Source organism: Chanodichthys erythropterus, chromosome 20, assembly GCF_024489055.1.
Source record: "Chanodichthys erythropterus isolate Z2021 chromosome 20, ASM2448905v1, whole genome shotgun sequence".
Lineage (NCBI taxonomy): Eukaryota > Metazoa > Chordata > Actinopteri > Cypriniformes > Xenocyprididae > Chanodichthys > Chanodichthys erythropterus.
In genome coordinates, this window is record NC_090240.1 from 21585319 (window position 1) to 21707306 (window position 121988).

General features: G+C 38.2%; 5 protein-coding genes across 13 annotated transcripts; 2 read left to right on the plus strand and 3 right to left on the minus strand.

Moving 5' to 3' along the window:
* Positions 1-1172: 1172 nt before the first annotated feature.
* acvrl1 (activin A receptor like type 1) lies at positions 1173-17365 on the plus strand. The gene is made up of 10 exons (XM_067370791.1): positions 1173-1693; positions 5002-5073; positions 5350-5577; positions 6458-6636; positions 6844-6943; positions 8755-8901; positions 9083-9358; positions 9544-9741; positions 15819-15949; positions 16948-17365. Exons 2-10 carry the CDS (start codon positions 5004-5006, stop codon positions 17092-17094), a joined length of 1476 nt encoding a protein of 491 aa, XP_067226892.1. The 5' UTR covers positions 1173-1693; positions 5002-5003; the 3' UTR covers positions 17095-17365.
* Positions 17366-23352: 5987 nt separating this feature from the next.
* acvr1ba (activin A receptor type 1Ba) lies at positions 23353-42006 on the plus strand. The gene is made up of 9 exons (XM_067371005.1): positions 23353-23521; positions 35637-35879; positions 35976-36221; positions 36300-36530; positions 36628-36795; positions 36884-37040; positions 37148-37272; positions 39350-39480; positions 39843-42006. Exons 1-9 carry the CDS (start codon positions 23431-23433, stop codon positions 39966-39968), a joined length of 1518 nt encoding a protein of 505 aa, XP_067227106.1. The 5' UTR covers positions 23353-23430; the 3' UTR covers positions 39969-42006.
* A 178-nt stretch (positions 42007-42184) lies between these two features.
* kmt2d (lysine (K)-specific methyltransferase 2D) lies at positions 42185-80514 on the minus strand. Of its 8 annotated transcripts, none has more exons than XM_067372052.1 (54): positions 80070-80514; positions 75779-75861; positions 75325-75430; positions 74863-75065; positions 72610-72719; positions 72338-72500; positions 72086-72257; positions 71863-71977; positions 71013-71194; positions 70639-70796; positions 69975-70124; positions 69037-69857; positions 68818-68940; positions 66428-66541; positions 66215-66319; positions 65947-66128; positions 65690-65854; positions 64178-64287; positions 64053-64094; positions 63791-63961; positions 63398-63586; positions 63196-63312; positions 62625-62888; positions 62453-62536; positions 62281-62364; positions 62030-62194; positions 61825-61909; positions 61504-61742; positions 61310-61383; positions 61171-61221; positions 59487-61082; positions 59226-59393; positions 58510-58631; positions 56575-58409; positions 56364-56487; positions 54650-54737; positions 54506-54566; positions 53957-54189; positions 50951-53866; positions 50729-50872; positions 50448-50612; positions 50077-50224; positions 49903-49984; positions 49642-49817; positions 49438-49562; positions 49201-49336; positions 48974-49089; positions 47560-48877; positions 47320-47456; positions 45796-45926; positions 45394-45679; positions 45243-45316; positions 45052-45160; positions 42185-44959 (listed from the first exon to the last, which is right to left on the minus strand). In XM_067372052.1, exons 2-54 carry the CDS (start codon positions 75825-75827, stop codon positions 44867-44869), a joined length of 14976 nt encoding a protein of 4991 aa, XP_067228153.1. In that variant the 5' UTR covers positions 75828-75861; positions 80070-80514; the 3' UTR covers positions 42185-44866. The 8 variants fall into 8 exon arrangements, with proteins under 8 accessions (XP_067228153.1, XP_067228151.1, XP_067228155.1 ...); XM_067372050.1 differs by having other exon boundaries at positions 62281-62367; positions 80074-80513; XM_067372054.1 differs by having other exon boundaries at positions 62281-62367; positions 69043-69854; positions 80070-80513.
* A 1934-nt stretch (positions 80515-82448) lies between these two features.
* Positions 82449-89327, minus strand: dhh (desert hedgehog signaling molecule). The gene is made up of 3 exons (XM_067371871.1): positions 88383-89327; positions 84210-84471; positions 82449-83903 (listed from the first exon to the last, which is right to left on the minus strand). The coding sequence occupies exons 1-3, from the start codon at positions 88692-88694 to the stop codon at positions 83110-83112; spliced, it is 1368 nt and encodes a 455-aa protein (XP_067227972.1). The 5' UTR covers positions 88695-89327; the 3' UTR covers positions 82449-83109.
* A 9196-nt stretch (positions 89328-98523) lies between these two features.
* Positions 98524-118089, minus strand: lmbr1l (limb development membrane protein 1-like). Of its 2 annotated transcripts, none has more exons than XM_067371873.1 (16): positions 117759-118089; positions 111653-111737; positions 108378-108411; positions 106462-106601; positions 105504-105607; positions 105279-105402; positions 105047-105115; positions 104849-104913; positions 104260-104332; positions 103991-104074; positions 103830-103906; positions 103665-103742; positions 103295-103459; positions 103113-103179; positions 101675-101836; positions 98524-98650 (listed from the first exon to the last, which is right to left on the minus strand). In XM_067371873.1, exons 1-16 carry the CDS (start codon positions 117819-117821, stop codon positions 98631-98633), a joined length of 1410 nt encoding a protein of 469 aa, XP_067227974.1. In that variant the 5' UTR covers positions 117822-118089; the 3' UTR covers positions 98524-98630. The 2 variants fall into 2 exon arrangements, with proteins under 2 accessions (XP_067227974.1, XP_067227973.1); XM_067371872.1 differs by lacking the exon at positions 98524-98650 and adding an exon at positions 98719-100955.
* Between the last annotated feature and the right edge of the window lie 3899 nt (positions 118090-121988).

The following is a 121988-nucleotide window of genomic DNA, read 5'->3' on the forward strand; positions in this document are numbered from 1 at the left end:
AAAAACATAAATCTTAGGCTTTATTTGAATTATCTCTTTTTGAGGAATGTTGTCTTCTCAGGTGAGTTGTCAGGTAACTGAAGGACACATATTGATGATGATGATGATGCAATATGTGACCCTGCCTGGACCACAAAACCACAGTCATAAGTGTCAATTTTTTGAAATTGAGGTTTATACATCATCTGAAAGCTGAATAAATAAGGAGAATATTTGGCCGAGATAGGGCCAAATATCAGCTATTTGAAAACCTGGAATGTGAGGGTGCAAAAAATCAAAATATTGAGAAAATCGCCTTTAAAGTTGTCCAAATTAAGTCCTTAGCAAAGAATATTACATATTTACTGTAGGAAATTTACAAAATATCTCCATGGAACATGATCTTTACTTAATATCCTAATGATTTTTGACATAAAAAAAAAAAAAAATTCATGGCCCTAGTTTTGCTCATCGCTGAAACTTTTATATGCACATCATTTTCAGATTATGGTCTATTCTAGTCCTTTTTCATGTTAAGATGTTTTAAATAAACTAAGACATGCATATTCTGTTTTGGAACTTGCTTTTGTCAAATGTTATGCTGCAATTTAGTCATTTTGACAAGAACTTAGTCATTCACTGAATGTACACTATAGTTTGTACAGATTTTTAACATTGATAATAATAACTTCTCCTTGGTCAGAATAAGAGACTTCTTTCAAAAACAAAATTGAATGGTAGAGTAAATTAATTGATTTCTAAGTGTGAACTGAGTTACAGTCAAATATTGCAAAGTGCAGCATAATAAATGGCAAGAAAGATCAAGCTTTTCCAGACAAGAAAGGACAGTTGATTGTCCTTGCCAGGTTTCGAACCCACAACCTTTTGGTTACCAGGCCTGCACCACCCCAAAAAAAACAAAACCCTGCATGACTATATGACAAACAAGCATTTTATTTTAAATTAATCGACTTATTTTAAAATATAATACAATACACTGTTAATTTTCAAGTGAAAAGCACAATTTTTGGGAGATGCGACTTGTTCAGAATGCACATGAATCCTCTATGAAGTTTTATTCATAACCAACCGGCTATGAGGGGGGAAAAAAACAGACGTGGAAAAAATGAAAGGTCTTGCAGCAACAGGAAAACAGCTATGAGAGCACATTCCTAGTGAACCCCGGCTCAGACAATGAGGGGTGGGACAAAACTGTATATTTTAAAATCTGTAATCTAACCCCTAAATCAGGAACATTGCTCAAAGTTTGCTTTACACTTATCGAGATGGAGTCGTCAGGAGTCGATCTGGGAATGTTTATTTCCAAGCGGAAGAAGACTGTTTCTTCTCCGAGAAGCAGTTTCTTGTTTTCGGTTTATCAGCTCGAGATTTGACTGGAGATATATGCCACAGCTCGATATGTTCTGCGTTACGGCGGTTTATGCAAAATTTCGCTTGAGGAAACAGGACTGAGGACTGTGAGTGAATGAAAACTGAACTCTGGAGGGTTTAATTTTAGAGTTTACTCCGAGAATGTCAGGATGTGGCTAAAGTTAAGGATCCAGCACATCTGGATATGACTTGCGCCGCTGATTTCACCATATTCGCCGTTATGAGACAATAGTTTTATGTTTTAAAGAAATGAGAGACGAGTTTCACAAACAGATGAAGTTTGATAAGCTTGATTCGTGAGTGAGCGCAAGACGAAAATCAGGTAAATCACCCATTATGTTTTTTAATCTCTCTGAACTTGCTCTTAAGGCGAATGTGTCGTACTACATGAATATATAGGCTATTTAATGAATTTCAACACTATTTAGAGAGTAATGTTAATAACGTTTTGAATTAAAGGGTCATGTTTGGCATTTAAAATGCTTGGTGAAGGGGCAGAACTGGTAATTTTGTTATTTTAAGAAATATAGAATCACAACATGCAGAAAAAAAAACATAAATCTTAGGTTTTATTTGAATTATCTCTTTTTGAGGAATGTGGTCTTCTCAGGTGAGTTGTCAGGTAACTGAAGGACACATATTGATGATGATGATGCAATATGTGACCCTGCCTGGACCACAAAACCACAGTCATAAGTGTCAATTTTTTTAAATTGAGGTTTATACATCATCTGAAAGCTGAATAAATAAGGAGAATATTTGGCCGAGATAGGGCCAAATATCAGCTATTTGAAAACCTGGAATGTGAGGGTGCAAAAAATCAAAATATTGAGAAAATCCAAATTAAGTCCTTAGCAATGAATATTACATTAGCAATGAATATTACATATTTACGGTAGGAAATTTACAAAATATCTCCATGGAACATGATCTTTACTTAATATCCTAATGATTTTTGACATTAAAAAAAAAAAAAACTATAATTTTGACTCATACAATGTTTTGTTGGCTATTACTAAAAATATATCCGTGCGATTTATGACTGGTTTTGTGGTTCAGGGTCACATATCTGAGGTCATGAGACATGTTGAGGTTTGACCACATTATATATCAGAATGTCTAATAGTAGAATTAACCAGACACCAATATACTGTGTAGGCATGCCATTTTTTACGAGAAGCCATGTTGCAGTCAACTACACGAACACAGCCCTAAATGAAACCCACATCTAGTTATCATGACCCGTGAGGTCAGTTCACTTATCTCTGTAAATGTGAAATGCTGGCGCTTACAAATACACTGAGGCGTACCAGTTCTTTTTAACCACAGTCAAAACAGGCAAGTTCCTACAGCTGCAAGATGGAGCCAGAGATACGCTTAACTATTTCAAAATACTGACACAGACTCTTAATTCATTTCTTCAGGATAACAATATGGGTTATTACTGGCAGCTGACATGACATACTTGTGGTAAACTGGCATGTGCTGCAGAGTAGCATGCTATAATCTGTCTAAAATATACAGAGTTTAGCTTTTTTTATAAGTATTTATATACATGCAGACTAAATGGAATATTTTGTACTTTTAAAATTAATGTCATATCACAGAACTATATAAAATGTGAAGGCAAACTGTGATTAAAAGTGAAACGAAATTGTCACCAGTTACAGGATCTGAGACTTTCACTATCACTTATGCATTCATAAAAAATTCCTATATATTCACACTATAGAGGGTATCTGCAAGTCACTTTCATAAAAAAAAAAAAAATAACTGTAACATAAATAAATGTAAATATAAATGTCAAAACAAAGCTGTGAGCAGAAAAGGGGTTTATTCTATTTATATCTTCTAGTCTTGAGAAAAGTGGAATTGAGAATAAGAAAGTTCACTGTAAGTTCCATGGGTCTTTTGACTGCTCTCAGAGAGAATGCTGACAAGCAGGTCATCGAAACAGGAATCACATTTCATCATGTTCACTTAAGGCTTTGATTCAAGACGGCCACTATCTGATTTGAGAAACATCCTGGCAGTTTGGAAATAAAGATCAGAATACCCAAAGAGACGAAAGCATTTTCAAAAGGGTGGGGTTGTTTTCCGTCTTAAATGTGGCCCAGAGGGCCCAGCAATTACCCATTTTTTGTGCACTGAGCGTACGTGACAAAGTTGTTGACCCACCTGCGCTTACATTGGGGGGATTAAATGAAGAACTTAAAAGACAACACAGACAAAGTGACTCCTGTTGGAATCTCGCTGCATGTGTTTCTACATCAGGCAGTATCTATAGTCATTTTCAGTTAGCCAGTATGTTTGTGTGTTGGCTAGCATATAATGCCGATCATTAATATCAAACTCAAAGTACTCTATTTTTGCGCACTCATTTTGTATTTAATATACTAAAAAGTCTTCTTTAGTACTTCTTAAGATAAATGTAAGAAGTGTACTCAACTGTGCTATTTTGAGACATAAATATGAACTATGTGCTTTTAACATACTATCTCTGTATTAAAAAATATATTTAGTTACCACTAGTGTATTAAAGATGGGTTCGACGAGTGTACTACAAGTGATAACTAAATATATTTTTTAATACAGAGATAGTGTAAAAAGCACATTTTCGTTCATATTCATGGTGTCTCAAAATAGCACAGTTGATGTTCTTAAGATTCTCTTAAAAAGAATTTTTAGTATATTAAGTACAAAATTAGAGCACTTTAAGTACATTATGGAAATGTACTTTTTTTCACCTGAGAACAAATATCACAGATTAAATAGATTAAACATTCAGGATACACAAATGCATTAGGAATCTTCTCAGACAGTCATAACCCAAGGCAAATTTAGATGTATGAAGAATCAACTCATACAAATCAACTCTGGCTCTAATTACCGATCTGTTTCAAAACATCTTGGCTGACTCTGTTTTTCCATGACATCACAAAAGTATATAGTATGCCTAGTTTAATTACAGTGTTGAGGCAACACAAAAATAGTCTGTTGTTTTCAACATGAATTTGGACAGTTTTGGACACTTGCAAATTTTCACTTATTGCTTGTTCAAAGCAGCCTGGTAAACAGGTCAACACTTTAGCATGCAGGTTTTCCATCATCTTCATATAGTAGGTTTTCACCCAGCCATTTTTCTTGCGTGACAAGTCGACTTCCAGACCTAGAGGAACAAGCAATCCGGAGTATCTGAACGGCTAGCCGGGTGCGGTCTCTGAATGGCAGGAAGTATAGCCATCAATATTTACTCTGCGTGCGCTGCAGCCAGAGTGTCTGCAAGGACCAGTGGTACAGAGGAGAGCGAGTCCTCCACTAAAGTCCTCTCCCACCCACTCTCACAATAATTGCAACACAGACAGACTGACTGGACCCTCTCCATGACTTCCTCTGGTGTGGACAAGGGTTATTGAGCTTTTTTCCATTAAGAGATTCCAACTCTACATATCATAGTATGATCGTGCATAGAGCGGCGCCTTGTAAATGCCAGATCGGTAAAGGATGATGCAAGGGAGCATGGGATATGTACATATGATTAAATAGAAGTAGCTGGAAGTGTTTTTTGTGTCAAAGTGCTCCCTTCCAAGGCTCACTCTCACCCTGTATCCTGTATTCCCTCTTTCTTAGACATGAAGGCTTCTGAGATGTTCGCAGTGTTGTTTGTTTTGGTGTATTCAGGGAGCTACGCAACTCTCGCAGGTGAGGTTACATAATTGCGCTCGTAAAAGTCTTTATTTGTGCATATGTCTGAGTGTTGCATGAAAACCAGCTTTCTGAGTACAATAAGGAAGTATATATCTTCCTAATCTATTGGTCAACTTTTCACACAGAGTTGAAAACAAACACATTTCTTTTTTCAGATTATGTATTGGCTTAGCTTTTCCCTTATATAGTGAGTTAGCCATCATATCTATATCAACCCGAAATACTGTAATAGTCACATTACATCTTACATTATCACATTCTTGTCCATAGATAAAGCCGAGGAGGGCACTTTACAGTGCGCATGTGAGAACTCATTGTCCTGTGAAAACAACTCCTGCTGGGGCAAAATTTGCTTATACACTTCGGTCCATGAGCGTGTAGTGAGGAGCTGTTTACCCTCTGTTGCGCAGTGCCACGTGCCTAATGTACCTGGACTGTATTCCGTGTGCTGCTACACACACTTCTGCAATGCAAACCTCAGTATGCCTGAAAAAACAGGTCAGTAATTTCTTTAAAAAACACCTTTTTAGCGCAGAAAACAGTTATTAATTTTAGAGATGTTAATACAGAGACTCATTACTAGAATAAAAGAGTCATTTGCCTTGGTAAAGTTTACTCTCTGCCTCCTCCTAGTGTTATATTGGTGGTTCACAGGTTTTAATTTTCATAGGTTGTGTTTAAAGGATTAGTTCACTTTCAAATGAAAATTAGCCCAAGCTTTACTCACCCTCAAGCCATCCTAGGTGAATATGACTTTCTTCTTTCTGATGAACACAATCAGAGTTCTATTAATAAATATCCTGACACATCCGAGCTTTATAATGGCAGTGAACGGGATCAACGAGTATGAGCTGAAGAAAGTGTCTCCATCCACATCCATCCATCAAAAACTTACTCCACATGGCTCCAGGAGGTTAATAAAGGCCTTCGCTTCAGAAGGATATTTATTAATATAACTATGATTGTGTTCATCAGAAAGAAGAAAGTCATATACACCTAGGATGGCCTTTAAGCTTATGTTGCTATAGCTCAAATAGAAACTGAATACAATTCTCAAATGGCAAAAATATCTTTTCAGATGTATTTTTAAATATATTTCAAAATATACAAAAATAGCAAAAAATACATTGCTTAAAAATTATAATTGACATAAATACATTTTTATAAGTTTTTAATATATTTTCAATCTAAATATATTTATAGTCTCCAAAATACATTTTGCATTGACTTAAAATGTATTTTAAGGTTAGAAATGTATTTTAGCACATTTGGTAATGTATTTAGGCATTTCTGAAATTAAATACAAAATTGAATACGCAACATGTCTTTTCAGCTGCTGTAGTACAGTGATGTTTCTCACTGTTGTCTCTGTTTCCAGTGGAAGAGCCCATCAGCTTGATTCTGTTGGTGGGGGTGCCGTTGTTGGTGCTGTTGGTGATGTGCATGGCAGTCTATGGGCTTGTGTTTTGGCTGCGTTCAAGGCGACAGCCCCACCCGCTGGACGAACCAGACACCTCTATGCTCAAAATCCCCAGTGGAGGGGACCCCACATATGGGGTAAAAATCTACTGCTGAGTGACATTCACAGCTCATTATCCTCAAGTCTTATTTGTAATGAGTTAGTCAAATTAAAACAAAACTGAAAACTTCAGTCTCTTGAGCAACCTCTGAGCAACATGTTCCTCTGGGTTGTGACTCAAATGCCCATAATTTGACAGTAAGTGTGTGGTCTGTGATTTAAGTGTGTGTAATTCTCCTTTTTAGGATATCTTTGATGAGTTTTGTACATCGGGCAGTGGGACCGGACTGCCTTATCTGGTGCAAAGAACCATGGCCCGACAGATCTCTCTGGTTCAGTGTGTTGGTGAGTGAAACTTTCATGACACAATGCTGCATAGGCGGAGGGTGACGCAACTACAGGATGAAGCTATGAAGTCTAGAGGTGGAGATTTGTTCTGCTCCAAACCTTTCTCTTTTAAAGAGATTTATTTCCTTTACTACATAATGTACAACATTGAGTTCAATAAATGTACTTGTTTTTAAATGTTACCATAATTAAATAATACACATAATTTAATCCATAGATTGCATTTATTTAAATGATATTTAAATAATAAATAGGGCCTATTCAAAACAAAGGCGTAGCTTGATGACGCCAAGTTTGAGCGCGGAATCTTGGGACATGTGGTCTTCACCTCAACGGACGGTGCAAAAGAGTAGGGATAGGATTTGGGAAGAAATTATTTATTAATTGTTAATTATTATATTAATTATTAACGTTACTGTAGTATGAAGCAGAGCAGGACTGAGTGTTGTGGAGCTGAACGAGGCCGCTGGAGCGATTGCGCAACACACGCCTCACGAACAGCGGAACTTTTATTATGACACAGTCGCCGGCGCTGCTTCCGCTTTTCCGGTCATGAGTATGAGGAGCTCTGTTAATCATTTAAGTGTGTTGAAAATGTTATAACGTTACTCTGTGCGTTCGCTCGGCAGCTGCTGTGAGACACTTTTGCACACTACAGTAAGCTAGATGGATTTTAGAATATCATATTAAATGCTGGATGGCTTGTGTTGATAAATGGCATGCAATTTATTTTAAAATGTATTGAATTGTCGAGAAAATTCTGTATTACTGTTACTAAAAATAAAGCTGCATTTGATTATGCTATGTTAGCTATTTGACAAAATAGTGTTTTTCTCTGAGGCATGGTGAAGCATGGTACTCATGGTATTTAAACAATAAGACTAAACGTGTTGAGCTATATAACAATAATTCGTTTTCTGTCTATAAATATATCAAAACAGTTGTTCCCTTGTCTGTTAAAACATGTAATAAATTAAAGCGTCTTTGGTGTTTCCATGGTTTCTACCAAATAAAACCGGAAACCGAGGCAGACAGAAGGTAACGGGTATGACGCAATTGACAGGCGACTCCTCACACGTCCCGGAGCCTTGGTTAAAATTGCAATTTTCTCACGATTTACAAATAGTTGGAAACATTTGGGAAATTGTAAGTACTTAAGTGAACAAAATATATAACACTGTCCTAGTGGTTTTTGGATATTTTACTGCAAAAATCTTACATATTACACCTTTAAGTGTCACCCCCCTTTTATGTTATATACATGAAAATGCACTATCCAAGCTTAAATGATTATAATTCAAGAATGCTTTGGAGTACAGACCGAAGTTTGGTCTTGTTTTAAAGAAGATTATTCTGAATATTGCTTAAGTAAAAGCACTTAAAGTATGAAAAAGTTATGTAAGTTTAAATTTACTGTAAATCATGTACTGTACTAAGCATTTTTCATTTTACATAAAATGTATATTTTATTCAATATATTTGACTCTAAAATTGCTATCAAATGAAAGCCATATGTCTAACCAAGTTGTGTTCCATATTTGAAGCTGATACCACAAAAATTGAAGTTGATTTTGCTGTACCAAAAATAGCGACTGGGTGTCACAGACATTCTATTAAATTTTTTTATACATTCTCCTTTTACAAATTGATAAATTTCTGTCCAAATATCACTTCCATCACAAAACACTTAACACGATATGTGTTTTGTCAAGATTAGAAAAGGTTTTGACTATAAAGTAACTAAAATAAATGTTGACACCACTCACTAGGGGAGGAGATCACTGAATCCCTCTGAATTTTTCTGGCAGGTAAAGGACGTTATGGGGAGGTATGGAGAGGCACCTGGATGGGAGAGAGTGTGGCTGTCAAAATTTTCTCCTCTCGTGATGAACAGTCCTGGTTTAGAGAGACTGAAATCTACAACACGGTCCAACTAAGGCATGAAAACATCTTGGGTAGGTTCCACCCACACTGCATTTTTCATCGCTTGTGTGGGAAGGGATCGTTCTGAGAGTACTGCTGCAGCCATAATATGTTCTGACTTACCCAAACATCACTTTTGAAATGAAGGAATTTGATTTAACATTTGATTTAAAATGTAATATTTCTCTCTTACACATGTTCTCTGTCCATTAGGCTTCATAGCATCAGACATGACATCTAAAAACTCCAGCACTCAGCTGTGGCTGGTTACACACTTCCATGAGTTGGGCTCCCTCTATGACTTCCTGCAGCACAACATACTAGACCCAGAGGGCTGTCTGCGCATGTGCCTGTCCATCGCCAGCGGCCTTGTGCACCTCCACACAGAGATCCTCAGTACGCAGGGCAAACCAGCCATCGCACATCGAGACCTGAAGAGCCGCAACATTCTGGTGAAGAGAAATGGGCAGTGCTGCATTGCAGACCTGGGTGAGTAAGTAAAACAGAAATAGCTGAGTCTGAGTAGGAATCTTTGGCACATATCTCATTCCATGACTCATGACTTTTTTCAGTCCATTTTTTTACTTTGACAAATCATATACTTTGTTAAGGGTGAAATTTCTTTTGTTGCCAGTTGATATCTCAAACATAATGTCTTCTTTGTGATCTCTCAGGCTTGGCTGTCATTCACTCTCAGTGTAATGACTATCTGGATGTGGGCAACAACCCGAGAGTGGGCACCAAGCGTTATATGGCACCAGAAGTTTTGGACGAGAGTATTCGTGTTGACGTGTTTGAATCCTACAAACAAACTGACATCTGGGCCTTGGGTCTCGTCATGTGGGAGATAACTCGTCGAACTATTGTTAATGGTAAGATGGAATAATTATCCAACTTTATTTCATGGCACTACTGCTATTCTTTGCTCTTGTGACTTGGAATTAATTTTAATTACGTTTCAAAATGTTATGTACAGTAATAATACCAAAAACTTTGATATGCTGAAACTTATCAAAGAAATATGTTCACAGAAATAATTAATTAGTTAACGTTTCATTGCACATTACAACTTTTAATGAAAAGTTCTGAATTTCTGTTACTAAGCAACAATTTTCACCATTCTGATAGACGTGATAGACTTCTATAATTATTTTTTCTCATAAGTTTCTTTGTCTTACTTCCCCTTCCTCGCTCCCTCAGTTTTTTTCTCAATGTCTGCGTCTGTCTCTATCCACCCACGATTAGCGGCCCAATAATTATAAACAATCTTATCTGCTGTCAACACTCCTGCTCTTATAGTCCAGATGTGCTTGTTCTCTCTCTTTCTCTCTCCCTCTCACACACACACTTACTTTTTAAGAAGCACTTAATCAACCCTTTAAATATAATTAATATGTAGTTATTATTACATAATGTGGCTCAGAATAGCTGTAATACATTAGTCAAAAGTTTCTGTCTTGTAGTAGAGGATATACACACACACACACATATATATATATCACTTCAGTTCAAAAGTGGGTTCGATAAGGGGTCGGTAAGATTATTTAATATTTTTTAAAGAAGTCTCTTAAGCTGCATTTATTTGTTTCAAAATACAGTAAATATTGATTATTTTAATATTGTGGAATATTGTTACAATTTAAAATAACTGTGTTGTATTTTAATATATTTTAAAATGTGATTTATTCTTGATGGCACCAGTCTTCAGTGTCACATGATCCTTCAGAAATCATTCTAATATGCTGATTTGGTGCTCAAGAAACATTTCTTATTACTATCAATGTTGAAAACAGTTTTGCTTAATATTTTGTGTAAACCATAATGCATTTTTTTCAGGATACTTTGATGAACAAAAGAACATATTTACTTGAATTAGAAATCTTTTGTAACATTATAAATGTCTTTACTTATATACACACCGATGAGCCAAAAAATTATGACCACTGCCAAAACAGTGCCGACCTGCCGAGGCATGGACTCTACAAGACCCCCGATGGTGTCCTGTGGTATCTGGCACCATGAAATTTGTGGCAGATACTTCAAGTCCTGTAGGTTGTGAGGTGGGGCCACTGTGAATCGAACTTGTTGGTCAACAATGTAAAAGAAAGTGCCCAATGAGATCGGTTTAGATAGAAACGTTTCCAATAATCAAGAGTCCCTTACTTCAAAAGCTAAGTTAAAAAGATGCGTTTTCAGCTGAGACCTAAAAAAGATGGAGCCTGTCAAATATAAATGGGAAGCTACTACTGAGAAAGCTTGATCACCCTTTGACTTCTTCTTGGATTGGGGAACAACCAACAACATTTGATTTGTCAATCTCAGTGTCCTAGCATAAAATGTTATTGATATAATTTGGGGACATGAAGAGTTTTAAAAAACAATAATAAAATCTTAAAATCAGTCCTATACTGAACTGGCAGCCAATGGAAAGTACTGTGATCCCTTTTTTTTTAGTGCCAGTGAGAAGGTGGCAGCGCACAAGCTGCAGACGAGATGATTGCCGCTGACAGATCCCTGCATAAAGGGAGCTGCAGTAGTCGTGCAGTCTCGAGGTAATAAAAGCATGAACAACAATTTCCAAATCGTTAAAACTAAGGAAGGGATTTAACCTAAAGATCATTCTAAGAAGATAAAACTACTTTTTACAAAAAATATTATCTGTTTATCAAAGCTAAGGGATAAGTAAATTATGACTCCAAGATTCCTCACGCTGTCTTCATAGTTATTGCTAACGGAGCTGGCTATCTTCTCTTTGAATTTTGAATATTATAATCTCTTTGTTTCATTAAGCTGGAGACTTCAATGACTCGTTCCCAACTTTCAGTGGAAAATATATCTGCATATATCTTCACAACTTTTACCAGAGTGGTCTCTGTACTGTGACCAGCTCCGAATCCAGATTGGAATTCATCCAGGATATCATTCTCCGATATAAACAGGGTTATTTGAGATAGAATAACCTTGTGTAAAACTTTGGATAAAAATGGCAATTTAGAAATTGGCCGAAATTATTCAACTCTGCAAAATCAAGGCCACTGCTTGTTCAAGACAGGGTGGAACAACACCATTAATTAAAGTATTATAGTATACTAGTATACTAGGGCCCATAGTTGCAAACAAATCTTTTAAAAATTGAGAAGGAATAGGATCCAGCGGAGTAGATGACAATTTCATGTGCTATGTCTGCTAAGACTGGAAGAGAGACAAGATCAAAGCAGTCAAATATACAGTACAGTCCAAAAGTTTGGAACCACTAAGATTTTTAATGTTTTTAAAAGAAGTTTCGTCTGCTCACCAAGGCTACATTTATTTAATTAAAAATACAGAAAAAACAGTAATATTGTGAAATATTATTACAATTTAAAATAACTGTTTTCTATTTGAATATATTTCACAAAGTAATTTATTCCTGTGATGCAAAGCTGAATTTTCAGCATCGTTACTCCAGTCTTCAGTGTCACATGATCCTTCAGAAATCATTCTAATATGCTGATTTGCTGCTCAAGAAACATTTAATGTGTACAATTGTACAAAATATTTGTGTACAATATTTTTTTTTAGGATTATTTGATGAATAGAAAGTTCAAAAGAACAGTGTTTATCTGAAATCTAATCTTTTGTAACATTATAAATGTCTTTACTGCCACTTTTGATTGATTTAATGCATCCTTGCTGAATAAAAGTATTAATTTCTTTAATTTATTTTCAAAAAAATAAAAATGAAAATTCTTACTGACCCCAAACTTTTGAACGGTAGTGTATAATGCTACAGAAGCTTTGTATTTCAGATAAATGCTGTTCTTTTGAACTTTCTATTCATCAAGGAATCCTGAAAAAAAGTACACAACTGTTTTCAACATTGAAAATAATCATAAATGTTTCTTGAGCAGCAGATCAGCATATTAGAATGATTTCTGAAGGATCATGTGACACTGAAGACTGGAGTAACGATGCTGAAAATTCAGCTTTGATCACAGGAATAAATTACTTTGTCAAAAATGTAAATAGTACACAGTTATTTTAAATTGTAATAATATTTCACAATATTACTGTTTTTTACTGTATTTTTAATTAAATAAATGTAGCCTTGGTGAACAGATGAAACTTCTTTTAAAAACATAAAACATCGTAGTGGTTCCAAACTTTTGAACTGTACTGTACAAGAACTTGACTTAGGAGCTGCTAGAACAATATTAGATGATACAATATCTTCTCTAATCAGTTTAATCTTTCTTAGAAAAAAGTTCAGAAACTCCTTACAGGTATTTGAAGTAGAATCTGTGAGAGGTGCTATAGTCAGGTTTAGCACAGTGTTTATTTTGCTAAACAAAACCTTTGGGCAGTGAGCAGTTCTACTTATTAAATCTGATTTTGCAGCTTTAACTGTATGCCGGTATCTACTGAGCGTATCATTTAGCATTTCAAAAGAAATATGCAATTTGTCTCTCTTCAGACTGCATTCAGCTTTCCTACAAGCCTGTTTAAGGAGCACACATTTCATTGTTAGCCCATGGCTGAGAATGAAGGTTAGGCCTTTTAAGTCTGAGTGGAGCAACATCATTCATAATGTCCAGACATACAGAAAACGGCAGTCAGGGGTTTAGTTAAGTGCACAATAAACAGTGTAGGTCAGTTCCAGTTTAAACAAACTGTAATTCAAAACTTAAAGAGTGTGGCCACACCCCCACCTCGACAAGTGGATCTGGAAGTATTTAAAACATTGTAGTTCGCAAGCAACATTTTAGAAAGAAAACAGGTATCCATTGGGTCATGTCAAGACTCAGTTAAAAACAGAAAATCCAAATATTGCAATACAATAAAATCATGAAGTAAAAATGTTTTATTTCCCAATGACCTCACATTCAGAAGTACAGATTTAATATAAGAGCTTTAAGTAATGATCTGTCAATCCACGATTTTAACAACAGACGCCGAAATACTGGCACAGATACATGCCCATTGTAGGCGCTTTCAATGGTCCCATAACCATACTTAAAATGATGTGTGACTTGTGCCACAATTGACCTATTGGCTCGAACCAGATGGGATAGCCGTTGTTGCCCTTATACATCGATGAGCCTTGGGCGCCCAGCACCCTCTCGTTGGTTTGTGGTTAGTCCCTTCTCGGACCACTGTTGGTAAATTCTCACCACTGCTGACTGAGAGCAACCCACAAGCCTTGCCTTTTTAGAGATACTCTAACCAAATCACCTTGCCCCTTGTCAAAGTCACTCCGATCTTTATTCCTGTCCATTTCTCCTGCATCGAACACGTTGATTCCGAGAACTGATTGTCAGTGTTGGGGAAAGTTACTTTTAAAAGTAATGCATTACAATATTGCGTTACTCTCTAAAAAGTAACTAATTGCATTACTTAATTACTTTTTATGAAAAGTAATGCATTGTTACTTTTACGTTACTTTTTCTAACCTGGGCTGGGCTTGCTTGTTTGTTTTTTTTAATGACAATAACAAAAAATTATATTCTTGGCAAATGTTAAGGCCCTTTCACACCAAAAGTGAAATGAATAAGCCTCAGGCTGAAGAAAATGCATATTTATGCCTGTACAGCAGAGGGCGCAGTTCAAACTAAACTTTCAGCTGTGCCGCCATTCTGGATTAAAGAAGAATAGAGTGCTTCAGGGATGACTCAATGTCGCTAGCGAGTTTTAGGGCTTCCGGTTCCAACTCCGTGAAGTCTATGGGTTTTTTGAATGGGTTTTTGCCAAATCGGCTGAAATAAGGTCTGTGGTTAACAAAGCCTCTAAATACTTTCACGTTTTGATCTATGACATAAAACACACCAGTTATAACCCACTTGTGATTTTTTAAACATTTACTGTGTCTTAAAATCGGCAGTTGCTAACAAATTGCTAAAAGGGACTACTTCCTTTGGCGGGGACTTTAGACATCATCATTAAAAATGGGACATTTGGACAGCATTTCTCATGGAAAAGTGGATAAGTATTCATACACAGCGCAGATCATAATCAGCGAGCATTTTTATAAATAGAGTTGTTTTCTAAATAAAGTTTGAGGAAGCTTGGTGGTGACGACGTTGATCCACGACCATGATGTGCTGTAGTCCGTTTATAATTATGTTGTGTTAACTTGTAAAGATTATCTTGATAGTCAAAATGTGTAAGTGTCATAACCCTTTGTTAAACACAGAGCTTATTTTCTGCGATTTTCCAAAAGTCTATGGGAAAAATGCATAGGCTTTCAACCGAGGGAACCCGTGCGCCGCTAACTTCCGGGTTGGCCTACAAAAACGCGCCATCCCTGGGGTACTCTATAGGATACAGTAGAATGAAGTTCAATACTCTTATTTCTGAATCCACTCTAAAGTAATTTTTGCTTATTAGTATGGTTAAATTAGATCATTGAAGGTCAGCAGCAAAGATGGTTAATAAATTGAGATCAAATATAATAATTATTTGAAAAAATAACAGATATTTTGTTGTAAATTGAAAAAGTAATGCGTTACTTTACTAGTTACTTAAAAAAGTAATCTGATTACATAACTGAAGTTACTTGTAATGTTAGTTGCTTACCATCTAATTTACCCAGACCTTAAATATGTGGCTTTGAGGCAAAAAGATAATCAACAATATTTGCTTTACCTTTTACTGGTCATAATTTTTTGGCTCATCAGTATATATATATAAGCTTTTTTGATGATTCCTCTGTAGATTTTTTCCCCATAATGTCAGCTGCCATATGCTCTTAGGCTCCCTGGTTAATATCCAGCAATCCTCCCACAGAAGTATTAGTACTGCCAACCTCCCTCAACTCCCAAACCACTGTTTTATAGATATGGCCAGAACAGACTCTCAGTCTCGGCACACATCTGCATTTTTATTAGTAAAAAATCAAATGCTATGTAGTCAGCAAATGTTGACAAAAACTCTCATAGAAATCTGGGATCCCTTAAATCTGTGGTTTTCTCAGGGATTGTGGAGGAGTACAGACCGCCGTTCTTTGACGTGGTGCCCTCTGACCCCAGTTTCGAGGAGATGAAGAAAGTGGTGTGTGTTGACCAGCAGAGGCCCAGTCTCCACAATCGACTACACTCTCATCCGGTGAGATTCACAAACATACCAGAGATACAGGCTTAATCATTCGTAAGACTTGGACTTGAGTCAGACCCTACACAAGGATTTGCTTTGACAGCTGCAATCTGGAGCAATTTGTTAGAAAAGCATTACATGCGTGTGGTACAAAATATCCTATCAGTCTATGATGTCACTGAAAATAATCTTGTAGGCTTTAATTTTAGGTTTGCTGTAGAAGGTATATTAATTGCATATGCAACACAGAAAATGGATGGAAATTTACATTTATCCTACTTAATACCAAAAGCAGCTGCAGCAGCCTGGTATCATGTGCAGAGGAGTAGGAGACGTGCAGGCTAGTCGCTATATTTGTTGCTACGCTCTTAAAAATAAAGGTTCCAAAAGGGGGGTTTTGCAGTGATGCCATAGAAGAAACATTTTTGGTTCCACAAAGAAACTTTCTTCTTTGTGAAAGAATTTTTTCTTTGTGTGAAGAACGTTTTAATAATCTAAAGAAGCTTTTTCACTACCTTTTGTGCAATGGAAAGGTTGCTTGGATGTTAAAGGTTCTTAATGGAACCATTGATGCCAATAAAGAACCTTTATTTTTAACTGTAGTTGCATTTGAAAATAATTCCCCCTTTGAGTCCATGTATCTCGCTGAAGCTGTTTTATGTCTGCCTCAAACACACACTCCCTCCTACAATGTATCTGTTTAGAGCAGAATGCCAAAAAAAGAAAGGTAAAAGTAACAGTTTTGAAGGACAAATATGATTGTTTGACACCTATTTCAAAGCTAACATAACCAACACAGTTCTCACAAAACCTCATTGTTTTGTATCAGAAATTGGTGAGTTTGGATTTGCAATTGAAGTTGAAATGCACTGAAGTCGTTTTGAAAATGAACTCTAGACACACTTATATTCACATAAACATATAGGTCTACCCAAACAACTGTACATTTACACACCAAGAGGAACATCAGAAATGACAAAACAAATGATTATCTGTGTTTTTCTGTCAAGATCCTGTCTACAATTGCGAAGATTAAGAAAGAGTGCTGGTTCCAAAGCCCTTCAGCTCGACTCACTGCTCTGCGTGTGCGAAAGACCCTCTCCAAACTGGACCAGGACCATGACTACGACATTGACAAGCTTAAACTGGACCTCTAGAATAATCCTCCTACCACACATTTCCAAGAAAGTTACATTCTAATGGACCCATATCCATCCACCCGAGTACTTCTTAACTCTTTTAATGTGCCTTTCAAGCTTCTTGTCTTAATGCTACACTGAACATGGTTCATCTTATCATGACATTCACTGTGGCAAGTTAAAGGATTAGTTCACTTTCAAATAAAATTTTCTTCTCACCCCCATGCCATCCAAGATGTTCATGTCTTTCTTTCTTCAGTCGAAAAGAAATTAAGGTTTTTGATGAAAACATTCCAGGATTATTCTCCATATAGTGGACTTCAATGGGCACCAAACAGTTGAAGGTCAAAATTACAGTTTCATTGCAGCTTCAAAGTGCTTTAAACGATACCAGACGAGGAATAAGGGTCTTATCTAGCGAAACGATTGGTCATTTTGGAAAAAAATGTAAATGTATATGCTTTATATAAACAAATGGTTGCCTTCCAATTGCTTCCGCCAAAACCGCACTTTCGTATTCTTCAAAAAGCTTAAGCTGTATGTCCTACACATTCCCTATTCAACTTACGGAAAAAATGTAACTGGTGCTGCGTTCGTTCCGTAAGTTGGATAGGGAAGGCGTAGGACATACAGTGTAAGCTTTTTGAAGAATATGAAAGTGCGGTTTTGGCGGAAGCACTTGGAAGGCAATCATTTGTTTATATAAAGCATATACATTTACATTTTTTTCAAAAATGATTGTTTCACTAGATAAGACCCTTATTCCTCGCCTGTTATCGTTTAAAGCTCTTTGAAGCTGCATTGAAACTGTAATTTTGACATTCAACCATTTGGTGCCCATTGAAGTCCACTATACGGAGAATAATCTTGGAATGTTTTCATCAAAAACCTTAATTTCTTTTCGACTGAAGAAAGAAAGACATGAACATCTTGGATGACATGGGGGTGAGTAAATTATCAGGAAAATTTTATTTGAAAGTGAACTAATCCTTTAAGGCCATAACTGTGCTGTTAAATGTTTCTCCTGAAACATATCCGCTCCACTACTCTTCTAAGACCTGCATATTTCAACACAGTGACTCATTTGTTACTGAAAGTAATACATGGTTGATAAACCCACAGAATACTATTTAGCATAGTGTGAGTGAGAGGGATTTTTTTATAGTCAGGATGTGGGTTATTCCGGACTTCCTAACTGCGATGTTTCCTGAAATGATGAACTTCCTAAACATGACTCTTACGTACAGAGGCTGACACATGCTTTAGACTGTTTGTTGCACTTATTTTTTGTAGCTGTTTTTGGTTCCATGAAAGACTTTGAAATGGGCCATCTTTTTAAGAACAAGAACTGCATTACAACTTGCACCAAGTATTCAATCAGAGTACATATTAGTATAGTGCACTTTTATAAATTGTTTAAATATTTTTTACAAGATCAAAATCACATTACTCTAGCTGTACTGTATCTTTTTTTACAATGTAAGGGAAATGTACAATATATTTGCTTTTTGAGAAATAATAATCAAAAATGTGTATACAATTTTTTTGCACAAAATGTCTGTTATTTTCACTCCAAATAAGAGTATTTAAGTATTAATAAAACTTCAGGATACTGAAGCAGATTTTTGAAGTTTTTTTCGACACTAAAAGGGTCTTCAAAAGAGGGTCCACCGAGTGTGGATTGATCTCAAACTCAAACAAGTTGCTAAATTACACTTAAAGGGATAGTTCACCCAAAAATGAAAATGTTGTCATCATTTACTCACCCCTCATGTTGTTCCAAACCTGTATGAGTTTCTTTTTTATGTTGAACACAAAAGAAGATATTTTAAATTATGTTGGTAATCAGACAGTTGACGGTAGCTATTAACTTCCAGAGTCTGGAAAATTTTTATTCTTTTGTGTTCAACAGAAGAAAGAAACTCATACAGGTTTCGAACACCTTGAGGGTGAGTAAGTGATGACAAAATTTTCATTTTTGGGTTAACTATCCCTTTAAATGTGTTTTTGAACATTAACATGCAGTAGTACAACTTTTATCCACTAGAGGGCATCATTAATGGCTCTTTTTCCCCTGAAAGTGTTACATTGGGTTCTTTTTGCCTCTTTGTTTTTCCCATAGACTGACCTGAGTAAACTGTGCCACAACCTGATCTGCTTAATGAATACAACTTCACTTCAGTAGTCCTAAAGGAGATATAAGGGATCTATTTCCCTTTGCCTCAATCCAATTCTTGTAAACCATAAACAATGTGTATCCTGTCTTACAAGCCACGCAATCTTGCAATTGTTAGAATCGTTGTTCGGCACAAGAGACACTATAGGACCTGACACCCCTCTGGAGCTACCAAGACACACCTTGGTGTTGTTGAACAACATTTCACGGATACAATACTGAATGCATCCTTCACGATCATGTTTCAGACAGACCTATATTTACCCGTCGCAAATAGATATCTCACGTATCTTATTCATAGAAATGAGACTGCCAAATGGGTGTCTTTCCAGTATAAATCCCTTCCTACGCACACCGACATGCAGAGAAGGCCAAAAGAGCAGATGCTCCACTGATTGATGGATATTTATAAGATGTTTATCTCGTTTTTTATCCCCAAGCCAAAGTTTCCCTTTGGTGTGTTGTGTTTGTCTTGCTGTCAGACTGTATGGCGGAGTGAGAGGATGGGCATTGATTTCTGTCTGCCTGTTTATCTATATCAGCGCCCTCGCTATATCCATCTGTGGAGGAGCACAGAGAGGGGGCTTTGCCGGAGATAATTCCCCAACTCTGCCTGTCCGGTCAGATGGAGAGAGGGTTATTTTTAACAGAGCACAGCGGCTGAGTGGAGTATCAATGCCCTGCTCTGGTAGGCCAGACTCCTCTGAAATGGTGCCCTTCTATCAGCTGTGACATTTTTACACAGAATGGACCCATTCCAGATGTCATTGTTTGGAATAATCGGATATGAACGCCCAGCTAAAAAATGTCGAATGATAATTGAGTGATATGACCCCACTTTATTGACAATAGACAGTCAGGGGCCAGATTACTATGTAGTCTAGCGAAAGCAAAGAGGTTAATGATAACAATGGAGGTTTAAGTCTGCAGGCCACAACTCTAAATGCTTTGTATTTGACCTTTGCATTAAGAGCAACTTGAAAGGAATTTCTGTGTAATTAGATTAGATCTTGTACATCATTCTTTATGTACCCATACGGCTTAATGCACTAACCGAGACTCTCCTCATGTCATGTGGCCATTAAGAGGACAGATAGTGAGCGCATCAAATGTCTCTTTATTCCTCAAAATTAAAATCACAAGTTTCCAAATGCCCTGCTATTTAGAGGAAGTAAACATCCTGAGGTCCTGGCAGAAGCAAGAGCGCTCCTATAGGAATATGTTTGACTTCTTTCCCTTAAGACACAGCTTCCTTTTTCATACTAGATGAAGTCAAGGACTTTGTCAGTGTTGTTTTTTTTTATGTAATCAGGGATTTTTTATTGAGGGTCTGAGGTCTCTAAAGCTTAACCCATACTGTGGTTTTTGTGAGAGTCTTGAATGCTGCTCACAGGGGTTCTGTAAGCTCCTTTGGATCACACACGCCGCACAATGTGGGTCCTACTCACAAAGGTAACTTTGGCTTCGGAGTCATATTATTAATGTGGAGACTCCGGAGAATAGCGAACACCGCCTGCTGGTCCACTACAAAGACATGACCTGCAAATCTGTCACTGCTTTCATACACATCAGACCTTTTAATAAATATATATATATATATATATATATATATATATATATATATATATATATATATATATATATGTATGTATTTTTTTCCATTATACAGTTTAAATTAAATAAAGTCTAAATATATGTTTTATTTACTTATACTCAATGTTGAAACATGAGACAAAACATGTATACAGTTGTACCTGTTATTAATTTGGATTTCAACTTGTCCCCATGTCAACATTTTTTTTTTTTTTTTTTTTGACATTTTGTAATTTGGTTTATTGAAAAAAACTTTTTTTTAATAAAAATTTTTATTAAAAAATTATTTCAATTTTTCTAATAAATATTTTTTAAAGTGATTGTGCTTATATTTTATGTCGGCCATATGTCAAATCCATCACACAACTGTAAAAAAAAGTGTAATTTTAACTGATTTTTCTTCATTTTGAAGGATTCGTTCACTCTCCATTGACAGCAAGATAATTAACACTTTCAGATGCCCAGAAAGCTGACCACAATACATTTTGCGCATCAAAAAATAACAACATAACGACTTTATTCAACAATATCTAGTGATGGGCGATTTCAAAACACTGCTTCATGAAGCTTCGAAGCTTTACGAATCTTTTGTTTCGAATCAGTGGTTTGGCGCACGTATCGTGAATTCAGTAAACGAGGCTTAGTTATGTCATAAATGTTTCGAAATTCCGATGGTGCACCACTTGGGGGCGCTCCGAACCACTGATTCGAAACAAAAGATTCATAAAGCTTCGAAGGTTCATGAAACACTAGATATTGTTGAATAAAGTCGCTATTTTGTTCTTTTTGGCACACAAAAAGTATTCTCGTCACTTCATACCATTAAGGTTGAACCACTGCAGTCACATGAACTGTTTTAAATATGTCTTTAGTAGCTTTCTGGGCATCTGTGTGTTAATTATCTTGCTGTCAACAGAGGCCTCACTGAGCCATCGGATTTTATCAAAAATATCTTAATTTGTGATCCAAATATGAACGAAGGTCTTACGGGTGTGAAACGACATGATGACAGAATTTTCATTTTTTGGGTGAACTAACCCTTTAAGTATTAAAAATGGCTCCTGCATTTCATACACGTGTTCACCAACTGATCACAAATATGTTTATTTTATGAGCAACATCAGATTTTCTGTCAGATTTACAATTTTTCAAGGTTATAATTGAATAGATGAAACTGAAAATCAGTTTGAACTCATTTTAAATTCAAGAATTATTTAGAATAATATAAAAATTATAACATTTTTGTATCTGGGAGGGTTGACCATGAAAAACACACCTGTTGTAAGAAATTAAATCAGTCCTTCCAGGATTTCGCAGGACTTTTTTCTGATTTTTGCAGCCTAAAATGACTGAATTTGTGGTGGCTTTTCTCAAAATTTGCGGCAATATTTACAGCATGTTTTCATAGTTTCAGAGATCAGTGGTGAAACATTGAAATTTCGAAACGTTTCGAAACACTTATGACGTAACGAAACCTCATTTACTGAAATCACGTGACTTTGGCAGTTTGATACATGCTCCGAACCACTGATTCGAAACAAGATTTGTAAAGCTGCGAAGCTTCATGAAGCAGTGTTTTGAAATTGCCCGTCACTAGATATTGTTGAATAAAGTCGTTATTTTGTTTTTTTGGCATACAAAAAGTATTCTTGTCACTTCATAACATTAAGGTTGAACCACTGTAGTCACATGAACTGTTTTAAATACGTTTTTAGTAGCTTTCTGGGCATTGAAAGTGTTAATTATCTTGCCGTCAATGAAGGCCTCACTGAGCCATCGGATTTCATCAAAAATATCTTAATTTGTGTTCCAAAAATGAACGAAGGTCTTACGGGTGTTAAACGACATGAGGGTGAGTAATTAATGACAGAATGTTCATTTTTGGGTGAACTAAAACTTTAAGATTTAAAAATGGCTCCTGCATTTAATACGAGTTCACAAACTGATCACAAATATGGTTATTTTATGAGCAACATCAGATTTTCTGTCAGATTTACAATTTTACAAGGTTACAATTGAATAGATGAAACTGAAAATCAGTTTGAAATCAGTTTAAATTCAAGAATTATTTAGAATAATATATTATAAAAATTATAACATTATTTTAGTATCTGGGAGGGTTGACCCATATTCTGAGTGAGAGGCCAGGAAAAACACACCTTTTGTAAGAAAACGAATAGGTGAATACATTAGTCCAAAATAATTCCTTGATTCAAACCATTTTCCTGTTTTGTAACCCGTTTTATCTCATTCAAGAATCAATATTTGCCTAAATGTCATCCATGTTAAAGCCACAAGCTAAATGTCTGGAACATAAAATACGACATGGAATAAATAAAAAACAATCCTGAGGAGACCTTAACTACAGACAGGACCATCAGGCCAATTCACAAATGAGTCCTTGTAAAGAGACATTTCACCACAACAAAGGAGTCCAGGCGTGGAGCCCTCCCCTTTAAAACTAGGCACACCCCTTTAACCCACTATTGTCTAGCCGAGCCTGGCAGGCGGTGTATGGTTGGTTGGTTTGTGGTTGTGTTGGAAGTCTCGCTCGCTTGTCAATATCACGCAAAACGAATGCATTAATGCTAAGAGATGGGAATCTTGCAGTCATGCTTCCACGACGAACTGCTGTAGCGCTGCTCGCCCTGTGTGGATTAATAGCGGTCGGCGATGGTGAGTCGGGTGTTTGTGTGTGTCACCTCTCTGTGTGTATTTATTTATTTGATAGGCTGCTGGTGTGTGGAGAGAGAGTGTGGCCAGGCTGTGCTGTGCTGGACGGGGCAGCCTGGCTCTCATCATGGCGCTGTGTCTGGGGTTTGTAAACCAGTCATCTGTAGACGAAATCATTTCTTATTCATATTGAACTAGTTTTATATTTGCTAATGCGCGTGATTGGTTATTGTATTTATCATTTTAGAGATTCGTGTAACAACGCTAGTATTTTGTTGTCCCTTGTTGATATAACTCGTATGTATGTATCTATATGTGTATAGCATATATATATATATATATATATATATATATATATATATATATATATATATATATATATATATATAATATTTTATATTATTATTATTATTTATTATTATAAAAAAAAAATATAATATATATATATATATAATATACATAACACACAGACTATATATGTCTCACACTCACACAATCTTCTCTGTTTAGATACAGTCCTGCTGCCCTTTACAAATTAAATATTTAAGCTTACCTTAAGTTAAGCAGCTATAAAATATTAAAGCACAAATGCGAATTTCGGTGAGGTTAAGTGGCCAAACCTCCAGTATTTTACAGGACTTCAAAGAACTGACGTCAGATGTTGCAAAGCTTACATTTATAAACTTGCAAAGCCAAGTTTCACTGCTGAATCGAACGTTGTGACGAGCAATCTACTTCTATTCGTAAATGAATCGTGTTTTTGATTCTTTTGATTCTTTTTTTAATTAATCGGTTGAACCGGTTCATATTCACAGTACCGGTCCGAGTAGTTCTCGAGTTTCAAAATCCCTGACTCGTTGAACCGAGAACCGTCTCTTACGGATATACCAGAAATACATAATGACATAAATTGATAGCGAATCTGTTTGTGAACTATTAGGTTGAGAAAAAATGTGTCCATCTTATTTATTTATTTAACTTTAAAGCACTTAATAATGAAAAAAATATTAGATGATTGGCGTTTCTATGACTTTAATTCTATACAGTTTCAATTACAAAGAGAACATTTCAGTTTAGAAAAATGTTTGAAAGAACCGATTCACAGAAATGAATCATTACTAGTTGTGACATGTAGCTCGACGTGAATTCTAGTGATTCATTTTAAAATGACGGTCCTTGTTTGTAGTTATGTGTTAGATTATATCATAAATGTTGTTGTCAGTACATCGTTTGCATCGTACCCTGTTTACAAAACAGTCTGGTGGTGTTTCTTAACATTAATCAGCATTGTGTATTTGAACTGGTGATACAGTCCTCATTGGTCCCATCACAACTGCCAACCATAAGGCCTAAAATATTGCCAATTTGCTCTATTTCTTATTGTATTTTCAAATTTTAATAGTTCTAGAAAACTGAAGTTGTGTTTTATAACCCCTGGCAAGTACACTTCTGTCGTAGAGTACGATGGGGAAGCTAGTCATTCAGCAAGTTCAGACTGAAGTCAGATTTTGGAGTCTGGTCCTTTGTAATGGAAATGTGGGCAATGAGCCCTATTCAGTGGCCTGTCAAGGGAGTCTGCCTTTCTTTTGTATGGCCAAACTGATGGTGGTTACATCCACAGCACAAATAAACATGTCTGTGGTTGCATGGCACAGCACGATAACAGTTTGTGCTTGGAAACACTGGTGAGATTTTCTGGAAGGACAAAACTGAGTGAATCAGTGTGATGTTGTTCATATGATATTGAGAAGCCGACGAAATAGTATGAATACCTTTTTGTATGGTGATCATAACTAGAATACTAATGCATTTTATAGTGTGTAGGCCTTTTTTTTGTCTTTAAAACGTGAACATTTTTTCTTGTTGCGACTTGCTGTGCTCCAGACATATCAAGGAAGACTGTGTAATGAAATGTATCACAGCAGGGGCCATTTTCATCAACGATCTGAAAAAGTTAAGCAATCTGTGATCTCTAATTAGTGACTCATCTTTTTCCAAGAAGCATCGCTCCCACTGTTCGCAAACGGTTGTGTTGCACATAATACTGCCAAATGCTCTAATACAACTTGATAGGAAATGCTATACAGACATACTATCCCACCTGTAGTACGTCTGACAGGGTCGCCTCAATGTCAGATTCTACAGTGAGCGGATTGTAGTGCGAGAGGCGCCTACGGGCTGCCAGTGACGGGTTTGCACAGCTGCCGGTAGTTGGACACAGACTAGTGGAAATGAAACAGATTGGCGACTCCAGCCATGTTATGGTAATTATTCCGCAGAAGTGCTGCGGAAACCAGGGAATCTAAGGTGATTCAGTGTCTTCAAGCTCTGGACTTGTAGTACTACTGCCTAGTTTCTCAGTAAGCATGCTGTTTTTTGTTTGTTTTTGAGAAACTGGCTTGTCGTGAGTCTTCGAGCTTCTAGATGTCCGTGTGACGCTTCTCGCAGGCCTGTGTGAGAAAACAACAGCAATGTGATATGGGCACTGTGAGCTGTGGCAGACAGCCGTGAGGCAGGGTGTGCGTCGCTTTCATCATCTTTCATTCTCTCCCACATTTTTCTTTTCCCTTCACATACAGACCAAACTTAAACATGCTCAGAGTCCCTGCTCCTCCACATTTCTGTGGTGAAAAATGCTCCAGGAATGGCACATTAACTCATTCAAACTTGGATTTTATGAGTGACTCACTTGCTTACAAGAAATGACCATTAATGTGTTCCACTCTTCATAACAGCAGTGTCAAAGTGGAAAAAAGTACTTTCGCAATGTTAGGTGTTGGTTAATGCATAAAAATACAATAGAGGTGTCTTGAACCACAAAGCCACTGTGCTTGCGTTGTGCAGGCAGGAAGGAGCAGACGTTTGAAGCCCATATCACAGGAGGCCTCCAGGTGCTGTGAGAGTGCTGTTATGGAAATGAAAGAGAGAACATTAAGCCATATTTTGCGTGTGTGTGCTTGTATATAAGATCAGAGTACGGAAAGTGCAGCAAAGAAAGATATGTGGGTTCATGAGGAGAGTGTGTGCGTGCGTGCGAGCGCGTGTCTGGGGAGGCCGGCTGATGGGGGTTGAGTCCACGGTCACAGCCGACTGAAGCTGGTCTCCGCTTCATTAATGACCTTGCTAATGACCCGAATGGCCGGCGGGCAGTGCCGATTACATAGTGAAACAGACCTTTGTGTGACCTACATTATAGTGCTTGTTTAGAAATATTTAATTGACTTTTTTCCGCTTAGTACTATAAATATTATCTTGCATCTTTCATTTTCTTAAAATAAGGGTCATTACTATAAACTTAAAGGGGTAATTTTATCATTGTTTACTCGCCCTCATGTCATTCCAAACCTGTATAGAATAATGTTTTTTCCATCAGACAGAATAGAAGACATTTTTAAAGATTCATTACGTAGCTCATCAGTTTCTGACCATGTCTGTCAAGTTCCAAAAAAAAAAAAAAAAAAAGTTAAATCACTGTATTTTACTATTATTTGTGCTCTATATCTATGTACTTTTTTTAAAGTGTAAAGAATAGACCAACGATGAACTGTAATTGTATGGCGTATAAACTGTGTATAGACTTTCCAAACTATGCAAATTATTACTTTTATTAATCAAAGAAGCATTAAATTTATCAAAAGTGTCAGAAAAGACATAATGTTACAAAAGGTTTTATAGTATCATATATCAACATAGTGCAAAATGGTATTAAAATTATGTAAGTCGTTGATTTGTTATGAGAAAGAATGTCCGGAAAAATAAATTTCATTGATGTCATTTGGAGTAACCAATAGAAAGGGACCATTTTGGATCAAGTCATGCGGTCAATATCATGTGGCAGGATGTGACATCATTCAGACACCTATAAAGGACCACAAAGTAACTAACGCTCTCTTAACTATTTGAAAAATTTATGTTTTTATTTGCTCATACGCATGTCCCGAAACATCAGGTCATTCGGTACAACCGCTATAAAACATGGAAAATGTTGTAATATTTTAAAACCTTGTACTAAATATAAAATGTTTGATTGTCCTTTTGCTAGCTTGCTAGCTAGATATCAGCCTGTTAGCATTGTTTGAAAATATCGTCATTCGGTAAAACCGAAATTTTGGTTAAACCAAATGACTTTTTTGGTGACTGCTTTTGTCGTTTTTTTACAAGATGGACAAAATTTGTGTTAATTGTTTATAAAAACCACAATCTCATTGTTAACGCTTAAAGGTGCCCTAGATTCAAAAACTGAATTTACGTCGGCATAGTTGAATAACAAGAGTTCAGTACATGGAAAAGACATACAGTGAGTCTCAAACTCCATTGTTTCCTCCTTCTTATATAAATCTCATTTGTTTAAAAGACCTCAGAAGAACAGGCGAATCTCAACATAACACCGACTGTTACGTAACAGTCGGGGTGTACGCCCCAATATTTGCATAATGCCAGCCCATGATCGAGGCATTAGACAAGGGCAGCCAGTATTAACGTCTGGATGAAAGGCATTAGACAAGGGCAGAACGTCTGGATGTGCACAGCTGAATCATCAGACTAGGTAAGCAAGCAAGGACAATAGCGAAAAATGGCAGATGGAGCAATAATAACTGACATGATCCATAATATCATGATATTTTTGGTGATATTTGTAAATTGTCTTACTAAATGTTTCGTTACCATGTTGCTAATGTACTGTTAAATGTGGGTAAAGTTACCATCGTTTCTTACTGTATTCACGGAGACAAGAGCCGTCGCTATTTTCATTTTTAAACACTTGCAGTCTGTATAATTCATAAACACAACTTCATTCTTTATAAATCTCTCCAACAGTGTAGCATTAGCCGTTAGCCACGGAGCACTATCAAACTCATTCATAAACAAATGTAAACATCCAAATAAATACTATACTCACAGGAATCGATGTATGCATGATGAACACTTTGTAAAGATCCATTTTGAGGGTTATATTAGCTGTGTAAACTTTGTGTTTGCTGTTTAAGGCAGTTGAGAGCTCGCGGGGGCGGGGGAGCGGGAGATTTAAAGGGGCCGCATCATCGGTGCATATGTAATAATGGCTCAAAATAGGCAGTTAAAAAAATTATTTAAAAATAATTATAAGGGTTTTTTTGAGCTGAAACTTCACAGACACGTTCAGGGGACACCTTTGACTTATATTACATCTTTTGAAAAGGCACCTCTAGGGTACCTTTAATAAAACTTAACTATATCTCCATTATGTTTTTTCAATAACCCAATGGTTTTCTTTCTATTCATCAAATAATCCTGCAAAAAAGTGTTATGGTGTCCACAAAACAGCACAGCTGTTTTCAACACTGATAATAATAATAAATATTGTTTCTTGAGCAGCAAATCAGCATATTAGAATGATTTATAAAGGATCATGTGACACTGAAGACTGGAATAATGATGCTGAAGATTCAGCTTTGCCATCACAGGAATAAATTACATTTTAAAATGTATTTTAAATTGTACTGGTAATATTACTGTATTTCTGATCAAATAAATGCAGCCTTGAAAAATCTTTAATCTAGTGTTTATTTAAAACTAATGCACTCCTTATTATATTTGTCAGAAGTACTGTATTATTTTATTACATGAAATGGTTTGAGGCTGCTGCCCTTTGAATGTGAAAAATCCCTGAATGTTTTCAGGGGGGGACAGAGAAATTCGTTCCTCTGGACCAGATGAGTAATTTGACCATGAGGGTTCTAAAGAAGCTCCCCTTCCTTTCACTGCATTGATTTTGTGAGTGTAGTTCGTTGTGCGTTTTAGAGTGCATGTCTGCGTGAGTGTGTGCACGCTCTGTCTGGTGGCGTCGGCATGTCTTAATCAGCTCCCTGTCTGGGTGCTCAATGGATCTCATTTCAGCTCTATGCATCTTGGGTAACTGCACTCTCTCAGTCTGCCCGCTCTCAGTAGCCCCTGGCATCCTGCTAGAAGAGGAGGATGATGGGCTTTCATTATCCAGAGGAGGTGAAGCAAGAGATAATGCCTCCAACGAGAGACAAGCACCGCTCTGGTCGTCCATTTGTAATAGATATGAGAGGACTGCTTGTGTCGTGGGGGGCAATATTTGCGTCTGAGTGTTTAAACCACAAACCCTGTGAGCTCTTAATCCTTGCTTTGACCCCAACCTGGAAAGTTGGTACTCTTGAGGGAGAGGTTGTGAAATTTTTGTTCCATAGTGAAGGATTTAGTCACAGTACCAGTAATGCAAAGTTGTTTGTGGCTTCACCGTTGACTAAAGACTTTCCATGAGCCCGGCTCTGATCAACCAAGCACACTGTTAATGGCAACGATTTCATTCACATCTTCCCGCAGTGGTTTTCATTTCCTGTCTAAACAAGAATGGAATGATAGGAACTTCACACTGGCAGTGAGGTTTTGATGTTGTCCTTTACTGAATTCCCCCATTTCTGTTGGATTAAGCCAAGTCTAGACTAGGGTTTTAAGGTCTGTGTAGTTAGTTTCTCGGCCGAAATCCCATCGCAGCTGGGGGTTCTGTAAGTCGCCCTCTGTTACCTCTCTGTGTTCTGTCCTGGTGTATCTGTTTCAACAGCAGCTCTTAAAAGCATGTCAGGGGAGTCCCCTACCCCCCAGCCACTCTAACAGTAACTGCCCCATCCTCCACCGCACAGCCCACTCCCATCCTTTGTCCAGACGCAGCCCGCCCAATCCCTCCTCATGTCCCCTTAATCTCCACACAAAGAGCCAGTGTAAGGCCACCAATTATGCACATACAAGACCTCGCTTGGCTTGAACCGCTCGCACTCCCTCGCTGCAGGTTTGGAGCCAGTCGCACCGTTCTGTTGACTGGCTTTACATAAACTTTGATGGATCTTTTTGAAGTTTCACAGACCATATTGCAGGAATTTGAGTGGAAAGTGTCGGGTTTCTGTAGTGCAAGTGATTTAGTGTTTGGGAATGATGTTGTAGAAGGCTTAGTTTAGCAAGTCAGTCACAATTGTGAGATTTAACAATACAGTAAAAAAAAATAGTTAAAAAAAGGTTTATTTCTCATGAATATGACTTTATCTCACAATGTGTCACAATTTTTTTTACTCCGATGTGCGTCCATAATTGTCAGAATTCAAAATTGGATAATTGGGCTGTTTTCCAGTATAAGATACTAAGAAAAATGTCCTTATGGTTAAATTTGTGATGAAATGGAAATGGCGACAGATCTTATCTTCTGTATTGTGATGTATATTCAAATTGTGTAACGGCAAAATAAAAAAAAATATATAAATATATAGGATGGGGGCTTGGCTAAAGTTTTTTTTCTCAATTCTGTCACCTGTTGGAGTTTGGGTTCCTTGCCACTATCGCCTCTGGTTTGCTTAGTCAGGGACACTTAATATTCCCCTATATTGCTGATCTGCCTGCATTGACACCATTGTATGCGAACTGAACTGAGCTGGATGATTACATCACTGTCTTCTCCAGAGCTGCTATAGATAAATGAACTAAATTAATAACTAATGATTCAACGAATCAATGTAAATGAATCAATAGTGAACTTACTTAAAGGTACAATATGTAAATTTTTTGCAGTAAAATATCCAAAAACCACTAGGCTAGTGTTATATATTTTGTCCAGCTGATTACTAACAATATCTCTAATGTTTTCAACGACTTGTAAATCATGAGAAAATTCCCATTCTAAACAATGACACGGGGCAGTGCAGTCGCCTGTCAATGACGTCAGTTACCTTTGTTACCGCCTTTACTGACGTAGAAACCACATGACAACAGTGCCGTGGACAAATGCGGAAGTAGTGTCTAGCGTCCAGCAAACCACTAGCTTGCTTCAAGCAGTTCCTTATTTACTTCTTGCACGTTTTATGGTGGATTGTGTTACTTAATTATGGAACATAATTACTGTTTACCATCTGCCGCTGGTTCTGTCGACAAGGACAGCTCCCGTAAACTCATGACCGGAAAAGCGGAAGCGGCACCGGCGACCGTGTCATAATAAAAGTCCTGCTGCTCGTGAGGCGTGTGTTGATCAATCGCTTCAGCGGCCTCGTTCAGCTCCCGCAACACTCGGTCCTGCTCTGCTTCATACTACAGTAACGTTAATAATCGCATCCACGAACATGAGTTCTTCCAGACTCCAATCCCTACCGTCCGTTGAGATGGAAACCACATGTCCCAAGTTTCCGCTCTAAAACTTGGCGTCATCAAACTACGCCTTTGTTTTGAATAGGCTTCTAGCGACCTCTAGCGGAAAAAATATCACAAATTGTACCTTTAAGCTGGACAATGACACTATTTTCTTCTAGAGCTGCTATACAGCCTAAATTATGTTTCCTGCTATCACTGTAAAGCTGCTTTGAAACAATCTGCATTGTAAAAAGCACTATATAAATAAAAGTGACTTGACTCGTTTTTTTTTTTTTTTTTTTTTTTTTTTTTTTTTTTTTTTAACAGTACATATTCTTCAAGTACATGATTTCACAAATAGATTGTATGTTGTTGACACAAAGTTATTGACATGTTAATATGTGTGTCATGACCCTTTACAACATGGAGAGAAAATATCATTTTCCATTGGTCGAAAAACAGATCTCAGCATTAGTTGCTCAAACAGAACCGTTTCGATATCACAATGGTCTAAACATTTTTGAGGGCTAAATCAACCTACAAATGGTTATTTATAGTTGTCTCTGCATATTAGATTTATGGCATAATGTTAATAATTACCACAAAAAAAATGATTTTGACTCGTCCCTTGTTTTCTTTAAAAAAGCCAAAATCGACATTACAATGAGGCTCTTACAATTGAAATGGGGCTGTTTTAAGAGAATTTCAAAGCAGAAATGAAAAGCTTTTAATTATTTAAAAGCACTTACATTAAGTCTACAGTTAAAGCTTGTGTTTAGAGTTTAAGGCGCTCTGTAGCTGTGGCCATTAGATTGTAAAATTGTAAAATTACACAGAAAAGATTAGGGTTTTATTAATGCACATTTTGTTTACGTCTTTTGGCTTTACTTTCGAAACATGAGTATTTCACCATTTACAAAATCACTTCCATTGTAGGTGCCTCGCTGCAACCCAAATTTGAACTTCTTCTTTTTTTAAAAACAAACAAAAAAAAAGCAAAAGGAGGGACAAATGGAGAAATAAATGTTTGTCCTAATCAACATGATGCCTCTAGTGCTGTTGATTGAGCACAACCTGGAATATTCTATTAAGCTTTTAACATAAAAATGACACACTTCAGCCTTGAGTATAGTTATCCTGATTATGATTAAAGTGATAAAACGCATTGTAGGCTAGTTTTCCGAGCCCTTTAGCAAGACTCTATGAGGCAATTACGGTCATTCTATTTGTTGCCCCGTGATTTAATGATATCGTGTGTGCTCCATTAGAGGGTTATTATGGCACCGGGTTGTTTTTCTCTTGTTATCAGGGCCTGGTTACCTCCGTGTAATCTGCAGGAAATTCCTTGTGCATGTGAACTTCAGTTGACTTGGATCCGCTCCACTAACGGTTACTGGCAGTGTGCTTCGGTGTCTGTTAGATCACAGCCTTTATAAGATTTATATAGAGTACACAAACACGCTCTCGCACTCCCTCTCTTGCTCTATGACACTTGACACATACACACACCCCCACACGCATACACACGGTGAAAAAGCGAAGTTGACACTTGTTCAGAAGGGTGTGGTTGAGCCACTTGCATGTCATGAGTTGTGCAATAAAACCTGTGTGAAAAACTGTGGGAGGAAGTGTAGTGAGTCAGATTAATTGAGTGTTTGTGGAGCTAGATGAGTGACATTAGGAGTACAAGGTAAAAACCTGAACATGTGGGAAAGGCAAAAGTAAAGCACTGAAATGAGAGGATTAGAATAGAACATTCTTGATAGGGACGCCCAGAAAAGCTTGGGCATTAAAGAGCTGTTTGTCCCTCGGTGGGCCCTGTTGTGATCAGCCGGCAAGCGTCTAAAGTCCTGTTATTTTAAAACCACTGCAATTTGTCTTAAGTGGCCTGCCATTGTGTGCGGCTTGGATAAAATCAAGGGCGCCGGTGAAGTGTGAATGCCACCCCTCGTGTCATGACCTCGGTCACCCTCGGCAGTCTGTGTACCAGCAGTCATCATATCCTGTCTGAGTTTGTCTGACTTGCTGAAGAGAGACAAAAATACACAAAAGTGATGACAGATCTAAAATAGTTGCAAAAGGAGAGCTGGTCTATTTGAATGCCTCTGAAGATTAATGATGTCTTTATGCCTGCAGGCTTTTAAGATCATGTTGTAGCTGATATGAAAACAAAAAGATACCTTTTATGGTACCCTAGTAGTCTTTATAAAATGTTGTACTCTAGTATTGTAGATATTGTATTTATTTGGTACTCCAAGGTTCTTCAGTGGTCTTACCATCTGATACTATCACTGTTCCTCCACAGTTCTTTTTATAAGGGATGTGATGTAATGTATAAGAATCTGGAATTGGACTGGATTCATTATGATTGATGAAAATTATTGGTGGTCTCTAGTTAGTGACATACTAATAAAATGGATGAGATTTTGATACTTTCTAGCATAAAAGGTGATAGAGAGGATTTTTTCGTCGACTGAGAATCCAAAGACCGTTACTGAGTTTTTGAAATGAGCGCATGCGTAAGAACATCCCCCCTCCTTCACAGCTCATTTCAAAGGAACGCCTCCCAAAACTCGTGCACGAGTATTGGAACACGAGTATTTACCACCGGCATTCGCTGTGTCGCGTTAGTGGATTCATTATGTCGGACTCACCGCAGGTGACTCATAATCTGCATGTGTTACTCCTGTCTCCTGACAAAAACATTGCAAGCGGCGCCTGTGGAGTGTGGAAAGTTACTGGAGCGCGCAGCCGTGCTCGTCTCTCACAAGGAACGTCACGGCATTGATTGACAAGCCAGAGGGCCAATCGTTTAGGCGATGATCGCGTAAACGATTGGCTGATGTTTTTAAGGCCCTACCTCGTGCACAGATGATGTATATTAATATTATTCCTTTCAGTGCACCTAATAAATAGTCTTTTATCAGTTAGTAAAGACAGTTTCAAGTAATATTGCAAAAATGTATAAAACAAAACATCCTCTTTAGCACCTTTAACTCTTAACCATTTTGAGCTGGTTGGTGAACAAAAGTGTCAATACCAAAATCTATCAAACAGCCTTGTCGATAGATGAAAAACAGTTTTGATTTTTAGATCTTTTAGTGAACCATGTATATACAAGATGTTTATTTATATTTTTCTAAGCAATCGGATGATAAAATTGTATAGATCAGTGGTTCTCAAGCTATTTTACTCCTTTCCTTTGTCCAAGACAATATTCGAAGGCCCTCTCATCTAAGCTGATATGCGCTTCTGTTGTAATAAAAATAAACTCCAAAATGTGATGTCAGCATAGTGTTGTACATTTTTAAGGCTTATTGGGCACCTTGTTGAGAAACACTGCTCTAGACTTAGCGTTGAAGGAAGCACCCGAGCCATATCTAGAGACTTGGGAGACTTTGGGCTAGTTTTCAACCACTCAGAACACCCTAGAAAAATGTATTGCAATATAATATATTATAATACATTATATGTATATAATATAGTTTTTAGTGTATTAAAAATCAATATTTAGTTGGATTTGAATACACTGTTGATCCTAAACTACCTCATACATGTCAAATCTAATCATCTTGCTCATTATTTGTTGTAAACTAAGCTCTATGACTGTGCAAAACAGCAATAGAGTGTGAAGATATAAAGGTGCTGCAGTGGGGGTCCGAATCAGGCCATCCCATGCCAGCTTCTGCTGTACACAATCTGTTTGGGTTCATCTGCAGTGGCGGATTCAGTTACATGTTATGCAGTTTAGTTGCGAACTGAACTCTGCATGCAGTGCTTCTGCCTGACTTGGCTTACTCAGTGTTTCCTTTTCCTTAAATTGGTTTTGCTTGCCCTCTGGAGGATATTTTGAGTTAGCACAGTTCACTTAAAGCATCCACTGAAGAAAGAGTCTCATTACATGAGAATGTATTCAACACTCTACATGTGGCATTACAATGCAACACATATTGCAGTTTTTTAGAGTCATATTTTAATATTTAATCTCTTTCTTGCTCTCTAGCTCTTAAGTGTAATTGCACGGCTTGTGAGAACACCGGTTATGTGTGCGAGACCGATGGGGCCTGCATGGCCTCTACGTCCTTCATCAATGGTCAGGAGGAGCAGCAAGTACGGATCTGCATCCCCAGTGTCAGCCTTGTTCCACCTGGACAGCCCATCTACTGCCTGAGTGCCAAAGGCCTGCTCAACACGCACTGCTGCTATACAGACTTCTGCAACAGCATCAACCTCCAGATACCCAATGGTAGGAGTACAGGATAATTATACGACCATTCAAAAGTTTGGGGTAATTTTAATATCAGTTCATCCCTGTAATGTGCATTTTCCTCGTCTCTTTCAGGGATTTCTGGAGGTAAAGATGGCAGTTGGGGTCCAGTAGAGCTGGTGGCAGTCATCGCAGGCCCAGTCTTCCTCTTTTGCTTGGTTCTTATCGTGGGAGTGCTCGTTTTCCAGTACCACCAAAGGAACTATAACCACCGGCAGCGACTCGACGTTGAGGATCCGTCCTGTGATCATCTGTACTTGGCCAAAGACAAGACCTTACAGGATCTCATCTTTGATCTGTCCACCTCTGGTTCAGGATCTGGTAAGCCGCATCTTTATTCTTCTCCGGCATATCTTGACAAGTGTTTTACTGGTGTGCTAATGTGTTTTCTCATTGCAGGTCTGCCCTTGTTTGTTCAGAGGACAGTGGCCAGGACAATTGTATTGCAGGAGATCATAGGTAAAGGTCGCTTTGGGGAAGTATGGAGGGGGAGATGGAGAGGAGGGGATGTGGCTGTGAAGATCTTCTCATCCAGAGAGGAGCGCTCCTGGTTCCGTGAGGCTGAGATTTACCAGACCATCATGCTCCGTCATGAGAACATCTTAGGATTCATTGCTGCTGATAATAAAGGTAAAAAGATCTGGATATCTATCTGTCTGTCAGTCTGTCTAAGTGATTTGTACCAATCCTTAAATATCTTTGCTTTGACTTTTTGTCTGTTTCTTAGACAATGGCACATGGACACAGCTGTGGCTGGTGTCAGACTACCATGAACATGGCTCGTTATTTGACTATCTCAACCACTACTCCGTCACAATCGAGGGAATGATTAAGTTATCACTATCAGCGGCCAGCGGCCTCGCACATCTGCACATGGAGATCCTGGGAACGCAAGGTAATTATGAATAAATACATTTGCTTATATGAACTGTAATATCTCTCAAATCCTGTTCTCACAAAACCATGATGGTGTCCTCCCACAGGGAAACCAGGCATTGCACATCGTGACCTGAAATCTAAAAACATCCTGGTGAAAAAGAACGGTACTTGTGCCATAGCAGATCTGGGGCTCGCTGTACGGCACGAGTCCATCACTGATACTATAGACATCGCCCCCAATCAGAGGGTTGGAACTAAAAGGTACCTCTACCTCCAGGCACTCTTACTATATTCTGTTAATTGCTGCTTATATGTAAATGTAACTATGAAGACTGCATTACTTAATGTGAATTTATTTTGCCTCTTAGATATATGGCCCCAGAGGTACTAGATGAAACGATCAACATGAAGCATTTTGATTCTTTTAAGTGTGCTGATATCTACGCTTTGGGACTGGTATACTGGGAGATTGCGCGACGGTGTAATGCTGGAGGTGAGGAAAAAGGAGCTTGAAAAGCGCCTGACTAATCTTCCACCCACAGTGTGTTAACAAATGTAATTAATATCAGTGCTTTCACAGGCTGTAGGTGCCATAGAGCTCTGGGGTCTCACTTCAGTGCCTGAAGAGTGATGTTTTTCAATTACATATTTTTAAATTATTACATTTGTGAGTGAAAAAGTATGTAGAAACTGCCGTACATAAGATTTTTTTTTCTTTTTTAACTTACTACTTAAAAAATACTGTTCCCACTTCACCCCTAACCACAACAAGAAAAGAAAAGGAAGGAAAAAAAAGAGAAGAAAGGGAAAAGAAAATAAATTAAATGAACTAAAAAAAAAAAGGGTAATAAAAAACATTCAATACATGGTGTTAAAGGTGCCCTAGAATCAAAAATTGAATTTATATTGACATAGCTAAATAACAAGAGTTCAGTACATGGAAAAGACATGCACTGAGTTTCAAACCCCATTGCTTCCTCCTTCTTATATAAATCTCATTTGTTTAAAAGACCTCCGGAAAACACGCGGATCTTAACATAACACCGACTGTTACGTAACAGTCTGGATCATTAATATGTATGACCCCAATATTTGCATATGCCAGCTCATGTTCAAGGCATTAGACAAGGAAAGGCAGTATTCACGTCTGGATCTGTGCACAGACTAGGTAAGCCAGCAAGAACAACAGCGAAAAATGGCAGATGGAGCAATAATAACTGACATGATCCATGATATCTTGATATTTTTAGTGATATTTGTGAATTCTCTTTCTAAATGTTTCATTAGCATGTTGCTAATGTACTGTTAAATGTGGTTAAAGTTACCATCGTTTCTTACTGTATTCACGGAGACAAGAGTCGTCGCTATTTTCATTATTAAACACTTGCAGTCTGTATAATTCATAAACACAACTTCATTCTTTATAAACCTCTCCAACAGTGTAGCATTAGCCGTTAGCCACAGAGCATATAGCCTCAAACTCATATAGAATCAAACGTAAACATCAAAATAAATACTTTACTCACATAATTCGAAGCATGCATACAGCATGCATGACGAACATCTTGTAAAGATTCATTTGAGGGTTATATTAGCTGTGTGAACTTTGTAAATGCGCTGTAATATAGTCGAGAGCTCGTGTGGCAGGGAGCAGGCGAATTAAAGGGGCGGCGCGCTGCCAAAATCAGTGTATAGTTAATGATGCCCCAAAATATGCAGTTAAAAAAATTAATTTAAAAAAATCTATGGGGTATTTTGAACTGAAACTTCACAGACACATTCAGGAGACACCTTAGACTTGTATTACATCTTGTGAAAAAGCATTCTTGGGCACCTTTTAAATTAATCAAAAGGACATTTTTATAATATTACAAAAGATTTCCGTTTTAAATAAATGCTGTTCTCTTGAACTATTCATCAATAAATCCCGAAGATAAAAGTATCATGGTTGCCACAAAAATATTAGTCAGCATGACGGGTTAAAACATTGCTAATCATAAGAAATGGTTTTTGAGCTGCAAATCAGCATATTTCTGAAGGATCGTGTGACACTGAAGCCTGGAGTAATGGCTTGAATAAATTACATTTTAAAATACATTAAAATAGAAAAGTTATTTCAAATTTTAATAATATTTCACAGTATTACTGTTTTACTGTATTTTGGATCAAATAAATACATCCTTGGTGAGCATAAGAGAGCAAAACCAAAAAATCCTACTGACATAGCTTGGTTATTGATATTAGCAACTTTAGACATTAGACAAAAATGTTTTATCTCCGTTAGAGATTAAATATTTGGAAGGTCGATTGACTGAAACATAATTTTGTATTAAAGCATGTGTGGGATTTATAGACCTACATTTTTTCGAGTTTATATTGGACTTCTATCCAATGCATCTATGAATGATTCGGCTGTGTAAGGCACAATATTTTCTATTTCGAGATTAAAAATGTATCTCCTTGCGACTGGGAATTCTGAAATATTTTGTTATATATGAGCAGTAAAGCTAAATAATATAGATATAGATGCATTGAGCCATTCAACATTAATCCTGTACCTATCTTCTCAGGCATTCATGAAGATTACCAGCTTCCCTACTACGATTTGGTGCCCTCAGATCCCTCCATAGAAGAGATGAGGAAGGTAGTTTGTGACCAGAGACTACGGCCCAATGTGCCCAACTGGTGGCAGAGCTACGAGGTATAAAACTTCTACTGGTCATCTTTGCAGCTTATTCTGCCGAAGACAATCCCACTTAGATAAAAGGTCATCTGATTGACATTGGCAGTAATCATCAAACCACAGTTTGTTGTCAATACTTCACTTTTAGTGCGGGTACATGTGAAAATGAAGATAATAGTAGACCATAATAAGAAAGAAATAGTCAAATAATGGAGCAGCATTCACCACAAACATGCTTGTCAATTTTAAAAGAGTGCAATATGCTTTAGGCGTGCCATCTTGAGTCTGTTCCATGTTTTAATTAAATTCAGCTGTTATTCGCAGGCATACTTGTGAGAAGGGCTGGAAAACTCATTTTTATTTGGGTTTTCTCTCCATAGGCGCTGAGAGTGATGGGGAAGATCATGCGGGAGTGTTGGTATGCCAACGGAGCGGCGCGGCTTACGGCTCTGCGGATTAAGAAGACTCTCTCGCAACTCAGCGTCCAAGAAGACGTTAAGATCTGAAACACGTGGGACGCTGCAGATCCCCGCAGAGACGCACAAGCGAATAAAGACTTAAGCCAAAAGCAGCCTGCCAGTTTTAGCCCTGTTTTGAACCTTCTAAAGTTGTGACGAGGCCTACCTCACCATCTTAGACGAAACTACTGAGTGTGAGTCCATCCCAGCCCTTTTCCATTTCTCCAACATCAATGTTCCCGATCATGGATGAGCCTCCAACTGCTGATATCAGCACAACCTCCCTCCATGGACCTATTGTTGTTGAATTTTTTTTGTTTTTGGCAGGAATGACAATTGAACTGTGACAGGCATTTTTGATTTTATCATTTTTAGTTCACCACTTTTGTCCAAAATGGACATTTTAAAAGAATGTTTCGATTTGATTTTTTTTTTCATCCTCATTCACTAATACACCATATGTCATATTCCAGCGTCAATCTACGATTATATATAGTGCTCTACTGCTGTTGTGAGAATGTGAAAAAACGTGGATAACACTGTCTCCTGTTATGACTAGCAATTCATGTACAAAAATAAGTGTAGCAAAGCGGACAGACCATGACTGTGTGACAAAGTGGCATTGCAGTTCTTTGTTCCTGTGGAAGAAATGAAGAACTGCAGATCATTTACTCCAGTAAAAATCAGCCTGCTTATTTATCCTCCTTCAGGCTGTGTTTGTTAAAAACTCAGTCCATCAGTGCGGTTTTGGGTTCGAATGCTTTTAAATGTTCACAGGGAGTGCGTGCGTGTGTGTGCATGTATTTGTTTTATTTAACTGTTTTCAGGTTCTTCAAATCAGTGTTGTGATTACTGAATGCATTGTAGGACGACTGCTCATGTTTAGTCCTGTTATCTGACAGCATTCGAAGAAAATGAGCAATTTTTGTCATAAGGAAAGTCATTACCACTTGTATGCTTTTTAAAATTCAACTCTAATTTTAATGGGATCGTTTAGTATGTTGTATTCCTATTATTCTGGGATGTTGGCATGTTAAACTGCACTGTTGTTATTTGTTTGCAGTCAGTGTCCTATTGGGGATTTAGTAGTTAGTACCACTTCAGAAAACACACATGTAAAGTATTGAAGTAAAATAATGCATCTCTCTATTTGCCTGCATTGTAACATTTATATTGCTCTGCTTTGCCTTGCATTGAAGAGTTGTCATTTAGTTTAATTTAAAAATACTACTGAATATTTCCTTCTCATATTTACATTTGGGGTTTGCCAAGACCAAACGTTGGACACGGCGACGCTGCATCACTAGCACTAGAATACCAACTTCACTCCTTAATCCATCCTTTTATTAACTCGAACCACAGTCAAAAACCTACAGATGTTCTGAACGGTTAACTGGAATCTATGGGATACGTATAATAGTAGGTGTGAAAAATGACTAGATTAGCTTTGGCATTAATGGTCTGAAATGCTTGTGGATGTGAACAAGGGTTCTGTATGATGTGTAACATTTGAAATCTTTTGCAGGCTCTGTTACAGTCCATTTCTGATTGACCTATGCATTTTATATTTTCAAGGTCATATTCTATGAATCTGCTCTGCGTAGCGGGAAAATGTTTAATGACGGTAGCATGATTCAGTCGAGTGACAACGAGAATGCCTAAATTAATAATTATGACTGACTTTTGTTATACCATGGTGCTCTACATTATACACTGGGAATTCTGTCCTTAGAAATGTAAAGGCTAATTTGTTCCACTATTTATATTGTGCTTCTTTTTTTTCTCACAACTTGGAGTTGTTTGTAAAACATGTACTTTAACTTGTGCTTAAAACTTGAGGAAAGGCATTTGGATGATTCTGAATGACACTCGTTTCAGACTGTAGTTACTGCCGCTTTGTGGAGGCAGTTTAGTCTAAATTCCCTGACATGTTTGTCCATTTTAGTCTTGATAAGAGTTCAGACTAGGTAGACAATGCTTTTGGTCAGATGCATACAAGTTCTTGATCCTAAGGTTCCATGTGTATATTAAACATGATGGGAAAAAAATCCACTTGTGGGTTAGTTAACAATGTACATAAACGGTATACAGTAATAAATCCTTTTTCTTATTTCTGTTTCATTGACTCTTTCCAATAGCTTAATTTAGAATATTTGTATAATAGCCTATAAAAATAACAGTTTATACATGCTTCAAATTTGACAACATAGGAAAATGTATATTTAAAATGCATTTTATTTTTCTTTACAAGAAATAAAGCAGACAAAGAAATAAATGGAGGGCTGGGAAGGAAGGGGACAGCTGTATATAAAGAGATGCAACCTCTGACGTCAAAAAATATGTACAATTCAAAATTATATCCATACAAAACATGCCACATACAATAAAAATGACCATTTTATTCATCTTCCCTAAAAGTAGCTCTGCTGTACAGTTGCAGCATCTTTTTTAAAAAGTAGATCAGGTTGAAAACCAAAATCAGGATCTATTTATTTATTTAATTACAACACGTGTAGAGAGCTTAAATTAAGAGATTTCAAAAGAACAAAGGGGGCAAGAGTTACTCAGGCTAAAATCCAGTGAGCGTCTTTATTAACAGACTACCCTTAAAAGAACCAATGCTAGTTCAGAGGATGTATAAATAAAATAATGCTGAGTGCAATTCACATGTAATTAATGGAGATATTTTCGATTAATGAAGTCATACCATTCTACGGCTATGCAGCCTTTTCATAAGTCATATAAAACATTCACTTCTACAGGGAGGAGAGGGGAAAAAAACAATAGGACACGAATCAAAAACAGTATCATCTTGGGAACTTCAAGATTTTCCATTTACTGTATATACTAATTAAACTGTCACTGATTCAAGGACAGGGTTCAGTAATTCACAAGCAGTAGCATAAATAAAAGAAATATACGTGAACAATATTACATAAATACACAAATGCTATGCACCATTTTACTGCCGTTTCTTTCAAAAAAAGAAAAGAAAAATCTATTTCAATGAAGAAGAACCTTTGCATGAATCCCATCTTAAATGTTTGTCTCATTCACCGCAACCACTCTTCCAAATTTCATTGGTGAAGACAAGAGAAACATCACACCTTTAATATGTATATGGTCTTGTAGGAAAAAAAAAAAAATGCAGATAGAAAAAAAAAAAAGTTAAATGCAAAAACACTCTGGTTCATATACATAAAGATATTACTTAGTTTGCCATTTTACATATATTTATAGATATATACACATTAGTTTTCTGATAAAATGATATCCAGTGGTTGCTTTTTTCATGAATTTTATTTCTCTACAATTTTGAATTTGATTAAAAAGGGGCTGGATAAAGAGTTTAGGCCCCTATTATGTACAGTTTATACATTTTGCATTTATTCTTAACGTGAGGTCATAAGTCAGGGGAGAAAGGAACAAAGTAGCATGGGCTATGTGGAGACTTTGTTCAACTCCCTTCTTTGAAATTCAACTGTTTTTTTTTTAACTGTTTTAAATTACTTTAATATAAAAGAAAATAGAAATGCCCTTTTTAAGTCTTCCTCCATCACTGCGTCAAGCCTGTAGACTGTGCTACCACTATCAAACCACGATACATAGATTAGATACAACCGGCCATCAGCAGGCAGAGAAAGACTCACTACAGTAAGTTTTCAACAGTCCACTATCACAGAAGGGAAGAGGCTTACACCTAAGGGTCCTGGTTGGAGTGATGAGATCCGAATGGAGATCTAATGAACGCAGGATGTAAGGATTCAAGATGGGAAAACATATCAAATGCAGTGGCAGTCTTGCATCACTAGTTTTATTTGCCCTATAACCTTTCAAATTGCATCAACGTGGATCTGCACTGTGGCCCTTTCTCATTATTTGCTCCAGCGTTAAGAATGCGAGAGGATCCGGATGAGCGTTTCTACACTAAAAACATGATCTGCACGTGCTGACGCAGCTACATGATATCTACAGTCAGAAAAAGGTGGCCTACGAGACACCCGTTTGAGTTTTGATTGCTCTATGTAATGCATCGTTATATTGTAAGTCATATACTGTATCTCATTTGTATAATCAAATCAAAAAGAGTTGCACTGGCTCACTATTGTAATCATCAGAAAGCAAAATATAGATAGGAGCAAACCTGCTGCTTAAGTTTCCCTGCTTACCCGAGAAGGCAATTGCCATGGACACATTCCTGCCTTCCCCTTTCCACAGTAGCACTTAACAGTTTAATACAAAGCAGTGACGTCCCACAAACTCAATGAGGTAGACTGGGTGAAATAAACCCACCTTTTAACTCAATATAATAAAACATCTGGTGCCTTTCGAGCCACAGGCCAATAGTATTTCAACGTTATATCTCATCACAGTTCTAAGCAGAGCCACTCCAGGATTGTCTTGCCAATGTCCATGATTTTCATTGATGATTTGATGGGAGAGCGTTCGTTTGGGGGTGATAGAAAGGGTGGGTAGCGGAAAGGATAGGTCCAAGCTAAATTGTACTAGTTCATTTTTGAGTACTTACATGGCTTTAATCAAACATCTTCACTGAGTTCTAGTCTAAGAGTATTGATATGCTATAGCTTCAGTTATTTTGGTAGATGTCGAAGGGATCGATTGCAGCCAGAGTGAGCTTATTGTAGGAGGAAACAGTGGAAGTGCTTTTGGCAGAGGTGAATTTTTTAATCAACACGAAAGATTCAAGCAGGTCCAATACCATCGAGCTCATCTGTAAAAGGTTGTGGCATCAAAAGTTTACTCTTCAAAGCTTTGGCTCTTGTTGTGAATAACAAAGTCTTGTCTTTCAGGTGACTGAGAGTGAACTTTTCTTCCTCAATTCAGAGCAGCTTATTAACTGGATAGTAAGAATATAACAGGCTTTGGCGCAGGAGTGTTCTGGCACCAGGGAACCAAAGACGGGTCGGACTCTTTCTCTGTCCCTGTTAGTTCATCCACTTTCTACAATTCCAGGCTCCACAATGGCAGGGGATCTTGTGCTGATCGTCCTCGAAGTCAAACTGATAGTCATACGTCAGCTAAAACAGATTGAGAGAGGACAACACAGAGCATTATACTGGGGGAACAGCACTGAGAGCACTGGCAAATGAAAAAGCCTACTCTAACCTACCTCTTCACCCTTCGGGATCCTGCGACTAGAAATGATGATGATCTTGTCCTCTTTGTCAAACGTCACAACTTCCGCGACACAGTTGGGTGCACAAGAATGATTGACATAACTAGGGAGACAAAGAAATCATCAACTAAGACCCGAACCAAACATTTGGATTGCGAGAATAGCACAAGGAAGTTTGATCTTACCGGGCAGGACCACCAGTTAAGGTGGCATCAATCACATGCTCGTTATTGATTCGAAACATGTAGATCCCGCGGTTCTGATTGAAGAAACCAGAGAAGTTAAAAAAATGAAAACCAGAGAAAAAAATATGGCGAAAACTTGACATCTACAAACCTGCTCCTCGTAAATCTTCTCTCTGCGATTTGCAACCTCGTTGCGAATGATGGTGCCAATGTACTCAATGACCATGGTGTGTTTCTCAAGGTCTTTAGCAGCGTAGAGACCCAGTCCTTGAATGCGAGAACGGGCCAGGTACACATTGTTTTTCCACTCTGTCTTCAGTCGACGGTATTGAGAAGATTTGGAATGAACAAACTGCTTGCTGTACGGGGTGTTAATTTCCCCTGTAAATGTGCTCTGATAGGCTTTGGACATACTCGTGCTGTTCAGAGTATGAGGCCTGAGAAGCAGGATAAAATTACATTAGATCCTTACAATCACTTTCCATACTTAAAAGAGTCTTAAATCAGTTGACACATGAGGAAGCTAAAGTCTTCCATTTCTTTTGTTCATTACCGTTTGCAGTGGGTGAGAATTTTGGGTTCTGATCGTGCACAGCCTGTAGGATTTATCATGAGGGGAAGCTCCATGAGAGGATGCCGGCCATATCGGAACGTATAATTCTGACAGTTTTCCACACCAGGAAGCTGCAGGACATAAGCAAGCAGTGACAATTGGATTATATTGTTAATAATTATAATCAAGATATTTATGCAAAATGCTTTTAATAGGGATGGGAATTTAACATCCTGGTTCCAGTTCTTCAATGATTCCAGTCCATTTTTTTATGGCTTAGGCCACGTACACACTGCAGTTAAATTTGGTTGTCAGTTCACCTTTTAGTGCTTAATCGCGTTCTGTACACACACAGTTCAGTAAAATACGGGAGTGACAACTGCATTCTACAACCGAATTAACTCCCGAAAAATACAGGTAGTGACAACCGCATTTACAGAAATTCTATGCAGTGTGTACGGAACCGAACTGAACAACTAGTTGTTCTTGATGTTAACATGCATTGGAGATGTGTCTCTCTTCTGTATGCGCGGTGAATTACAGGGAAAGCACGAGCCTTGACCCATTCGTGTTGCCAGATCTTGCTAGAAAAATCTGTGAACAAGAACAAGCCTATAATAAACCAAAATAAATCCAAACGCTTTATGCTGAAAATAAAAACAAAATATCGAGACTCGCGTTTGCTCACTTGAAAAACTCCATAAACATGGTCACTTTGAGCCGAGCTTAAACAACAAGCCCAAAACGCATAAAAATGAGTGATCATGGCAACACAGAATAAGCGCACTGTGTGTGAAACAGGCTGTACAAAATACAACACAATGCCTCCATTGACTGTTTAGTAAAAGACTGTAGAATAACACTTAAAGTCTCTTAAAGGCACTTTGGTTTGGTTAAATTGCTGAAAATAACGAGTGTTTTGTCACTGTAACATGGTACTGTATTTGGTCACTATGATGGATACCAAACACGAGACACCAGAACATCGCTATGGTTTCCAAGCTGTCAATCATCAGAGTTTCGAGAATGAGTCGTGTTCCGTACACACATGTAACGATACTTAAGGGGATTCACTCCCGCATTTAAATGCGGTTGTCACTCCTGAAACTTACAGTGTGTACGTGGCCTTAAGGAATAAATATTTGGAAAAAAGAAATGCAATTGGACAAATTAGATATTTTCAACAACAGAAAAATGTAAATATAGAAAATGATTAGATCATTTAAAAAAAAAAAAAGGGAAAAATAGAAGCTTTTTTAGAGGCAGCATAAACGTAATCCAATAATTGACCTTAACTTTGCATTAAACAACAATGGTAAAATTGTAGCAACATTTCATTAATTTTTAAATATTACTGACAAAACAATGTTTATCTTTAACCACATGTTGAGATGTCGCTGATGCAGAAAACTCAGAGCACTCTTAATGTTATTCGTCAAGTTTTATTAACTGAATGATGTTCATTTCTGTTAATGGTTCAGAATAAATGCCAGTTCTCGGATCCCAACCATACTTATTTCTTACCGATTCAGTGATTCGCATCACTGCATGGACAGTAAGTCCATACATTTCTTCTCCCTTGACATGCTCGGTGAAGAGTTTCAGCATGGCAGCTTCATCACGCAGCTTGGCAACCTGCTGCACAATCTTGCACCAGATGCCTGAAGAGCAGTGGCATGACATTAGCATGATGTGGCAAGATGAATCATTCCATCAGGATTACATTTATAGTCATTTAAGAAAATTAAACTTAGATTCACATACCATCTGGTGTGGCATCTCGGAAGTGCAGGTCTTCATACCCGTGCTCTAGGACACGCACTTCAAACAGAGGTCTGCCATCCTGCTCACTAATGCGACAACGGTAGCGACATCTGCGGTTTGGCACGCGAGTGCTCCAGTAAATTCGTGTGGCCTCGTAGCCCACTGGAAAGATAGCAGTGGGTGAGTGAAACACAGCCATCTGAGAGGGCAAGAGCTGGCCCACAGCATGGAAGATGAGCCCGCCAACACGGAACATGTGAATGCGGTCGCCACGTTGCAGGATGCTTGCAATCTGCTTCACCTCATCTCGCTCGATGTAGACACGTCGAAAAACAGCAAAACTGCTGAGCTCCTCTTCACTGGGGCCTTTAAGCTTGTGCTGGGTGCAGAGCATAGTTTTGTCTTTGAAAAACATGCAACGTGCCCGAATGGCACAGGCAAAATGATAAACATTTGGGCAGCGCAAACGGTTGCAGCTGTTAGTTGCACCCGTCTTCTGACAGTAGGCACAGCGGGTGCGCAGTCCACGCCGAAGAGCAACCTCCACATTAATAAGTGCGCCGCCCTGGGTCTCGTACACCTCAGTAGACCAAAGAGCACAGTTAAGATGCACCCACAGATCGACATCGATGTTAAGCAGACGTGCAGGACCATCTGTGGCACCATCTCCTTCCTCGTGGCAGAAACAGCATTTGCGCTTGTCTCGGGGCAGCTTGTCTGGTTTAAGAGTAATGCGGAGGCGCTCCATGAGCTCTGAAACTTCACGGCTGTTCTCTTTCTTAGACCCACCCTTGCGAATAGTGATGACTATCTGGAGACGCTTCCAGCGCAGACCCTTCCATTTTTTGACCTTGGGTCGTTCTTCTTCTTCATCAGAAAGAGTCCTGCTACGGTGTTTGATGGGTTTGAGGGACATCTCTATTGTGGGGGAGTCTAGAGGAGGAGAACTGGCTGGAGCAGAAGGTTGTTCTTCTGTTGGAGCAGCTAGGGGGAGGACCACTGGATCCTGAGATTCAGACTCCACAGTAACAGGGGAGCTGTGAGCCTCCAGTTTAACTATAGGGTCAGTTTTGACAGGATCACTCGGGCTTGCGGAAGGGGATGATGTAGTCTGAACAGGTGCATCTGGTTCAGGTTTGGGCTCAGGTTGAGTGATGTTTTCTGGCTCAGCTACAGCAGATGATGGTTGTGGAGGTGGGGATGGTGATGGAGGTGGAGATACCTCAACAGGAATAACAGGCAAGTGGCGCACATCCAAGTCTGAAACATTTGTCATGTAACAGTGCTGAGCAGGTCTATCTTCTTGCTCTTGGCATTCCTGCAAAAGAGTGAAAATGTCAGAAGATATTAAAAATGTAATGTACCTCTTAAAAGTGAGAAGACATTTAGAAAAACAAATTCTCAGAAAGCTGACCTGTTTGATAAGAGCTAGAATATCGACTTGTTTTCTCAGAGTACACCCTGGGAGGGAAACGTCAAACTGCCTAAGCCACTCTGCATCATTGCTTACAGAAGGGTCTGTCTTCATACCTGAAAAAAACAAACAAAAAAAAAACAAAAAAAAAACATTCAGCTTTAGAAATACCAAAAAGCTAAAACATACTTTGAGAATAATGTTGAAAGGCAACTTGAGCACATTACCTGGGTTGGAAGAGTCAGGTACTTTCCCAGGTCCAACACCTGCTCTACCAGGACTCTGGGGAAAAGCCACCTCATAAGAACTTGGCATTCGTATTTGCAGCAGTTGGGCAACAGTCAACATCACTGTGTTGAGATTCTGTTGAAAAGAAAACAAAACAGTACTTAAACTTTGTCACATGAAATTGCCCAGTAAATTTGAGGTTATGGATGGGTTAAGACATTAAAAGAGTTAAATACCTTTGCTGCAGCTGATGAAAGCATGAAGGTTACAGACACTTCATTGCTTTTAGTTTTGTCCCACTGGCTAGATGAGGCTACAACTTTTCCATCCACTGACTCGAAGGGTTTTGTCTCTGAGAAACCTGTGTATTAGGTGAGGTCAGTCAATCATAAAAGATTCAAGCAAACAAATTAATATCATTTCCAAACAGTGACACATACTGGGGATGGCAGAACGAGGAATAATGGGGATAACAGGAGAGATGGCCCTCTCAACCTCCTCCTCTTTGGGATCCAATAGATGGGGGAAGCGTGTTGTCTCATCACCTAGTTGGCTTTCAGGTGAGGATGCAGGCACAATGCTATCTGGAGCATCACTGTCATCATCGCTCTCCATCCTGAGTTGAAAGAATCCATTAGTGCGCTGACATATGCAGAAGTTTATGATTAGTTGTTCATACTGTATTATATTTGGCAATTTACCGTATATCTTCGTTTTGGTTGTGAGGTGGAGTGGGGAGAGCTGCTAGTATGTCTACACTCTTTACTTCCTCTGGAACAGAACCTTCAATACAAGATTTAAATTTTAGGACTCTGTGCAAAAACTGTAAAGTCATACTGGCTCACTAATGAATCTGAATCAATGTACCGTCTTACCCATGGTATCTTCTGACGCCTCTGTCTCTTTTTGACTTTCTGCTATTTCCTCTACAGGTGTCACTCCATTTAGAAGTTTGTGCTGCACCGAAGGTGGAGGAGTTGGGGGAAGTGATGATGGTGGAGTTGGAGGATTGCTGAGGTTGTTCTAAAGGAAAAAGCAGCAAAGATCATTTAAAAAATATGGAGATGTAAGTGTAATTAAGTGAAATTACTGTAAAAGGACTGGAAAAGTGTTGCAGTTGTTGCAATCTGGTTTCATCTTAAGAACTTGCAACAATTTTTGGAATTGCTAGAATGAGGAATACACACACCAATCCAGTCTTCTGTAGAGTACATGGTTAAACTGAAAATACCAAACGATAGTGTACCTTTGTAAGAAGCTGGGAATAGTAGTCTGGAATATTGTCCAGCATAGCATTTCCAAATGAGCCTTTCAACTGGGTCTTGGCATTGGCTGGGCTGCTGCCAAAGGGAGCAAACAAATCCAGACTAGCAGTAATGGAGGGCTCCATCAAAGGAAGAAGAGAAAGCCCCTGTAGGTCAACCATAATTGAACAATGATTTAATATCATGACATTAATCCAAAATGTTCATAGCCATGCATTACTCAAAACAGGATGCAAAGATTCAAAAATGTAATGCCACATACCTGTTTCAGCTGCTTCATTATTGCCTCAGTTTTTCCAACTTCTTCTTTTTTAGTTTTCTTTCTAGAGTTTGGCCCACGCTCTCCAGCTTTTGTAGTACGTTTGGCCTTGACTATTGGAGTTCTCTTTGTGAGTGACTGCAGATCCTAAAAATAGTATCAGATAAGTATTAGATGCTCAAGTTCATAAAATATTTGCATAATGAAAGGACTTCCTTGGCCTACCTCCATATTGCGTGGAGTTCCTTGAAGCTTTTGCTCCAGCATTGCTAGCTTGCTATTGATGTGACCATTTATCTCATTATGAATACCATCTGAAGGCCTTTGAGATGCCAGTTGTAAGTTTTTGGTTCGAAGGAGTTTCTGTAGTAGCTGTTGGCCAGTCTCTGTCCTTTGAATTTGGGATCCAAGATCTCCTGCTTGATTTCTAGGGCCCAGAGCAGAGTTCGAAATAGCAGTGGCACTGACTGTCTCTCCAGAAATTTCTCTCTTTATGCCATCAGAATGGGCCTCTACACTACCTCCTGTGTCACACTGGATTTCACGTGGTTCCTGTTTGATGTTTTGCAGCGTCATCTTGCACATTTCATTGGGCAATGGCTGAGACATATGACCCTCAGATACTTGGGCAGTAGTTGGTGTTTGGTGTGGGTTGGGTGCTGACTGAGGAGATGGACCATTGAGTGTTAAAGAAGCAGAAAGAGCTTCAGTATTGGGACTCTGAGTCTTCATATTTGGAGATCTCAGAGGTGAAGCGACTGATCCCCCTGTCTGGCTAAAGGGGCTACCCTTTCCTACAATACCATCTGGCCTTGAAGGCGAAGACAAGTGACTGGAGAGTGACAGGTTGCCTGTCTCAGGTTTATTTAAAGACGCTGGGCTTGAACCAGGTTCTGGAACAGAGGATCCTGCAGGTGAACCTGCATGAGAAGGAGAGGCTTGAAAGGGGCTCAGTGCTGTCGCCACATGGGACTGTTGTTGCTGAAGATGCTGTGGTCCTGGTGGAGTCTGAGACATTCTCATAAGCCTTTGCTGATTAGAAAGCGGGCTTCCAGGAGAACCCTGACCCACTAACTGGCGAGGAGACATTGGTCTAGCCATATGTCCAGGTGCTGTGGCACGTACCTGACCCAGTACTGTCCTGGGCACTTGACCTCTCATCATCTGATGATGATGTAGTTGTTGCTGTTGCAACATCTGCTGCTGCTGCTGGGCACTATTAATGTACTGAGGCAAAGGTCCTTGAGAAGGCTGTTGCATAGCCCCGGCAACACCTTGATGAAACTGTGTTGCCATACCAGATGGTTGTCCCATTGCTCCAGATTGCTGTTGAGGGCCAGCTGGACCGTGTTTGCCTGCCAATCCAAAGCGGTGCTGCTGTTGTTGTGTTTCAAGACCTGGAAGCCGTGGACCAACTGGTGGCCCCTGTGGGACCTGGGGACGCATTTGTCCCTGTGCCTGACCCTGCATTCTTAGCATCTGGCCTTGTTGTAGCTGTCGCTGGGCAATCATTGCCTGAATTTGCTGCAACTGTTGGCTGGGAGTCAGGTGACGCAGTTGGGGGTTCTGCGCAATGAAGGCCTGAATGTTAATAGGGGCACGTATTGGCCCTGCAGAAGCACCAGGCCTTGGAGTCATCATCATCTGCTGGCCTCTAGGAATGCCCATCTGTTGAGTCAGTAGAGCTTGCTGCTGTTGATTTGTAATGCCAGTCATTGTAGTTTGTGCCTGACCACTATTTTGGCCAAGCACATCTTGCGGTTGTTGTGCAGCAATCTGACCAGCTTGCTGCTGGGCCATAAAGCACATTTGCTGATCTTCCTGTTTTATTTGTATGGTGTTCTGGGTCTGAAGTCCAAGTTGCATCTGTTGCTGTGGTTGTACTTTAAGATGTGTTCCAGTCTGCTGGTTGCCTACAAAACCATGTTGTTCAGTTGTTTGAGGCTGTGCTGTTGGTTGTTGACCCAGAAAAGCATGTGGTTGCTGGGGTTGTCCAACAACACAATGCTGATCTCCACTGGCTCCCTGTTGTTGCATCTGAAGTGGTGTAGGAGGTCCACCTTGTTGGGGGGGTGTTTTCGGACTAAGTATTCCTCCATCTTTATGGGCAGGATTCTGAAGATCTTGGACACCTTGTTGCAAGCTCTCAGCAACTCCTTGGGTACTCCCTGATGGTGGAGTTTCTAAAGCTCTTTGTGGCTCAGAGGGACCAGCCTGTGGCGGTTGTTTCAATTGTGAGATTTGTTGCTGTTGAAGTTGAGCAAGGTTTTTCTGCTGCTGCTGTGACATGAGCATGCGCTGAGCCATTATACTCTGCTGTTGAGGTGTGAGCTGGGCTGGTGGGCCCCTAACAACATGCTGATCCATCAAACCCTGAGGTCTCTGAAGCTGCTGAACAATTTGTTGATTACCAACCATACCCTGTGGTTGGCCTGCCAGCATATTTGCAGTTTGGGTCATTGGCTGGCCCATGACATTATGTTGTGTCTGCCCAATAGCTTGGTTCCCCATCATACCTGGAGTCGTCTGAATTAAACCCTGCCGATTTTGCTGGTTATTAATTATTCCTTGTTGTAAGTTTGGTTGCTGCTGCCCCATATTGCCCATTAAAACTTGGGCTGGCTGGTTGCCTATGGCTCCAGGCTGCTGGTTCATTACACCAGGTTGCTGAGGTTGATGTGACATAGGCTGCTGCCCCATCATCAACTGTTGTTGTTGCTGCTGCTGCTGCATTTTTTGGACCATTTGCATTCTATGCTGCAACTGTCGCTCCTGTAGAACTCTTGGATCTGGTCCTTGTGCTCCAGGGCCTTGTGGGAAAAAACCAGGAGGTGGGACTGGTTGCACAGTGCCAGCTGCAAGTGGGAGAGAAGGCTGGGCTCCACTAAAGGGTTGCATTTGTGGCATTCTAATTGGCATAGCTCCTTGAGGCATCCCTGCTTGAGGCATCCCTCCAGGTGGTTGACCAATAATTGGTCCTCCTTGTTGGCCAATCATTATTTGTCCAGGTATCTTGGAAAGCATGTGGGGCGCCTGTGTAGAGGGCCCAGGAGCTAGTATGGAAGACCCTTGCTGATGCTGCTGTTGCTTACTTCGGTACTCTGCAATAAGATTGGTGTGCTCCTTCTGCTGTTTACGTACCTAGAAAAGAAAATTTCAATGTTATGAACTGGATGACTTTAAAGACAACAAAATCTTTCTAATTTGTTTGTAAAAAGATATTTTTCATACCTGGTCCAATTGTTTCTGGATTTTACTCTGTTCCTCAGTGACCAGTTTAAGCTTTTCAGCATCTGCTTCTGCAAATTCACGCCCAGCTTTCTTTGCAGTGCGCTGCTTGGCACACAGAGCTTTACGGGATTTGCGATGTGCTCCAATTTGCTCTTCTAAAAACTTCAACTGCATTTGCAGCAACTGCTGGGTGTGCACCAGCCATTCTTCATATTGGTGCTGCTCAGCATCATCTGTTATGAGTGTGATAGGCCAAGAACATTAAAAGCATGAACTGAACTGTCTATAACCTGAATGCACAATGTGTGCCTATGTACTTTGCACAATTTGTATATTTTCCATAATGCAACAAATATAGTGAGATTTCCATGTTATCAACTAATTCTTAACTTGTCAAATGAGTTAAATTAGAATGTCCATTGTAATGTCTGATTGTTTTCTGCATTGCCAAAATCATGACTTTAAATTTGTGCTTACACAGGGAACATAATATCATAAAGGAAAGGGTAACAAGTATTTTTGCTGCAAAAATAGAAATGTAAAACATACTGATGATGCCAAATTGTGGAGGATTCGGTCTAGTTTGAACCTGGTTGCTGCCTTCTCCATCCTGAAATAGAAGGATTATGTTTAAGATACTATATTAAATTATTAAAATAAATTTGAACTACACACACACAAAAAAAAACCTACCTTGGAAGACCCAGGTGCAAGCGGAGCCTGGGAATCCTCATTTCCAGGGGCTGAAGTTAACCTCTGAGCCAAAAGAGATACTTGTTGCCTAAAGTTAAATAAAATTGAAACTGAATATGAAACAGAACTGAAAGGGGTAATTCCATGAAAATGTCAACCAGCAAATTGTTTAGCAAGGAATAAAACCCATACTTAATTATTAATTTAGATGTATATTACGGTATTAAAGAGCTATAACTGATTTAAGGAAATCAAAATGTATAATGCATAATGTATCCACCACATGAGGTATATACCATGAGGTGTTATTCAAATTATACAAAACAATTTGAGAGCCAATCTTTTTACTTTCTATGACTCTTACAGTGGTGTGAAAAAGTGTTGGCCCCCTTCCTGATTTTTTTTTTTTTTTTTTTTTTGCAAGTTTGTCACACTTTAATGTTTCAGATCAAACTAATTTAAATATTAAATCAAAGATAACACAAGTAAACACAACATGCAGTTTTTAAATGAAGGTTATTATTAAGGGAAAACAAAATTCAAACCTACATGGCCCTGTGTGAAAAAGTGCTTGCCCCCTAAACCCAATAACTGGTTGTGCCACCCTTAGCAGCAACAACTGCAATGAAGCATTTGTGATAACTTGCAATTAGTCTGTTACAGCACTGTGGAGGAATTTTGGCCCACTCATCTTTGCAGAATTGTTGCAATTCAGCCACATTGGAGGATTTGAGCATGAACCGCCTTTTTAAGGATAAGGATTGAGGTCAGGACTTTGACTAGGCCACTCCAAAGTCTTCATTTTGTTTTTCTCCGGCCATTCAGAGATGGACTTGCTGTGTGTTTTGGATCATTGTCCCGCTGCAGTTCGCTTCAGCTTGAGGTCACGAACAGATGGCTGGACATTGTCCTTCAGGATTTTTTGGTAGACAGCAGAATTCATGGTTCTATTTATCACAGCAAGTCTTCCAGGTCCATCACACTACTACCACAATATTTTACTGTTGGTATTACTTTTACGCCAGATATAATGGGACACACACCTTCCAAAAAGTTCAAGTATTTTTCGAGTATTTTCCCAAAAGTCTTGGGGATCATTAAGATGTTTTCTGGCAAAACTGAGATGAGCCTTTACGTTCTTTTTGCTCAGCAGTGGTTTTTGTCTTGGAACTCTGCCATGCAGGCCATTTTTGCCAGTCTCTTTCTTATGGTGGAGTCATGAATACTGACCTTAACTGAGGCAAATGAGGCCTGCAGTTCTTTGGATGTTGTTGTGGGGTCTTTTGTGACCTCTTGGATGAGTCGTCGCTGGCTCTTGGGGTAATTTTGGTCAGGACAACCACTTTTTCACACAGGGCCATGTGGGTTTGGATTTTGTTTTTCTTTCATAATAAAAACCATTTAAAAAAAAAAAACTGTTGTATTTACTTGTGTTATCTTTGATTAATATTTAAATTTGTTTGATGATCTGAAACATTAAAGTGTGACAAACATGCAAAAAAATAAAAAAAATCAGGAAGGGGGCCAACACTTTTTCACACCACTGTTTATAATTGTGCATTTCAAAGTGTATTGCATCTCTCAAAATGTAAATTTGTCACATGTCTAACAATTTCCTGATTTAAAATCTTGCCTAAAACGTAATTTTTCCTGATACCTGGACTATCTACTGATCAACAATACCCAAGTGTCTTAATAAAGACAAAAAGAATACCTATTTATTCCAGGTGGTACACCCATTGGATCTTGAGCCAACACCCTCTTAATTCCTTTCAACGCAACCATTTTAGCCTTCGCAATAGGATCCATTATGTCATCTGTCATGAATTTATCCAGCTCTGAGAAAAGATATTTCCAAAAACAAATTAATTTTTCGGATAATAGAAAATGAGAATTAACATTTGATGGAGCTCATTTCAACATACCTTTATCTGGGAAAAAGTTGCTGGCCAAGTTTTGCTGTTTAACTATATGTGGAGGTGGTGCTGTCTGTTGCTGAGGAGTAATACCAGGATGAATTCTGCCGGGCTGTCCACCTCGTAAAATGCCTTGCTGCTGTCCCATTGCTGCATGGGGAGGTGAAGGAATTGCAGCACCAATTAACCTCTGCTGCTGTTGTGGTAACACATGAGGTGGCCTAGCCACCATACCTGCTTGAGGCACAATGCCCTGTGATGGATGGTGGTGCTGTGGCATCATAATTTGATTTGGCCCCTGAGGAGGCTGTTGCTGATTCTGAATGCTGTGAAGTTGACTACCAATCCCTCCCTGTAGAGCACTTAAATGCTGCTGCTGTTGTTGTTTCTGAAGCTCCTTCTTTTCATGCTCTAAAAGATCTTGTATTAATAAAGGTAGTTCACTTGCTTCCAGTGAGCTTTCTACTTTGTCTAAATCTTCCGCTGTAGAGTGGTGGCCAGCATCTGGCAACCCAAGTGGATCATTACCCAGGTCTGGATGTGGTGCAGCTGGTGGAAAAGACAGTGTATCTGCTTGGCTGGGAAGGGGAAAAGGTATACCACCTAAACGGACGGTGTTCAAAGAAGCAGTTGCAGTCTCTGGTTGATTAGAGGCTTTTGTTCCACTGAGCAAAACCGACACAGTTTCACTGAGATCATCTTTAACCGAAGCTTGTCCTGACTGTGGTTGTTCAACCAATCCCTTGTCTTCAAGTTTTACAGAGGACAGTCTAATAGCATCAGATGACTCTACTTTTGGAGTATTGGTAGCAGACGAACTCTCAGTCTTTAAAGGTGGTTGAGTGGTAGTTGTGCGCGTGTCCTGGCAAGCTAAATCCACTCTTGGTTTCTCTTCAACCTTGATTTCTACATTAGCAGAAGACCCTGAAGGTCCTTCCCCCTCTGCTTCCACAAGTCGTAACTGGTCAGAAAAAACATCTTTGGGATCACCCTGATCAAGCTCAGGGTCAGTGTATGCCAGCAAATCAAATTCATCACTGTTGAGCAGATCATCCAAATGAGGATCATTGGTCTCAAGATTGTCGAGGTTTCCCAAATCATCATCACCTTTATCAGGATCAAGGTCAAGAGTAGCAAGATCATCATCCTCCACTCCAGTTTCTGCCACTGTATCACCCAGCCCTTTGGAAGCAAAGGCATCCTCTAGGTCAGACTCAGGTAGGTCAACTGGATTTACAACAGTCTGTTGACCTACAATTGTACTTGTTTGAGGAAGCTGTTGAGAAGTAGTGTGAGAAATGGGCGTTTTAGGTGTAGTAGTTGGCACCTGCTGCGGCTGTAGTTGAGATTGAGGAGGGGGTACATTGCTTTGTTGTTGCATTAATAAGTCCATGCCACCCTGCTGCAGCCCAAGTCTAGGATCACGCATCCCCTCCGCTGAAGCATCGAGAGATGGTGGCAAGTTCTGCTGAACAAAAGCAGCATTCATTTCCTGCTGTGGAAGAAACATGCGTGGTCTGGGTATAGACGCCCTTTGCATAAACTGAGGACCCAGTGGCATCCTCTGGGAATTATGCCTCAACTCTATAAACTGAGGTGGTGCTCCGGAAACATGGCTTTGTACAGCCTCTGCGCCAGTGCCTGTAACCCCTGTCAAAGGATTAGGGATGTTCTGCATGGACTGCATGTTGAGAGAATTGTTGATGGGAGTATTAAGGTGCTGCCTGGGAACGGCTTCGATCATAGATGGTTGTGGGAACCTCCGTGGAGCACCTTGGTTTTGCCACTGTGCAGGAAATGGTGGGCGAGGATACATCCCCTGAGAAATATTGGGCCCAGCTTGCCTACATAAAAAGTGCAGATTATAAAAAGCTAATTGTAAAAGTAACATTTATAAGGACTGTGTAAAACCAAAACCAGTTGTATTTCTTCAGCTCATTGTACCTTAATGCACTGGGCTCCATAGTTGCTGGTGTCCCAGGAGGAGGTGGGCGGCAAAGCTTTTCATCCACTGTTCCCATTGGCATCCTGCTGCCAAGTGCTGCCTGAGCAACCACAGCTCTGTCCTGATGGATGTAAGGTGATGTTATGCCAACTAACAAAATACTTTTGGCTGTTTGAGCTGCACAATCAATCGAAATAAAACTGCAATCACGTATGGCATAGTGCGGTTATCAAATCACAAAGAATGCGATTTAGTTGGATAAATATAAATAAATGCGGCTCCAAAAACTCATCGCTACATGTGCTCTGAGATTGGGTCAATTTAAGTGTGCATTTGGGAATGCAACATGTGGCAACCATGTTCCCAAACTTGAAATGAGAAGCTCCAACTATTGTCAACAAAAGAAGCTTTAAGGGCTTCCTGCAGTTTTTTGCCCAAAAAAAAAAAAGCTTGTGTGGTTTAATGTTTAAAAGTGAAGGAATTTCAATATTAGTATTGTAATTTTACAGTTCTATTAAAATATGTATTTTTTTAAATAATATTTAGATATTATTAATTTCTATTAGTAATAATATAGTTTTTTTAGTCATGCTGTTATGTAACACTGTTTTGGGCCAAATTAAGCAGCCCTAAAAAATGCACAGAAAACTGGAGCTTAGTTTACAGTTTCATCAGATTCATTAAATAACTTGCAATATTAAATCACTATCAATACCTGAGGGTAAGGAGGTGGTGCTCGCTGGCTTTTGTCTTGCTGAAAGGCCGGCATTTCCCCACTTGGCCAATTCTGAGCAGGATTACTCACCACAGGTGATTCCTTCTCTTGGCGAAGTGAGTTTCTCTGCATTTTTTGTCTTATCAAAAACTCTCTTAATCGCTGCCTCTGTGGTACATAAAACAAAAAAGTAAAATTCAAATATACTTAATTCTACCCAAAACTCTGTAAATTTGAAAGTCTAATTGGTGTTTACTTTACCTGTCTGTGCTTTTCTAACTCGGATGGACTAAGGCTCATGAGAGCTGGATCCTGTCCAGCTGACAGGTCTGACATATCCTGCGTCCCTGGCATGTTGGGTAAATGTGGAGCATCTGTTGGCCGCACAGTTGTTTCTTGGTTTCCAGGTTGAAGTGCTATTCTTGAGTTAAAATCAGCACCCACTGGTTGCTTCAGGGATTGTGGCTGCTGGAGATGGACCTGAGCTTGCTGAGTAGTCATCATCTGCTGCTGGCCAACTACTTGTTGTTGGCCCATTTGAATCCCTACACCAGGACTGCAGCTGAAAGCAGGGGGTTTTCCAGAGAGCGGATCTGCTACTGAGGGTGAGCAGGGGGGTTGCTGGTTATGATGAGGTGAGCCTCTATAGGGGGAGTTACCTTCTGGTGCTACAGAAGATGGGCGAGGGGGTTTATGCAGTGAGGCAAAGGGATCTCTGGACTGAGGTCGTGAAGGTGGGCGGGAGTAAGGGTCAGGCGACTGGAAGCGTGGAGTGGCTGGCGACTGCACAGAATGCATATCATTGGAAATAGCTCCTGGTGTGAGAGGCGACTGAGAACTTCCTTGTGACTGAGGACTGGAAGGCAATCTTGAATATGTTTCTTGCTGAGGTGCAGGAAGCCTTTGGGGTACAGGAGAGGAGCCATCGCCTGACTGAGGTCGCGGTGTGAGAGGAGGCTGGGTGTAAGGGTCAGAGAACGTGGAGGGAGACTGGCGGTAGCTCTCAAGAGGATGATTAGGAGAGGCACCTGGAGGGTGTGAAACAGACAAGCCACCTGCATCCCCCTGATGCATACGAGGTGTCATGGGGGCTTTGAATAACCCATCTCCAGAGTCCAAACTAGCAGGAGAACCAGAGCTTAGGTCTTGTCTGCCAAAAGAAGAACGTGGAGATGGGGCATTAAATTCTGCCCTATTTGGGCCCACCCCTGCAGGTGAAGAAGCTATTGCAGATGGAGATGAAGCATGATCTTGTCTGGCATGCTGGCCACGATAAGGATCGCCACACTGTGTTGTATGAGGTGGTGAGAACATCTGCGAATCTCCAGGTCCACCAGGCCTAGGTCGAGGACTCTCCGGTGGACCTAAGGCCTCCTGAGAGGGCTGCTGAGGTTTGGGGATCTGCTGTTGTGATCTAAAAAATGGGTCAACCTGCTGGGCCCTACGAGGAGTCCCTGGTTGCATGTCAAGGGAGCCGAAACTGGCTGGCCGTCCCTGAGTAGCACCCTGTGAGCCAGGCATAGAATATCCTGAGGAAGAGGCTGGCAAGGGGCTGGAAGAAGGCTGCGAGTAAGGGGTAGATGGCTGAGACTGAAGGTGCGGAGACTGAGAGGGAAGTTTAGAAAATGGGTCCGTCTGCAAATCAGCTGAGCATGGAGTTTTGAGGGGTCCATCGGGAAAAAAGGCTGAGGATGCAGAGTCTGGAGCATGGGGGTAAGGACTCTCAGCAGAGCTTGGCTGGGAGGAAGTGGATACAGAGCCTGAGGGTGGGGGAATTTGGAGGTGCAGATTGGGGCGCTCCCCTTTAATACGGCCAGGCTCAGTTTTGATAGGCCGACATACTTGACTCTCTGCCTGCTGTTGAGAAAAATAAAGAAAAATGTTTACAAATACAATGCAAACACATCAAATGATTTTAAATGCACTGAATAAGATGGTCACATACCTTCTGTGCCTTGTTTATTCTCTGAGCAGCCCTATTATCTTTGGCCTTTTGCTGAATGGATAAGGGACAAGTGGTAAACAAATGGAAGAACAAGAGACAGTACTTTAAAATTAAGTTACAGGTTCAAACCAGCACCTACCAGATAAGGAACCTTGTCTGCAGCTGAAACCTTCCGCCAAATCTTCATTATTTGTTTGCAACGACTTGCCCAGTCTATGGAAAAAAGGAAATAATGAAGCAGGCCTAACAAATCTCTAGCCATGTAAGCCCTCCATTTTTTTAAGTTAAAGTGGAATTTGCAGGTACACATTCAAAAGTCAGTGTAATACTAACCAGGGTAGTCCTGTTTGAGACTAGGGAAGTTCATGTTAGCATATAATACAGGAGAGATGGTAGATAGATTTCCCAATTCCTCATCTTTCTCCCAACGCTGCAGACTGCGCTGATTATAGGAGAGGCCATCACCTTCCTGTTCAGTAGGCGTTGGAGGAGTAGAAGGGGTGGCTGGAGTGGATGGTGTTGCCCATGGACTTTCCTCATCCTGGTCTGGACTGAAAAGACCACCTCGATCACTGGAGATGAGAAACAAAGTACATTTAAAGGAGGTGAAATCCATAAGGGGACAAAAGGGAGAAGGCAAAGAAAAAAGCTTACCGTATGTCGAAAAACGGGGACTGGGAGAGACCTGAAAAAGAGTCCATCATACCAGTTGAGGGGAGTGCACCAGATAAGGAAGCACCTGTAGTTAAATCATGGTGATTTTTTTTTAAGTGTATACATGTATAACAAATCTAACTTATATAACATCCTGTGTGAAAAAAATATGAAAATAATTTCATATATAAAATTCTGCCCATACCTGGAAGGAGGTTTCTTTGAGGGAAACCACTTTGATTTGAATCACTCTCCTGAACAGGCTTAATGCTAGGCTGCAGCGGCCCACTCACAGAACTACCCTCAGTGGGTCCAAGTACTTTGCGGAAGAACTGCTCAGAATCCTGACTTTCTAGTCCCAGAGGGAGATCTGGTGGGTGAAAGGGTGGTCTTTTGAGTAATACAACCGTTCATGACACCAGGTACCTCACTTTTTTTCTTGAAAAAAGTATTTACCTTCATTCTTCTGTATGTCAGACCCTTGTGCACCTCCTGAGCTCTGATCCGTGTTGGAAACTTGCCCAATTGCTCCTGGCCCTACTGCTAAAAAATGTCATGCAAATAAAATATTATGTTAAGACAACATTCACAAAAAAACAAACTAATACTTCAGCTTTGAAAATCCTACCTGCTCGATCAACTGGAGGCTTAGATCCTTCAACCTCTTGCTTTAGCTCCATAGGAAGGCCAGTTGGCCTTACTGTGGACTCAGCTGTAAGAACAAAATTCAACAGATGTTTAAATTTATGCCACAACTAACTTTATTACTCTCAAACACTAGCATTGACGTAGTGCCTTACCTGGTTCTGAGGCTGTATTTCTGGCCCCATTTCCAGGGAGAGGAGGTCTCAGAATGCCCTGCGTATGTCTTTGGGGTGGAGGAGCAAGAAAAGCTCTTTTACTCTGATCAAGCAATGTCTTGCCAAAGAAAGCCTCCTGTAGGTATGCAGGAAACATGTCCTCCAACTTGCTCTTTTTTCTGCCCCTGCGCTTTTTGGCTTGCTCACCCTCTCCCTCTGCTGTCTTTGCCTCTGGGACATCAAGAGGTATATCAGGATGAGGTCCTACATGAATAAAAACTGACTGTTAAAATAACTGAGTTATATGAATGTGTTGAATGCTTTGAGATCCTAAAAGATGTTGAGGCTAAAAAAAACAAAACAAACCCAAGCAGTTAAGGCAGTTGCACCCACAGACATTTTTTAGTAGTTGGCAAGGACATTAGCATTTTGATCACATCAGATTACAGCATAGTTTGTTGGAAAACTATACCAGAGTGCTCAAAACATTCCAAGACTCAACACTTATCCAACAAAACCCAACGAACATTAGATGCTGGGGCAATGTGAATGCCAATTTGGACACACTTGCCTTCCTCAAGTTTCGTTTCAGCTGCTTGACCTTCAGGAACAGCATCACCAGAGGCAGACAGACTCCTCCTCATTCGTGTGTGACACTTTCTTTGCCTGACCATGAACCCTCCAATCCCTACAAGTGAAAAATCAGCAATTAACAATTTCTTTCAAAGCACAGAACACTGATACAGCTATTAGGAAATAAAACAGCTAGTGACCTGGTCTGTATGGTTTCCGCTTTCTCTTCTTCCCGTCATCAGTCTCTTCTACTCCTCCTTTGAGAGTTTCACAGTCAGCCATGCCCTCTATACCTCCATCTGTCCCAGTTTCTCTGTCCACTCCTCCATCCCTATCTGGGCTCCCAGGTGCTTCCAGCTTAGGCTCACATTCCATTGCTTCTGCACCTCCTATAGCAATTTCAGTTCTCAATATTTGCATTCACAATCACAGTGCGTCACCACACTGATTTAACACAATGTTCCAGTAAAACAGCCTTCTTTAGAGAGTTCTTTAGCCATTTATATACACTGTACCAGCCTTCACTTGCAACAAAGATAAAAAATAATTGGTCAACAGAGGATAAAAATTATTCATCTTAGTAATAAACTGACCTTTCCCCTCATCACCATCTGCATCGCCTTCTTTTAGCTCATCGATACACATGGTGCCCAGTCGGGACCGGCGCTGCCTGCGCTTGTGCAGGGGTGACATGGAGATGCTTCGCAATAAAGACATGCCAGTCTCTGTTAGCCAGACACCCTCCAGACGATAAAATTGTGGCTCTGAGCAAGTGGATGGAGAAACAGAGATAAAGTCAGATAAAAATAGCAAATAAATGAAAGCCAGACAACTAATTATTAAGCAGACACATACCTGGTTCTTTCATTTTGAAAGCCGACATCATAGGAGACTCCACTACGAGAGATACATAAAGGTTATTATTTAGTGAAATAGATGTAAAAATTTGAATTTCTAATCAAAACTATCATGAAACTCACCGATAGGCCTGGGGACATATGGAGTGCAGGCTGTACAGGCAAAGCCTTCATCAGATGCTTGTTCAACCTCATCCTCAGTGTAAAGACTCTCACATACAGCATGAACCCATCTATGAAAGCAAAAAGTAATATTGTGAAATATTTCAATTTAAAAATGTAATTTATTCCTGTGATGACAGCTAAATTTTCAGCAGTTTTCAGTGCCACATGTTCCTTTTAAAATGCTGATTTGGTGCTCAAAAAATATTATCAATGTTGAAAACAGTTGTGCTAGTTAATATTTTTGTGGAAACCATGAAACATTTGAGTGGTCGACCGATATTATTGATTTTTTTTTTTTTTTAGATGGCCTATGCTGATATAGTTGTGCAAGGTGGCAGATGACCAATATATATTGTTTATAATATATATTTATTTGACTTAATATTTAATAAATTAAAAATAAATCATTTGAAAATGATTTTTTTTTAAATAACAGACTTGAACTTTATATGGCAACTTCTTAACTCTATAAATCTATTACAGTATTTGTCTACACAAAAGAAATTGTTAAAAAAAAAATATGAAGTAAAAAAAAGGAAGTATACACTTTAGTTAACAGGGCACTCGGTAATCTGGTAAGTTTGTGCACACTTTTCGTATACTTTCTTTGTTCTATCTTTTAACATATTAGACACAACTGTTAAATAGAGACCAACTAATGAAGATGGACAATGGGAGCTTGTGTGCTTTATTAAAGACCCCTGTGGTGAAAATCAAGTTTTTAATGTTGTTTATATGTCTATGTAGTGTTTTTGATATGCTTTAAAACAAACCATGTGCAAATTCTTAAGTCAGCACCATTGCTGAGTATTTTATGTTTGAAACTGCAGTAAACCAAAAAGGGCTGTGCCATGTGTGTGAGCGCATAGGGGCTCGTGCCAAAGTAAAGTGACAGCTGACTTGAAGTAAAGCCAATAAAGCTCATGTTTTCGTCCTTCGAAATATTTTAATACATAGCTAAAACAATATTGCTTTGAGTGTGTGACCGTGATTCGTGCGCACAGTCAGTCAGTGTGGCACGTCAAGTTCTGAGAGAGCTATTCAGTCCATTATAAATTCTGATTTTGGCCGCCTCTGGAATGGATCAAACCATAGATATTAGCCTACCTGATAACTTCAAGTAAATACGCTGGAAATCCGTGCTCATTCAAGGAGGTGTTAAGCTGTTGAACTGAATATACGAAGCGAAGAAAGTTTTCTTAAATATCCACAAGTCACTATAGCAACACTAGACTCTCCGAGCTGCTACGAGCGAGTGGAGGCGGGGCTAATTTGCATATTCATTGATCCGTGTATATTAAATGAGGCAAGGCGAGTTACAATCAAGCTATTTTAAGGCATGAAGAAATTTTTTTCACTTGATTTTTTTTTTTTTTTTAAGTTTGTCATTTTGGTGATCAAATATGAGTTTTAAGGGATAAAATAATTGACTACAGGGGGACTTTAATATAACATATTGCAGTTACTGACCTGTCACAGTGCTGACACTGCAGAAGCAGCTCCTCCTCCATGAAGTTCTCTCGACACACAGGACATGTTACCAGGCTGGCACACGGGCCGCAGTGATTGTAGTTATTTTGCCACTCACAGTGGAACCCAGGGGAGCTAGCACCACACTGCATACAGCACACACACCTGAAGGGGGTAAACCAATGGTTCGGTCACAATATTTTCTCTTTGGGCTCCCAACTGGCACATATAATCACTGTACGGAGGCAATGACATACCATTTGCACTTCCAGCCTCCCTTGGGCACAGTCTGTAAGGGTGGGTCCAAGCAATAAGTGTGATAGCTGACATCACAGTCGTCACAAAGCAGCAATCGGGCAGGATCTGAAGCCTTCCCGCACACCTCACACACAATACACTCAAGACAACGCCAGCCTTTTCTTAACATCATCTTGGTGATCTATAGAGGAGAAATCCAAATAAAGAAATAATGAGGATCTGTGTGTAATGAGGGTCACCATACAGAATAGAGTTTAAAAAGCTTACCTTGCTGTTCACACAGTATGGATGATAACATTGTGCACACTGAGCACAGGCTAAAAGCTGGCCCTCCACACCTTGTCCAAAACTACCACACACTACACACATGTCCTGTAACACACACACACACAAAAAAAAAAAAGACAAATCAATTTTATGTTCACTTGTAACACTGAATTTTATAGGAAGTTGAAATAATAATGAAAGTTTGATTCGTACCTGCTGCAGGACAAACTTATCAGTGTTGGAGAAAAGTACCACAGTATTTTGCATGGTGTCATCTTCCTCCTCATCTTCTTCTTTGCTAAGTCCAGTGTCTGCAGTCATGCTTAGCTGTAAATATTATAGACGCATTTAATTTAATAGATGCATTAAACTTCTTTTTTTTTTATTCCTTGTCTAGCAAAAGAGGTAGCGGCTGTTTCAAGGATTTACAGTGCACTATGTTGGGATATATGTCACAGTTACAAGATTTCAGAGTTTAAAAGTTGTTTTTTCATTAAGGACACAAAACACTTTACAAGTCAGCATCTCCTAATTATGAGAATTCTGACATGATGTAAGTGCACTGTAAAGGGTTAGTTCATCCAAAAATGAAATTTATGTCATTAATTACTCTCCCTCATGTCATTCCACACCCATAAGACATTAATTCGTCTTCGAAACACAAATTAAGATATTTTTGATAAAACCCGATGGCTCAGTGAGGCCTGCATCACCAGCAATAACACTCTCCTACTAAAGACATATTTAAAACAGTTAATGTAACTGCAGTGGTTCAACCTTATTATTATAAAGTGACTAGAATACTTTATGTGCATCAAAAATAACAAAATAGCAACTTTATTCAACAATATCTAGTGATGGGTGATTTCAAAACACTGATTCATGAAGCTTCGAAGCTTTACAAATCGTTCGTTTCAAATCAGTGGTTCGGAGCGCGTATCAAACTGCCAGAGTCACGTGAACTATTGAAGTTTCAAAACACTTATGACGTAACGAAGCCTCGTTTGCTGAAATCATGGGATTTTGGCGCTCTGAACCACTGATTCGAAACAAATGATTTGTAAAGCTTCGAAGCTTCATGAAGCAGTGTTTTGAAATCGCCCATCACTAGATACTGTGGAATAAAGGCACTATTTTGTTATTTTTGGCACACAAAAAGTATTCTCGTTGCTTCATAATATTAAAGGGATAGTTCACCCAAAAATGAAAATTTGATGTTTATCCGCTTACCCCCAGTGCATCCAAGATGTAGGTGACTTTTTTTCTTCAGTCAAACGCAAATTATGATTTTTAACTGCAACCGCTGCCGTCTGTCAGTCAAATAATAGCAGTAGATGGGAACTTGAACAATAAGAGTCGAAAAAACTTCCATAGACAAATCCAAATTAAACCCTGCGGCTCGTGACGGCACATTGATGTCCTAAGACACGAAACGATTGGTTTGTGCGAGAAACCGAACATTATTTATATAATTTTTACCTCTAATACACCACTATGTCCAACTTTGTTCAGCTTCCTGTTAGTGAGGTCAAAAAACGCGTTGTGATGACGGAAGTGATGTCTCACCCATATACTTCAATGAGCGCGAGACATCACTTCCGTTGTCAGAGCGTGATCCGACCTCACTAGCCGGAAGCTGAATGAAGTTGGACATAGTGGTGTATTAGAGGTACAAAAATTATCTAAATACTGTTTGGTTTCTCGCACAAACCGATCGTTTCGTGTCTTAGGACATCAATGTGTCGTCACGAGCCGCAGGGTTTAATTTGGATTTGTCTATGGAAGTTTTTTCAACTCTTATTGTTCAAGTTCCCAATCACTGCTATTATTTGACTGACAGACGGCAGCGGTTGCAGTCAAAAATCATAATTTGCATTCGACTGAAGAAAAAAAGTCCTCTACATCTTGGATGCCCTGGGGGTAAGCAGATAAACATCAAATTTTCATTTTTGGGTGAACTATCCCTTTAAGGTTGAACCACTGTGGTCACATGAACTGTTTTAAATATGTTTTTAGTAGGCATTGAAATAGGGAGTGATATTGTTGGTGATGCAGGCCTAACTGAGCCATAGGATTTTATCAAAAATATCTTAATTTGTGTTCTGAAGATGAAGGTCTTATGGGTGTGGAACAACATGAGGGCGAGTAATTAATGACAGAATTTTCAGTTTTGAGTGAACTAACCCTTTAAACAGTTACAAAATATAATTTAATGGCTAAATCAAAATTTAAATGCCACATGTGTACTATTTATATAAACTATTACAGTATTTATACAATTTAGCTTTTAGATTTATTTTTTAATTTTAACTTAAGTTAATACTTTTGTTATGTGCTTTTGTCATTTGTTTTTAATTTTTAATTGTATTAACTGAAATAATAACTTTATTTAAGCTTTTAGTAACTTTATTACTTTAGCATTTTATTACTTAAACTCATTTCAGTTATATATAATATTTATATTATATTTTGTATTTTTTTATTTCCATTAATGAAAATATTTTAGTTAGTAACATGGGGTGTAAACTTAAGTTTACATTAAAATGAAACATGCCTTAAAACACTATTAAAGGAAGATCTTGCAGATGAAGTGAAGAGCTTACTATAAAGGCGTCAATGCAAGAGGCCATTGCTTTGAGACGTGACCGTCCACGACCTCTTCCACCACCACTGCCACCACCACCACCTCGTGGCCGCCGTTTCCCTGGGAAACCGCTGCCTCGGCCCTAAAGGACCAGAAGATAAATTTATGAGCATCAAACATAACTACTCTTGGACTAGTGGAGAACCAAAATTAATTCAGAAAAAGTTTAGAGACTGACATCCACCTGCTTTACCCGTGAGCGTCCTGGAGAACCCCTACGCTTCACTTTCTCCCCATCGGGCTTCAGTGGATCAAAAGGCAACGAGTCCTCAGTTTCGGTGAGCAGCGAATCAGAACGGGTCCTGCCAGCTGGCACCAGGCTGAGTTCCATGGACAGCATCTGAGAGTCTGCCTCAGCCGGCGAGCCAAGGAAACCACTGCTGCTCTCGTCACCATGGCTAATGTTTGATGTCTCATCGAGGACCAGCTCGGGCTTCATATCCTCTTGCATCTCCTTCCTGGACTGATCGTCTTCTCCCTGACTGTCATCTTTGAGGAGCGACTCCTCTAAGGATTCCTCCACCCCCTGCTCATCCTCCTCTTCCTCATCCTCAGACTGGCCCATTCTGTCATCAGTGTCAGATGCAGGGGGCAATTCCATCTGAGAAGCAGGTGGAGTCGTCCTGTCTATTGCCTCTTGCCGCGTCTCAGAACTCTCGTCCTCCAAGTCCATCGCAACTGGCTCTGCTTCTTCCAAAACAGGGAGTGTGATTTGAGAAGATTGAGAACACAGGCTTGTTGGAGGCTTTGTTTCAGTGGCCTCCACTGTACTGTCCAACTCTGTCTCTGTTTGAGGAGGCCTGTCTTGCCCTTGCGACTCCTGCCTTTCTACAGGAGTCTCGGGTACATCAGGTTGGGCTTCCTCTATAGTGTCAGGGACAGGACTGTCTGGGCTATCCTTCATAGGAGGGTCCTGAGTGTCCTCTGATTTTTCTTCAACGGCCTCTGTAACCACTGTTTCACTGGTCCTCTCCTCCTTTTGTTTTTCATCCATATCTACTGAAGACAACAACCATAAGCACTTCAAGCATCCAAAAATCTCTTAAAAGAATAATAGTCTGTAGCATGGATAACATGAAAGAAAGTAAAAATCTGAACTATGGTTTCGAAACTTACTTGAAGGCATAGCTAAAGGAGCCTTTTGCTCTGTAGAGACCTCACTGTGCACATCGGTCTCTGTGGAGCCCTCAGCACCTTCTGGCCGCTGTTCCTCCTCTATAATGCTTTCTTTCACTTCTGCCATTCCAACCACCTCAAGCTCTGTCCCTAAAATGAAACATCAGCTCAATATCTAACATCTAATATCAGTCAATAATACTCAGTTCACAGAGGAGAACTGAAACTAGGGCTGGGTATCACCAACTAATCCATGATACCACATACACATTGCTATTCAGAAAACGCACTGACTGCAAAGCAGCATTCAGAACTGAATTAAAAGGAGCATTTTAAAATCCAGAATTTTCAATTTTACACATCAGATACACTACTGTTTTTTTTTAAAAGAAATTAATACTTTTAAGCAGTAAGGATGTATTAAATTGATTGGAAAACCAGCAAAATAACACCTAATGGATGATTTACAAGAATACAGGCAATAGGAATCAGTGTTTACACTACAAATGCAATGTCACATGCAATTCTGACAACCTCTGAATGTAGTTAAAAAAAATAAAAAATACAGTCAAAAGAACATTTTGGATCCTATTTAGTCCTTATCACATGAGACCTGTTTTAAGGAGCCCTTTAAAACAGTTAAAATCAGTATTAAAGAACATACCCAATTCCATTGGCACCTCCAAATCAGCTTTTTCATCTACATGTGTGGATGACACCTCAGACTCGATTGGAACCTCATCTGGGATTTCTTTGCAGAGCACACAGATGCATTTCTCCTCAGGAGGCCCTGACAGAGAGGCACAATCACTGTGTACCCATCTGCGGAAAACATCAAACAAGTTAAAAATATGCAAAGAGACAAATCAAAGTCAGTTTATTTGTTACTTCATGGCAAATACTGCTTAACACTAGTGAATTTTTAAAGGTCACCTCCATTTTAGTAAACTGCTTCTTTGCACAGCACCAAATGCTCTGTTCTAGACAAGAAAGCAGCTCACCTGCCTGTTCTTTACGGCAGGAGGCAGACAAACTAACCTGTGGCAGATGGCACAGCAATGTTGGAGGGAGGCCGATGGCTCCACGGCTTTACTGCACACGCCGCATACAGAGGTGCGCCTGCGCTGGCAGCCATCGCATACCGTGTAGCTCTCAAACCACTGTTCAGAGCCAGGAAGCTTCAGCCCTCGCATGCCACAGTCAATACACACACGGCACCGCTGAAACAGACATGCAAATGAGGTCAGCCAAACCAATAGAGTGATATTTCACTCACAAAAATCACATTTTCCTATTTGCCAAACATCTGTTCAAACTGATATCGCCATCACACGCCACAATCACTCAAAGGGACACCATAAATGGAATGGCACACATATTGAACCTCCTTAGAGGCAATTCACAAAAAATGCGTTTTTGTGGTTAAAAATGCGAGACGCAGGGCAGTGAAACAAAAAAGGATTTGCATGCCATAAAAACACACTAGAGACGTTGAACTTGACCACCATGATTTTAGAACAAGACAAAGGATGCGAGACGTGACCACAACAGTCAAAGGTGTCCATCTAGAGCATAGAAAAACGATGGAAACAGCGGAATGCAAAAAGGTGTTCTGTGTGAACAACCTCTAAAAAGTACTTAGATGACATTTTATTTGAACTGGATGAACACCTTTTGTGTTCCAGAGACATGGTGGTGAGATTAAAAATTATGCCAATTTTCATTTTTAGGGGAACCTTGGCTGAAAAATTCAAGTGGTTTCTCCCACCAGTTTTGGGTATGAGTAAAGAGCAGAGCAACTATGTAAATAAACTGCACAGGTCTAATTTCTGCCTTAAATGGTGATAGATTAAGGGCATGTAAGAGTGAGTCATGAGTATAAGCTTACTTTGCACTTCCATGAATCAGGGGGCACAGAGTCCATGGCTGGCAGTAGACAGAAGGTGTGGTAGCCCTTGTCACAAGCATCGCAAACCAGCATCTTCGAATCCTCTCCTGGTTGTCTGTACGTCATTTAAAAAAAAAAAAAAAAACACCACAAAGTTTGTGTGAACACCAATAGTTTCATTACATCAACTTGACGTAAAGATGCAAGAAGCATTCAAACATACCTGCAGGTCTGGCAAACCTTGCACTCGGGACACTGCCAGCCTGACCGCTGAAGTGGCGTAGCACTGATTTCTAGACAGGCGTCATGATAGTGCTGCCCACAGCCCGTACAGTATAGCAAACCCGACAGGTCCCCAACGGAGTCGCAGACTGCACACCACGCCTCCTCTCCGGCTGCAAAACAAAGTGCCATCTTAACAACCGTGAACGTTATTTACTGATAATAAAGCATCTCTTCCGCTGCAATTCCATACCAATCTCCTCTGCCTTGTCTATGTGCTCTGGACAGAGGAGCGCCAGCTGCTTCATGGACTGGAATGATCCACTCGCAGCCGAGCAGGGGAAGTGGTAGAACCGTGAGCAGCCTTCGGCCCGGCACCGGATGGTAGCGCCCATCCGTTTACAATAATCACATGGCTAAAGCAGAAATAGAAAAGCAAAGTAAAAGATAGAAAAGTTAATTTGCCAGCCATAAAGCAATATTTACGAGGTTTTAAAGCTTTGATAAAGGAAGCTCTCTGCCTACCCGCTGTATCCCTGAGATGACTGCCTTATCCACGTTTATCAGCACCTCACCCTCAGTCTGTTCCACTCCCTCTGACCACACAGCACACCAGTGGTGAACCCAGCAGCTCCCTGTTTCATAAGAAAGGATTTGCAATTGTAACAACAACAACAACAAAAAACATTTATGGACAAGAAAAATATTTTTTTAAATCCCAATTTTGATCTTGATTATATAATAATTCATATTTAAATAATTTATACAATTATAATTTTTTTAACTTTTTATTTGTGATTATTACAATAATTTGTAATACCATCAAAAACTGTAAATAAATCACTGTATGACAGTAAAACTGCTTTTATAAATAATTTGAAACTCATAATTTGAATTTTTTACAAAAACAACAAACAATTCAGTTTCATATTAAATACAATTCTCAACCACCTTTTACATAAATACAAATACACTACCGTTCAAAAGTTTGGGGTCAGTGTGCTTTTTTTTTCTTTTAGAAATTAATCATTTTATTCAGCAAGGATGCAAATAGATCAAAAGTGACATTAAAGTAGGGCTGCACGATTATGACAAAAATCATAATTGTTGATTATTCCCTTGAAATTGTAATTGCGATTATTAATTACAATTATCATAATTTACATTAGATGATGTTTTGAATAGCTTTATACCATTGTTTGAAGCAACTACATTACATATTTATGAAAATATGTTTTATAAGAAAATATATAACCAAAAAAAAAACCCTCTTCCTGAAAAACGTATTGCTTTTCTATAGCATTAAGCCTCAAATGTCAACAATACATTGGATTGGTTTCTTCTATAAATAAAAAAGTAAAAATATGCATGGTATTATAATGTTATACTAAAACTAAAAATAAAACAATGGTTAAAAATCTTAAAACCTTAAGATAACCTGTAAAAAGAAAAAAAAAAAATCTTAAGCACACAGAATAATGTAAGTGGACTTTTTTTGTAATTGCACCTTTGAATGATTATGTAATTGTTGCATCCGTAATTGTAATCACAATTAGAAATTCGATTAATTGTGCAGACATTTATAATGTTTTCTTTTTCAAATAAATGCTGTTAAGGGGTGTTGAAATCACTGTTTCCACAAAAAAAAAATATTACAGTTAAATATTAACTGTCTTCAATATTGATAATAATAAGATATGTTTCTTGAGCACCAAATAAAAAAGGTGTAAATTCAGCTTTGCTATCATAGGAATAAAACATCAAGAAAAAAAGCCAAAATATAGGTATTGAAATATAGTTATTTTAACAATATTTCACAATATTACTGTTTTACTGTATTTATGATCAAATAAATGTAGCCTTTGTGAGCATAAAAGACTTCTTTCAAGAAAAATTGCACTGACCCCAAACTTATGAATGATAGTGGGCATGTGAATGCTAATAAAAAAAAATTTTTTAAAAAGTTGGGCAAATGTAAAAATATCTAGCCTGACGTGGTCATACTCAATTCTAGTTCGAATAGGAGTCTGATACTGCTCCATTGGGCTTTGATTATGGGGGCGTATTTCAACTGATGCAGGGAAGACCACAATTGGATAGACCTACAACCAATCAGAGCTACAGAGTAAGTGATGTATGTTGAGCGACGCATAGTTGTCAACAGAACTCAACTGCACACATGCTGGAACTAGTAGAAGATGAGCGTAAACAATCTTTGCCGGTGTTGTAAAAAGAATAAGTATACACAGAGTACTTGCCAATTAATGCGCTGTCGATATCTTCTATAACGGACGCGATGGCGGAATCTACACATCCCAGTTCTTCAACAACAGCCATCATTGTTGTAAACTAATTCAACCCCAGCGCTCTTATGGCTGATTACGTTTCTGGTGATAATCTGTCAATCATCGCCCTGACGAATGTGATTGGTCCGAACATTTTCTGTTCGGGCATAATTACTCCTCTACGGATCGAGTCCAGACCGAACTCAAAATGTTGTGGGCGGGGCTAAGTTCGGCTGGCATCCAGGCTAAAAAATATCAGCAACGGATGTATAATCTGAACAACCAGTCCACCCAAAAAAATAAAAAATAAAAATTGTTGAGTTCTGTATTGTTCAACATAGTTAGTGTAATTAGAAACTATGATATTTCACTCAAACATGGAGAAATGTGACAAATCGGAAAGAAACTACTGTGTCTCAAAGTCTCTCACTCCAGCATCCGAACATGACAGTGACATCACTATGATTCAAACCATTTGTTCTCCTTAGTATACCTTTGTCATCAAAGAAAGATGCCAGACAAGTGGATTCAGAGAATCCAATGGAAGACAGGTCATCGTTTCCAGCTGCTGGCAGAGAGGAGACAGAGGGCTCCAAGCTGGGCCGATCAGAAGATGGTCCAAAACACCGGAGCTCGCGTTGACCATGCAGACTACGCTCCACACAGTTACACAGAGCACAGGCCCTGACAGTCTCCCTAAAAAAAAAACACCAACACAAAAAAGATGGTCAGCAACTTCAATTCAACAAAACAGCTCAGTGCAATCAAATGGGATACATTAATATTCAAATTCTGAGTGTCATTTGACCTTGACTGATAGATCTATGGCTCTAAACGAGTGACTACATAACGTCTGTTTAACAAAGATAGCCTTTTCCTATAAACTGAGCTATTCAAGCCCAACCTACATTTTATGCAAAGCAGTGCAAACAGCAATAGTTATAAAAGGCCTTACAATGATGAGCTGGAAGTGTCCACACTAGTGCCTGAGACGTCCACAACAGGGGCACTCAGTTCCCCCTCAACTTGGACGCTCTCCTTTGCAACGGTCCCATCATCAGCTGAGAGAAACATGGTAGCCGTAAGTTAAGAAGGAGCAAATATAAATGTGCCCTTTTAAAAAAATCCCAGTTAGGTAGCACTGTTCCCTCACTGGGAATTCAAGCAAAGGTCACATGCTAGAGAAGATTCCCATTTAACTATATCATTTTGTTGCCAGATTTAAGATTCATTTTTATATGCTTTGTTTGAAAGCTATCAACACTGATGCATTCACATAACTCAGCATGAATAAAAAAATGGTTTAGGTAGTAAACAAACACTTATAAAAGGTTTTATGTGCAGTAAAAAGACACTTATGGCTAAAGAAATATTTTTTTCTGATGCATGTTTTGCTGATGATTACTAACCTGCAGTTTCTGAATCATTTTCTTCGCAGTTTGATTTCTGCTCGTCCATTCCTACTCCTGAAGAAGATCTCTATTGCAGAGATCTGAAACAGAGGACAGATCATTTAAAAACAAAATGCTTGTGCCACCAATGTAGAGCAGCATGCATGTACAAATCCAAGTTTTGCAATGATCCACAACCACAAAACCACTGTGTCATTTTTATTTAAGCTTCTCAAAGGCAAAAACGTAAAAGTTAGACTGGGTAACAGCTGGTAACCTCTCTCCAGATAATGCACACCAGCCGATCAATTGCATTTGGGAATGTCTAGTCATTCCGCAAACGCGTACTTAATGTGCATATAATCCAGCAAAGTTCAAATTACTCCACACCTAACTACGCAAACATTAGTGTATATAGAAAAACACAAAACAGCTGCTTAAATACAAACCATGAGGTGGATTCGCGTGTTCGGTGCATTTTCTTCGTTTTGGTTAACGCTGGTAGATAAACAACGGTTAGTGTGATCGTTAAATTTGTCTGATCCTGCAGCTGCGTCGTTCTGCTCAGCTTACAGTAGTGCCTTGAAGCGGCTAACACGCTAGCATTCTGGCCGGGGTTAACAAACTCTCTGCAAAATAATCCGTTCGCCCATTATCAAACCAGGTATATACAGACACGTATACACAGCTCCGTTGCTTAGCGATGACCCGCGGTCAATAAAACTCTATAAATTCGTGCATAACTAAGATAACGTGTTACTTTCTTTATGTAAAACGACGCTAAAGGGAGAAACACAAAGAAAATACAACTTCCGTGTAGCGCGCTTCCTGTGACACACATAACGAGGTCGGGCTAAAACATGGGCAACGTTATTTTGGTCCGCCTGTTACAGAGTGCACGTTTATAAACTTAAATATGGTCATACTGACAAAATGACCCCATAAGGCATATGATAACTTCTGTGTAACTCAATTTACAGGGTATTTGAAATAACATTTATGTTATCCCTCCCTCCCCCCCATCACGGAGTAACTTTCTCTTCTTACACTCATGTTCTTGTATTTTCTGTTCTATGTATCTATCTATCTGTGTCTGTCTGTCTGTTTATCTACCTATCTATCTATCTATCTATCTATCTATCTATCTATCTATCTATCTATCTATCTATCTATCTATCTATCTATCTATCTACCTATCCATCTATCTATCTATCTATCTATCTATCTATCCATCTATCTATCTATCCATCTATCTATCTATCCATCCATCTATCTATCCATCCATCTATCTATCCATCTATCTATGTATCCATCTATCTATGTATCCATCTATCTATGTATCTATGTATCTATGTATCTATCTATCTATCTATCTATCTATCTATCTGTGTATCTATGTATGTATCTATGTATATATCTATCTATCTATCTGTGTCTATCTATCTATGTATCAATCTATCTATGTATCTATCTCTGTCTATCTGTCTCTCTATGTATCTATCCGTCTGTGTATGTATCTATGTATCTATCTATCTATGTATCTATATATCTATGTATCTATCTATCTATGTATCTATCTATCTATGTATCTATCTATCTATCTATCTATCTATCTATCTGTCTGTCTGTCTGTCTGTCTATCTATCTATGTATCTATCTATCTGTCTATCTATCCGTCTGTGTATCTATCTATGTATCTATCTGTCTATGAATCTGTCTATCTCTGTCTGTCTATGTATCTATCCGTTTATGTATCTATCTATCTATGTATCTATGTATCTATCTATCTATGTATCTCTCTGTCTGTCTGTCTGTCTGTATCTATCTATCCATCTATCTGTCTATGTATCTGTCTATCTCTGTCTGTCTATGTATCTATCCGTTTATGTATCTATCTATCTATCTATGTATCTATCTATGTATCTATCTATCTATCTATCTATCTATCTATCTGTCTGTCTGTCTGTCTGTCTATCTATCTATGTATCTATCTATCTGTCTATCTATCCGTCTGTGTATCTATCTATGTATCTATCTGTCTATGTATCTGTCTATCTCTGTCTGTCTATGTATCTATCCGTTTATGTATCTATCTATCTATGTATCTATGTATCTATCTATCTATGTATCTCTCTGTCTGTCTGTCTGTCTATCTATCTATCCATCTATCTGTCTATGTATCTGTCTATCTCTGTCTGTCTATGTATCTATCCGTTTATGTATCTATCTATCTATCTATGTATCTATCTATGTATCTATGTATCTATGTATCTATCTATCTATCTATCTATCTATCTATCTATCTATCTATCTAGTAAATGAATTCAACAGTAGCCTATGTCACTTCATGTTGCTAGTTCAAAAGGAAATGCAATTCAGTTTCAAAGTTGCATAATGTGCTCAAGACTTCATGTATAAAAGAAAAAAAAGGAGGAAAAAAAAACGTATCTCTGAAATACAATGTCCTGTCCTTGTCAGGAGTCCCACATGCACATCTCCTGATTTATATGCCTGTTTCCTCCATGTTAAAAAACAGATATGGAAAAAAAAAAAAAAAAAATCAGCAGATTGTATCTAAATTTTATTTAGGAAAAAAAAAGAATTGAAGTATTTTTTTTATTTCATGTTTCATTTTATTTTTTATTGTAGAGACAGTGGCTTTTAATGAAGGGCATTAAAGGGATTTCATTGTAGGTGGACAGACTGCATGTATATGTATACAGATGAAGATAACAAAATTACTATATATAGTTTTAAAGGTGATTGACCGGTGGACATCCTAATCTAAAGCCTAAACAATTTTTCGGACAAGACACGTTTTAGGATAAGCATGACCTATTATGAATGTGAATATTTGCATATAATAAAGGAAAGTAATTGGAATTACATATCACATTAATCCTTAAATTAATTTATAGAGAGGTAAAAAGGAAAAAAAAAAGATTGTTTATGGGGGAAAAGCGTAAATTTCGCGTTGTGTTGATATTCTGGTTTATCCAGATATGCTAGCGGGTTATTCAGGAAACTCAATCCATGCTTGCTCTTACGACCACGTTTTTCTATAAAATAATAATAATACATCTTTAAACCTTTTTAAACCTAATTTCTTTCCTCAATCTGATCAATGTGTTTAGTTAAGGTGTTCGCATAAGGAACTGTGTACAGATAACTAATCCTGTACGCACTGCTTCCCCATTTTAACTTTCAACTGCGTAGCTAATTACAATATATCGGACGTTTATTAGTGCCAATCGCCCTAGTGTTTTATTATTTTTTATTATCGTTTGGCTGAATAGAATTAATTGAAAACACCCGATGCCTAAAATATTTACCACGCCACTTTGACAATCCCTGACCCTTTAACTTGGAATAAACTGTCAGGCTAAATCCTCACACACTAATTTGTTGACATGTTTCCCCCAACAGTTTAAGTCCAAAACACACTAACTAACAACCACATTCACACATGCTACAGACAACACAGTTCTCTAACAAAATCCATTTTAAACTCTGTGCCTCTGTTATAGCATTTTTAGTTGTTTTATACCGAGGCAAAAATTAAAAAGTAACCACACGTATTGCCTGTAAAGCAGCGCATGCTAACAGGCTGCAATAAGTAGCGTCCCTATGTGTGGTATATAAAACTGCAACTACTGCTATTAAACGAAATATATTTTTGATTATGTTTTATTATCGTCCCCACTTTTGCAAAAAGAAAGCAATAAATAGAAATAAATAAATAAAACAAATCACCCAGTTTCACATCTGCTAACTCAGCTCGCTAGCCAAATACTTTCATACTCAAATGCTGTTGCTCTTTCCAACAACAACAACAACAACAACATATAGAGCAGGTTTAATGACTTAGTTAGCAAATAAAGCGTTCGGAATTACACGATAATGTATTCTTGGCAGTAAACAACACATTAACTCTTAAGCTTTAGTGGTTTCGGTGTTCATAAGGTCTTAATGACGGATCGTTCATGGACTGGTGCTGGCTAAAAATATGGCTTACCCATTTACCAAGGACATAAACACTCATGCACCACGCTAAACTAAAAGCACAAGCTATCGTAAAAGATCCTAAACGGCCTGCACAATAACATCACACTTCTAACGCTGGTGTTTTTAACCTTGAGTTTAGGAAACGCAATGGTACGTATGAAGCTAGCAGCACATTCATTTTGGCCGACAGATTCGCACTCACTTCGCTAAATGGACGTAGAAGGGGGGCCCGAATATTGCTAGGGTGATTAATCAGCAAGTATATATATATTTTAAAAAATGAAATACTACTTTAAACACTCACCTACAATGCGTTGCTAGCGTCCTCGTACATGATCGGAACAATCCTCCGGATAATAATCGCTGGGGTCCGTTTCATTTCATTAAGCTAGCTTTGGCTAGGCAGGGTTTACTAGTTTGTTGTTGATGGGGGAAGTGCTGTCGGACGAGCAAACGTTTGCAAAACTACCTGATATTAAGATTTTGGCTGGCCAATACCAATGAATCAAATGAGTTCATGCTGGACTCTCATGTTTGCTGCTTTCATCCAGACTGAGTAGCTTTGGCTAACCCACACCCAGATCTTCAATCTGGAGAAATCTAGCAAGCTTGTTTGATAAACTTGCTTCATGTAACAGTTTGAAGGATACGGCAACAGCTTTCTGTCTGTGCGAGTGCAGGCTGCAGATTAAAACATGTTTTTGACACCGATGCTGAGTTCAACGGCGACCCCTACTTTTGAGAGGGCAAACAAATTAGGGGTACACTACCCTGGGTCATGGTTAAGGTAGTGTTCCTCTCGTTTGACCTGTCCCTTGTAGTGCTGAAGAGATCCAATATTGTAATTGACTATAACTAACAATACTGTTATAGTTAAAAAAAAAAAAAAACTTTTGTTTTTATTATTATTATGTCTGTGTCTATCTGTCCTTCCATCCATCCGTCTGTCTGTCTATCTATAGCCTACAAGTAAACAATTAAATAATCAAATAATTTATTCAGTTTATTCATTGCCTTAAAAAGGTAGCCATTTTAAGTGGCCCATTTATTATCTGGCCACAATGCTCACAGGCAGCGCTCTGTCATAATAGATGTCACTTCATCTTTGCTTTCAAAATCATCAGCCCAATGAAAATCATTTCTAAACAAAACATTTAACATGAGTAAATGACACCACAAAATATTGCCAGATCAAAGGTTAACTATGTCTATTCTTAGACTAGATAAGTATAGATTTAAAAAGAGACAAACTTTATTGATTCCAGAGTGCAAATGCATAAGCTGCCCATTTTGAAATAAAAGGCCAGTATTATGTATGCCTGTATAATGCATGGCTATTTCTTAAATATTATCATCTTATTTCAGTCTATAGAGCATTGTTGAATAAACTAACCTGTTATTTATTTAGTGAAGTGTTGTCCTGTGAGCTGACAAGACATCAATGTGGCAGTAAATACAGCATGCAATGTCCATTTATGAAATGAAGCACTATCAACATCTAGGCCTACAACAATGCAGTCATGTTCTCTCTAATATATGACTCAATCACGCTGTATTAGGACATGTTTAAGTCTGAAATTCTGATATTCAGGCCTATTAGGTGCACAGTATCTTTTAAAACAAAAAATGATATTGATCTCTACAGAACATAACTTGGCACGGTAATGTTTATTTATTTATTTTTTTGTCTGTACTTTCTGATCATACTACCCCATTGACAAGATTAATAAATTCTTCCCAGCTTTCACTGGGATTAATTTGAACAGGAAAGGTTTGGAGGAAGCCTGACTAAATCTGATTGGTTAACCAAAGGTAATGGTTGGGTGGGCCTACATTACAGTCTATGCCATTGGCCTGATCCAGATGGAGTTTAGAACATCTCCTCTCCAGTGGGGGTGTGTCCATCTGCCCCCTCCATGACCAACATAATCCTCTTCTATACCTTCACAGCTGCTGAAAATAGGAAAAAGCATGCACTTCCAACAACCAACACAGTCTCAAAAGCATAATTTTAGCATTACAAGTGCACTTCAATTGTAAATTTTGTTTGTTTTTGTTTTTTTAAATAATTGACTATATGCACATTGCACACCCAATGTGATTTTTGTTATTATTTGTATAGCATTTATTAAAATTAAACAAAAGAAGCTTTGCCCGATCATATTTGGCATTGATGCTGATACACATTTTTTTTAAACACGAAAAATAATAGAGAACAACTTAAAAAAAATATCACAAACAATAATTTATTACTTTATTAATTTTATTAATTTCAGGAAGTTGTTTTTTCAGAACATAATTTGTAAATCATATCAGAAGAGACAGTGGTGTATTCTTTGGTGTCCACAAGGGGGTGTGATGCCCTTAGTAAAAGCCAACCTGTTAATTCCGGTTTAGCTCAAGGCTGTTGATTTCGGAGACTGGAAATTGATCACAGTTAAGGGATAGTTCACAAAAAAAAAAAAAAAAAAAAATTCTGTCAGTAACCAGACAGATCTCTTCCCCCATTGACTACCATAGTATTTATTTTCCCTACTATGGTAGTCAATGGGGGGAGAGATCTGTCTGGTTACTGACATTCTTCCAAAAATCTTTCTTTGTGTTCAGCAGAACAAAGAAATTCATAAAGGTTTGGAACTACTTGAGGGGGTGTAAATGATGACAGAATTTTCATTTTTGGGTGAACTATCCCTTTAGTCAGACATGGTTAAACAATGTTAAGACAATATTTGGTTGGCTGTTCATTTCTGTTTAGAACTTCTAAATAATTTTTCAAACTGATGTGTTTCAACAAATTAGGAACTGAGATGATATTGTGTACTCATTACAATTCTAGTGAGAATAAAACTCTCTAGTGTGTTTTGTGTGGATAATGTCTAAGGTTTATTTTGCAACAAAATACGTAAAAATAAGATTACAACAACTGTATCAGTGTTTGTTTGGTATAACAAAGGGCCTCAAGCCATAATCTGAACTAAATGAAATATATATTATGAATTCAAATGTATAAAAATAAATATTTATTACTCTTTGAAATATTTTCTTGTAAAACAAACATAAAAATACAAGTTTACATTTCAAATCCCATAATTGTCCATATGGTGATTATTCAATATGACAAGTATTATTTGAAAAATATGATTTTTAAGTTACACTGAATATTTCAAATACGGTATACGTATAACGGCAATGCATTTACAAATTCTCAATTAATAAAGTAATTGTAACTGGATGTTATGTGGTGAGTAATTATACCAGTTATGGCGCCTATATGATGCTTTTCCTTTTTGGTCAATTGTTTCTCAAAAATCAATATTAAATTTGCATACTCGGTGTCTTGACTATCAGTAAAACTTCTGAGGGTCAAGAAATATCCGCCCTAATGTGTGCAAAAGCCTTGCATACCAGTAAATCTCCTTTTGTCGCAAAAAACTGTGTTCATTTTCCATTTCCACAGTGGCGTCTTGGAATTTGCTGCATGTGCTGGAAGAACTATTGTGCATTACATTTGTAAGGAACGTCTGATTTGTGGAACAGATATTAGGGACCATGGCACTACTTTTAACCATCACTCTTTGTGAGTTTTCTTCCATTTCTGTTTGGAAAAATCCAAACAGGACACGGACAGGCCAAAACGCCCAGTGTGCGAGTCTGTGATCCTCAACAGAAGCGTAGTTGGACACCAGCACGCCATCCACAAATAAATTCCCATGTTCTGTCAAAGGAGCATAAACCCCCATCCTCTCCTCCAGTGAAATTGAGACCACTTTAGATGGCTGAATTCCTCTATTGTCCTCAGTAGTAAGTATGTAGTCCCCAATCCTAACTTCTTTGGCAAAAATAGCTTCATACTCATGGTGGAGCAGTTCGAGATTGGGAGCCGCAAAGATGAGGTGATTGGGTGTTAGTGCCATTTGTTTCCCATTTTCGGTGCCAAGAATAAAGAAAGTGGCTCTGCTCTCTCTATCCAGATGTAGAAAGAGAAGTACATGACTGAGAACAATTTCACCTGACCCAGACAAGGAAAGCACCTTCTCGCCAGGCCGCAAACTCGAAATAGGCTTCTGCACACCATTGGCCACTGTCACAAGTCCCGATCCTGAAAAGCAGCCACCTTTCTCCACAGCTACAGAGTGATCTAGAAAGATATAGAGGTAATATAGACAAAGTTAAAGGGATAGTTCACCCAAAAATGAAAATGCTATTATCATTTACTGACCCTCATTTGTCCATACACTGTAAGTCAATGGGGTCCAAAACAACACAGGACCCCAATAACTTTCATTCTATGGACATTTTTTTTAAAATATCTTCTTTTTTTCCTCATACAGTTTCAAGGGTGAGTACATAAGGACAGCATTTCAAGTTTAGGGTGAATTTCCCTTTAAGAGTTACATGAATCTGAATGAGGAATAACATTGTAAAGGAAAGATTTACGAGTTACCGGCTTTGACAGAGCAGTGCACGTGGTACTTGGATTCATAGTGCACCCAGTCAAATCCAGCCTCAACTGCCAACTGTGCAAGTAGTCCATATTTTTTTGTGTTCCGGTCTGAGGTGGTGATGTCAACAGCACGGCCCTCATAATGTAAAGAACCGGGAGGGTGATGGCCGTCCTCATCCCAGGCCTCTGTCACTCGCAGTCGGACCCCAGGCCACTGATTCATTACTGCTATTGCCAGTTTATTGAGGCAGTCCTTACAGCGCTGTGAAGTGGAAAAAGTAAATGAAACCATCATTCAGGTGAAACAAATAGAATGGCTAAAGTGGGTTTTTCACCATTTATGTCATTCTAAACCTGTATGACACTCATTCTTCTGTGGAACATAAAAGAAGATATTTTGAAGAATGTTTCATCTGTCTTTGTCCATTAAACATCGGACCCCACTGACTTTCACTGAAAGGACAAAAATGCTAACATTTATCAAAATATATTCTTTTGTGTTCCACAGAAAATAACAGACCAGGCAGAAAGACGTACCTGTGTCAATATTTTTGGAAAACGCAAAATCGTGCATGTTTCGCAACAGTTTCAAAGTGAAGTTTCCAGTGAGTGGCGCTAAAAGCATGTTTAGTGTTGTGCCGAATTCTGACCCCCACCAAATTATTACCTCCTTAGTATTGGTTGGTTTAGGATTAGGGGTGGGGTTAGGATTAGGCCATCAGGTAGCGACTTCAATGAGGGGGTTAATAATTTGGCAGGGAGTTAAAATTCGGCACAACACCGGAACAGATGAATGTGAATATGGCCACGTTTTATTACGTTGGAGTTTGTATGTACCACCGCAGTTCTGAATTGAAATGTCCGGTGAGTGGCGCTAAAAGATTAATGCTCCATCACGTTTAATAACCCTAAACCTACCCAATAATGTTAACAAAAGCAAAAGTGACATAAAAACGCAACATTAGCTTGTTTTTGAATTCTTGTCTTTGAGCTCTTTTACCCTGACTTGTTTTTCACGGGATTCGTACCCCAGCTCTTCGCATCACAAGTACAATTTTGTACCAGCTGAGCTACCTTATTGTGTCAATAAAAATGAACATTTGGAGCTGGGTAAGTGATGCAAACTCCAAAATATGTTCGTTTACAAATCATGGACTATGGTAAAAAGTATTTTGAGGTCATAACATTATTGTGCAAGGTGAAAACAAGTCTTTATTAATCCATAATCTGCTCCTGTAATCATAATTGTGTGTGAAAACGATTAAAAGTGCTCGCTATTTTACTAACTCTAGTGTTCATTTCTGCTAGAAACTGCAGTGATATGTACGTATTGGTACGTATTTTGCGTTTTGCTAAAATGTTGACACGGGTATGTTTTTCCAATGAGCCTGTGGAAAATAAAGTCATACAGGTCTGGAATAATATTCATTTTTGGGTGAATTTTCACTTCAACCATTCCAGACTGTCTCCGTTCTTACTAATGATTCAAACCAAAAGTGTGCTGATTTTGAAAGCATGTAGCAAACACCATGACATTTAACTATTTTCACAGTTCTTTGATGCTGGTAGACATCAGCAATTTTTTTTGTCCAGCATACTCAGCTCTGCAAAAGGCCATTTCCACCCCCCTAACATCTAACAAGAACAAAGCTACTTTAACTCATTTCCAGCATTCTTCGGACACTTCAGCATGGTCACTGAGTGAAGTCAAGGTCAATTCCTTTTTTTTTTCTTCACACGATGGGAACATTTTCGCACAGTCTTTTGAACGACCCCACTGTTAACCTTGAGACTTTGTAATAAAGCATTTAGACTTCCTCCAAAGATTTTTTTTAAATGTTGTGTCTCTACACCTCATGTAATAGGGAATCTGTGAAAAGGTATTATTTTGTCTGTGAAAATTATATATTGTGACTAAAGGGTCATGATTGAGAGGGTATGGGAAAAGGTGAGAGAGCAAGACAGGGTCGAAAAGCCAAGACAAGCGAGAAGAAAGCAAGAACCAGTCTGAGCGAGAGGGCAGATGGATGGAATGTTTAGACATGTTCTTGGGAATGTGACAGCAAGAGTGAGAAATCAAGAGGGGAAGAAAATAAACCAGGGAGATTTTTCTCGCAATGCTGTTGGACAGAGGAGATTCATTGTGAAAACTACAATAGAGGCTTTTCCAATGGTGCCATTACTTCAACAGGCGAGAATTCTGCAAAGGCGACCCCGCAGAGGCTTGAAAAGATGCACAAAGGATAGCTTTCAGAGTTGGGCAACGAGAGGGCACATGCATACGTACACATACACCAACTCAAAGCACTTTCATAAGGGTACTCACTAGATGCCAATCTAGTCAAACTTATTATCAGTGATAACTTATCAGTAATATCTCAAAACGACCTATGATACCATAACAGATTATGACATGCCAAACAATACAATGCCAATTTCTATTAACTTATTGAACTGAAATTTTACCATCCTGACATTGCCAGCAGGTTTTAAATGTCTCATATTTTGGTTTGCATAGGTTTAAAAATAATATTTAGTGTACTCTGTGTTCTTCACAATGTTATCTGCCTTACCTACCTTCATGTTTATACAAGAGAACACACACACACACACTCCCAGGCTAAGGAAGTAGAGGTGTAGTGATCATTTTATAGCTCTAATGACGAACTTGGTTAAAGATTAAAAGGTGCAGTGGCGGTCCAGACAGTCCTATTTCCATGTTTTTGCCTAGGGAACATGGCAAAATGTAAACATTCTATCAATATCATGAGAACATGACAGTCAAGATCTCTCTTGGACTAGTTTTGTAACAGAGTTTCAGCTGCACGCATCTAAACATTTAAATAATTACAGTTAAGATTTATTTCATTTAAGGTGATCAATTTTCAGGGCCTGTTCTGTCACTGCGTATTATCATAATAGTTATTTGCATTATTTTGCAACCAGAAAACTATGAAAATGAAACATCCGAATTACAGGAATCACAAAATCTCTTTATTTTCAAGTACAGTTTAACTGTGCATGAAGTATGTCACGGTTGGCTGAGAGAGTTGAAAGGGCCACCATGATGCATCTGGGTCATTCCATGAAATCAGTGCCTTAATTCTCCATTTTGATTTTAAATTAGATTTTAAATATGAGACTAAAAATGTCTATAGGTGTTAATAAATTGCATTGTGCTTTCTAATTGTACTTTTTAAATTTTGATACATGTTAGGATACAGCTATGCCTTTCATTAATGACAGTAACAAAGTTGACAGTTTTAGTTCATTTAGGCATTAGCCTAACTTTGTCCTCAAGATTATGACACTAAAAGACAATTTGTGGATGACGTGCTGGTATCCAACTACACTTTTATTTATATTTACGGTCCCACTTTATATTAAGTGGCCTTAACTACTATGTACTTACATCAAAAACTAAGTACAATGTACTTATTGGGTTCATATTGAATTGCAAAACACTTTTGCTGCTATTCAGGTGGGATATGGGTAAGGTTAGGGAAAGCTTTGGTGGTATGGGTAGGTTTAAGGGTAGGGGTAAGGTGTAAGGGATGGGTCAACAGTGTAATTATAAATATAATTACAGAAATTAATTACAGATGTAATTACATGCAGGTTTTTTAAAAATATAAGTACAATGTAAAAACATGTATGTACACAATAAGAGCATTGTATCAAATGATTAATTAAATGTAAGTACATAGTAGTTAAGGCCACTTAATATAAAGTGGGTCCATATTTACAAATATATATTTTTCAAAAGCCTAGTAAACTGTTTACTGTACAAAACCACAGTAAGTATTGACTATTTAAAACTGATCCCATACTGACTACCTGGAATGTAAGATAAAGTGATAAAAAAAAGATCAGAAACTTACTTCTCTGAAACAATATTCGTCACCTCATTTTAATAAAGGGCGAGTGAAAATGTTTTAAAAATACAAAAGGTAAAACATAATTTCTTTATTTCTTTCTAAAGGCATTCTAATATATATACTATTTCAATATATAGACAAAGATATAAAACAAATGAAGAAAGACTAAAAATGTTTAGTCACGGTTTACACCTGTTAAAAAGAGAGCACTGTGAAGTGACCAATCTGCCAAAAAAAAAAAAAACTAATGGGACGCAGTTGATTCTATTAACCGTTAGACACGGGTTTCCTTTACCTTGGTCATCAACCGGTCGGCTCTGGTATGTTCCTCGTCTTTGAAGACAATGTCAGGGTTGTAGTTGCACACGAGCTTTTTGAAGCGTTCCGAGCCGTTCGTTATCCTGCCCTCCGCTCTTCCGCTCGCTCCCAGGTTGTTCTCAGAGACACCGGGCACGTACTGCTTGTAAGACATTGGAGTCAACTTGCGTTGCCTAGGGCGACTGCCGAGACCGGGACCCGGCCCGCATCCGTCAACCGCCAGCCATGAATAAAGACCCGCAGTCAGCAGGCCGAGCCATGCCAGCCTTAACCAAGGAGCCAACGTCATTGACGCGCGTGAAGTGTGCCAGGAGATCAGCGAGCCGCGAACCCTGCAGCGCGAGCGTCTCTCCCAGCACCTCGTGGCATTTCGTTAACACAACTGACTTTTTCCATGTCCATATCACGGTGTTGAATTAAAATGGGCACTCGTGTGGATTAGGCCAGTGAATGATTGACCAAAGTGTAATGGCTTCCAGATTAAACTGATTATTTAGACCTTAACATCACTGCGTTCGACATCCAGACATGGTGAGTGTTTAAAACTGAAACACTTTCCATATAATTAGCATAAGATTTCTAGCTCTCGAGGAGCTTACACGGGTCAATCCATTTATATAGCCAAATTTCAGTATTCCAAGCAGAGATGGATTGATCGCATCCTCGTTCTCGTTTGTAGATATTGGCATAGCAACAGGTGCTTCATCCCATCATCCTACCCCACCTTGGACAGCTCCGCGCGAAACAGCGTTTTCTGCAATAATGTTCACAGCGCGTGTCTCTGTTTGTCCTGCCTCAGAGTCGCGCTCAAACATAATTTCATTCCTTTACTGTGTGAAAGCTCTGACTCTGAAACAACATGTGTTTGCTCCCGCTTTTAAGCGTTACGCTCGGACCATTGAGTATTTGTGACCGGACAAAGATCGCCCTCCCTTCCTGCGCGCGCTCCGGGACAGTAGCGCACACGCCTCCTCGCGCGCGTTTCGAGTCATGCAGTTGTGAAGTCATTACAGTGCAAAGTTTTACTTTCCTGTGCTGTGTAGCTATTTAACAGGATACTCGCCTCTTAACTGAGAAGCAGGAAAGACTGGGACTAATATATATATATATATATATATATATATATATATATATATATATATATATATATATATATATATATATATATATATGAATCAATGGGTTATTTCTCAGGGTTGGTTATTATTAAAAATCAATTTCTAATTTCTTACAGTCTTGGCTACAGCTTGATCTTTTGTGACAACATGCCCCAATGGCGTTTGCTATCACACTGTTGTATATAACATACACGTGACAACTTTCCCAGACTTCACATTTATGAAAAATACTGTCCTGAGAACACAGTTTAACCTCTTATAGTATACCCTATAAATTCTTCTAATGAATAAAAAAAATCTAATTATTCTAAGAGGGTTTTTTCAACATCATTGTAAGAAAAAACACATTTGGACTTTTGAAACATAAAGCCTTGTGACAACTGTGTGACAACTAGCCCCAGCCTTCCCTATGGTAGCAAAGTGCTTAAAACTACCCATTTACTCTCAGTCCATTAGCTTGTATTTACTTGCAGGTGAGGGTCATTGATATGAAGGCTTCTCTGACAGCTTCCAGCTGAGAGATAACATAGTTGGCAACATTTCTATGACTCATTAATTTCTCTCTCTTTGTTTTTCTCCTGAAGCAGAAGACACTGGCTGACACATGCACACTGTGCCGAGAAGACCTCTGGGCTGTTAACACCCATGTTTTATCAGCTTCGTAATTTTAAACCACCTCAGAACAATGGCTCAAAATTAGAAGACAATACAAATATCTTGAGTCAATATGGCAATGTTAGCGATAGGAAGAAAAATAAAGAGCAGCAAAATATCAAAATGAGATCCGCTGACCTACGATATGCATCCAGACCTTTGGCATCTCAGACAATTAATTCACACACACAGATAAAACATGTATAGTTTAAAGCTCTTAGGAAATCTCTCAATCTTTCAGATTTAAACAATGTTTTATATTATTTTTCTTTCATAACATTTCTGTTTTAATGTTTAAATTAGACATTGAATCACAGATGTTTTTACACCAGTGGCTATAAAGCTAGATATTATTTTTTTGTTCAGGTGGTTTAGTCATGCAAAACATGTTTGATAAATTTAAACTTAAAGGTGCTAAAGAGGATGTTTTGTTTTATACATTTTTGCAATATTACTTGAAACTGTCTTTACTAACTGATAAAAGACTATTTATTAGGTGCACTGAAAGGAATAATATTAATATACATCATCTGTGCACGAGGTAGGGCCTTAAAAAGATCAGCCAATCGTTTACGGGATCATCGCGTAAACAATTGGCCCTCTGGCTTGTCAATCATTGCCGTGACGTTCCTTGTGAGAGACATGTGCGGCTGCACGCTCCAGTAACTTTCCACACTCCACATGCACCGCATGCAATGTTTTTGTCAGGAGACAGGAGTAACAACTGCAGATTATGAGTTACCTGCGGTGAGTCCGACATAATGAATCCACTAACACGACACAGCGAATGCCGGTGGTAAACACTCGTGTTCCAATACTCGTGCACGAGTTTTGGGAGGCGTTCCTTTGAAGTGAGCTGTGAAGGAGGGGGCTGTTCTTACGCATGCGCTCATTTGAAAAACTCAGTCTTTGGATTCTCAGTCGACGAAAAAATCCTCTCTATCACCTTTAATATTTTATATACATTTTCCTATATGTCTTTGTTTTAAATGACATTTTTAAATGACCAGTTTTCAAACTTATTTACAAAAACATTTATGAATTTTTTTTCACGTAATTATGCAAAATGTTTAAGAAACTTAAAATTAATATTTTATATTAATTTGCTTCATAATATATTGTTGTTTTAAATTATTTAGAAAAACTCAGGTTTAAATTTTTAAAGGTGCCCAAGAATGCTTTTTCACAAGATGTAATATAAGTCTAAGGTGTCTCCTGAATGTGTCTGTGAAGTTTCAGCTCAAAATACCCCATAGATTTTTTTTAATAAATTTTTTTAACTGCCTATTTTGGGGCATCATTAACTATACACTGATTTTTTCAGTGCGCCGCCCCTTTAATTCGCCTGCTCCCTGCCACACGAGCTCTCGACTATATTACAGTGCATTTACAAAGTTCACACAGCTAATATAACCCTCAAATGGATCTTTACAAGATGTTCGTCATGCATGCTGTATGCATGCTTCGAATTATGTGAGTAAAGTATTTATTTTGATGTTTACGTTTGATTCGCTATGAGTTTGAGGCTGTGCTCCGTGGCTAACGGCTAATGCTACACTGTTGGAGAGATTTATAAAGAATGAAGTTGTGTTTATGAATTATACAGACTGCAAATGTTTAAAAATGAAAATAGCGACGACTCTCTTGTCTCTGTGAATACAGTAAGAAACGATGGTAACTTTAACCACATTTAACAGTATTAGCAACATGCTAATGAAACATTTAAAAGACAATTTACAAATATCACTAAAAATATCATGCTATCATGGATCATGTCAGTTATTATCGCTCCATCTGCCATTTTTCGCTGTTGTTCTTGCTTGCTTACCTTGTCTGTGCACAGATCCAGACGTTAATATTGCCTTTCCTTGTCTAATGCCTTGAACATGGGCTGGTATATATGCAAATATTGTGGTCATACATATTAATGATCCTGACTGTTACGTAACAGTCAGTGTTATGTTGAGATCCGCATGTTTTCCGGAAGTCTTTTAAACAAATGAGATTTACATAAGAAGGAGGAAACAATGGAGTTTGAAACTCACTGTATGTCTTTTCCATGTGCTGAACTCTTGTTATTTAACTATGCCAAGGTAAATTCAAATTTTTATTCTAGGGCACCTTTAAATGACCAATTTTCATTATAGTCTCAGACTAAAAGACAAAAATGATTATAAAGTAAGATATCATTTTGTGTTTAAGTAATTCATTTATGCAACATATTAGTATAAATCAAATATCCTGCAGTATCTTCTTTTATGTTCTTCCAAAACTCTGGTGGACAGATCTATGGTTCAATCACACGTCCCAGACACCACAAATAACAGCAAACGTGGGGAAAGGCTTGATCACAAGTACAAACGCTTTCAAGAGCACAATCAGTGATACTGACATTCTGCCGAGGGGAAATAGAGAAAATAGCTGCCATTAAACATTAAAGGGAGGAGATGACAATAAAAAATAAACACGACTGTTTCAAAATGGAAACTGTGTAATTGTTATTAGTATTTCTGCATCCCTCCCCACCCCGTAGCCTCTTAAGCAACCTCACTCCCCCACTTCAGGATGGGAGTATATAGAACAGTGAATGGCTGAGTTTCCTGAGCAGCCACAGCACAGAAAATGAGATCTTTCCTGCCAGTTACTCTAGCCCTCGTTTTCCCGTTACAGACGAATAGTGACTACACCTGGACTTATAATAGTAAAGTACTGTTGAGCTCATGCTACTTTACTTGGCCTCAGCAAAATTAGATGCTGCGTCATTCGCAAAGCCCTCGATTCCAAAACTGCCTCGAATAGTCACCTGATCTTTGGGGGTGATGGTGTTCAATCAATCATGTCAGACGTTATAGAGCACGTTTTATGTAACATTGGCTTGTAAATAAGGCAGAGGCACTTAGATTTAGTAGGAAAATGCTGACTAGACGCTTGAAAGAATATGTTTCCTGAGGCAAAAGCCGTTGGGGGGACCGGGGAGATGAGGGGGTCGCCGAGAAGAGTCAAGGAACTGACACCCATTATGACCTACCACCATCGGTCAATTCTATCGTCCCTCACCCTGTTATCAGTGCAGGAAGAGGTAGGGCGGTGTGTTGTACTGTGCTATGCTTAAAGCACATGATTTCTGGCTTCAGTGCCAACATACAGCTTCATAGGCTGCCCCTTACCTTAAATAACATGCTTATCGCAGTCCAGAGCAATGTGACAAGGGATCATGGATAAACAGGAGGATCTGTCATAGGTGTACATAGACACAACGTGCTGCATTACGGCCTGGTTTTGTCGTCACTTCATGCACCGTCTATAAATGCATGCTCTGTGCTTTTATAAGAGATTGAAATTTGCCTATATAATAATTGTAGTAATACAACAACCATGACAGGACAATAGCAGATCAGGGTGGAACTTCCTGACCCAAAACAAACAGGTTAAAGGTCAAGAGAAGAGAATATATTGCAGATAATGTACTGTACCTGCTATCATGCTGACCAGATTTAGAAACATGTTTTTACAGCCGTACTCGGCCAGGAAAACAAAAGATACCATGCAAAGGACAAATTCATGTCTTGCTTTTGTATGGCTAATATTTCATATTTTACATAATACACTCAGTCTAGCACTCAGTATTTATTGTAAAATAAAAATGTGAATTGTCACTTTATGAGCTCTGTAGTATAAAAATCTTGTTTAGAATGTAAAGATAACAGTAGATGGCAGACCTGGGACTATCTTTATGAGTGAGTCATTGAATCAATTACTTAACCCATTCGTTCAAAAACACTGATTGATTCAAGAACTATTCAAGTGACTCGCTGCATCTGAAATCACATACTTCTCTAGTAGATGAAAAAGAGTAGGACTGTGAGACAAAAGAAGATGCACAAATTCACAGTATTCACAAAAGAAAAGAGTAGGCAAAAAGTACCGGATGACCTACTACTTCCAGCGAGATTCTGAAGTGTGCATACGATGGACACTACTATCCCATGAAGCCACGGGAGATGTTGTTTTTTTGTTTTGTTTTTTTGAATGGCAGTGTCACATGACAACGACAACTTTGTGGATGTAGTACGTTATATTAAATTCATACTACACACATTCATGCTATTTAGAATGTACTTATTTTGAGTTTGTGAAGTAATTATTTAAAATAATTGGAATCATTGAATCATTCGTTTTGTTCAAAACATTGATTCATTCAGTAATGAAATATCTTTAGCCCTACTGTACTGGGTGTTTTTCAGAGACAGGCGCCCTACGGTTACTTGTGTTGTGGCTTAGTTTGGATCTGTTTTTGTTGAAGCAAAAATAGACAAACTAACTAGAAATATAGTCAAAAACAGTCAAAATTATTGTTATTCAATATTAGTGACGTCTTAAGCTTTGAGAAACACAAGGTGTTCCTCTCAACTGTATCATAAAATGGTTCATTACTCAAAGCTTGACGACATGGTGTATACGTGGTCAACAATATGAATAGCACCACCTAGCAACCATGTTGTGTCCCCTTACAGCTGCTATTTTCACATCTCCGATTCATAATGAAATATTTTAACTATAATTTAATTCTTATTTTTAATAAGAAATAAAATTAATTGTCTAAGTGATTAAAGGATTAGATCACCCAAAAATGATATAAAATGTAATTTATTACTCACCCTCATGTTTACCTTCGTTCATCTTTCGAACACAAATTAAGATATTTTTGATTAAATCTGATGGCTCAGTGAGGCCTGTATAGACAGCAATGGTGCTTCCTCTCTCAAGATCCATAAAGGTACTAAAAACATATTTAAATCAGTTCATGTGAGTTCAGTGGTTTTGTGTGCCAAAAAAACCCCATTATTAACGGCTTTTTAACGATATCTAGTGATGGCCGTTTTTAAAACACTGCTTTAGATAGTTATGAATCTTTTGAGTCAAATCAGTGATTCGGATCGCGTATCAAACATCCAAACTGCTGAAATCTTGTGACTTTAGCACTCCAAACCACTGATTTGATTCATTATGCTCCGAAGCTTCAAGAAGCAGTGTTTTGAAATTGGCCATCACTAGATATTGTTAAAAAGTCATTATTTTGGGGGTTTTTTTGGCACACAAAAAAAATTCTCATCGCTTTATAATATTAAGGTAGAACCACTTTACTCCCATGAACTAATGTTTTTAGTTCCTTTATGGATCTTGAGAGAGGAAGTAGCCTACCATTGCTGTCTATGTAGGCTTCACTGAGCCATCGGAGTTAATTAAAAATATCTTAATTTGTGTTCTGAAGATGAACGAAGGTCTTAGGGGTGTGGAACGACATGAGGGTGAGTAATTAATTACATTATTTTCATTTTTGGGTGAACTAACCCTTTAAGTCGTTTGGGTGCATTGCTTGACACTATACATAAAACACGAATAAAATCTGCGATTTGTGTTTTGACCATTACTTATTTTAACCAAATTACAATAGACTATAAAACAATTTATTGTAAAGTAGCGTTATACAAACCCGCGCTGGAGTTCTCTCATGAACCAGATATAGGCTACTCACGTAGTTCTCAAACGATTCGCGAGCACGTGCTTTTGGCAAAAAAAACGAATCGAAATTTGGAATCCCATATAAAACCAAATTTTCATTTCCGTTTTTTTTTTTTTTTTAAACATACTTTTTCGTTTATGTCGGTTCTTTTCTTTCAAAAACACCTCTTGGGGTCTATGTGAGAACGGCTCTTTCTTGAGTGTGTGAAGGGAGTGTGTCATGAGTGTGCAAGGAGGGTGTGGATGTGCCATTGCAGGCGGGCAGCGCGGCGCATTATCAGTTGATTAGCGAGTCTTTTCCGGCCGAGAGTTTTCTATTTTCCAGAAGGAATAATATCTTCTAATGCACTTTGGCACACACTTCAAACAACCGCCAGGAAAGCTAATCTGCCTATTTCCCCCTTCATTCTTGTGTTTTGACAATAACGATAGGCTATCGCAACCTGTGAAAGACTGCCCGTCTTCCTCTTGTCTGATATGATTAAGTAATTTGTGACCAGTCAAATGCCTTCTGCTGATCAACAGAAGTGGCATGCGTCCACCCAGTACTATTGTTGAACTAAGGCTCAGTTTCACAGACAGCGCTTAGACTAAACCAGGATTAGGCCTTAGTTCAATTAGTGTTAGGGTGACCAGACGTCCCGTATTTCAGCTCTATTTTTAGTGTCCCGACTTATTAAGAAAAAAATAATGTTTTATCCCGTATTTCATCTTTCAACTGGGTGATGGAGTTCTGTCACACAAGAACAGCCTAATCAATTCGTCATAGAACAAAGTTACCATTCAATCACAATTCGTTATCGATTAGTGAAGGCGGGATAGGCGGAATCACGCTGAATAACACAGACCGGAAGCCTCTCTCTCACGCACTCTCTCTCTCTTTCGCGCGATCAGTTCTCCTCGCGCCCGAATGGTCAAATGCACACATAGTTTTTCAAAATGTCCATCGTGTGGAGTATCTCACGTAAATACAGTCGGTTAAGTGGACGTAAACAGGTGGGTAAAAACAGGAAATGTGTCAGTAGCCTATATTACATCCATGGATTCGGTCTTAAAGGGACAGTAGCCTAATTAAATATTTGTCAGTATATTCAAATGTGAAAAAACAAGTTTAATCTCTGTCGTATTTGTTGTATTGTTTGTAACTTGTTTGTAAATTTCTTTTTATATAACAATGTATAACAAATATTTATATCTACACTGCCCTCCAAAAGTTTGGAAACGCCCTAGAAAAGTGGGGTTTTGGACAATATTGGCATGAATCCTTTTTAATTTGTGATAATTTTGCGCTGGTAAGGGACAACACAAATTATAAAAACACATTTTATTACATAAACAGTCTATACATAGAAAAAAACTTACATTTTTGATTCATCAAAATATCCAGCATTAGCAGCTATCTGACCTAAACTGGGTTCTAATTATTTCATTGTATTCTAAACTTAATTGGCAATCAATTGTTGAAGCTATTAAGGTGTCTTGACCCAAAAATCTTTTACAAACCTGGGCCAAGTTTAAACCAGTAACCAGGCATCACAGCTGGCAAAGGGGCATGTCTGACTTTGACATGTATATACTGCCATTATTATGTAATGAAATGAAATGAACACATGAAAATTATTATTGCTGGATAATGTCAAGTTACTGTAATGTATTTGCACCAAAAAATTATAAGGATTTATGCTGATATCGTCCAAAACCAGACTTTTCCAGGGGTGTTTTCAAACTCTTGGAGGGCAGTGTATATATATATAATATAGTGAAATAAAATTTCTTATATCATGGTCATATTGCGCACTCGTCCCGTATTCCACCATGAGAAATCTGGTCACCCTAATTAGTGTAGTCTAGCTTTTATAAATGTAGCCTAGAAAAAAAACCCGACAAATCAATGGCACTAATTTTAATATAATTTTAAGATTTAACTAGCCTATTTTAAGATATGTCAGTGAAAATTTCATTTAAAACAGCTCAAACATGCATTTTAGTCTGGAAGAAGATATTTGGAAGAAAGTCTGTAACCAAACAGATCTCGGTTAGATACATTCTTCCAAATATTTTCCTTTGTGTACAGCAGAACAAAGAAATTTATACAGGTTTGGAACTACTTGATGAGTAAATTACATAATTTTCATTTTTTGGGTGAACTAACCTTTTAAGCCAAGACTGAGAAACCAGGGGTAAATGTTTTTAAGGTAAACTGAAATCGAGGACAAGCCCTTACCTGCCATCATTTTACGCACATCCATTTGTTAAAGTTCACATGATCAAGGTCACAAATTTGAAATAGTATAGTATCTTAGACTTTTTCTAGACATTTATATCCTAATAATAATAATAATAATAATAATAACATTTCTAAATGTAAAAAAAAAAAAAATGGTAAAACTTAATTTTAATGTTTAAAATTCGATTTTGAATTCCACATTTTCATCGTCCTGAAACAATTTGCAAGATAATGTTAATGCTGTAATATTTTATTACACGGTGGTTTAATAAATGCTAAACACTAATTTTATATTTAATATAGCATAAAGTGCATTTTAAAAATTCACTGCCAAAAAAAAAAAAAAATTGTTTTAGTAAAAACATCTTGGTATAGCCGTTTTAGCAGAGGAAATTCAACAATAAACAAATCCCACATTTTAAGTCTATCAGGACATCCATCAATGAGCACAAGAAATGGCAAGAAAACAAAAATCAAGACAGACAAATCATAATCAGAGTCCGGGATTTCTTTTTCTGCTTTAAGGGAAAAGAAAAAAATGGAAAAGGAAATGAACACTCAATGAGGAAAACGGATGGACGATATAGAGGTGGGGGGTGAAAGGGAGAAAACGAGTGGCTTGCACTCTCCTCATGATGTAGAGCTTTTATCTGCCATGGGCATCCGTGAAGGGAAAGCACAGGATGGGTCAGCAGCGGCGTCTCTACGGGCCTGCTGACAGACCTGGGGCAAAATAAAGACCCTGATTAAAGCCGGCCAGCTACGGGCAGAGGGACAGCTGGGGGGGAAGATGTATGGACAGACAAACACACTAACACCAGAGCTAAACATAACCACCACGGCGCCATTAAAGCAGTAGTCAGGTGCTCAGATGGCAAGAAATGTATGCTGACCTCCATGGAAAGGTCCTTAGCAGATCCCGAACCACAAATGGGTTTAAAATGACTCACAAATGACACACTGGTTGGAAAAACAGGTGTAAACATGTTTATTGTTCTTTTCTCCTCATTTCAGTTTAGGTAATGCAGAGAAATGGTTTGTCACAGTCACTAAGGGAGCAGCTGGAATTTTCAAACAAATTAAAAAGGTCAACATTTTCTTTTTTTTTTTTTTTTTTAAATGATTCATCCTTACTGTATTTTCTTTGTTCCCCATAGGAGTTCTCCATTCATACATGAGCCACCAATTCAGGACAGACTCTTGAATCTAGTTGTTTTGAGCTGTAAAAATGCATTTTGTGAGAGTGGAAAAACACTTAAAGGGACAGTTCACCCCAAAAATGAAATGTTCCAAACCTGTATGAATGGAAATCTTTTTAGTCATACCCTGAAAATCAGTGGGGTCAAATGTTTTGAACCTCCACCATTCTTCAAAATATCTAAACATTGTGTTCCACAAAATAAACTAATCATACAGGTTGAGTACATGACTAATGAATAAATGATAACAATTGTTATTTTTGGGTGTACTATCCCTTTAAGCAAAGATTTACATCCATAATTGACTTAATAATGCTACATGACTGTAAATGATACTCTACGAAAATATGATTTATGCAATTATTATGTTATTAAAATATGGTTGAGGAAGACCCTGAAGTATAGAAATTTTGTAATGATGGATTTGTGGTACACTGTCCTCTACTGGCCACCACTTGAAGAACATTATGACATGTATGATGCTTCCTATGCATGTTATGTCACTCTACGTGACCTTGTAAATTGCCCCAGGGGACAAGTAAAGTCTGAAATGAAAAGAAAGGTTTAAAATGATGCCGATACAGAAACAAATTCATAAATAATAGTCATACAAAAGAATAAACACTGTAATCTACAAATAAAATACGTACACCATTAATACTGCACCATATAAAACTAGTGATTATCGAATCATAAAGTCCACATTTATCAAATCACAGCCTCTTAGGGTCTAAGAAACAGGAAATGGTCATGTGTGTCAATTGTCCCTCCACACAGTTCAACTCAAAACGTATGAACTAACAAAACTGTGACCTTATTGCCCAATTTAGGTGTTCTTAATCAGAACAAACACCTTCATTTGGTCATCCGCAAAAGAGTTTCTGGAAGGCAGTCAAGTTAGATTTGCATAAATGTATGTTAATGTTTAACAATATAATATTGCACATTAAAGTTTCACATATGAAATAAAAACGAGAAACCCTTGAACATTCACAGTTGTCTTGGCTTAAAGCTTGAAATCAATGGCAGCCATTGTCACTTTTTTTAAACATACATTTTAAAACCTAAACTATCCAAAAAGTGTCTTTTTTAAGCGAGAATCCCACCATGTTTTCTCAAACAGAACATATAATCTCCAAGATCAGTGTCACTTGCTCCACTTTTGTCCTTTTTCGCAGGTTCTTCACTACAGTCAGAAGCAGACGAACTCCATCATAATGGACTTCCTGCAATAAGGACCCACAGTAAAACAGGGATTGGATTCACTGGATGACACTAAAAATAGTGATATACAAGGGGAAAGCGTGGGGGGCCCACCAGGACAGAACTCAACACTCATTCCACCACCAGGAAAAGGAAACGTGGTCATGGCTGTGATGTCATCCTCTGAAATAGCTCTCCTGTCTGGACGCATGTCAACGTCCTCTGAAGCCATTGTTCATTTTTCATAAGGCATTAGTTCAAGGCATCCAGTGATTTGACATCCCTTTTTAAATGCAGTAGTATGCATATATATTACTGAAGTAAACGACGCATAAAACTGCAGTTGCAGAAATCCACTCCGGAGATTCCCTCAGTCGATATATATCGTTCAGGCAACCTTTGTAAACAGCTTTGGTGACCATTCGCCTATAATGGATACAAAATAGCTTTGGTCCAATAGGGACAGAATGGGATCCAGAACCGTCTCCAGAAAGTAATAGGCTTCAATAGCCAATAATATATGAAAAAGCTGATCGCTCTTCAATGAATCTTTGAGAGCCCATTGGCCAGGAGGAGTTTGAGGGGGATGGTTGAACGAGACACAGTCAGAGGCAGTCTGTGGAGTCCTGAAGAAAGGAAACAGGAGAGTAAACAACATTACAGCACTAACCTTGATCGAACAACCAGAAAAGGTTACTTTGGCAGGTGATGTTTGGGTTGAAAGCAAACCAATCAATCAAAGAACAAAAGCCAGTAGGAGGAGTAAAGAAAAAGAGATGGTCTATGCGGGCGAGTGTTGTTTGTGTTTGGCGGAGGGCGATGGGTGTGTGTCTTCCAGAAGGAGTTTGACGCCCCGAGGTCCCCAAGGAACCCTTCTCCCCTTCTGTCCCCTCTCACTTTCCTGAGAGAATTGTGTTTTTCTATCTGAGGAAAGAGACCTACCCATAGAGAAACATGGCCTGTGCGAGGAACACCTCACCCAAAGACTAACTACAAACACTGGCAAATGGCAGCATAGTGCACACCCCTTGTCCTTTCAAGATACAATGTGTGCATGCACAAATCTTTCTCCTCACATGTTTTCCTTAAGATAAATGTTAGAATTAACCCTTACAAAAGGTCAATACAAGCCAAGGTCTATCGACACCATTTGTGGTGTCATGTTGGAAATAAAGGGCATTTTATGTCCAAATCCACAAGACTTACTTATATGCATTATAGCTTTTATGTGATACACACACATATATATATATATTATATATATATATATATATATATATATATATATATATATATATATATATATTATATATATATATATAAAAAAAATATATAAAAGACTAACCAAGGGCACGGATGAGTTCTCTTTGCAAGGCCCATGTGACAGTGTTGATGAGGCAGGCGGATGTAAGTCCAGCAAAAAGCATATTGTACAGGAAAACAATGTGGAAATTGCCGAGCCAGTTATACCGTCCAAAGTCTCCAAGCAGATCAAACCTTGTAATTCCTACATATAGTGACATGAAAAAAAAGGGGATTATAAATTCAAATTGTAAAACAGCATGAATACATATTGCTGAAATACTGCTAATTACTGCCATCTTGTGGACAGACAAAGATTACAAATTTATCTTGTCATTCATAAAGTTTGACACATGGCCCTAAGTGTCCATGTGTTAAACATTTTCACTAATTTTAATATGCTTTGAACCACCAATAAGAGTGTAGTACTCTCAGCTACATTTAAAGGTGCCCTCGAATGAAAAATTGAATTCATCTTGGCATAGTTAAATAATAAGAGTTCAGTACGTGGAAATGACATTCAGTGAGTCTCAAACTCCATTGTTTCCTCCTTCTTATATAAATCTCATTTGTTTAAAAGACCTCCGAAAAACAGGAAAATCTCAACATAACACCGACTGTTACGTAACAGTCGGGGTGTACGCCCCAATATTTGCCAGCCCAGGTTCCCAACATTATGAAAGGCATTAGACAAGGGCAGCCTGTAACGTCTGGATGTGTGCACAGCTGAATCATCAGACTAGGTAAGCAAGCAAGAACAATAGCGAAAAATGGCAGATGGAGCAATAATAACTGACATGATTCATGATTACATGATATTTTTGGTGATATTTGTAAATTGTCTTTCTAAATGTTTTGTTAGCATGTTGCTAATGTACTGTTAAATGTGGATAAAGTTACCATTGTTTCTTACTGTATTCACGGAGACAAGAGCAGTCGCTGTTTTCATTATTAAACACTTTCAGTCTGTATAATTCATAAACAACTTCATTCTTTATAAATCTCTCCAACAGTGAAGCATTAGCCGTTAGCCACGGAGCACAGCCTCAAATTCATTCAGAATCAAACATAAACAATATAACAGTATACAATACTCACATAATCCGACGCATGCATGACGAACACTTTGTAAATATCTATTTGAGGGCTATACTAGCTGTGTAAACTTTGTTTATGCACTGTTCAAGGCAGGCACGAGCTCCGTGGGCGTGGAGCACGAGAATTAAAGGGCCAGTAGCCCTGAATCGGCTCATTTATAATGATGCCCCAAAAGGCAATGACACCTTTGACTTATATTGCATCCTTTTTTAAAAAGTTCTAGGGCACCTTTAATATTGTTCATTCATAACAATTTAGCAGATTTTTTTCTTTAAAAGTAAAAAAAAAAAGATGCTAGTTGTGTCTTGGCCTACAACAGACCTCAAAATCATGCCGCTATTAAATAAACATTAAATAATGACCAATAATTTTAAAATACTTACCCAATGTGCGAGAGAAAACAGGCAGTGCTGAACTGAGTATTAAAAGAGAAACACAGTTCCCTATAATCTGTGGAGAGACACAAGCAATTCAGTTTGACTATAAAGAGCCACAGCATCTGAATGTGAGGTATCCAGCACTATTCTCACAGCTGTTTCACGATGAGTATGAGAGGTCTCTGTACCTGTGTGAGGGTAGTGTCCTGTGCACGTGGCAGCAAACCGGTGAAGAGTGGAGAGCTGTAGAAGCCGACGACCGAGGAGACCATGAGATACAGGATGATGACCACCTGCACTGCAGCTCCCAGAGAACCAAACATTGAGAACGAGGCAAGCCCCAAGTTAGGGTCCTGCAACAGAGAAAAACAACCTTTGTGAGATGATGATAATAATGAATTATTACTGCAATACTTTTATGATGCTTTGGAACGTTTTTAGTACTCGTTTTGTGGAAGGACAAGATAGCAGTATATGGTTTTAGAAAGAAATGAGGGTGAGTAAAGAATCTTGTAAGAGAAATAGCAAATGTAAATAGGTCATTGTCATGCATCTCACCTCCATCCCTCTAGGCATGGCAGATTCATCGAAGAGCAGTTCCAGCACGTGGAAACAGACCATCAGCACACACACCGCCTGAGAAACACCGTAAATTTGTTTTTAGTACAATGCTATAATCGTAGCCATTATAAGTATTCTGTATTTCATAAGGTTCACTCTTACAGTCAAAGCTAAAAGCATCAGCATGGCCACTGGGTATCCCAGGTTGCGTTGCCATGGAGATACTCTCTTCCGCAACTCTACGTGGAAGAAACAAGAATGAAAAGCAATTCACGATAGTTAAATGATCAATGTATTTAACAGTTTGACAGGCATGTTTGTACCTAAAGCAATGCGTTTGGACTTCACACTCAAAAATTCCTTGTTGATGGCCTCCATGTTTGCACTGATCCAACAGGTGTTGTTACCTAAAACATTAGATAGAGAGAGAGTGTTTATTAGTTTAGGAAACCATGTAAATCCTGGATCATAACGGCAGAAAAACTTCTTTAGACATTAAAAAGAAAGTGAGAGAAAGAAAGAGAAATCTTCATAAGGTGGGGCCACTTCCTTAACAGCAGCCAGTATGCCTTTCTCATATCCTGACACTCACTTTTCAACTTCCTGGACAGAGAGGCCTCTTCAAACACTGTGCAGTTCATCGTTTCTTCCAAGTTCTCCAACAACTAAAAAACGAAGACTCTTAAATTCATATTTCTTTTTAAACATTTACACTATATTTTAAAATTTTACGGTCAGTGAGATTTTTTTTATTTTGCTTGATAGATTAAGCAAGGAAGCATTCAATTAATTAAAAGTGACAGTTAAGACATTTATGATGTTACAAAATATTTCTGTTTCAAATAAATGCTATTCTTTTAAAATTTCTATTCAAAGATTCCTAAAAAAAATGCACCACAGTTTATACAAAAAAAAAAAATTAAGCAGCAACAGCACTGATACAATGTGAAGAAATGTTCCTTGAGAATCAAATCAGCATATTAGAATGATTTCTGAAGGATCATGTGACATTGAAGACTGGTGCCGAAAATTCAGCTTTACATCATAGGAATAAATTACATTTTAAAATATATTAAAATAGAAAACGGTTATTCTAATTATAATATTTCACTATACCTTCAGGGGCCCCTGATTGAAAACTATAGAAACACACCACAAACAAAAAGTCATTGTCCACCTACCCGAGGTTTGACCAATAAGCTCCCAGTGACGCTAAACATGCGTGAAAGCCCAAAGGGTGTGCACACTGTTACAAGACAAAAAAGGAAATGAGATGGAATAAATCTATATATGAGAAGTCAAATGTAATGAAATATAAAACTAAACGTTAAACATCAAATGATTTAAAAACATTTTTTTACAATATTATATAAACTTACACAAAAGCAGCAGAACGCCAAAGAGTGAGATTCCAGAATAGAGATAGGGCAGGTAATATTCCCAGAGGTCTGAAAAGCACAGGGAAAAAAAGCATAATGTCACAAAACCTTTAAATTTATCTTGCTCTTATACAATTTTGGGAGTGTAGCTAGCATTAAAAACTGATCTATTTAATCAAAGATACTGATCAAGTGCAGCACATAGTCTCTAATGTTGCACGGCTGTCCTCACCGTAAAGACTCTCACGGGCGGTGTGGTGATGGAGAAGAGCTGATGCCACCCACACGATGCCCAGCACCAACAGACTGAGGAGGAGCAGCATCACCGCAGTCTCATACACCCGTGCCATAATGCCCTTTCAGAGGAAAGCACACATTTCAGCTGAACATCAAACACAGATCTCAATTCAGATGCTATAAGGATGTGTTCACTGTTAAACTAACTACATCATTTTACCTTTTTGGACCCAGCAAATCCTTCTGATTCAGTAAAAAAGTAGGCGAATGGCATTAGGAAGACCAGAGAGAGGTTTGAGAATAAGAATACTAGGTTCCACAAGCCTGAAATGTAGACACAAGGAGAATGAGTGATTAAATGATTCCCAAATTAAAAAAAGCAAAAACCCAAAATCTACATGATAACACACCAATACATTTGTGTTTACACTACCAACCAAAAAGGGTTCAGGGTTAGTGCTAATAAGAAATGTTTCTTGAGCACCAAAACAGAACATTAGACTGATTTCTGAAGGATCATGTGACACTGAAGACTGGAGTAATGGATGCTGAAAATTCAGCCTTGCCATCACATGAACAAATTACATTTTAAACAATAGTACACATCAACAATATTTAACTATGTATATTAAATATTGTGTGGTCAAAAGAACTACCAGGTAAATAGGTGGAATACAAAGAATACAGTATTCTTACAGACCACTAGGGGGCGACCATGTGCCATACTAACTTCAACTAGCGCTTCATCGAAGTGACATTAAGCTTTTGTTGTTTATTTCTGTTGGTCTGATATTTCCTGGCTAATTCTATTGTGATCACGTAAAATCCTTGCAGCTTATGAGGTGCACGTGCAAACTGAAAATCACAGGGCAAATTAAAATCTGGATTTTAGACTAAATTGTGGCCTTGGATTTACAGCCAGAACATTTCATGCTCTTGGCAGACTCACTGCTATGCCAAACACGTGTTAAAGAGCTGTTAGACTTAATTTGTGCCCCCACACTATTCATTTACAATTTCAGTTCAGATCGGGTGACAAAACACTGCTTGAGAACCTGATGAAGTTGTAATTGATTAGACTGATAACTCTATTGACTCTTTGTTAATCGATATGGTATAGTCACATAAACCACATGTGCAAAGCAAACTTAGTTTTTTATTTGTGCGTGTGTTTTTACCACGGATGAGCGAGCCATTGAGCCACTGCATGTAGTAGCTGTGTGGGAATGTGAGCAGAACTTCATTGGACAGGATAGAGATGGGCAGGAGCAGCACTGCACACACGGCCACTGAGAGTGTGAATGTACACAGCCACAGCCTGCAGAGAGAGGGAAAAAAAAAAAAAAGCAATTCAAAGAAGGGTGAGGAAATGTTTTTGCAGCCATTTACTTTGACATAATGCCAGCTGTGAAGGGAGGTGGATGTTAAACGCCACGGTGGAGACCAAAGAGCAATCTGTCCACTTACAATCATTAAGGGCAAAATAATAAAAAACTAAATAGTAACCAGTAAAGTGTCCTTTACTTAAAGTCAGTGTGAATTGCTGTGCAATGCACCATTTCACTGCCATAATCTGACATTTCTAAATGGAATTAGACAGCTGATTTTATGCATTTGAATTTATTTTTATGAGGAAAAAAAGGGATGTTAAACACCAAAATTGAGCCAGACTGAATTTGAGCTTGCTAAAATAATGCGTAAATAGATTTCTGGCTATTATTGTCCATTATCAAACAGTTGTATGGCCTACAGTAAGAAATTTAATTTTCACGTTATGTTGATACTTTATTAAAGGGTTAGTTCACCCAAAAATGAAAATTCTGTCATTTATTACTCACCCTCATGCCATTCCACACCCGTAAGACCTTCGTTAATCTTCGGAACACAAATTTAGATATTTTAGTTGAAATCCGATGGCTCTGTGAGGCCTGCATAGGGAGTAATGTCACTTCCTCGCTCAAGATCCATAAAGGTACTAAAAACATGTTTAAATCAGTTCATGTGAGTACAGTGGATCGATATTAATATCATAAAGCGACCAGAATATTTTTGGAGCGCCACAAAAAACAAAATAATGACTTATTTAGTGATGGCCGATTTCAAAACATTTCTTCAGGAAGCATCGGATCATAAATGAATCAGTGTATCGAATCTGCTGTTCGGAGCGCCAAAGTCACGTGATTTCAGCCGTTGGCAGTTTGACACGTGATCTGAATCATGATTCGATACGCTGATTCATTTATGCTTCGATGCTTCCTGAAGCATTGTTTTGAAATCGGCCATCACTAAATAAGTCGTTATTTTGTTTTTTTTTGCCGCTCCAAAAATATTCTCGTTGCTTTATAATATTAATATTGAACCACTGTACTCACATGAACTGATTTAAATATGTTTTTAGTAACTTTATGGATCTTGAGAGAGGAAGTGTCATTGCTCCCTATGAAGGCCTCATGGAGCCATTGGATTTCAACTAAAATATCTAAATTTGTGTTCCGAAGATTAACGAAGGTTTTACGGGTGTGAAACATCATGAGGGTAAGTAATAAATGACAGAATTTTCATTTTTGGGTGAACTAACCCTTTAAAACCTGTGCCGGCGGGCTTTAGCATATCACTAAACTATGACCACTCTGAAGCAGGGGAGTCTCAAAAGAAGCCAAGTTATATTTTTCTGTTGACATGAAAAAATTTAAATACATTAAGCAATATAGCAGGTGAATTATGTATTTTATGTATATTACGATGTTATGATTAACTATATGGATTTTTCCAGTCTCCACTGACATTCTAATTTGTTCAAAGCATTTCTAAGGATGCTGGTATTTAGAAGGCAGAGATGGTGAACGGGAACATGGTTTGTGTAACATTAGCAACACATTATTAGCTGTTTGATAATGTATCAAGCAAAAGGCTAATCATATTAATTACCGCTATGTCCATCCTTGTAAAGAGCGATACATAAAGTGCATCACTATTCTCATGTTCAAATATTCCATTTTGGTGTTCAAAGCTGAGTTTTAAGGGATAAAATGACTGACTACATGTGGACTTTAAAAGAAGTAAAAAAATACAAATTTAAGTACTGATTACTTACGCAATTTTGTTGACAGTGGCATCCTCAATGTCATCTGTGGGCAAAAAAGGAAAAGGAAATAAGTGTCTCCACAACACTATCACACTGCAGACATACTGATGACTAGACTCACAATTCAGCCTTGGAAACTAAATTGAACAAAATAAGATCTCAGAATGACCCAGATTCATTATAAAGCTATTCCGTGAAGTAAACACTTTCAAACCATTTTAGCAAAATTTATTTGAAAGAAATTTTGCGAAGCCTTTGTCGTTTGATCGTTTATTATTGCACATGCAGGAAAACAAAACCCATCTGAAGAGTAATTTGTCTCAATAACAAGGGCAGATTGAAAGCATGAGGCAGAAAGTAAAAATAAATCTCAAACTTTCACATGCGAGAAAAGCAAAACATGCCCAGTGTGACAGAGCTGCAGGGTAGATATGTGTGACATTTACAGCCCCAAACCTAATGCAGAACAGGTTTTCTGCACATATCCTTTACAACAACCAATATACAACTGAAAAAACAGCTTCAGCCCGCCACAAATGGTGCACGTTTAGTCTATAAAATGGGCAGAGTTTTAGATGTGGTAAAAATACACAAAAATTGAGCAACAAATCTTGTGCAGTGATTCTGTTTGTGTTCCTAAATTAGAATATGTATCAGAACGGTAATGGTTTGGCTGGAAGTTAAGTACACAACGTCCCGTGTGTCTAACATAGGACATATTCTTCCGTTCCTCTGCACTACTGATCATGTCAACGGCTGCAATGACACAAGAGCTGCTGTGCTCATGGGGACCCAGATTCAAGACCGAACCAATGTTTCTCCTTACACTATCAGCTCTACTCTGACCTATATAATTATTATGAAATTATATCATTTAACAAACTGTAAAGCAATTCTTCAACAGTCTAGCAGTCTGGCTAGAAGTTACATACACAATGTTCTGTGTCTAACACAACACATGTTCTTACTTTCCTCTGCACTATTTTTAAATTTTTGATCATGTAAGCATGTGGTAGACGGACATTTTTAAAGGTTGCAAAGACACCGGAGCAGCTGTGCTCACAGGAACCCAGGTTCATGTTTGAAATGATTTCCCTTGTCTCTCCATACACTTTCCTGTACACGGATATGAGACAACTTTAAAAAGGTATGAAACATTTAAGAGATAAATAAAAATGTGTACAATTTGTTTGAGACCCCAGAAAATCTGTTTCACTGTACCTAGCTGTCTTTGAGCAAGAATGGAAGAATGTAAAAAGCTGATAAATAAATAAATAGGGCTGCCCCCTACTAGTTGATTAATCATTCGTTGACTAGAAGAAGTCACCAAAATTTCATTAGTCGCAGGAAAAAAAACCTTGTGGCGAAGTCACATGGTAGTTCGCCTACCATTCATCGACCTCAAATATGATATCATTTAAAGGTGCCTAAGAATGCTTTTTCAAAAGATGTAATATAAGTCTAAGGTGTCTCCTGAATGTGTCTGTGAAGGTTCAGCTCAAAATACCCCATAGATTTTTTTTAATAATTTTTTTTAACTGCCTATTTTGGGGCATCATTAACTATACACTGATTTTGGCAGCGCGCCGCCCCTTTAAATGGCCTGCTCCCTGCCACACGAGCTCTCGACTATATTACAGCGCATTTACAAAGTTCACACAGCTAATATAACCCTCAAATGGATCTTTACAAGATGTTCATCATGCATGCTGTATGCATGCTTCGAATTATGTGAGTAAAGTATTTATTTTGATGTTTACGTTTGATTCGCTATGAGTTTGAGGCTGTGCTCTGTGGCTAACGGCTAATGCTACACTGTTGGAGAGATTTATAAAGAATGAAGTTGTGTTTATGAATTATACAGACTGCAAGTTTTTAATAATGAAAATAGCGACGGCTCTTGTCTCCGTGAATACAGTAATAAACGATGGTAACTTTAACCTCATTTAACAGTACATTAGCAACATGCTAATGAAACATTTAGAAAGACAATTTACAAATATCACTAAAAATATCATGTTATCATGGATCATGTCAGTTATTATTGCTCCATTTTTCGCTGTTGTTCTTGCTTGCTTACCTTGTCTGTGCACAGATCCAGCCGTTAATACTGCCTTTCCTTGTCTGATGCCTTAAACATGGGCTGGCATATATGCAAATATTGGGGTCATACATATTAATGATCCCGACTGTTACATAACGGTAGGTGTTGGAGCGTGTCACAAAAATGAACCCAAATTAGCGTATAGGCTACTTGCCTCACAGATATGAGAGAAAAATCTATAACATCTGTAACATCTATAGAAAGCTTGAAATGTCTACTTTTAAAATCGAAATCAATTCAAATCGAACATAAATACTCTCTGCTGATGTAATCCATATGAAAGGAGCATTTCTCTCTATAGACGTGAGTCAACATCATCTTGGCAGCCGACACGGACTCAAAAAAACACTAGTTTATTGATAAATAATTAAAATGTCTCCTTGCTATTTTGTTCGTGACACATTCATTATTATTTTTGCCGGTGCTTTGCAGCAAGCTTTATGTGTGCACTAAAACGTTCATTATGGTTTAGTATTCTCCTCAGTATATATTTATTAAGTAATTAAATTAATATATATGTGCGATTAGTTGACTAACGACTTAAATGAAGACTATAGTAACACAAGAATGCATCCTGAATGTGCGGCTCCTAACAATTCTTCAACAGTCAAAACAAGCCTGATGCATTTTAAACATGTCAAGTATGAGAAAACAATTCCTCAGATTTTCCACTGAGAGCAAGTATAGCAGAACAGGGAGAAAGCAGAGAGTTCAATTAAAGGGGTGTACACCAAAACATGAGGTAGCATTCTCTTACGAAACCTCAAGCAGTGCTTGGGCAGGGGGCCTATGTTTATCTCATGGGAACATTCCTCATTCACACTGCTGCCCTCCCTCAATGTTACATAACTGCTGTCAACAGCAATCAGAAACTTTGACTCTTCCATTCTGAAGATTTTATTTTTCGCAGCTAAAGAACACCAAAACCATTCATCAAGTAACAGAGGAAATACGGTGATACTTCACTATCTTAGCATGATTAGGTGCCAAACAAAGAATTTTTGGCAATTGCAGGGGCATGACCATGTCAGGTCGCGCTGACCAACAAATAATCAGTGAGTAGAAGTGTTGTTCAGCTCACAAAGCAGCTGCAGTAAATCACAGGTGTGATTTGAAGGACTGTAATAAATGAAACCAAACAACTGCTGAGGGTCACCGGGGCTGGTCACATTAAACTTACCAGTGACGAACTCAGCATTCTTCTTGAAGTGAGTGAGAATGAAGTGTGACAAGATGTACAGGCAAATGAAAAGCAGCACGCAAATCTAAAGCAGAGAAAAGGGAAAAAAATAAAAATCAGTGCAATTGGAAAACATGAAATGATTTACATTTACAAATACACTGCAGCTTGAACATTTAACATCAGAAGGAAAAAGGCCTGAAGCTGGAGCATAACTGAAGTGCCAGGTTTCAAGCTAAATTTATTCCAAATGAAAATTGTATTTTCTTCTTGTATAAGCTCACATAAAGCTAGTCCTTTTAGGAACATCCTTGGTCTGCACCCAATTTCATTATATGTAAGAAAGCAGTGTGAACATTCTTCAAAACTTGTCCTTTTATGTTCCACAGAATAATCACAATCTTTCTTAGAAGACTGGGTATAAATGCCACTTTGCAGAGTATCAGAGATGACATACATTCTCACAGAAGTCTGCAGTATGAGTCATGCAGTTAGCATGAGCAACATAGTCGTGAACAGGCAGCTACAAGACATGCTTTGCAAATTCGCTGCTTAGATGTGTTGCCAATTTAGGTTATCAAGAACACGTTAGACAGAGAGCCTGTAACAGAGCAGAGGTCATGAAACACACTCCAACACAGCACTTTTATCACTGATACACGCCGCTGTGCGCGGTCCAGTCTGCCTTTATGGCTCTGTGATATAAGAGCTTCTAATCAAGGACATTTGGTTCTTAATGATAACAAACAGATCAGTGACAAGACAGGACCGGTCAAAGATGTTATAGGAATATATTTTATATTATTGATAAAAGATAATGGGAAGAAAGGGGTATAGCAGTGATAAACAACTGCATTCTGTGTCCTAGAATGTAAAAACAATAGAAAGAGAATCAATAAGTAGAGTGTCTTAAAAGCCAGCTGTCCCTTTTCTTAGCAATCTGAATTCTTAATTAATGAACACCCACAATACAGACTTGAGAATGAAGGTAACAGCACCAGATGGAGGATGAAGATTACAGCTCAAATGCAAATGAAGAGTTAAACCAGTAATAACTGGGATTAGATGGAGGTATTACAGTAAAAATTTACTGTCAAATTTACATTTAGAGATTTATCACAAGATCTTAATAGTTGGTCATATTTATATTGTATATTACTTACACACACATTTAATATAATATAATATAATATAATATAATATAATATAATATAATATAATATAATATAATATAATATAATATAATATAATATAATATAATATAATATATAATATAATATAATATAATATAATATAATATATAATATAATATAATATAATATAATATAATATTTTATATATATATACACATATAAAAAAATAGTAGTGCTGCAATATAAAATCTCAAAACAAAATGTCTCAAGACAATTATGATGGACTTTGTTTGGGTCGATCGAAATTAACTTGCATTCAAATTAGTCTAATTTAAAGGTGCTAAAGAGGATGTTTTGTTTTATACATTTTTGCAATATTACTTGAAACTGTCTTTACTAACTGATAAAAGACTTTATTAGGTGCACTGAAAGGAATAATATTAATATACATCATCTGTGCACGAGGTAGGGCCTTAAAAAGATCAGCCAATCGTTTACGGATCATCGCCTAAACAATTGGCCCTCTGACTTGTCAATCATTGCCGTGACGTTCCTTGTGAGAGACATGTGCGGCTGCACGCTCCAGTAACTTTCCACACTCCACAGGCACCGCATGCAATGTTTTTGTCAGGAGACAGGAGTAACAACTGCAGATTATGAGTTACCTGCGGTGAGTCCGACATAATGAATCCACTAACACGACACAGCGAATGCCGGTGGTAAATACTCGTGTTCCAATACTCGTGCACGAGTATTGGGAGGCGTTCCCTAACAACTTAAAAAAAAGTTTCAAAAACTCACTAACAGTCTTTGGTTTCTCAGTCGACGAAAAGATCCTCTTTAGCACCTTTAACATTTACTTTTCAAAATAAAACTCCTACAAGGCCACAATCTATAAAATCTGATAAACACATTCCCCATAACCTGTTGGAATCAAATCGCTGGGATCTCTTTTGGCGCTATTTTAACATGGAGGAAGGGCAATGCATGATTCTTCCTATAGTCATCCTGCAGGAGAGCTGCAGTGGGATCTGTCCACATGACAATAGCCTTCTATTTCCATGATTAAACCTCTAACCTAATTATATAAGATCCTCATGTGGAGACCAATAATTTTGAGAAGTGAAAAAAAAAGACACAGATTATACCTAAGGGATATTGAGTGAACTAAAGAAAAACAATTCTAAAGCACCATATGTCCCATAAAAGAGAGGAAGAATGACAGTAAGAGGAAGAAGGATAAGGGAGGGGACAGGACAGGAAGCTTGGATTTTGTCTTCAAAGTGCCAACAGCAGAAGAAAACAATGAATCTTCAGGATACATCTCTCGGTTCTCAGTCATCTGTGCTCAGCATTTGAATAGTTTGTTTAAGACAGCATGCAATGAACCAGAGTTCAAACAGTTGAATATAACATGATAATACATGTCTGGTGTCATTGTATTACCAGTCAAAGAAGTTTTGAAAAATACCCCAGGGTTTTTTGTCTACACATTAGAAGCCAATGTGGTCCAGAACAACATTGGCTTCAACGGACTTTCACTGAAAGAAAAAGAAAAAAAAGCAGTTCTTAAAAATATTTTCTTTTGTGTTCCACAAAAGAAGAGAAAAAAAACTTGACGTGGGTGCGGTACGTCATAGGGCGAGTAAATGACGACAGAAATATCATTGTTTGGAGCACTATCCCTTTAAATCCTTTCAAACAACCACAAGGGTGGACAATGACAATATTTACAATTCCCTGTAATACCCTGTCTGTTGTAGGTCATTAATCAGAAAGAAACTTAATCTTCTATTTCACTCACTCTGTGGGCAATGGTGAGCATGATTTCAAACTTCTTCATCTATTTGGGTCTATGGTATTGAGACAGGCCATATAATGTGAGTGTAACCGTAATAACCACCAGCAACCAGGTCATCTATACTGTATCTGCTGACCAATTTGGCAGGGCTGGTTAAACATATGAGCTCCAACTTTCTGAATCTTAGGACTCATTCAGCTGCTCTGGGTAATCCACACTGCACAACAATACGAGACCTGGAACGAAGCCCAAGTTATTTCTTGAAGTGAAACAGCCTATTTAGTAAAACAGTCAGCTAGAGCGACCGTGAACTGACACAATGAGAAAACAAAACTTGTGGTGTGCTGGGACAGATTAGCAGAAGGACAGACGTAGGACAAAAATACTAATAACTTGATTTAATCCGGGCTATTAATGATAATTAGACCAGTGTCAGAAACTTTATGCTTTTTTAAAATGTTATTTGGCCCCTAAAATTGAGGCTTTTTATTACATTTATGATATACAAACAACACAGTATGTTTTTCATTCATGACAAGCACATCATAAATCAAGTGATTTATGCCAAATTACATACATTTTCAATCTGAACAATTGTAACTTCAATTTAATATAAAATACAAAATCAGTTGAATATAAATGCACAATATATCATAACATATGATGCAGGTCACTACAGTGTATTCAGAGGTACTAAACTCATTACTAGATAAAATTAGTATAGAACATTAAGAAATAATCAAATTGTAAAGACTCAAGTTTGTTTTCATGAGGAACAAATAATACAAGTCCAATCATAAAGAAGATCCCTTCTTAGTAGACGTAAATACAAAACCCTCTATTGTTGAAGGCCGGGTGACATGTTCAGATATGCACTTTAATAAAGTGTATTACACACACACTGCATTCCTTGCACATCTACAGAGTGGGAACCGTGCCAAATCAGCTACTCCCTCTAACAGGTTGTCCCTCTTGAAGATCAACCAAGTACAAAACTGTGACATTGTCATAAATATTGTTGCTTTACAAGTGGGAACAATACTTGAGTTCAACCCAAGAATCTATCTAGAATTTTTCCCAAGAATTTATCAGACATATTAAAACATCTGAATACATTCTCAGTTTAATTTAGCTGTTTATTTAAATTATATTAATATTTTTAATTTTATTTAGGTGGTAACAATTAATTGTTTGATGTAAGTGTAAATATTTCAAAATACCCAAAGAATCCTTAAAAAAGTATCACAGTTTCCACAAAATAATAATAATAAATATTATAATATAATAAAGATATTTAAGTATTTTAAAATAGTAAACATTCATTTTAAATTCTAAAGATAATTCATAATATTAGTTTAATTTTGCTGTATTTTTGATAAAATAAAACCAGACAAACAAGAAAAATCCCGCACATTCTCAACTTGCAAAACCGTAAAAATAAGGTATTTTTTAAAATAACGTTTTTTTTTACGGTTTTGCATGTTGATAGTGTGCGGGATTTTCCTTGTTTTTACATATTTTGATTACACTAGTCTTCTTTCCTACGCACCTACAGGTGTGTGACGCTAATTGATCATCGATAAAATAAATCCAGCCTTGATGAGCATAATAAACTTTTCAAAATATTTATATAAATCAGTGGTTCTCTTCAAACTGGTATCACTTCAAGATCCAGATTTTAGATTGGGCATCAAAAGGTGACCCAACACAGGACCAAAACTGATATTCACACAAAAGTAAGAAAAATAAATAATTAGTATTACAATGAACTATATAGCATGGAAATCTAATGAAGAAGAAAACCATTTCATGAATGTAATGCAAAAAAAAAAATGCAGAAGTGATAAAGAGAAGAAGAATCAGATATTCTATTGGTATTAGTCATATTACTAAATGACAGCCTGACTGTAGGCACAATCTTTGACGTCAACAACAAAAGATATGCAAAGTATTTTCTCCACCCTTTTTGAAAGCTGAATTGATATTTTGCTACCTTAATAATGAACAACTATGATTAGTTGCATTTTAGTATTTCTAATATTACATTTGACATTGTTTTTCCCTGTAGTCCATGATCCTATCAGACCAGATCAGAGATGCATTTTTGGGTCAAGACCCACCAGCTACAAAAAAAAAAAAAAAAAAAAAAAAAAAACTGATTTAAATTATAAATCCGAGATAAACATCAGAGACCAAGGGATCAATAACCATGACAGCATGAGCCCACTGGTGCCCAAGGCCTGGTGCAGGACAATAGTCTGATTTACATTATCTAGTGTGATCCATCTGTGCATTTCACTGAGAGGGGCATTTCTCATTTTCTAGGAGGATTACAGCAGCTTTGCATTACAGACAAAACAAAACAGAAGTGTGTATAAATAAAAGTGAATGCCCTTAAAATGTCTGAAAACAGACTTTAAAGAGCAGCTTTTGTTTGCATAGAGAAAAAAAAAAGGAAGAAGTCTATAATGTCTACAACAGCTCCACCAAGATTATAACTGTAATTCTGAACTTGTGTTACATTGTCCTTGTGAATGCTAGATTTAATATATGAGGTCAGTTTTTGTAGCTAGTGAATTACACAGATGAGTGGTTTAAGAATATCCACCAAACCAATTACTCTGAAATGCTGAGTGAGTGAAGGAGTAAAGGTTAACCCCAAGTGTCTTGCTGTAAGGTCCTTGAGGTCTGAAGTTCAGTTATAATTGTACTTTATTAGGTATTGACAAAGACATTTTCATACACGAGGATCCCAAAAGCTCAGCTTTTCTCCAAAATGAGCTCCGGACCCCACAAAGCGGAGCAGTCTCGTCTTGTGCCATTTCAGAGCGTTACATTTTACAACGAGCAGCTGCGCTTCATGTTGTTCGCACAAAGCAAGAAAAATAATCCCTGTTTGTGTACACATTACTCTACTTTCTAATTAAATGTCTAAGCAAAGATAACTCTTGCACACTCCAAACAGTCAAATCAGTGAAATCAAACACTATTTATGAAAGAACATTAAAGTTCTCGTGCACGGTTCACGAGATAACGTCACACAATCATCTAAATCAATCAATTATTATTGAATTCCATTAGGACAAACACAAGGGCACATTCAGATTTTAACACTGCAAACGATACTTCTTAATACTATGTAAACAAAAGCAGCAAAGAGAAGGAAACTTACAATGGTTTCTCGGACTCGGTCGTGGAATAGTTGCTCTCTAACCGTCACGTCTTCTGTTTCCATGCTTTGAAAACATGTCTTGGCGTGTGCTCGGTTATAATTTGTAAAAAATTTGAGTCTCCGATAAAATAATAGCTTACGTGGAAACTTGTCTCGAACAAACGCTTTCCACCTCTAAACGTATTGCAGTTGCTCCTTCTGAATTCACTAAGTCAGCGAACTACTCTCCTGTTTTATTTCAGTGAGGTAATATGATAGATGCTTCTCAAATTATTATTCACCAGCTAACAAGCAAATTCTAAACACCATTGAACTCATCGAGTCAGCGTGTTCACTGATGCTCCTCAAATGAATTTCAGTCTCTCTCAAACTCCATCTACTGGAGGGGGCTGGGCTGTGGGAGGGGAAAGAGGCGGGTTTAAAGGGTTAACTAGTTCACCCAAGATGAAATTTCTGTCTTTAATTACTCAGCCTCATGTCGTTCCAAACCCGTAAGACCTTCGTTCATCTTCAGAACACAAATTAAGATATTTTTTTGATGAAATCCGTGAGGTTTTTTTTTAATCTCCCATAGAAAGCAACGAAATTACCACATTCACGGTCCAGAAAAGTAGTAAAGACATCGTTAAAATAGTCAACGGGACTACAGTGGTTGGGTTTAACCTTAAAGGGCTAGTCCACTTTTAAATAAACTTTTCCTGATCATTTACTCACCCCCATGTCATCCAAGATGTTCATATCTTTCTTTCGTCAGTCGAAAAGAAATTAAGGTTTTTGAGGAAAACATTCCAGGATTTTTCTCCATTGTGGATTTCAATGGCTACCAACAGGTTGAAGGTCCAAATTGTAGTTTTAGTGCAGCTTCAAAGGGCTTAAACGATACCAGACGAGGAATAAGGGTCTTATCTAGCGAAATGATCGGTCATTTTCGAAAAAAAATACAACCGTTTATGCTTTATAAACAAAATATCGCCTTGAACGTACTTTCCGTTTCCGCATTCTTCAAAAAGCTTATGCTGAATGTTCTACTTCTTCTCTATTCTATTTATGGAAAAAACTGAACTGGCGCCACATTCGTTCCGTAATCCACTATATATGGAGAAAAATCCTGGAATGTTTTCCTCAAAAACCTTAATTTCTTTTCGACTGACGAAAGAAAGACATGAACATCTTGGATGACATGGGGGTGAGTAAATGATCAGGAAAAGTTTATTTAAAAGTGAACTAATCCTTTAATGTTATGAAGCGACGAGAATAGCAAAACAAAAATAACGACTTTATTCAACTATTTCCTCTCTCCACACATGCGTTGTGGTGCTCATGGAAATGCTGCATTGTGTCAATTGCATATGAGACTGACAGGGTAGAGAAGAAATTGTTGAATAAAGTAACATGCATTACAAGCAAGTATTTCTGTTTTGTTTTTGCGCACAAAAATAATAATAATTACTTACATTTATATAGCACTTTTCTGGGTACTCAAAGCACTTTATATATGGAAGAGGGAATCTCCTCAACCACCACCAATGTCAAAGAGTGTAGAACCCAAGAGGCGAAACTCTGATGCACTTTGGTAGTGCGGCAGCCATTTTGGGGTGAAAATGCCAACTGGACAATAGAATCCTTCACATCTTATGCACCCAAAATCAGCGAATCTCTCAGCCAAATCAGAAATGCAATAGAAAATTTCTCAAATTCAGTAAATTTTATGACACCTACAGTAAATGTTGTATTGTCTTAACCTATGTATGTTTTATGTGATCAGTTGTGGAATCCAACCATTCAACCATCTAAGCTAACATAGTTAGCCTACTTTATTGAGTATTTCTATTTTATGCAACTTTACATTACTATTAATAATAAATTAATAACTAATAAAATTAAGATCATCATGTTTGTAGCGTGATCCAGGGGATTAAAACGTACAGTATATAGACAGACCTAGTGGAGTAATATAGTAATAGTAAATTACTCTACTAGGTCTGAAATACGTTTTAAGCCCCTGGATCATGCTACAAACATAATGATCTTATAGAACATGATGCATTGCTGTGTCTGTTATCCCATAATTGCCACTTTTGGACACTTTTTTGCTGTTTTTTTTGTTTACATAGTCTGGCTCTAAGGGACATTAATATAAGACAACACTGCAAAAACAGTTTCTGTCAAGCTGTTATATTCTGTTATATATTTATTGTCCAACATTCCCAATTTTTCTGATGCACGTCCTTAATTTAAAGGTGCCCTAGATTCAAAAATTGAATTTATCTTGGCATAGTTAAATAACAAGAGTTCAGTACATGGAAATGACATACAGTGAGTCTCAAACTCCATTGTTCCTTCTTCTTATATAAATCTCGTTTGTTTAAAAGACCTCCGAAGAACACTCGGATCCCAACATAACACTGACTGTTACGTAACAGTGTACGCCCCCAATATTTGCATATGCCAGCCCATGTTCCCAACATTATGAAAGGCACAAGGGCACAACGAATCATCAGCTGTGCACAGCTGAATCATCAGACTAGGTAAGCAAGCAAGGACAATAGCGAAAAATGGCAGATGGAGCAATAATAACTGACATGATTCATGATATCATGATATTTTTAGTGATATTTGTAAATTGTCTTTCTAAATGTTTTGTTAGCATGTTGCTAATGTACTGTTAAATGTGGTTAAAGTTACCATCGTTTCTTACTGTATTCACGGAGACAAGACTGTCGTTATTTTCCTTTTTAAACACTTGCAGTCTGTATAATTCATAAACACAACTTCATTCTTTACAAATCTCTCCAACAGCATTAGCCGTTAGCCACGGAGCACCATCAAACTCATTCAGAATCAAATGTAAACATAAAAATAAACACTGTACTTACGCGATTAGACATGCTGCATGACGAACACTTTGTAAAGATCCATTTTGAGGGTTATATTAGCTGTTTGAACTTTTTTATGTTGTTTAAGGCAAGCGCGAGCTCTTGGGGCGTGGAGCACCAGATTTTAAGGGCCACACACCCTGAATCGGCTAATTTCTAATTATGCCCCAAAATAGGCAGTTAAAAAAATGAATTAAAAAAAATCTATGGGGTATTTTGAGCTGAAACTTCACAGACACATTCAGGGGACACCTTAGACTTATATTACATCTTTTAAAAAAAGTTGTAGGGCACCTTTAAATTCATATGCTGGTATTAATTCAGTGTTTGTAATGCTAAAACTTGAACTTCAAAGAATTTTAATCCAAACTGACTGGAAAGTTTTGTGAAAAAAGTGGAAGACTTAAACACAAAGTCTGTAAAATAAACTGTTAAAAGGATTTGATTATCACTAGTTATAGTATTTTATTATGTGTTGTCATCATTCAGGTTGTATTTCAGCTTTAATGTACATTTTTTTAACAAAGCAGCTGATATTGCCATAGACTGCCGCGTCGTTTTCATCCCAAAATGGCGGAAACGCAGGGCTGCTGCTGGGCGCTGGTGTTGTAATGGAACGTTCTATTGAGTTTCACTTCTTGTCAGTGTATATTCTTTGCCAATGTGCAGCAGCACCTGGATGATCAGACGGCAGCCATATTGCGCCAGAATGCCCACCACACACCAGCTCATTGGTAAAGAGCAGACAGAGTGATGAAGCCAGTCAATATATGGGGATGATTAGGAGGCCATGATGGACAGAGGCTAATGGGCAAATTTGGCCCGGATGCCGGGGTTACACCCCTACTTTGTTTGAAAGACATCCTGGGATTTTTAATGACCACAGAGAGTCAGGACCTCGGTTTAACATCTCATCCGAAGGACGGTGCTTTTTTGACTGTATAGTGTCCCCATCACTATACTGGGGCGTTAGGACCCACACAGACCACAGGGTGAGCACCCCCTGCTGGCCTCATTAACACCTCTTCCAACAGCAACCTAGTTTTCCCAGGAGGTCTCCCATCCAGGAACTAACCAGGCTCAGCCCTGCTTAGGTTCAGTGGGCAACCAGTCTTGGGCTACAGGGTGATATGGCTGCTGACAAAAAGTATTCTCTTCGCTTCATAACATTAAGGTTGAACCTCTGCAGTCACGTTGACTATTTTAACAATGTCTTTACTACTTATCTGGACCTTGAATGTGGTCATTTCTTTGCTTTCTATTGGAGATAAAAAAATCTCTGGGATTTCATCAAAAATATCTTCTTCTTTTTTTTTTTGAAGATGAACGAAGGTCTTGCGAGTTTCATTTCACT

Coding starts and splice junctions, on each gene's coding strand:
- acvrl1 (XM_067370791.1), top strand. CDS start 5,004: ATGAAGGCTTCTGAGATGTTCGCAGTGTTGTTTGTTTTGGTGTATTCA. Junction 6,637..6,843: donor GAGGGGACCCCACATATGGG/GTAAAAATCTAC, acceptor TCTCCTTTTTAG/GATATCTTTGATGAGTTTTG. Junction 9,742..15,818: donor TCGTCGAACTATTGTTAATG/GTAAGATGGAAT, acceptor TGGTTTTCTCAG/GGATTGTGGAGGAGTACAGA.
- acvr1ba (XM_067371005.1), top strand. CDS start 23,431: ATGCTAAGAGATGGGAATCTTGCAGTCATGCTTCCACGACGAACTGCT. Junction 23,522..35,636: donor ATTAATAGCGGTCGGCGATG/GTGAGTCGGGTG, acceptor CTTGCTCTCTAG/CTCTTAAGTGTAATTGCACG. Junction 39,481..39,842: donor ACTGGTGGCAGAGCTACGAG/GTATAAAACTTC, acceptor TTCTCTCCATAG/GCGCTGAGAGTGATGGGGAA.
- kmt2d (XM_067372050.1), bottom strand. CDS start 75,827: ATGGACGAGCAGAAATCAAACTGCGAAGAAAATGATTCAGAAACTGCA. Junction 72,501..72,609: donor TCATCTCAGGGATACAGCGG/GTAGGCAGAGAG, acceptor TTTCTGCTTTAG/CCATGTGATTATTGTAAACG. Junction 58,632..59,225: donor CACCACCTCCTTACCCTCAG/GTATTGATAGTG, acceptor TACATCCATCAG/GACAGAGCTGTGGTTGCTCA.
- dhh (XM_067371871.1), bottom strand. CDS start 88,694: ATGACGTTGGCTCCTTGGTTAAGGCTGGCATGGCTCGGCCTGCTGACT. Junction 84,472..88,382: donor CCGACCGGTTGATGACCAAG/GTAAAGGAAACC, acceptor TCCACTTCACAG/CGCTGTAAGGACTGCCTCAA. Junction 83,904..84,209: donor GCACTGCTCTGTCAAAGCCG/GTAACTCGTAAA, acceptor ATATCTTTCTAG/ATCACTCTGTAGCTGTGGAG.
- lmbr1l (XM_067371872.1), bottom strand. CDS start 117,821: ATGGAAACAGAAGACGTGACGGTTAGAGAGCAACTATTCCACGACCGA. Junction 106,602..108,377: donor GCCACTGTCAACAAAATTGC/GTAAGTAATCAG, acceptor CTCTCTCTGCAG/GCTGTGGCTGTGTACATTCA. Junction 103,907..103,990: donor GTCCAAACGCATTGCTTTAG/GTACAAACATGC, acceptor TCTTCCACGTAG/AGTTGCGGAAGAGAGTATCT.